Below are 144,179 nucleotides of genomic sequence, written 5' to 3'. Positions count from 1 at the left end.
GAACGGATGGACTCTATATGCCTGGTTCCCACCGTGAAGCATGGAGGAGAAGGTGTGATGGTGTGGGGGTGCTTTGCTGGTGACACTGTTGGGGATTTATTCAAAATTGAAAGCATACTGAACCAGAATGGCTACCACAGCATCTTGCAGTGGCAAGCTATTCCATCCGGTTTGCGTTTAGTTGGACCATCATTTATTTTTCAACTGGACAATGACCCTAAACACACCTCCAAGCTGTGTAAGGGCTATTTGACCAAGAGGGAGAGTGATGGGGTGCTACGCCAGATGACCTGGCCTCCACAGTCACCAGACCTGAACACAATCGAGAAGGTTTGGGGTGAGCTGGACCGCAGAGTGAAGGCAAAAGGGCAAATTAGTGCTAAGTATCTCTGGGAACTCCTTCAAGATTGTTGGAAAACCTTTTCCGCTGACTACCTCTTGAAGCTCATCAAGAGAATGCCAAGAGTGTGCAAATCAGTCATCAAAGCAAAAGGTGGCTGCTTTGAAGAACCTAGAATATAAGACATATTTTCAGTTGTTTCACACTTTTTTGTTAAATATATAATTCCACATGTGTTAATTCATAGTTGTGATGCCTTCAGTGTGAATGTACAATTTTCATAGTCATGAAAATACAGAAAAATCTTTAAATGAGAAGGTGTGTCCCAACTTTTGTTCTGTACTGTATATACAGTTGAAACCAGAAGTTTACATACACTATATAAAAAGACTAGTGTTGAGCATTCCGATACTGAAATATCGGGTATCGGCCGATATTCACTGTATCGGAATTCCGATACTTAATTCCGATACTTTTATAATATCGAATACCGGAATCGGAAGTTCCCATAATGCCTGCGCTCTGCAGTGTCTCTGAAGGATGACAAGCTGGATGGCAGCGCTCAGCTGCGATCCAGCTTGTCATCAGAATGCCATCCCAGCGTGGGAGAATTCTCCTGATTGTTTAAAAGCCGGCGCGCGGTAAAAAGCCGCCGGCTTTTAAACAATCACGCAGCCCCATACTGCTTCCCCGCAGCCTCCCACCCCGATCCTCCGCTCCCCTCGCCACCTCCCATCCCGATCGTAAATTAGGACCGGGCGGGGAGCGCAGCACCAAGGAGCGAAGGACCCGGGCGGGGAAGCCGGCAGTGAAAAGACTTCACCGCCGGCTTTCCCGTTCTGTGCTGCGCTTTCCCGCCGGTTATTTCAAATGAACAGCTGAGGTATCAGGTGATGCCGATCAGCTGTTCATTTGAAGTAGCCGCGGTGCCCTCAGAGGGTTCATGTGAGTTCATGCTTGACTGCATGAACTCACATCAACTTTCCCACGGCCGCACAGGTCAGCCTCACCTCCCGGACCCGTCATGATTAGTGTGTGCGGGGTGTGTGTGTGTGCGGGGTGTGTGTGCGGGTGTGTGTGCGGGGTGTGTGTGTGCGGGTGTGTGTGCGGGTGTGTGTGCGGGCAGACATAGGCCGATGTGACACTACTACTCCCATCGGCCTATGTCTGTCCCCCGTCCACTCCTGCCAGCAGGATCAGCTCGATGGGAGCAGTAGTTCCCATCAGCCTGATCCTGCTATTTAAATTGCCCTACTGTGTCCCCAATAAATGTTAAATACATGTCATTGGTGGCCAGTGGTTACCTAAAAGAAATTAGTTCATACATTACCTGTCCCCGCCGATCGCCACCTAAAATAAAGTAAAAAATAAAAAACTACACCTTTACTCACCAAGACACCTAATTCCCCGAAGCCATCGATCTCCTGTAATAAAATATAAAATAATAAACCACAACCTTATCCTTACCCCTCCGTAGTAGTCCACGAGTGTCCCACGAAGATCTCCAGTTCAGAGCAGCCACATAGAATGTGACCGCTCTGAACCGCTGCCGCCGCTAGAATGACGGGGCCGTAAGGGTTCACCGGAGTTCAGGCAGCGCTGCTCCGGTTAGCTCCTTTACGGCACTGCTGTATCGTGAGAAATTCCCACGGTACAGCACTGCCGTAAAGGAGGTCTCCGGAGCTGCGCTGCCTGAATGCACTCCGGTGACCTCAGTCAGTGGCTCCCGCTGCCGGGAGCGGACGTGTTCCCGGCAGCGTGAGCTTACAGCAGCCATGCACAGCTGTCACCATCTCCAGATGTGACAGCTGTGCATGGGAGATCAGCGCAGGAACGTGGACAGGTAACTATTTTTTTTTTAGTAAACTAAGAATTAAATAAAATGGTGTTTTATTTCAAATAAATTATTTTTTTCTGGGTGTAGTGTGTTTTTTCTTTTTAACACTTTGTAGGTTAGTAATAGGGGTGTCATATAGACGGCCATCATTACTAACCTGGGCTTCATGGCAGCTGGCGCTGACATGAACCCCACCACTATTACCCCCTGCCACCGCACCAGGGCAGCGTGGAAGAGCGAGGCTAAGTGCCAGAATTGGCGCATCCTATGGATGCGCCATTTCTGGGGCGGCTGACGGCTGGTGTTTCTAGCCTGGGAGGGGGCCAATATTCATGGCACCCTTCCTGAGCTATTAATATCAGCCCCCAGCTGTCTGCCTAGCCTTTGCTAGCTATTAAAATAGAGGGGACCCCACGTCATTTTTTTTTGGGGGGTCCCCCATTTTAATAGCTAGTAAAGGCTAGGTATTCAGCTGGGGGCTGATATTAGTAGCCTGGGAAGCTCCGTGGGTTTTACCCCCTTCCCAGGCTTCAAACATCTGCCCCAGCCGTCTGCTTAACCTCCGCTAGAGACTAAAATTATGGGGGATCCCACGCCATTTTTTTTTTAAATAAATCCTTTATTTTAACACTAAATGACATTTGAGGACTTAATAAAGATGCAGTCCCTAAATTATTATTTATTTTTTAATAAATTTTTCCCAAAACTTTTGACGTGGGCTTCGCCATATTTTTGTATGCCAGCCAGGTACAGCATCCAGCTTCTATGAACGCGCCATTTTCCGGGGCGGCCGCGGACTGCAATTTTCAGCGGGGGGGGGGAGGGCAAAAAGCTTGGGCCTCCCTGCGCTGCAGATTCCATCCCCCAGCTGCCTAGTTGTACCTGGCTGGACACAAAAATAGGGAGAAGCTCCACGTTTTTTTTTTTTTAATTATTTCATGAAATTCATGGAATAATTAAGAAAAAAGGGCTTCCCTATATTGTTGTGTCCGGCTAGGTACAAATAGGCAGCTGGTGGTTGGGGGCAGCCCGTTCCTGCCTGCTGTACCTGGCTGGACACAAATATAGTGTGAAGCCCCACGTCAATTTTTTTTTAATTATTTCAGGAAATTCATGAAATAATTAAAAAAAAATTATGTGGGGCTTCGCCCTATAATTGTGTCCAGCCAGGTACAGCAGGCAGGAACGGGCTGCCCCCAACCACCAGCTGCCTATTTGTACCTAGCCGGACACAACAATATAGGGAAGCCCTTTTTTTCTTAATTATTCCATGAATTTCATGAAATAATTAAAAAAAAAAATGTGTGGCGCTTCGCCCTATTTTTGTGTCCAGCCAGGTACAACTAGGCAGCTGGGGGCTGGAATCTGCAGCGCAGGGAGACCCAAGCTTTCTGGGTCCCACCCGCTGCAAATTGCAGTCCGCAGCCGCCCCGGAAAATGGCGCGTTCATAGAAGCGCCATCTTCTGGCGCTGTACCCAACTCATCCAGGGCCCTGGTGCGGTGGCTCACTGGGTAATAAAGGGGTTAAGGCCAGCTTGGCATTATCAGCTGGCCCTAAGCCCGAAATTCATGGGGTCACGCCAATATTAGACATGACCGCCATGAATTTCTAGTAAAGTATTTAAAAAAAACACAAACACCCAGAAAAAAGTCCTTTAATTGAAATAAAGACACAATTCTTTATTGTTCTAAATTAAACCATACTTACCGCCACACCCATTCCAGCTGAAGCCAACGATCTCCTGCAATAAAAGTAAAATAATAAAGCAACCTCATCCTTACCTTTCCATGGTTCCCAGGACAGCTTCAGCTCTGCTACATCGAGATGACAGGCTGGACCGCAGCAGAACGCTGCCATCCAGCCTGTCATCCCGCGGACACTGAGAAGCGCAGGCATGCTTGCGCTCCTCAGTGTCTTTCTGTGACGTCATCCAGATGAGCCGAGGTCATGTCCAATGAACTCAGCTCACCTCATGCACGTCACTGACAGCGTGGGAAAATTCTCCTGCACTCAGCGCTTCAGCGTGAGAATTCTCCCACGCTGTCAGTGACGTGCATGAGGTGCGCCGAGTTCATGGGACATGACCTCACCTCATGCACGTCACTGACAGCGTGGGAAAATTCTCACGCTGAAGCGCTGAGTGCAGGAGAATTCTCCCACGCTGTCAGTGACGTACATGAGGTGAGCCGAGTTCATTGTCGGCTCATCTGGATGCCGTCACAGCCAGACACTGAGGAGTGGAAGTATGCCTGCGCTTCTCAGTGTCTGCGAGATGACAGGCTGGATGGCAGCGTTCTGCTGCGGTCCAGCCTGTCATCTCGATGTAGCAGAGCTGGAGCCGTCGTGGGAGCCATGGAAAGGTAAGGATGAGGTTGCTTTATTATTTTTCTTTTATTGCAGGAGATCGTTGGCTTCAGCTGGAATGGGCGTGATGGTAAGTATGGTTTAATTTAGAACAATAAAGAATTGTGTGTTTATTTCAATTAAAGGACTTTTTTCTGGGTGTTTGTGTTTTTTTTAAATACTTTACTAGAAATTCATGGTGGTTATGTCTAATATTGGCGTGACCCCATGAATTTCGGGCTTAGGGCCAGCTGATAATGCCAAGCTGGCCTTAACCCCTTTATTACCCAGTGAGCCACCGCATCAGGGCCCTGGATGAGTTGGGTACAGCGCCAGAAGATGGCGCTTCTATGAACGCGCCATTTTCCGGGGCGGCTGCGGACTGCAATTTGCAGCGGGTGGGGCCCAGAAAGCTTGGGCCTCCCTGCGCTGCAGATTCCAGCCCCCAGCTGCCTAGTTGTACCTGGCTGGACACAAAAATAGGGCGAAGCTCCACGTTTTTTTTTTTTTAAATTCATGAAATTCATGGAATAATTCAGAAAAAAAGGGCTTCCCTATATTGTTGTGTCCGGCTAGGTACAAATAGGCTGCTGGTGGTTGGGGGCAGCCCGTTCCTGCCTGCTGTACCTGACTGGACACAAATATAGGGCGAAGCCCCACATCAATTTTTTTAAATTATTTCATGAATTTCCTGAAATGATTTAAAAAAAATTGACGTGGGGCTTCGCACTATATTTGTGTCCAGCCAGGTACAGCAGGCAGGAACGGGCTGCCCCCAACCACCAGCTGCCTATTTGTACCTGGTTGGACACAACAATATAGGGAAGCCCTTTTTTTCTTAATTATTTCATGAATTTCATGAAATAATTAAAAAAAAAAAATACGTGAAGCTTCTCCCTATTTTTGTGTCCAGCCAGGTACAACTAGGCAGCTGGGGGATGGAATCTGCAGCGCAGGGAGGCCCAAGCTTTCTGCCCCCCCCCCTCCCCCCGCTGAAAATTGCAGTGCGCAGCCACCCCGGAAAATGGCGCGTTCATAGAAGCTGGATGCTGTACCTGGCTGGCATACAAAAATATGGCGAAGCCCACGTCAAAAGTTTTGGGAAAAATTAATTAAAAAATAAATAATAATTTAGGGACTGCATCTTTATTAACTCCTCAAATGTCATTTAGTGTTAAAATAAAGGACTTATTTTAAAAAAAATTGACGTGGGGCTTCGCCCTATATTTGTGTCCAGCCAGGTACAGCAGGCAGGAACAGGCTGCCCCCAACCACCAGCTGCCTATTTGTACCTGGCCGGACACAACAATATAGGGAAGCCCTTTTTTAAAAAAATTATTTCATGAAATAATTAAAAAAAAATTGACGTGGGGCTTCGCACTATATTTGTGTCCAGCCAGGTACAGCAGGCAGGAATGGGCTGCCCCCAACCACCAGCTGCCTATTTGTACCTGGTTGGACACAACAATATAGGGAAGCCCTTTTTTTCTTAATTATTCCATGAATTTCATGAAATAATTTTAAAAAAAAATGCGTGGGGCTTCGCCCTATTTTTGTGCCCAGCCAGATACAACTAGGCAGCTGGGGGCTGGAATCCGCAGCGCAGGGAGACCCAAGCTTTCTGGGCCACCCCCGCTGCAAATTGCAGTCCGCAGCCGCCCCAGAAAATGGCGCGTTCATAGAAGTGCCATCTTCTGGCGCTGTACCCAACTCATCCAGGGCCCTGGTGCGGTGGCTCACTGGGTAATAAAGGGGTTAAGGCCAGCTTGGCATTATCAGCTGGCCCTAAGCCCAAAATTCATGGGGTCACGCCAATATTAGACATGACCACCATGAATTTCTAGTAAAGTATTTAAAAAAACACAACACCCAGAAAAAAGTCCTTTAATTGAAATAAACACACAATTCTTTATTGTTCTAAATTAAACCATACTTACCACCACGCCCATTCCAGCTGAAGCCAACGATCTCCTGCAATAAAAGTAAAATAATAAAGCAACCTCATCCTTACCTTTCCTAGGCTCCCACGACAGCTTCAGCTCTGCTACATCGAGATGACAGGCTGGACCGCAGCAGAACGCTGCCATCCATCCTGTCATCCCGCAGACACTGAGAAGCGCAGGCATACTTCCACTCCTCAGTGTCTGGCTGTGACGGCATCCAGATGAGCCGAGGTCATGTCCAATGAACTCCGCTCACTTCATGTACGTCACTGACAGCGTGGGAAAATTCTCCTGCACTCAGCACTTCAGCGTGAGAATTTTCCCACGCTGTTAGTGACGTGCATGAGGTGAGCTGAGTTCATTGGACATGACCTCACCTCATGTATGTCACTGACAGCGTGGGAGAATTCTCACGCTGAAGCGCTGAGTGCAGGAGAATTTTCCCACGCTGTCTGTGACGTGCATGAGGTGAGCTGAGTTCATTGGACATGAACTCGGCTCATCTGGATGACGTCACAGAGAGACACTGAGGAGCGCAAGCATGCCTGCGCTTCTCAGTGTCTGCGGGATGACAGGCTGGATGGCAGCTTTCTGCTGCGGTCCAGCCTGTCATCTCGATGTAGCAGAGCTGGAGCTGTCCTGGGAACCATCGAAAGGTAAGGATGAGGTTGCTTTATTATTTTTCTTTTATTGCAGGAGATCGTTGGCTTCAGCTGGAATGGGCGTGATGGTAAGTATGGTTTAATTTAGAACAATAAAGAATTGTGTCTTTATTTCAATTAAAGGACTTTACTCTGGGTGTTTGTGTTTTCTTTTAACTTTGACTATGGGGTTAGTAATGGGGGTGTCTTATAGACGCCTCTCCATTACTAACCTGGGCTTGATGTCAGCTGGCATTATAAGCTGACATCAACCCCAACCCTATTACCCCCTGCCACCGCACCAGGGCAGCGTGGAAGAGCGAGGCTAAGTGCCAGAATTGGCGCATCCTATGGATGCGCCATTTCTGGGGCGGCTGACGGCTGGTGTTTCTAGCCTGGGAGGGGGCCAATATTCATGGCACCCTTCCTGGGCTATTAATATCAGCCCCCAGCTGTCTGCCTAGCCTGTGCTAGCTATTAAATTAGGGGGGACCCCACGTCATTTTTTTGGGGGGGTCCCCCATTTTAATAGCTAGTAAAGGCTAGGTATTCAGCTGGGGCTGATATTAGTAGCCTGGGAAGCTCCGTGGGTATTACCCCCTTCCCAGGCTTCAAACATTTGCCCCAGCTGTCTGCTTAACCTCCGCTAGAGCCTAAAATTAAGGGGAACCCCACGCCAATTTTTTTTTAAATAAATCCTTTATTTTAACACTAAATGACAAGTACAGTAATCAACACTGTCACTGTACTTCATATATATGTGACTGACATGTTTCTATCTATCTAATCTATGTGTGATTCTCTATTCCTTCTATTCTAAATTGTCGGGTACAGATGCTGAATTGCCGGCCGGCTTTCTTAAAGAGACGGTGCATGAAAACACTATTATTTTTTTAAATAAATCCTTTACACTAAATGACAAGTTCTGTAAGCAACACTGTCACTGTACTTCATATATATGTGACTGACATGTTTCTATCTATCTAATCTATGTGTGAAGCTCTATTCTGTCTGTTATAAATTGTCGGGTACAGATGCTGAATTGCCGGCCGGCTTTTTTAAAGAGACGGTGCACGAAAACACTAATATTTTTTTTAATAAATCCTTTACACTAAATGACAAGTACAGTAAGCAACACTGTCACTGTACTTCATATATATGTGACTGACATGTTTCTATCTATCTAATCTATGTGTGAAGCTCTATTCTTTCTGTTGTAAATTGTCGGGTACCGGTGAATGCCGCTGATGAATTGCCGGCTTTTCATGTCATTCTACATTATTCTTAGTTGTTTTACTTCATGTAGAATTAACCTACAAGGAAAGAAAGGGTTTATTTTCATTCCGATATTTGTGTCCCATTGACTTGCATTGGTTTCCGGTATCGGAATCGGCGATATCCGATACTTTTTGGGTATCGGCCCGATCCAATCCGATACGATATTTCCTGATATCGGAAGGTATCGCTCAACACTAAAAAAGACACATATGCATGTTTTTCTCAATATCTGACATGAAATCAGAATAAACCTTTCCCGTTTTAGGTCAATTAGGATTCCCATAATTTTTAATATTTGCCAAATGTCAGAATAATGAGAGAGAATGTTTTAAAGCATTTTTATTACTTACTGCAAAGTCAAAAGTTTACATACATTTCATTAGTATTTGGTGTCATTGCCCTTAAACTGAATGACTTGGGTCAAACGTTTGGCATATCCTTCCACAAGCTTATCACAATAGTTTGTCGGAATTTGGGCCCATTCCTCCTGAAAAAAATGGTATAACTGATCCAGGCTTGTAGGTCGCTTTGCTCGCACCTGCCTTTTCAGTTTTGCCCATAAATTTTCAATAGGATTGAGATCAGAGCTTTCTGATTGGCACTAGAAATCATTGACTTTGCTTTCCTTAACCCGCTTTGTTATCATTTTTGCAATATGCATCGGGTCATTGTCCATTTAGAAGACCCATTTCAGCCCAAGTTTTAACTTCTTGGCTGTCTTGAGATGTTGAGCAAGACAGTATTGTCACATAATCTTATTTTCTCAATATTCCATCTATTTTCTGAAGTGCATCAGTCCCTACTGCAGCAAAACAATCCAACAACATGATGCTGCCACTCCAGTGTTTCACAGTTGGGATGGTGTTCCTAGGCTTCCAAGATTTTCCGTTTTTCCTCCAAACGTAACGATGGTCATTATGCCCAAAAAGTTAAATTTTTGTTTCATCAGACCACAGAACATGTCTCCAAAAATTAAGGTCTTTGTAAAAATTAATCTGGCTTTATGTTTCTTTTGGAGTAATGGCTTCGTCCTGGCAGAGTGTCCTTTCAACCCATGTACTCGTTTCACTGTGGATAGTAATTAATACAATCTTATCAGCTTTTGCCATCATCTTCACAAGGTCTTTTGCTTTTGTCCTTGGATTGATATGCATATGTCGGACCAAAACTCGTTCATCTCTGGGACACAGAACCAATCTCCTTCCTGAGCTGTAAGATGACTGGACAATTCCATCTTGTTTGTACTTGCATGTATTTGTTTGTACAGATGAATGAGGAACCTTCAGGTATCTTGAAATTGTACCCAAGGATGAGCAAGACTTGTGCAAGTCCACAATTCTCTTCCTGATATCTTGGCTGATTTCTTTAGACTTTCTTTAGACTTTACCATTATGCTACACAATGAAGCAGTGTGTTTCAGGTGTGCATTAAAATATATCCACAGGTGTGTCTCTAATTAACTCAGATATTGCCAAAAAACAAAAGCTTCCAAACACATGATATCATCATTAGTGTTGAGCCACCCCCATAGTGTTCGGGTTCGGTTCGGTTCGTCGAACACCGGGATGTTCGAGGAACTGTTCGTCGAACTGTTCGTCGAACACCTTAGAACACCGTCGAACACCGTTAAAACCAATGGCAGGCAAACAAAAACACATAGAAACACATAGAAAACACCTGCAAAGGTGTCCAAAAGCTGACAAACTGCTCAGAAGACACTCTCTTTAAAAAAGCCGGCCGGCAAATTCAGCAGCGGCATACACCGGTACCCGACAATTTAGACAAGAAGGAATAGAGCATCACACATAGATTAGATAGATAGAAACATGTCAGTCACACATATAAGAAGCACAGTGACAGTGTTGGTTACTGCACTTGTCATTTAGTGTAAAGGATTTATTAAAAAAAATATTAGTGTTTTCATGCACTGTCTCTTTAAAAAAGCCGGCCGGCAATTCAGCATCTGTACCCGACAATTTAGAACAGAAAGAATAGAGCTTCACACATAGATTAGATAGATAGAAACATGTCAGTCACATATATAATAAGTACAGTGATAGTGTTGCTTACTGTACTTGTCATTTAGTGTAAAGGATTTATTTAAAAAAATAATAGTGTTTTCATGCACTGTCTCTTTAAAAAAGCCGGCCGGCAATTCAGCAGCGGTACCCGACAATTTAGAACAGAAAGATAGAGCATCACACATAGATTAGATAGATAGAAACATGTCAGTCACATATATATGAAGTACAGTGATAGTGTTGGTTACTGTACTTGTCATTTAGTATTAAAATAAAGGATTTATTATTAAAAAAATTGGCGTGGGGTTCCCCTTAATTTTAGGCTCTAGCGGAGGTTAAGCAGACGGCTGGGGCAGATGTTTGAAGCCTGGGAAGGGGGTAATACCCACGGAGCTTCCCAGGCTACTAATATCAGCCTCCAGCTGAATACATAGCCTTTACTAGCTATTAAAATGGGGGACCCCCCAAAAAAAATGACGTGGGGTCCCCCCTAATTTAATAGCTAGCAAAGGCTAGGCAGACAGCTGGGGGCTGATATTAATAGCCCAGGAAGGGAGCCATGAATATTGGCCCCCTCCCAGGCTAGAAACACCAGCCGTCAGCCGCCCCAGAAATGGCGCATTCATAGGATGCGCCAATTCTGGCACTTAGCCTCGCTCTTCCACGCTGCCCTGGTGCGGTGGCAGGGGGTAATAGGGTTGGGGTTGATGTCAGCTTATAATGCCAGCTGACATCAAGCCCAGGTTAGTAATGGAGAGGCGTCTATAAGACACCCCCATTACTAACCCCATAGTCAAAGTTAAAAAAAACACAAACACCCAGAATAAAGTCCTTTAATTGAAATAAAGACACAATCCTTTATTGTTCTAAATTAAACCATACTTACCATCACGCCCATTCCAGCTGAAGCCAACGATCTCCTGCAATAAAAGAAAAATAATAAAGCAACCTCATCCTTACCTTTCCATGGTTCCCACGACAGCTTCAGCTCTGCTACATCGAGATGACAGGCTGGACCGCAGCAGAACGCTGCCATCCAGCCTGTCATCCCGCAGACACTGAGAAGCGCAGGCTTGCTTGCGCTGCTCAGCGTCTCTCTGTGACGACATCCAGATGAGCCGAGTTCATGTCCAATGAACTCGGCTCACCTCATGCACGTCACTGACAGCGTGGGAAAATTCTCACGCTGAAGCGCTGATTGCAGGAGAATTTTCCCACGCTGTCAGTGACGTGCAGGAGGTGAGCTGAGTTCATTGGACATGAGCTCACCTCATGCACATCACTGACAGCGTGGGAGTATTCTCCTGCACTCAGCACTTCAGCGTGAGAATTTTCCCACGCTGTCAGTGACGTGCATGAGGTGAGCCGAGTTCATTGGACATGACCTCGGCTCATCTGGATGCCGTCACAGCGAGACAGTGAGGAGCGCAAGCATGCCTGCGCTTCTCAGTGTCTGCGGGATGACAGACTGGATGGCAGCGTTCTGCTGCGGTCCAGCCAGTCATCTCGATGTAGCAGAGCTGAAGCTGTCATGGGAACCATGGAAAGGTAAGGATGAGGTTGGTTTATTATTTTTCTTTTATTGCAGGAGATCGTTGGCTTCAGCTGGAATGGGTGTGATGGTAAGTATGGTTTAATTTAGAACAATAAAGAATTGTGTCTTTATTTCAATTAAAGGACTTTATTCTGGGTGTTGTGTTTTTTTTAAATACTTTACTAGAAATTCATGGCGGTCATGTCTAATACTGGCGTGACCCCATGAATTTTGGGCTTGGGGCCAGCTGATAATACCAAGCTGGCCCTAACCCCTTTATTACCCAGTGAGCCACCGCACCAGGGCCCTGGATGAGTTGGGTACAGCGCCAGAAGATGGCGCTTCTATGAACGCGCCATTTTCCGGGGTGGCTGCGGACTGCAATTTGTAGCGGGGGGGGGGCCCAGAAAGCTTGGGCCTCCCTGCGCTGCAGATTCCAGCCCCCAGCTGCCTAGTTGTACCTGGCTGGACACAAAAATAGGGCGAAGCCCCACGTACTTTTTTTTTAATTATTTCATGAAATAATTAAGAAAAAAAGGGCTTCCCTATATTGTTGTGTCCGGCCAGGTACAAATAGGCAGCTGGTGGATGGGGGCAGCCCGTTCCTGCCTGCTGTACCTGGCTGGACACAAATATAGTGCGAAGCCCCACTTCAATTTTTTTAAATTATTTCAGGAAATTCATGAAATAATTAAGAAAAAAAGGGCTTCCCTATATTGTTGTGTCCGGCCAGGTACAAATAGGCAGCTGGTGGATGGGGGCAGCCCGTTCCTGCCTGCTGTACCTGGCTGGACACAAATATAGTGCGAAGCCCCACTTCAATTTTTTTAAATTATTTCAGGAAATTCATGAAATAATTTAAAAAAAATTGACGTGGGGCTTCGCACTATATTTGTGTCCAGCCAGGTACAGCAGACAGGAACGGGCTGCCCCCAACCACCAGCTGCCTATTTGTACCTGGCCGGACACAACAATATAGGGAAGCCCTTTTTTTCTTAATTATTTCATGAAATAATTTAAAGAAAATTGACGTGGGGCTTCGCCCTGTTTTTGTGTCCAGCCAGGTACAACTAGGCAGCTGGGGGCTGGAATCCGCAGCGCAGGGAGGCCCAAGCTTTCTGGGCCACCCCCGCTGCAAATTGCAGTCCGCAGCCACCCCGGAAAATGGCGCGTTCATAGAAGCGCCATCTTCTGTTGCTGTACCCAACTCATCCAGGGCCCTGATGCGGTGGCTCACTGGGTAATAAAGGGGTTAGGGCCAGCTTGGCATTATCAGCTGGCCCTAAGCCCGAAATTCATGGGGTCACGCCAATATTAGACATGACCACCATGAATTTCCAGTAAAGTATTTAAAAAAAACACAACACCCAGAAAAAAGTCCTTTAATTGAAATAAACACACAATTCTTTATTGTTCTAAATTAAACCATACTTACCATCACGCCCATTCCAGCTGAAGCCAACGATCTCCTGAAATAAAAGAAAAATAATAAAGCAACATCATCCTTACCTTTCCATGGTTCCCATGACAGCTTCAGCTCTGCTACATCGAGATGACAGGCTGGACCGCAGCAGAACGCTGCCATCCTGCCTGTCATCCCGCAGACACTGAGAAGCGCAGGCTTGCTTGCGCTCCACAGTGTCTCTCTGTGAGGGCATCCAGATGAGCCGAGTTAATGTCCAATGAACTCGGCTCACCTCATGCACGTCACTGACAGCGTGGGAAAATTCTCCTGCACTCACCGCTTCAGCGTGGGAGAATTCTCACACTGAAGCGCTGAGTGCAGGAGAATTCTCCCACGCTGTCAGTGACGTGCAGGAGGTGAGCTGAGTTCATTGGACATGAGCTCACCTTATGCACGTCACTGACAGCGTGGGAAAATTCTCCTGCACTCAGCGCTTCAGCGGGAGAATTCTCACGCTGAAGCGCTGAGTGCAGGAGAATTTTCCCACGCTGTCAGTGACGTGCATGAGGTGAGCCGAGTTCATTGGACATGAACTCGGCTCATCTGGATGTCGTCACAGAGAGACGCTGAGCAGCGCAAGTAAGCCTGCGCTTCTCAGTGTCTGCGGGATGAGAGGCTGGATGGCAGCGTTCTGCTGCGGTCCAGCCTGTCATCTCGATGTAGCAGAGCTGAAGCTGTCGTGGGAACCATGGAAAGGTAAGGATGAGGTTGCTTTATTATTTTTCTTTTATTGCAGGAGATCGTTGGCTTCAGCTGGAATGGGCGTGACGGTAAGTATGGTTTAATTTAGAACAATAAAGGATTGTGTCTTTATTTCAATTAAAGGACTTTATTCTGGGTGTTTGTGTTTTTTTTAACTTTGACTATGGGGTTAGTAATGGGGGTGTCTTATAGACGCCTCTCCATTACTAACCTGGGCTTGATGTCAGCTGGCATTATAAGCTGACATCAACCCCAACCCTATTACCCCCTGCCACCGCACCAGGGCAGCGTGGAAGAGCGAGGCTAAGTGCCAGAATTGGCGCATCCTATGAATGCGCCATTTCTGGGGCGGCTGACGGCTGGTGTTTCTAGCCTGGGAGGGGGCCAATATTCATGGCTCCCTTCCTGGGCTATTAATATCAGCCCCCAGCTGTCTGCCTAGCCTTTGCTAGCTATTAAATTAGGGGGGACCCCACGTCATTTTTTGGGGGGGGTCCCCCATTTTAATAGCTAGTAAAGGCTATGTATTCAGCTGGGGGCTGATATTAGTAGCCTGGGAAGCTCCGTGGGTATTACCCCCTTCCCAGGCTTCAAACATCTGCCCCAGCCGTCTGCTTAACCTCCGCTAGAGCCTAAAATTAAGGGGAACCCCACGCCAATTTTTTTAATAATAAATCCTTTATTTTAATACTAAATGACAAGTACAGTAACCAACACTATCACTGTACTTCATATATATGTGACTGACATGTTTCTATCTATCTAATCTATGTGTGAAGCTCTATTCTGTCTGTTATAAATTGTCGGGTACAGATGCTGAATTGCCGGCCGGCTTTTTTAAAGAGACGGTGCATGAAAACACTATTATTTTTTTTGATAAATCCTTTACGCTAAATGACAAGTACAGTAAGCGACACTATCACTGTACTTCATATATATGTGACTGACATGTTTCTATCTATCTAATCTATGTATGATGCTCTATTCTGTCTGTTATAAATTGTCGGGTACCGCTGCTGAATTGCCGGCCGGCTTTTTTAAAGAGACGGTGCATGAAAACACTATTATTTTTTTTGATAAATCCTTTACGCTAAATGACAAGTACAGTAAGCAACACTATCACTGTACTTCGTATATATGTGGCTGACATGTTTATATCTATCTAATCTATGTGTGAAGCTCTATTCTGTCTGTTATAAATTGTCGGGTACAGATGCTGAATTGCCGGCCGGCTTTTTTAAAGAGACAGTGCATGAAAACACTATTATTTTTTTTGATAAATCCTTTACGCTAAATGACAAGTACAGTAAGCAACACTGTCACTGTACTTCGTATATATGTGGCTGACATGTTTCTATCTATCTAATCTATGTATGATGCTCTATTCTGTCTGTTATAAATTGTCGGGTACCGCTGCTGAATTGCCGGCCGGCTTTTTTAAAGAGACGGTGCATGAAAACACTATTATTTTTTTTGATAAATCCTTTACGCTAAATGACAAGTACAGTAAGCAGCACTTTCACTGTACTTTGTATATATGTGGCTGACATGTTTATATCTATCTAATCTATGTGTGAAGCTCTATTCTTTCGGTTCTAAATTGTCGGGTACCGGTGTATGCCGCTGCTGAATTGCCGGCTTTTCATGTTTCACTGTTGGCACTGTTCCCATCGATTTGGGCAATCACTGTAATGCCACAACCACCATGGCTGTGGCATTACAGTGAGTGGCAGACAATCCCTGCATGATTGGTGCTCTAAATAGCGCCAGACATGCAGGACACGCTTTTGGTGCACGAACAGTTATCGAACATAACCTCGAACAGCCGAATTTTTTGCAAATCGTTCGGGTTCGTCGAACAACTCGAACACCGCCCAAAACAGCTCGAATTTGAGATTGGCGAACAGTTCTAGTCGAACACCGCTCATCTCTAATCATCATATGTTCAGTCTAGAATTTTTTAAAGGCATAGTAATATCAGTGTATGTAAACTTTTGATTTTGCAGTAAGTAATAAAAATGCTTTAAACATTCTCTCTCTCATTGCTCTGGCATTTGGCAAATATCAAAAATTGTGGGAATAATAATTGAACTAAATCAGGAAAGGTTTATTCTGATTTCATGTCAGATAATGAGAAAAACATGCATGTGTGGCTTTTTTTATAGTGTATGTAAACTTCTGGTTTCAACTGTATATATATAATATACTCTGCTCAAAAAATAAAGGTAACACTTAAGCAACACAATGTAACTCCAAGTCAATAACAGTTCTGTGAAATATACCTGTCCAGTTTTGAAGCAACACTGATTGTGAATCAATTTCTCCTGCTGTTGTGCAAATGGAACAGACAACTGGTAGAAATGATAGGCAATTAGCAAGATGCCCCCTATAATGGAGTGGTTCTGCAGGTGGTGACCACAGACCATTTCTCTGTTCTCATCCTTTTTGGCTGTTGTTTTGGTCACTTTTTCATTTTGCCATTGTTCTCACCCCTAGAGGTACAGTAGCATGAGGCGGTGTCTACAGTACAACTCACAGAAGCTGCTCAGGTAGTGCAGTTCATCCAGGATGGCACATCAGTGCGACCTGTGGCAAGAAGGGTGGCTGTGTCTGTCAGCACAGTGTCCAGAGCATGGAGCAGATACCAGGAGATGTGGAGGGACCCATAGGAGGGCAACAACAGAGCAGCAGGACCATTACCTCCTCCTTTGTGCAAGGAGGAACAGGAGGAGCACTGCCAGAACCCTGCAAAATGACCTCCAGCAGGCCACAAATGTGCATGAGTCTGCACAAATGGTTAGAAACCGACTCCATGAGGGTGGTATGAGGGCCCGACATCCACAGATGGGGGTTGTGCTCACAGCCCAACACCGTGCAGGACGCTTGGCATTTGCCACAGAACACCAGGATTGGCAAAGTCACCACTGGCGCCCTGTGCTCTTCACAGATGAAAGCAGGTTCACACTGAGCACATGTGACAGACGTGACAGGGTCTGGAGATGCTGTGGAGAGCGATCTGTTGCCTGTAACATCCTTCAGCATGACCGGTTTGGCAGTGGGTCAGTAATGGTGTGGGGTGGCATTTCTTTGGTGGGCCGCACAACCCTCCATGTGCTCACCAGAGGTAGCCTGCCTGCCATTAGGTACTGAGATGAGATCCTCAGAACCCTTGTGAGACCATATGCTGGTGCGGTTGGCCCTGCGTTCTTCCTAATGCAGGACAATGCCAGACCTCATGTGGCTGAAGTATGTCAGCAGTTAATGCAAGATGAAGGCATTGAAGCTATGGACTGGCCTGCCCATTCCCCAGACATGAATCCGATTGAGCACATCTGGGACATCATGTCTCACTCCAACCACCAACGTCACGTTGCACTACAGACTGTTCAGGAGTTGGCGGATGATTTAGTCCATGTCTGGGAGGATATCTCACAGGAGCCCATCCACAACCTCATCAGGAGCATGCCCAGGCATTGTAGGGAGGTAATACAGGCACATAGAAGCCACACACAACACTGAGCCTCATTTTGACTTGTTTTAAGGACATTACATCAAAGTTGGATCAGCTTGTAGTGTGTTTTTCCACTTTAATTTTGGGGGTGACTCCAAATCCAGGCCTCCATTGTCTAATAAATTTGATTTCCATTGATGATTTTTGTGTGATTTTGTTGTCAGCACATTCAACTTTGTACAGAACAAAGTATTCAATGAGAATATTTCATTCATTCAGATCTAGGATGTGTTATTTGAGTGTCCCCTTTATTTTTTTGAACAGTGTATATATATATATATATACATACACAAGCATATACATACAAGCACATACTGACACAGCACTGTAGCTAAATATATATTAGGGCTAGCAGCTCCTTCCCTATTCCTCAAATTAGAAGACACCCTAGTCTATCCCTGCTCCCAATATTACTTCTGATGGTGAAGACGCTTTGGCCATGTGTCTTGCTGTGCTTGTATATAAATCCTATTCTGAACACCTCCCCCACCCCTCCGCCACCCTAATCTGACCCCTCCACAGGGGAGTGGGGAGTAGAAATATATAAGAACACACCAACCACACAAACCAGGGAAGACAGACAGGGTTAAAAGAAAATACCAATCATACAAAAATGCACTAACAAACAACAGAGTGAAACACTGGGGAGTTAAGGAAATAGAAGCCAAATAGGAGAGGATGAGGATATGCACACAGACAAACACCAAGCAACAGTCTTCTGAACAACTCTCCAAATGCCATCTCCAACAACCAACACCTCCCACTCCAGAACCAGGCAGTATGAACTAACAATAGCAATCACTGATTTCCAGTGGCTAGTATATATAGCAGATAAGAGTGGCCAACACTGAACAGCTGAGAAAATCAAATCAGGAAAGCTCCAGTAGCTCTCAACTGAACAGATTAACCCTTACACTGCTAGAAGAAACCTGCACTGTTTAAAATGATGGTAAAGTGCTTCTGATCAGTTCAGGAGTAAGTGAAATCAGACACTGCGGTCTTCTGGCCCCTCTTCCCATGGCACATACACACACATATAAATCTGTTTGCATCTGTCTTTATGTATATGTGTGTGTTTTTGTGCATACACAGTGCTCAGCATAAATGAGTGCAACCCCTTTAAAAAGGAAGATTTTAAGCAATATGTCACTCAATGCATGAACAATTTCCAAAAATTTTACAAGACTGAGTTTTATAGAACATTTTTAATCCATAACATGAAAGTAAAGATAATAATTAAACGTTAATAACAAAATCTTCCGTTTTTCTCATATTAGTTGATGCAAAAATGAATACATAACACAACAAACACTGCTACATCTAATATTTTGTATGACTTCCATGGAGCTTAGGTATGGAATTAATAAATTGCAACATGTATCATTTTCCATTTTTCAAGAACAACCTCTTTTAGAACCTGAATGCTGAATGGAGAGTAATGCTCAACTTGTCTCTTCAGAATTCATCGTTCTTGATTGGGATCAGATCAGGAGTAGTGTTGAGCCACCCCCGTAGTGTTCGTGTTCGGTTCGTCGAACACCCGGATGTTCGAGGAACTGTTCGTCGAACACCTTAGAACACCGTCAAACACCGTTAAAACCAATGGCAGGCAAACAAAAACACATAGAAACACATAGAAAACACCTGCAAAGGTGTCCAAAAGCTGACAAACTACTCAGAAGACACTCTCTTTAAAAAAGCCGTCCGGCAATTCAGCAGCGGCATCCACCGGTACCCGACAATTTAGACAAGAAGGAATAGAGCATCACGCATAGATTAGATAGAGAGAAACATGTCAGTCACATATATAAGAAGTACACTGACAGTGTTGGTTACTGTACTTGTCATTTAGTGTTAAAGGATTTATTAAAAAAAAATATTAGTGTTTTCATGCACCGTCTCTTTAAAAAAGCCGGCCGGAAATTCAGCATCGGTACCCGACAATTTATAACATAAAGAATTGAGCATCACACATAGATTAGATAGATAGAAACATGTCAGTCACATATATAAGAAGTACAGTGAGAGTGTTGATTACTGTACTTGTCATTTAGTGCTAAAATAAAGGATTTATTAAAAAAAAAATTGGCGTGGGGTTCCCCGTAATTTTAGTCTCTAGCAGAGGTTAAGCAGATGGCTGGGGCAGATGTTTGAAGCCTGTGAAGGGGGTAATACCCACGGAGCTTCCCAGGCTACTAATATCAGCCCCCAGCTGAATACCTAGCCTTTACTAGCTATTAAAATGGGGGACCCCCCAAAAAATGACGTGGTGTCCCCCCTATTTTAATAGCTAGCAAAGGCTAGGCAGACAGCTGGGGGCTGATATTAATAGCCCAGGAAGGGTGCCATGAATATTGGCCCCCTCTCAGGCAAGAAACACCTGCCGTCAGCCGCCCCAGAAATGGCGCATCCATAGGATGCGCCAATTCTGGCACTTAGCCTCGCTCTTCCCACTGCCCTGTAGCGGTGGCAGTGGGGTAATAGGGTTGGGGTTGATGTCATCTTATAACGCCAGCTGACATCAAGCCCAGGTTAGTAATGGAGAGGTGTCTATAAGACACCCCCATTACTAACCCCATAGTCAAAGTTACAAAAAAACACAAACACCCAGAATAAAGTCCTTTAATTGAAATAAAGACACAATTCTTTATTGATCTAAATTAAACCATACTTACCATCAAGCCCATTCCAGCTGAAGCCAACGATATCCTGCAATAAAAGTAAAATAATAAAGCAACATCATCCTTACCTTTCCATGGTTCCCACGACAGCTTCAGCTCTGCTACATTCACATGACAGGCTGGACCGCAGCAGAATGCTGCCATCCAGCTTGCCATGCCGCAGAGACTGAGAAGCGCAGGCATGCTTGTGCTCCTCAGTGTCTGGCTGTGACAGCATCCAGATGAGCCGAGTTCATGTCCAATGAACTCAGCTCACCTCTTGCACGTCACTGACAGCGTGGGAAAATTCTCCTGCTCATGCGGTGAGTGCAGGAGAATTTTCCCACGCTGTCAGTGACGTGCATGAGGTGAGCTCATGTCCAATGAACTCAGCTCACCTCATGCACGTCACTGACAGCGTGGGTAAATTCTCAGCGCTCAGCGCTTGAGCAGGAGAATTCTCCCACGCTGGGATGGCATTGAGATGACAGGCTGGATCACAGCTGAGCTCTGCCATCCAGCTTGTCATCCTTCAGAGACACTGCAGAGCGCAAGCATGCCTGCGCTCTACAGTGTCTATTAATTGAATTAAACACACAATTCTTTATTGTTCTAAATTAAACCATACTTACCATCACGCCCATTCCAGCTGAAGCCAATGTCTTCTGCAATAAAAGTACAATAATAAACCAACATCATCCTAACCTTTCCATGGTTCCCAGGACGGCTCTAGCTCTGCTACATCGAGATGACAGGCTGGATCGCAGCAGAAAGCTGCCATCCAGCTTGTCATGCCGCAGACACTGAGAAGCGCAGGCATGCTTGCGCTCCTCAGTGTCTGGCTGTGACAGCATCCAGATGAGCAGAGTTAAAGTCCAATGAACTCAGCTCACCTCATGTACGTCACTGACAGCTTGGGAAAATTCTCCTGCGCTTGCCGTGAGCACAGGAGAATTCTCTCACGCTCACCGCAAGCACAGGAGAATTTTCCCACGCTGTCAGTGACGTGCATGAGGTGAGCTGAATTCATTGATCTCAGCTCACTTCATCTGCCCCAGCCGTCTGCTTAACCTCTGCTAGAGACTAAAATTACGGGGAACCCCACGCCAATTTTTTTTAAAATAAATCCTTTATTTTAACAGTAATCAACACTATAACTGTACTTATTATATATGTGACTGACATGTTTCTATCAATCTAATCTATGTGTGATGCTCTATTCTTTCTGTTCTAAATTTTTGGGTACCGATGCTGAATTGCTAGCCGTCTTTTTTAAAGAGACGGTGCATGAAAACACTATTGTTTTTTTCAATAAATCCTTTAACACCAAATGACAAGTACAGTAACCAACACTGTCACTGTTCTGATTATATATGTGACTGACATGTTTCTATCTATCTAATCTATGTGTGATGCTCTATTCTTTCTGTTCTAAATTGTCGGCTACCGGTGTATGCCGCTGCTGAATAGCTGGCTTTTCATGTTTCACTGTGAGTACTGTTCCATCGATTTGGGCAACCACTGTAATGCCACATCCACCATCGCTGTGGCATTACAGTGAGTGGCAGACACTCCCTACATGATGTGAAAAAATCAAGTTACGCTTTTGGTGCACGAACAGTTATCGAACATAACCTCGAACAGCTGAATTTTTTGCAAATCGTTCGCGTTCGCCGAACGACTCGAACACCGCCCAAAACAGCTCGAATTTGAGATTGGCGAACAGTTCTAGTCGAACACCGCTCAGCTCTAGTGTTTAGGGTTCTCGATAAAACAAAAGCCCTTTTAAGGTCTACCTGCAGTGTATACTAGCCACTCATTAGCTCCATAATACCACCAAAAAATAGCTATTTTCAGATCTGAAGGTACACAACAAAGTCAGAGTACAGGGAGGGACAGATTGTGCGTTAGGTAGAGGTTAAAGTGCTCTTCCAGTGTACATCTTAAAACAGCTCTTGTCAGAGGCAAAGCAATATTTTTCCAGCACACAGAGTAGTAGCATTTTTTGCTGCCTTTTTTATAAAAGCACCGGTCTATTTTCCCCGCTGTTTTAGGGATCAGAGCCTGGCTTCTGCTGTCCACATTAGTCCACTTAAAAAGGTGGCTATCGCCCAACACAAAGCTGTAGTTCAAACATTTCCTACTGCCTGCTACCAAGCACGCACCAGGCAATTTCCCCCGCTGTTTTTGAGGTTACAGCCTGACTTCTGTCCATATTAGTCCACTTAAAAAGGCGTTTACTGCCCTATGCAAAGCAGTAGTCCAAACATTTCCTACTGCCTGCTACCAAGCATGCACTAGGCCATTATACCCACTGTTTTGGAATCCACCATCCCAATTACAAATAGTAGTTAGGCTGGTGTAGAAATACTGTCCTGGTTTGTCCGCTGCACAATGTGCACGGGGTTTGTAAAAATTAGCCCTATGGGCTGAGTCATGGTGGACACAGGAAGCCACCATCCCAAGGGCCTCCAATCACAAATAGTGGTTAGGCTGGAGTAGGAATGCTGTCCTGGTTTGTCCACTGCACAATGTGCATAGAGTTTGTAAAAATTAGCCCTATGGGCTGAGTCACAGTTGAAAAATGAAGGAAACAGTTTTTTATGGGAAGGGGGTGACGTTAACAGCAGTAGCATGAATCTGCATTTTTGGTGAATTTAGGTTGGCTCGCTGTCATCTCGCTGGAGGGACTACAAACTGTGGTGATATCCAATCCTTGTTGAAATTAATCAGAGTAAGTCTGTCTGCATTTTCCGTGACGGTTATCAGTGATGATTGCCCCAGCGGAATTGAGAATATGCTCTGACACCACACTAGCAGCTGGGCAGGCCAGCACCTCCAAGGCATATAAGGAGAGGTCGGGCCAAGTGTTCAGCTTAGACACCCAATAATTAAAGGGAACTGAAGCATCAGAAAGGTCCCATGTATGGTCACTTAAGTACCCCTTGACCATGTTCTGCAACTTATCCCTCCTTGGCATTGTTACAGGCACAGATAGCCCTTGCTGTTGTGCTGGCTTATTGAAAATTGCCCAATTTGTGTACATTTTCCCCCCACCTCTGTTGGAGCTGGTGTTCATGTCTCTCCCCATTATCCCTTGGTGTTGAAAAGAGCCGGTACCTCTGCCACCAGCATTGTCTGAGGGTGATGTTTACAACAACTGATCTACAATGGCCCTGAACGATTCCATTGTAAAACTCTTTGGTGACTCCAAAATGAGAGAAGGAAATTTCTCCTTGTACCGTGGATTGAGAAAGGAAGACAACCAGTATAGGTGGCTCTTGTTACCAGCACCTTAAAAACATCTCCAGAATCCGACCTTTTCTCACCTTTGAAACTGCTAAAACTCTTACTGTCGCTCTTATTCACTCTCGTCTGGACTACTGCAACTCTCTGCTGATCGGTCTCCCTCTTACCAAAGTATCTCCTCTCCAATCCGTCCTGAATGCGGCAGCCAGGGTCATATTTCTGTCCAGCCGCTTCACCGATGCCTCCATCTTGTGCCAGTCATTACACTGGTTGCCCATTCACTACACGGTCGAATATAAACTCATCACTCTCACCCACAAAGCTCTCCACAGTTCATCTCTGTCTATCGCCCTACACGTGCCCTCAGTTCTACAAATGTCTTAAGACTAACATCCCCCATAATCCGAACCTCGCACCTCCATCTCCAAGACTTCTCTCGTGCTGCACCAGTTCCCTAGAATGCTCTACCAAAGACGATCCAACTGATGCCTAGCACATCTTCAAGCATGCTTTAAATACCCATCTCTTTAAACAAGCCTACCACTTCAACTACAAATATTCCCCTGTTCCCTCCTTCTAAATATTATTCAGAATCTGCACTCTACTATTCTTCTGTCTCCACACTCTCCATGCACACGATAACTGCACTCAATACTTGATTATTGCACTTAAGCATACTGGCTGATGACCGGATCATGCACATTTATATGAAAATCCCTACTTATTATAATTGCCAGACCTGAAATAACAAGCACTTTTCAACTATTGTGTCCACGATTTCCTTGTAGAATGTTAGATTGCAAGCAGGGACCTCACTCCTAATGTAACTTTATAAACTGTCTTACCTTGTATTGAATGTATTGCATGTACATGTTCCCGCTTAATTGTAAAGTGCTGTGTAATATGTTGGCGCTATGTAAATAAAAATTATTATTATTATTATTGTTGGATAAAATGTGTATCACGCGTGGGTCTTGCCACAGACACTTACACATGAACTGTGCCATGTGAGCCAAGCTGCATAAAGGCAAATGTTCTGTGTCCCCAACAGTAGAAACACTACACATCCTCTCCTCATGCTTACTTGCCTCCTCCTCCACCTCCTCCTCTCCAGCCCATCCAGGCTGGACAGACATGAAGCTTGGGTTGGGTGTCCCCTCTGTAGCATTACGAGTCCCCTCGGTAGCACAGAAAAACAAGTCCTCTCCCTCCTCATCCTCCTCATCTTCTTCCTCATCACTCAATGTTGCCTCGGAATATTGGCTGGCCTGGGTAGTATGACCCATTGGAAAATCTGGCTCCATACCAATATGCTGGGCACTCAAAGCTTCCTCTTTGAGATTATGCATAGAGGCCTCGTCTGCTATCCAAGACAGAGTCTGCTCTCGCTCTTCTGGCTTCCACACATGTTTACGTTACAGACCGGAAATTTTCCAAGGAACATAGTGGATGCATCAAGCTTCGTCTGACCTGACACAGACTGAGTGCCTTCTCGCGCACCACTGACAACACCACGTCCATGTCCCTTAACAACAGTCATGTTTGACATTTTGGGTTTTGTTGACAGATTTTCAGATCTTGATGCCATAAGCCAAGCTAGCTGTCACAGGCAAAATAGTGAGTTAACCATGACTCAGCCCATAGGGCTAATTTTTAAAAACCCTATGCACATTGTGCAGTAGACAAACCAGGAGAGTATTCCTACCCCAGCCTAACTACTATTTGTGATTGGAGGCCCTTGGGATGGTAGCTTCCTGCATCAACCATGACTCAGATATTTAATAAAAATGTACTGTCAGTCACCCTTTTTGGCAAAAAAACAAGCCTGGCTTGTGCCACATTGTGACTGAGATAGGGAATATATATTCAATAGAAATTTACACTGACTGTTGAAGACCGACTGATGGCCCCCTGAAAACTTGAATTGAGGGCCACAACTACTACAGTACTCGATCGTAGATAATGTATGTCAAGGGAGGCCCATGTTTGGAATCTTCCTGCACCTATGAGACAGCCCCCAGGAGTAATTTTTGGAAATACGATGCACATTCTACACTAGACCCAGTAGTACAATATCAAGAAGTCTTCTCTTGCTATATAATCTGGGGAATATTGACAATCAAAATCCCTGAGTCATTTGGAGAAGCTTCTCCAACCCGTCCTGGAGGGGGGACGACCATATATCCTTTTTCCATTGACTTGCACAAGTGAAATACTTGAGCTCATCATCCAGTTGACTAGTGCAGCTTTATTATTCCGGTTCACAGAGTTCAGCCATACCTGAGGATCGCAGCCTGCACTCACTGCTACCTTCTAGTACTCCATGTCTCTTGGCCTTTTTCTCTGTAGTCTCTGCCCTTAAATGAGTTAAATAATAGAGTGAGGGCCCTACAATATGAATAAGTGAGGGCACTCTCAAATGTACGCAAGAGGGACCTCCAAAATTTCTAGAGGAGGGCACTTCAAAATATATGTTAGAGGGCCATATGAGGGCTCTGATAAAACTCAGCTTTCCTGTTTACTGCAGGCCCTCTGAACATTTGAATTCTGGGCCGCAGTATCACATGGTGGTGGAGGAGGAGGGTCAAGCCCAACGCCACAATGGGCACATTGTAAACTGCTATGGATTATGCATTCCACTATTTGAGTGTCATTGATGGAGGGACCGCTCAAATGTCTTAGTAACAGCTGTTCCTCCAAGACGCATGTTACAGAGCCACCTGAGGCCTCTCAGGTCAAAGATCAACATACCTACTGGTACGTTCTAGCTGGGCTTGTAAAGTGCTCGGGAATAGCGAACTAAAAATGATGTATGACAGAGCGACCTACAAAATGTATAAGTCAGGGCCCTCCCAATTGTAAAAGACGAAAAAAAGCCACAACAGTATGTGTGAACAAATGCTTAAAGGGATATTTTTTTTGGTTTCTCTGGTTTATTTAGCCTTATATACAAGTTATTATGCAGGAAAAACTGTTTCTTAACCTTTTTGGCCTGTTAAATGCAATTTAGGTTAGGTTTGGTAGTTGTTCTTGTGTGTCTATAAAAGTGACGTAATACTGCAACAAACTTATTCCCAGAAACCATATGTGAGTCAGAAATGCATGCAGGCATATTCTCCAGGCTCTTCCCATTCTGTTTCATCACTTTCCCATCCATTTCAGCCTTTTCATCAGGCCCCCAGACCTCTTTGTAGTGTCCAGCAGAAAATGAATCGCATTTCCCATTGACTTACATTGTACTCGCTATTCGGAACAAATGCACAATTATTACAAACTACTCGTCACGAGTATAGCGATTACGAATATTACGGTACTCATTCATCACTAGTCATAGTTGCCACAACAATACTGCTTTCTGTATAAGTCACGTTATTTGCTTTTCTCATGCAAGGCAAAACACCTCCAATAAGTTTTACTGCTTGAAAGCCTGGAGAAGAAAAATCACATGGCAGAAGAGTGGCTTTTGTCCATTAATTGACAACTGCCTGGAAACATTCTGCCTTATGGTCATGAAAAAGGCACATGATCTATGTATCGCCATGTCCTGAATTTAATAGTAGAAGATTTATTTTGCACATATACACACTTGAGAAAAGTGGTGGTTATGGACAGAAAAGTGTCATCCCATTTCAATAAGTTTTATGTAGCTTTAAAAAAGAAAAAAACAGCCTTACTGAGTACTATTTGGCTTGCTATGTTTGTAACCCATTGGAATTCGACACTGTATATGTTGCAGGGTTAAGCAGTGAAGGACTAGATTATGCAGCTGTCAAACTGAAGCATGTGTTACTCTGAGATCTGACATTAAAGGGGACTTTAAAAAGAGGCATGGAGTTTCTAACATAGGCAACAACTTGAATGTTTTGAATGTTGTACCTGATGCCGATCATTGACCTCTCCTGTTGGAGATTCAGCTTCTCCCTGTGAACAGAGCAGCAGTTTCTATTCTTGTTGACTGGGCGGAACTACTGGTGTCAGGCTGATTGACAGTTGACTTCCATCAATTAGGCTGCAGAGAGCCAGCTGTCAATCAGCATGACACCAGTAGTCCCACCCTGTCAACAGGAAGACAAATAGCCGCTCTGCTGACATGACATCATTGCCTGTATAAAAGACATCTGTCCACACGCTAAATTAATCACACTCCAACCTCTACACCATGGCCAAGACCAAAGAGCTGTCTAAGGACACCAGGGACAGCACTGTAAACCTGCACAAGGCTGGGATGGGCAACAAGGAAATTGGAAAGCAGCTTAGAGAGAATGCAACAACTCTTGACACAATAATTAGAAAATGGAAGAAACACAAGATGACTGTCAATATTCTTCAGTCTGGGGCTCCATGTAAGATCTCTCCTCAAGGGTAAGGATGATTCTGAGAAAGATCAGGAATCAGGCCAGAACTACATGGGAGGACCTGGTCAATGACCTGAAGAGAGCTGGGACCTCAGTCTCAAACATTACCATTAGTAACACACTATGCCATCATGGATTAAAATCCTGCAGGTCATACAAGGTCCCCCTGCTCATTCCAGCACATGTCCACGCCAATTTGAAGTTCACCATTGCCCATCTGGATAATCCAAACGAGGCATGGGAGAAGGTTATGTGGTCAGGAGAGACCAAAATAGAATTTTTGGGCATCAACTCCACTCACTGTGGAGGAAGAAGAAGTATGAGTGCAACCACCAAGAACACCATCCCAACCCTGGAGCATGGTTTGAGAAACATCATACTTTGGGGGTCCTTTATGTGCAAAGGGACAGGACGACTGCACCATATTGAAGGGAGGATGGATGGGGTCATGTATCACGAGATTTTGGCCAACAACTTCCTTTGCTCAGTAGGAGCATTGAGATTGGGTTTGGTTGGGTCTTCAAGGATGACACAGCCAGGGAAACTAAGAAGTGGCTTCGAAAGAAGCATTTCAGGACCCTGGAATGGTCTTGCCAGCCTTCAGATCTGAATCCAATTGAAAACCTTTGGAGGGAGGTTATACTCAATGTTGCCCAGATAAAGCCCTGAAACCTGAAAGATCTGGAGAAGATCTGTATGGCCAAAATTCCTGCTGCAGTGTATGCAAACTTTGTGAAGAACTACAGGAAACATCTGACCTCAATAATTGTAAACAAAGCTTTCGGTACCAATTTTCTAATATATTTCTTAAGGTGCAATTCACACAGACAAAAAAATAAAATCATAGGTATCCACAAATTAAGTTATGTACACTACCGTTCAAAAGTTTGGGGTCACCCAGACAATTTTGTGTTTTCCATGGAAACTCATACTTTTATTTATCAAATGAGTTGCAAAATGATTAGAAAATATAGTCCAGACATTGACAAGGTTAGAAATAATGATTTTTACTAGAAAGAATAATTTTCTCCTTCAAACTTTGTTTCGTCAAATAATGCTCCCTTTGCAGTAATTACAGCATTGCAGACCTTTGACATTCTAGATGTTAATTTGCTGAGGTAATCTTGAGAAATTTCACCCCATGCTTCCTGAAGCCCCTCCCACAAGTTGTATTGGCTTGATGGGCACTTTTTGCGTACCATACGGTCAAGCTGCTCACACAACAGCTCAATGGGGTTGAGATCTGGTGACTGCGCTGGCCACTCCATTACAGATAGAATACCAGCTGCCTGCTTCTTCCCTAAATAGTTCATGCATAATTTGGAGGTGTGCTTTGGGTCATTGTCCTGTTGTAGGATGAAATTGGCTCCAATCAAGCGCTGTCCACAGGGCATGGCATTGCAAAATGGAGCCATAGCCTTCATTATTCAAAATCCCATTTACCTTGTACAAATCTCCCACTTTACCAGCACTAAAGCAAACCCAGACCATCACATTACCTCCACCATGCTTGACAGATGGCGTCAGGCACTCTTCCAGCATATTTTCAGTTGTTCTGCCTCTCACAAATGTTCTTCAGTGTGATCCAAACAGCTCAAACTTTCATTCGTCTCTCCATAAAACTTTTTTCCAATCTTCATCTGTCCAATGCCTGTGTTCTTTTGCCCATATTAATCTTTTCCTTTTATTAGCCAGTCTCAGATATGGCTTTTTCTTTTCCACTTTGCCCTGAAGGCCAGCATCCCGGAGTCGCCTCTTCACTGTAGATGTTGACACTGGCGTTTTGCATCTACTATTTAATGAAGCTGCCAGTTGAGGGGATGTGAGGCGTCGATTTCTCAAACAGGAGACTCTAATGTACTTGATTTGTTGCTCAGTTGTGCAGCGGTACCTTCCTCTTCTTTTCTACCCTGGTTATAGTCTGTTTGTGCTCTCCTCTGAAGGGAGTAGTACACACCGTTGTAGGAAATCTTCAGTTTCTTGGCAGTTTCTCACATGGAATAGCCTTCATTTCTAAGAACAAGAATAGACTGTTGAGTTTCACATGAAAGTTCTCTTTTTGTGGCCATTTTGAGAGTTTCATAGAACAAACAAATGTATTGCTCAAGATTCTCAACTAGCTCTAAGGAAGGTCAATTTTATAGCTTCTCAAATCAGCCAAACCGGTTTCATCTGGGCTAACATACTTGTGCAAGGGTTTTCTATGGTTTTCATTAGCCTTCTTACACAGCAAACACAATGTACCATTAAAACACTAGAGTGGTGGTGGTTGGAAATGGGACTCTATACACCTATGTACAGTACAGACCAAAAGTTTGGACACACCTTCTCATTTAAAGATTTTTCTGTATTTTCATGACTATGAAAATTGTACATTCACACTGAAGGCATCGAAACTATGAATTAACACATGTGGAATTAAATACTTAACAAAAAAGTGTGAAACAACTGAAAATATGTCTTATATTCTAGGTTCTTCAAAGTAGCCACCTTTTGCTTTGATGACTGCTTTGCACACTCTTGGCATTCTCTTGATGAGTTTCAAGAGGTAGTCACTGGAAATGGTCTTCCAACAATCTTTAAGGAGTTCCCAGAGATGCTTAGCACTTGTCGGCCCTTTTGCCTTCACTCTGCGCTCCAGCTCACACCAAACCATCTCGAATTTTATTTTGTAAATTAAGCTGTAAAAGTCACTTATCAAAGTCAGATATCAAAGATATGTGAGTTTGATTTGTGACTTTGATATGTGAGTTTGACAACTTACTCTGAAACCTAACTTATTGTTTGCTTATTATATATTACTACCTAAATAATCAAATACTGCGCCTATAGTTTAATGATAAGGCATCTATGTCACTCATAGTTTTGGTTTGAAAGGATAATAATAATAATAATAATAATAATAAAAAGTTCACTGTCCGCTACTGTTACTTGAACCCAAAAGCATATGTGTAGCAATCAGGACACTTACGATTGAGCTATACACTCATTAAAAAAGTGAGCATTATTCTTGGTTATGTTATTTCCAGTGCAATCAGGACTTTCACACAGACATTCTCCAAGTCACATTCAAGTGATGCATGAGTTTGATGAATGAGTCTGATATCTGACTTTCTTCACACATCAGAATCAGAATCACAATGACATTTATATACTCTGACTACTTACTTGGATAATCCCATAAGCCAAGAAAAACTGGCAGTCATTATCACTAGTGATGAGCGATTGTATTCGTTACTATTCGCACGGATAATACGGTATTCGAGATACTTGTCATATTGCGAGTATTTGTGTACTTGCCTTGCTATATTCGGATGTCCCACCCTGCAGTTTTGGCACCTCCTTTGCAGCCATTAAAGATGCTGGGCTTCTTAACCAATCACAGTAATGCTGCAGACATCTTTGTTGTGGCATTACTGTGATTGGCTGGCTGTCCAGTGTTATAGGATCTAATTAAGCCCTGCCGCCGCCATTTTGTGCACATTGAGTCCGGAGCCTGCATTCTACAAGCATAGGGAGAGATCGCTGAGCTGCTAGGGAGAGTGTTTAGGCCTCTTGATAAAACAAAAGCCCTTTTAAGGGCTACTTGAAGCGTATACTAGTTCAGGAAGTAGGGAGGGAGAGATACTCGAGCAGGGACAGTTTAAAGGAGCCGCTAGCTCCATAATACCATCAAGAAATAGCTATTTTCAGAGCTGAAGACACACAGCAAAGTCAGAGTACAGGGAGGGACAGATTGTGTATTAGGTAGGTAGAGGTTAAAGTGTTCTTCCGGTGTCCATCTTAAAACAGCTCTTTTCAGAGGCAAAGCAATATTTTTCCAGCACACAGAGTAGTAGCATTTTGTGCTGCCTTTTTTTTTAAACAGCACCGTGTTTTTTCCCCTCTGTTTTAGCAATCAGAGCCTGGCTTCTGCTGTCCACATTAGTCCACTTAAAAAGGCTTTTAGTGTCTAACGCAAAGCAGTAGTCCTAACATTTCCTACTGCCTGCTACAAAGCACGCACCAGCCCATTTTCCCCGCTGTTTTTGGGGTGATAGCCTGCCCTCTGTCCACATTAGTCCACTTAAAAAGGCATTTAGTGTCCTGCACAAAGCAGCAGTCCAAACATTTCCTACTGCCTGCTACGAAGCATACACCTGGCCATTTTCCCTGCTGTTTTTGGGATGACAGCCTACCTTCTGTCCACATTAGTCCACTTCAAAAGGCGTTTATTGCCCTACGCAAAGCAGTAGTCCAAACATTTCCTACTGCCTCCTACCAAGCATGCACCTGGCTACTTTCCCTGCTGTTTTTGGGATGACAGCCTACCTTCTGTCCACATTAGTCCACTTAAAAAGGCGTTTAGTGTCTTATGCAAAGCAGTAGTCCTAACATTTCCTACTGCCTGCTATCAAGCATGCACCTGGCCATTTTCCCTGCTGTTTTTGGGGTGACAGCCTCCCTTCTGTCCACATAAGTCCACTTCAAAAGGAATTTAGTGCCTATGCAAAGCAGTAGTCCAAACATTTCCTACTGCCTGCTACAATGCTGCACTAGCCCATTTTCTCCGCTGTTTTTAGGGTGACAGTCTGCCTTCTGTTCACATTAGTTCACTTCAAGAGGCGTTAAGTGCCCTACGCAAAGCAGTAGTCTAAACACTTCCTACTGCCTGCTACTAAGCATGCACCATGCCATTTTACCCATTATTTTGGCTGTGACAGCTAGCTTGGCTTGTGCCATTAACATCTGAAAATCTGTCAACTAAACCCAAAATGCCAAAAAAGCCTGTTGTTAAGGGACGTGGATGTTGTGTTGTCAGTGGTGTGCGAGAAGAAGCTTGATGCATCCACGATGTTCCTGGAAAAATTTCCCGGTCTGGAACGTAAACGTGTGTGGTAGCCAGAAGAGCGAGAGCAGATTCTGTCTTAGATAGCAGGCCTCTACGCATTTGCCAAGCAGCAACAAATCTTCCACGACCACACAGTCTACTGTCGATACACAGAAGGCTGGCCCATCCAATCCTGAAGTTGGTTCTCCTACCTCCCGCCATTATCAGTCAAAGGAGACATATCACCTCAAGTTTGGCCACTCTGAAAATCTGTTTGGTATGTATCCTTTGGTTGGCTCTGGCCTATCACCGTGCAGCATTGAAGAGGGACAAGAGGAGGTGGCATGCGTTGATGCTCAATATTTGAGGACCTACAGCCAGAAGAAAGCCACTTGGAGGAATGTCATTTACTGTTTCCAGAGGTGGAGGCTGATGATGATGAGACACAATTGCCATCAGGTCAGCCTACAATGTCAACTGGAAGGGAGGATGAGATGGAAGACGAGGTGGTCCATGATGAGTCCACTGATCTGACCTGGACCGTTGACATGCATAGCCATGACAGCCACAGAGGAAGATGGATATGTAGCACCAACACAGGCACCAAGGGGTCGTGGTTTGCCCAGAGTGAGAACTGGGTCAACTGTTCCCAAGAGCACCCCCGCTGTGCGCCAGTTCAGCAGCTGCGTGGAATTTTATTCTGAAAGTTGTTCAGAGAAAAACATTGTAGTCTGTACAACACCATGGTACCAAATCTGCATCTGCGGGTCAAACCAATGCCATGTTGCCTGGGCTATGTCCTTCAGAATCTGCTGTTCAGGAACCAAGCGCTCATACGTCCTGCCCACAAGCTGCGATTGCTCAAACACAACAAACATCAACCACATCCACTTTCTGGTCCCAGCGAAGCGTCCAATTGTCCATGCCTGAGAGCTTGGGAAGAAAGCGTAAATGCAGGATACACGTCAGAAAATAGCCAGAAAGGGTTATTCCTCATATAAAAAAAAGCTTATTCTAAGAAGTTGCCTGAAATTAAATAAAAACTCACAGGCACAAATACTAATCTCGCGCATTGCCAAATTGCTAGCTGTGGAGATGTTGCCGTTTAGGCTTGTGGGAACACAGTCTTTCTGTGATCTCTTGGCTGTGGCTGCCCCACGATATAGTGTTCCTAGCCACCACTATTTTGCCCGTGTGCCATCCTAGGGTTACAGAACCACGTGTTAAACAATCAGAACCATGCTCTCACAAACGCCGTAACCCGGAAGGTCCACCTAACAACAGACACCTGGACAAGTTTTTGTGGACAGCGATGATACATTTCTGTCATGACATGCTGGGTGAACCTAGTGGAGGGTGGGACAAACGTGCAAACTGGAACATCACAAATCCTACTCACGCCAACAATAGCGGGCCCAACTTCTGTCAGGGTTTCCGCCTCTTCATATTCCACTTCTTCTCTCCCCTCCTCCTGCTCCTCATCCTCTGCTGAATTAGCCTCGAAAATCACTGCCAAGCTGGGACCTGTGCAGCAGTGCATCGGAAAAGTGGCAACACGCTCGGCTGAAGCTGATCTGTTTAGGTCAGAAAGCACACACTGCAGCAGAGCTGTGGAAAGCTTTAAAACAACAATCCGATCAGTGGCTCTCCCCGCTGCACCTCCAACCCGGTCTGGTGGTCTGCGATAATGGGCGTAATCTGGTGGCAGCTTTAAACGTCGGCAAGCTGGTACACGTGCCATGCATGGCTCACGTGCTGAACCTAGTTGTTCAGAAATTTCTGAAAACTTACAGTGACTTGCCGTACCTACTTAAGAAGGTACGCCATATTAGCGCCCATTTCCACCATTCCTCTTCCACTTTTGCTGGTCTTACAGCGCTGCAAAAGCGCTTGAATTTGCCAAGTCACCGACTCATTTGCGACCTGCCCATGCTCTCGAACCCAACCTATCATATGTTGGCAAGGATTAGTGAACAGCAGAGGGCAGTACCTGAATACCAGCTTCAACATGCCCGTCAGACTGAGAGTCAGCCACCACACATACCGACTGGATATCTCCACAGTTTGTTATACCTCCAGATGACAGCAAGCCAACCTAAATTCACCCAAAATGCAGATTCATGCTACTGCTGTTAGGCTGTGTGCCCACGTAGCGTTTTACAAGCGTTTATGCTGCGGAATTTCCGCAGCATAAACGCTTGGGAAACGCTTGGTAATCCGCCCCCATGGTCCCCAATGACAAGCCGCACTTTCAATGCCCATGTTGCAGATTTTTCCGCAGCGGTTATGCTGCGCTCAAAAATCCACAGCATGTCCATTAATTTTGCGGACATGCAGCGTAATCGCCGCCATTGACTTGCATTGAACCACGTGACATCCGCATCACTGCATTTGCACATGCGGATATTACACGGTTCAATGTGCGGATGGTACCCAAGTCTGGAGGAGAGAAGACTCTCATCCAGACCTGGGTACCATAGAAACTGTAAAAAAAAGATTTTAAATTAAAAAATAAAGTTTATACTCACCTTCCGATGTCTTCCCGGTGTTTTGTCTGCTCCGTCCGGTGTCTTGCAATGTTCGCGTTGATGTGAAGGACCTGTCATGACGTCACTGAGTCATGTGACCCATCACATGGCTCAATGATGTCACCGCAGGTCCTTCACACCCCTGCAAGCAGTGCAAGACACTGGACGGAGCAGACAAAGCACCGGGAAGACATCGGAAGGTGAGTATATGCTTTTTTAAAAAATTTTACCATTCTTATTGTTTTTTTTAACTAACTTGGTCACACTACTATAAATCCATGCCAGTTGCATGGATTTATATAGTGTGAACAAGTTGTCAAGCACTTTTCCAAGTGATGCTAAAATCGCTTGGAAAAGCACTTGATAACCCGCATGCAGAAATGCATGCAAAGACGCTTCACAAACGCTTCTACCTGGCATGAAAACCGCATGTAAAATCCGCATGCGTTTTTCCTGCCAGGGAGAAGCGTAAAAAATATGCTTCATTTCTGCAACGTGGGCACATAGCCTTAATGTCATCCCCTTCCCATAAAAACCTGTTTCCTTACTTCGTCAACCATGACTCAGCCCATAGGGCTAATTTTTACAAACCCTATGCACATTGTGCAGTAGGCAATCCAGGACAGCATTTCTACTCCAGCCTAACTACTGTTTGTGATTGGAGGCCCTGGGGATGGTGGCTTCCTGCGTCAACTATGACTCAGCCCATAGGGCTAATTTTTACAAACTCTATGCACATTGTGCAGTGGACAAACCAGGACAGTAATCCTACTCCAGCCTAACTAGTATTTGTGATTGGAGGCCTTTGGGATGGTGGCTTACTGCATCAACCATGACACAGCCCATAGGGCTAATTTTTACAAACCCTATGCACATTGTGCAGTAGACAAACCAGGACAGTATTCCTACTGCAGCCTAACTACTATTTGTGATTGGAGGCCCTTGAGATGGTGGCTTCCTGTGTCAACCATGACTCAGCCCATAGGGCTAATATTTACAAACTCTATGCACATTGTGCAGTGGACAAATCTGGAATGTACAGTGGTCCTACCAAGCTGATATTGGTAATTTGAGACCCTTGTCACAGGGTGTGCCACATTGTGACTGAAATAGGGGATACATATTCAATAGAAATTTACACTGACTGTTGATGACCGACAGATGGCCCTCTGAAAACTTGAATTGAGGGCCACAACTACTACAGTACTCCATCATAGATAATGTTTGTTAAGGGAGGCCCTTGTCATGGAATCTTCCTGCACCTATGTCAGTGCCCTCAGGAGTAATTTCTGGAAATACAATGCACATTCTGCACTAGACCAAGTAGTACAGTATCAAGAAGTCTTCTCTTCCTATATAATCTGGGGAATACTGAAAATCAAAGTCTCTGAGCCATTTGGAGAAGCTTCTCCAATCTATCTTAGGGGTGGGCACCATATATCCTTTGTCCATTGACTTAATTAAGTGATATACTTGAGCTCGTCATCCACTTGACTAACGCAGCTTTATTTTTCCGATTTACAGAGTTAAGCCAAATTTGAGGATCGCAGGCCGCATTCACTGCTACCTTCTAGTACTCCATGTATCTTGGCCTTTTTCTCTGTAGTCTCTGCCCTTAAATGAGTTAAATAACAGAGTGAGGGCCCTATAATATGAATAAGTGAGGGCACTCTTAAATGTACACAAGAGGGACCTCCAAAATTTCTAGAGGAGGACACTTCAAAATGTATGTTACAGGGCCACATGAGGGCTCTCACAAAACTCAGCTTTCCTGCCTACTGCAGGCCCTCTGAACATTTGAATTTAGGGCCGCAGTATCACATGATGGTGGAGGAGGAGGAAGGTCAAGCCCAACGCTACAATGGGCACATTGTAAACTGCTATGGAATATGTATTCCACTATCTGAGTGTCAATGATGGAGGGACCACCCAAATGTCTAAGTAACATCTGTCCCTCCAAAACGCATGTTACAGAGCCACCTGAGACCTCTCAGGTCAAAGATCAACATACCTACTGGTACGTTCTAACTGTGCTTGTAAAGTGCTCGGGAATAGCAAACTAAAAATGAAGTATGAGAGAGGGACCTACAAAATGTATAAGTCAGGGCCCTCTCAATTTTAAAAGGCGAAAAAAAGCCACAACAATATGTGTGAACAAACGATAAAAGGGATATTTTTTTGGTTTCTCTGGTTTATTTAGCCTTATATACAAAGTGATTATGCAGGAAAAACAGTTTTTTAACCTTTTTGGCCTGTTAAATGCAATTTAGGTTAGGTTTGGAAGTTGTTCTTGTGTGCCTATAAAAGTGGCATAATACTGCGACAAACTTTTTCCCAGAAACCATATGTGAGTCAGAAATTCATGCAGGCATATTCTCCAGGCTCTTTTCATCCATTTCAGCCTTTTCCTCAGGCTCCCCAGACCACTTTCTAGGGTCCAGCAGAAAATTACTCGCATTTCCCATTGACTTAAATTGTACTCGCTATTCGGAACGAATACGCTATTATTACATAGTACTCGTTACGAGTATAGCTTTACGAATATTACAGTACTCGCTCATCATTAATTATCACTTGAACCAATGGCTGGATGGTAAAACATCAGTCTCCGAAACTGCAGGTTTTGGGTTCAAATCCCAGGAGCAGAAGAAATAATTTTTTTTAATTATGTTTATTTAGCACACAAACTACAGGGATGTTTTACTTTTAATATCTGACATTCTGATGGTCATCCTGACGTGTTAAGAAAGTGTTTTAGGCTGTGTGCCCACACAGCGGCAATTCCGCTGCAGAAACGCTTAAAAAATGCTTGGTAGAAGGTCTGCCATGTTCCCCAATGATAATCCACATGTGCTGTGCACATGCTGTGGAAATTTCCGCTGCGGATTATCATTGCGGAAAAATACGCAGCGCTACCAATTATTTTGCGGAAGCGCTGCGTTTTAGCCGCCATTCACTTGCATTGGAACGCATGGAATCGGCATCACTGCATCTGTACATGCGGGATCCATGCGTTTCAATGTGCGGATGGTACCCGGGTCAGGAAAAGAGGATACTCTCCTCTGGACCCGGGTACGATAGAACCTGTAAAAAAAAAAGAATAAAATAAAAAATAAATATTATACTTACCTTCTGATGGCCCCCGGTGTCTTTGTCTTGGCTTGCCGGCAGATCGCGGTGGACTCAAGGACCTGCCATGAAGTCAATTAGTCATGTGACGGGTCACGCGACCGCTGACGTCGGCAGGTCCTTTAGTGTACCGTGAGCTGCCGGCAAGCCGAGACACATCGAATAAAGACACCGGGGGCCATCAGAAGGTAAGTATATATTTATTTTTTATTTTTTAACATTCTTTCGGTCACACTATATAAATCCATGCCGTTTGCATGGATTTATATAGTGTGACCAAGTTGTCAAGCACTTTCCAAGTGATGCTAAAATCGCTTGGAAAGCACTTGTCAACCCGCATGCGGAAATGCATGTAAAGAACGCTTCACATCCTCTTGTCCCTGGCAGGAAAAATGCATGTACAATCCGCATGCGTTTTTTCTGCCAGGGAGATGCAGAAACGCTCAGGAAAAAATCCAGAGCATTTCCTCATCGTGGGCACATTGCCTTACACACTATGTCTATTTGCATGGTAAATTACATAGCCAAAGTAAATTGGGAGGCACTAATTTACTATATATCTATTTCCAAATCATTGTACATTTGCATAACTTTTTAAAGGGGTCTAATGATAAAATTTCTTTCCATCTTTCTAATTTCTTTCTAAATGTTCATTTTTCTTTCCATCTACCCAAAAACAGGCTGCAAACTTCCAATTTACTTTGGCTACGTAATTTACCATGCAAATAGACAGCATGTCTAAAACACTTTCTTAACACATCAGGATGACAATCAGAATGTCACATATTGTTTTGTGCAGCCCCCATCCTGCGCCCGAATCCTGTTATGTGCAGCCCCCATCCTGCTTCCCCATCCTATTATGTGCGGCCCCCATCCTGTTATGTGCTGCCCCCATCCGGAGACCGGGGAAGGAGTATGGCACCAGAATACACGTGTGCCCATACCTCGCTGTCCAGCTCGCGTTATGCATTCCGTGTCTACCCATACCACGATCTCTGGTGCCATATACTTCAGTTACCTGTAAAGGCTGGATGTGTTTTTCTGTCTGGACCCAGACTGTGCAGGCGCGTTGCGTATGTCCAGTCTATAGGGGCTTAGGACAGAAGGACACATCTCTGGTTATATTATAGATGTCCCCCAATTCTGTTAATATCCCCCATCCTGGTATATGGTACCCCTCCATCCTGGTATACATGGCACCCCTTCATCCCGGTATGCATGGCACCCCTCCATCCCAGTATGCAAGGCACCCCTCCATCCCGGTATGCATGGCACCCCTGATTCCCATACTGGTATGCAAGGCACCAATCAACCATATATACAAGGCCCCCATAATCCTTATCCTGGTATACAAGGCCTCCGTCATCCCTATCCTCATATGCATGGCACCCCTCATCCTTATCCTGATATGCATGGCACTACTCATCCCTATACTGGTATGCATGGCACCCCTTTTCCTGGTATGCATGGCACCCCTCATCCACAATCCTGGTATACATGGCACCTCTCATCCCTATCCTGGTATGCATGTCACCCCTCATCCCCAAAACTGGTATGCATGGCACCTCTCATCCCTATCGTGGTATGCATGGCACCTCTCATGCCCTATCCTGGTATGCATAGCACCCCACATGCCTATCCTGGTATGCATGGCACTCCTTATCCAGGAATGCATGGCACCACTCATCCCCAATCCTGGTAAGCATGGCAACTATTTACCTGGTATGCATGGCACCCCTCATCCCTATCCTGGTATGCATGGCACCGCTCATCCCTATCCTGGTATGCATGCCATCCCTCATCCCTATCCTCATATGCATGGCACCCCTCATCCCTATCCTCATATGCATGGCACCCCTCATCCTTATCCTGGTATGTATGGCCCCTCCTCATCCCCAATCCTGGTATGTTTGGCACTCTTCATCCTTATCCTGGTATGCATGGCACCCCTCATCCCTATCCTGGTATGCATGGGACCCCTTCATCCTCAATCCTGGTAATCATGGCCCCACATCCCTATCCTAGTATGTATGGCACCCCTCATTCCTATCCTGGTTTGCATGGTAGCGCTCATCCCTATCCTGGTATGCATGACATCCCTCTCCACATATGCATGGCACCCCTCATCCCCTATCCTGGTATGTATGGCACCCCTCATCTTCTATCCTGGTATGCATGGCACCGCTTATCCCTATCCTAGTATGCATGGCACCCCTCTTCCTTATCCTGGTATGCATGGCACCACTCATCCCCTATCCTGGTAAGCATGGCCCCCTTTTACCTTGTATGCATGGCACCCCTCATCCCTATCCTGGTATGCATGGCACCGCTCATCCCTATCCTGGTATGCATGGCATCCCTCATCCCTATCCTCATATGCATGGCACCCCTCATCCCTATCCTCATATGCATGGCACCCCTCATCCTTATCCTGGTATGTATGGCCCCTCCTCATCCCCAATCCTGGTATGTTTGGCACTCTTCATCCTTATCCTGGTATGCATGGCACCCCTCATCCCTATCCTGGTATGCATGGTACCCCTTCATCCTCAATCCTGGTAATCATGGCCCCACATCCCTATCCTAGTATGTATGGCACCCCTCATTCCTATCCTGGTTTGCATGGCAGCGCTCATCCCTATCCTGGTATGCATGACATCCCTCATCCCTATCCACATATGCATGGCACCCGTCATCCCCTATCCTGGTATGTATGGCACCCCTCATCTTCTATCCTGGTATGCATGGCACCGCTTATCCCTATCCTAGTTTGCATGGCACCACTCTTCCTTATCCTGGTATGCATGGTACCACTCATCCCCTATCCTGGTAAGCATGGCCCCCTTTTACCTGGTATGCATGGCACCCCTCATCCCTATCCTGGTATGCATGGCACCACTTATCCCTATCCTGGTATGCATGGCATCCCTCATCCCTACCCTCGTATGCATGGCACCCCTCATCCCTATCTTCATATGCATGGCACCCCTCATCCCTATCCTCATATGCATATCACCCCTCATCTTTATCCTGGTATGTATGGCCCCCTTCATCCCCAATCCTGATATGTATGGCACTCCTCATCCTTATCCTGGTATGCATTGCACCCCTCATCCCTATCCTGGTATGTAAGGTACCCCTTCATCCCCAATCCTGGTATGCATGGCCCCTCATCCCTATCCTAGCTTGTTAGGCACCCCTCATCCTTATCCTGGTATGCATGGCACCGCTCATCCCTATCCTGGTATGCATGGCTTCCCTCATCCCTATCCTCATATGCATGGCACTCCTCATCCATATCCTGGTATGCATTGCACCCCTCATCCCTATTCTGGTATGCATGGCACCCCTCATCAATATTCTGGTATGCATGGTACCCCTTTATCCCCAATCATGGTATGCATGGCCCCTCATCCCTACCCTAGTATGTATGGCACTCCTCATCCTTATCCTGGTATGCATGGCACCCCTCATCCCCAATCCTGGTAAGCATGGCACCCCTTTACCTGGTATGCATGGCACCCCTCATCCCTATCCTGGTATGCATGGCAGCACTCATCCCTATCCTGGTATGCATGGCATCCCTCATCCCTATCCTCATATGCATGGCACCCCTCATCCTTATCCTTGTATGTATGGCACTCCTCATCCTTATCATGGTATGCATGGCATCACTCATCTCTATCCTGGTATGCATGGCACCCCTTTTCCTGGTATGCATGGCATCTCTCATCCCTATCCCGGTATGCATGGTATCCCTCATCCCCAAAACTGGTATGCATGGCACCCCTCATCCCTATCCTGGTATGAATGGCAGCCCTCATCCCCTATCCTGGTTTGCATGGCACCCCTCGTCCCTATCCTGGTATGAATGGCAGCCCTCATCCCCTATCCTGGTTTGCATGGCACCCCTCGTCCCTATCCTGGAATGCATGGAACTCCTCATCCTTATCCTGGTAAAAAAAATGGAACCACTCATCCCCAATCCTGGTAAGCATGTCACCCCTCATCCTCATATGCATGGCACTCATCATCCTTATCCTGGTATGCATGGTACCCCTTCATCCCCAATCCCGGTATGCATGGCCCCTCATCCCTATTCTAGTATGTATGGCACCCCTCATCCCTATCCTAGTATGCAAGGCACCCCTCATCCCTATCCTCATACGCATGGCACCCCTCATCCTTATCCTGGTATGTATGGCCGCATTCATCCCAAATCCTTGTATGTATGGCACTCCTCAACCTTATCCTGGTAGGCATGGCACCCCTCATCCCTATCCTGGTATGCATGGTACCCCTTCATCCCCAATCCTTGTATGCATGGCCATTCATCCCTATCCTAGTATGTATGGCACCCCTCATCCCTATCTTTCTATGTATGGTCTCCTCATCCCCTAATCCTGGTATGCATGCACCCCTCAACCCTAATCCTGGCATGCATGGCCCCTCATCCCTATCCTGGTAATCATGGCACCCCTCATCCCTATCCTGGTATGCATGATACCTCCTCATCCCCAATCCTGGTATGCAATGTACCACCTTATCCCCAATCCTGGTATGCATGGTACCCCCTCATCCCCAATCCTGGTATGCATGGCCCCTCATCCCTATCCTGGTATGCATGGCCCCCCTGATTCCTTTCCTGGTATGCATGTCACCCCTCATCCCCCAATCTTGGTTTCTATTGCACCCTTCATCCCTATCCTGGTATGCATGGTACCCCTGATTCCTTTCCTGGTATGCATGTCACCCCTCATCCCCCAATCTTGGTTTCTATTGCACCCTTCATCCCTATCCTGGTATGCATGGTATTCCTCATCCCCCAATCCGGGTATGTATGGCCTCTCATCTCTATCCTGGTATGTATGGCCCCTCATCCCTATCCTGGTAAGCATGGTACCCCTCAACCCTATCCTGGTAAGCATGGCACCTCTCACCCCCCAATCGTAAGATGCATGGCACCCCTCATCCTTATCCTGGTATGCATGGAATGGTTATGTGCTGCCCCCATCCGGAGGCCGGGGGAGGATCGTGGCACCAGAGTATGCGTGTGCCCATACTGTGCTGTCTAGCTCGCAGTATGCATTCAGTGTCTACGCATACCGTGATTTCCGGCGCCATATACTTCTCTAACCAGTAATGGCTGGATGCGTTCTTCTGTCTAGAGCCAGACTGCGCAGGCGCGTCGCGCTTGTGCATTCTATAGTGGCTTCTCACAGAAGGACACATCCCTGGTTATATAATAGATGTCCCCTAATTCTATTATTATTCCCCATCCTGGTATATGTCACCCCTCCATCCCAGTATACATGGCACCCCTTCATCCCTGTATACATGGCACCCCTCCATCCCGGTATGCATGGCATCCCTGATCCCTATCCTGGTTTGCAAGGCAGCCCTCATCCTTATATGCAAGGCCCCCATCATCCTTATATGCAAGCCCACCATAATCCTTATCCTGGTATGCAAGGCCTCCCTCAACCTTATCCTCATATGCATGGCACCCCTCATCTCTATCCTGGTATTCATGACACCCCTTTTCCAGGTATGCATGACATCCCTCATCCCCAATCCTGGTATGCATGGCACCCCTCATCCCAATCCTCATGTGGTCTACTGTTTGGAGCCAGATTACGCAGACACGTCGCGCTTGTGCAGTCTATAGAGGCTTCGGACAGAGGGATGCATCCCTGGTTATATTATAGATACAGTGTGGTTTCTGCTTTTACCACTTCAATTGCCAAAAAAACAATCACACATATCCTGTATCTTTGTTGCTATTTTATAGCTTTTCTGAACTGTTGCTGTCAGGGATGCCAGCGCTAACTATACATAGCTGGACATCTACTTTCATGTCTCATCAAATTGTGCAGCTGCTGTCTCTGCTGCTGCCACTTATTATAAACAGCTATACATCTTCTTGTTCTTATACCTATACATCACTGCACTTACCAGGTCTGGTAGTGCTGGGGCTACATAGCCAAACATATCCTTGCCTTTATCATCATTCTCTACTAGGCAGTTCCTCTCACTTCAACTGACACCGCCTATAGACAGCCACACATCAACTGTTTGCTTATTGTGTTCTATAGCTATAATGTACTTAGGCTTGGAACCCTAGCATGTAAAGTAAAAATAAACCTAAAATTGCTTCTAAAAAGAGATACATTTTTGCACAGCTTTTAAAAAACCCTTTGTTTCTTGACTTTCCAAACAGCAAGCCTTTTGCTTTTCCATATAAAAGATAATTTTTGAGTGGATTGTTAAAAAGCCAATGCTTCTTCATTTCCCAAACAGCAAGCTTGTTGCTGATTCTAAAATTAGCATAGTTTTTAGATGGCTTTTTAATCGTCATAGCTTTTACTCTTTCCAAAAAGAAAACATATTGCTGCTCTGAAAAGAAAGCTGCTTCTATTAACAACAAACTTCCTGCTAATGGCCAAACAGGGATTATTTTTTGAATATGGCTCAACAAAAACCCATGCCTTCTTTTATATTCACCGCCTGTGTATAAACATTGGTATAGTAGAAATGTGCCATCAAAAAGGGATAATTTTATTGGTTCATTTTTACATTTTAAAAAGCCTAAAAAGATTTTTAGTGCAGTATGTTATTAAACAGCCTGTAGGTTACCATCAGTCACCATCCATTTTTCAATATCAATATATAATGAAGCCACTTTGATATTAGTAAAGCTGTTTTTGTCCTGATAGGCTGGAAATTGTTCCAAACATTCCTTCGATATCTTAGAGTGTTGTGCAAGCAATTGGAGGCTTTGCAGTATTTGTGATTTGTGGCTAATCAATTTCACGCAAATTTAATTTTCTGGAAAAATTTGACAAAGCTGGCAAATTGGAATTGCAAAAGATTTGTTCGTCTCTGATATGTACAGTGAGAACAATAAGTATTTGATACCCTGCCGATTTTGCAAGTTTTCCCACCTGCAAAGAATGGAGAGCTCTGTAATTTTTATCGTTGGTACACTTCAACTGTGATAGACAGAAACTAAAAATAGATTGTATGATTTTTAAATAATTAAATTTCATTTTTTGCATGAAATAAGTATTTGATCATCTACTAACCAGTAAGAATTCTGGCTCTCACAGACCTGTTAGTTTTTCTTTAAGAAACCATCCTACTCCGAACTCATTACCTCTATTAATTGCACCTGTTTGAACTCGTTACCTGTATAAAAGACACCAGTCCACACACTCAATAAATCACACTACATCCACACCACCATGGCCAAGACCAAAGAGCTATCTCTTTGTCACCAGGGCAAAAATTGTAGACTTACACAAGGCTGGGATGGGCTACAGGACAATAGGCAAGCATCTTGCTGAGAAGGCAACAACTGTTGGCGCAATTATTAAAAAATGGAAGAAACACAAGATGACTGTCAATCTTCCTCGGTCTGGTCCTCAATGCAAGATCTCACCTCATGGGGTATGGATGATACTGAGAAAGGTTAGGAATCAGTATTATACGGGAGGACATGGTCAGTGACCTGAAGAGAGCTGGGACCATAGTCTCAAACATTACCATTAGCAACACACTACATCATCATGGATTAAAATTCTGCAAGGCACGCAATTTACCCCTGGTCATGCCAGCACATGTGCAGGCCCATTTGAAGTTCGTCAATGACAATCTGGATAATCCAGAGTAGACGAGGGAGAAGGTCATGTGGTCAGATGAGACCAAAACAGAACTTTTTGGTATCAACTCCACTCGCCGTGTTTGGATAAAGAAGAAGGATGAGTACAACTCCAAGAACACTGTCACAACCGTGAAGCAAGGTGGGGGAGACATCATACTTTGGGGGTGCTTTTTCAAAGGGGACAGGATGACTGCACAATATTGAAGGCAGAATGGACTGGGTCATGTATCACGCAATTTTAGCCAACAGCCTCCTTCCTTCAGTAAGAGCATTGAAGATGGGTCATGGCTGGATCTTCCAGCATGATAATGACAAAAACACATGTCCAGGGCAACTAAAGAGAAGCATTTCAAGTTCCTGGAGTGGCCTAGCTAGTCTCCAGACCGGAACCCAATAGAATTTTTTTTGGAGGGAGCTGAAACTCAATGTTGCCCAGTGACAGCCCCGAAACCTGAAAGATCTAGAGAAGATCTGTATGAAAGAGTGGGCCAAAATCCCTGCTGCAGTGTATGCAAACTTGGTCAAGAACTACAGGAAACATCTGACCTCTGTAACTGCAAGCAAAGGTTTCTGTACCAAATATTAAGTTATGTTTTTCTATTTTATCAAATACTTATTTCATGCAATAAAATGAAAATGAATTATGTTAAAATCATGCAATGTGATTTTCTGATTTTTTTTTAAGATTCTGTCTCTCACAGTTGAAATGTACCTACAATAAAAATTACAGACATCCCCATTCTTTGTAGGTGGAAAAACTTGCAAAATTGGCTGTGTATCAAATACTTATTTTCCCCATGGCATAATTTGGTCACATAATCATAGGGCCTTTAACCTACACATCATTGCATTCAGACATGCTTGCCTTAGCTTAAAAGGGGTATTCCTATCTCCAAGATCGTATCCCAATATGTAGTAGATGTAATAATAATCATATTGGCATATGCCTCCAGTTAGAAATGTAATATAGTTCTTCTGATTCGCTATGTCGCTTACCTCATGTGAAGAGCATTGCAGTAGCTTAGGTATCCACGGTTATGACCACTAACAACTAACTAACTCACTAACTGTCATTATATTGGTGGTTGTAACCATAGATAACTAAGCTACAGCAATGCCATGCACAGGAGGTAAGTGACATAGCAAATCAGTAGAACTATACTACATTTCTAATTTGCTAATATTATTATTATTACACCTACTACATAGTGGGATAGGATTTGGGAGATGGGAAGACCCCTTTAAGTCATTTTGATACCACACTGTGGTTTCCTTGGGTTCTTTAGTATAAATAATACCAGATTTTCCTCCCTTTATCCAACACCCCTGAGCCAGGAACAATCTGGCCTTGGATCTCATCAGGGCCTCTGAAGTAACATTACATTTTTGGTGAGTTTTACTTGACACATTGATTTTCATGTGTCTTACAGTATTACTCTACCTATTGCACTACAGTTGCCATGCATAGTTACATAGTTACATAGGTTGAAAAAAGACCTAGGTCCATCAAGTTCAACCTTCCTCCACCACTTGTACATTTTTTCACTTATTTAACTATAACCCACAATATTTTGTGTATCAAGGAAATCACCCAACCCTTTTTTAAAAGCTGTTATTGTGTCTGCCACCATTACCTCTTGTGGTAGGGCATTCCAAAGTCTGACCGCTCTAACTGTAAAGAACCCTTTCCTATTTAGCTGCTGAAATCGCTTTTCTTCCACCCGTAATGAGTGCCCCCTGGTCCTTAGTATGGTCTTTGGGAGGAATAAGTCATGTTCTAGTCCTTTGTACTGACCACACATATATTAATACTGTACATGTATATAAGATCCCCTCTGAAGCATCTTTTTTCTAAGCTAGACAAGTCCAACTTTTCCAACCTCTCATGATACGAGAGGCCTTCCATCCCTTTTTATAATCTAGTTACCCGCCTTTGAACTGAATCTAACTTCTGAATATCCTTTTTAAAATGTGGAGCCATAATCTGGATCCCATATTCCAGATGTGGCCTCACCAGTGATTTATAAAGGGGTAACACTACATTGGGATTTTAGTTCTCTTGTTATATACATCCTAAAATATGATTTGCTTTTGCGGCTGCTGCTTGACATTAAGTACTGCTGCTTAGCTTACTTGTAACCAGAATACCCAAGTCCTTCTCCTGTTCTGTAGTTCCGAGTATACTCCCATTTAATGTATATGCAGCAATAGGATTACTCCATCCTAGGTGCATAATTTTACATGTATCTACATTAAACCTCGTCTGCCAAGTGTTTGCCCATTCAGTCATCTTATACAGATCGTTCTGCAATATCATAATGTCAAGTTCAGATTTTAATATCCCACATAGTTTGCTGTCGTCAGCAAAGACTGACACTTTACTCTCAATAACATCCCCAAGGTCATTAATAAAGAGGTTAAAAAGAATCGGTCCTAGCACAGATCCCTGCGACACCCCACTGCTGACTATATCCCATTTATAAAACGTACCATTTATGACGCCTCTTTGTTTCCTATCATTTAGCCAATTCCTTACCCATCTGCATATAGTTTCCTCCAATAATTGCTTCTGTAGCTTCAGTATAAGGCTGTTATGTGGTACAGTATCAAATGCCTTTGCAATGTCCAGATAAATCACACCAACCGCATTACAATTATGAGTGTATCCAAACTGACAGATCTTCTTGTCACCTGTTTTTAATCTGAAGAAATAAATGGATGTTTTAAGAAACCTTGGATTTCTTGGGATCATTCATCCAAAAGGGCGCTGGAGGATGTTTCTTAAATATCGGTACACATCAGCCATCCTCCAATCCTATGGCACCACCCCTGTTACAAGAGTATCAAAGAATTTGAGATACAGTGGTCTTTGAATTACTCAGCTCAATTCCTTCAGTATCCGTGGATGAATGCAATCTGGGCCGGGGGATTTGCCAATGTTTAATTTACTCAGATGCTGGCATACTTCTTTTTGTGTTAAACTAGTTAAATCAGGTGGTAAACTTTGATTTTTGCCTTGTTTAAAGATTCGTAGAACAGACTGTTCATTGGTGAACATGGATGAAAAGTGCCTGTTTAACATGTCAGCCTTTTCTTTGTCCTCTCTAATTATCTTGTTGATATCATCTTTTAAGGGGTCTATACCATCTGTTTTTTTTCTTTTTGGCATTTATGTATTCATAAAAATGTTTGGGATTTATTTTAATGTCGCTGACAATTTCTATCTCTTTAAATAACTTTGCTAGCTTGATTTCTTTTTTACATTTCTTATTTAGATCTTTATACTCCTGAAATGCTATTTTTGTATTGTCAATCTTCAAGATTTTGAATGCCATTTGTTTTTGTCATATTAAACTTTGTACTGTCTTATTTATCCATAATGGTTCATTTTATTCCTTGACATTTTACCAGAGGGTACACATTTTCTACAAGATTCTAGTAGTATTTCCTTAAACATGCCCCATTTATGTTTGGTATCCCCAGTTACCAAGACATGGTTCCAGTTTGCACAATTAAGTTCTTCCTTTAATTTGTTGAAATCAGCTTTCCTAAAGTTCTAGGTTTTTGCATTTCTGCTTTTGAATGTTTGATTGAAAATTGCATTGAAACTTTCCATATTATGGTCACTGCTCTCCAAATGCTCCCTGATCTGTAGATCTGAAATTGTATCTGGTATTGTATAAATTCCTGTAATTTCTGCCTCTGCTTTCACCCTGAATTGGCCAGTGATGCTGATGGTGAAAGGCATCAAATTAAATTAGATTTGCTCCCAGTCTTACATGTTAATAACAAATATGTTTATTTTCTACTGGGCAGTATGATTGCTGCGTAACTCTATTTAGTATCTTCTTAATTCATGAAAAATTGGTCTTTCTGACCAGCCAATGGCTGGGGCCAGTCAGCAGACCAATTTCCTGGCAGTGTTTGTACTCCAGTTGACTCTGATCTGTCTTAAGTTTAACTTATCCTTTCAACAAACTTTGACAAAATGGAAAATGTGAAAAACCTTTTAATATATGTTATCATCAATGAATTCTGCTTTACCAATTCTTTGCTACTTCTTTCCCTTTATCCCGTGAATGAAACACTGGTAAACAAATTTGAACTTTTTTTCTGTTTCTGTTTTAAAATATTACCTTTATGTATTTTGAGGCGCTGATTTCAGAAATGTAATCAGAATTTCTGTAGCACATACCATTTACAAGATATTTTCATTTAAAGACTATAATGATAAGGACATAGTGCTAAATAAATTGGCACTTATATTAAACTTTTTATTTCCGAAGTGTATTTTTGGTAGAAATAACCATTGAAATTCATAATATGGACTCTATTTATTATAATATACAGCACTTACGCTCTGTCCAATTGTGCATTGCATTTGTTGTGCACTCTCAGGCATGCCCAGACACAACTATCAGACTTTGGTCTATTTCCAAGTAGCATTATATAATAGCAGCAGTAACAACGCTGTAGTCTTCATGTTTTTCTTCTGTTTTGCAGAAAATTTCATTAGGAGCAAAACTGTTTAATAAGTAATGAGTTGCAGAATGTTGTGTCCATGTTGCAATAGCAGTGACCTCTTTTATTATATATGGGAAGATTATACCCTTAAAGCCCTGAAGAGGAGTATAACTGCAATTGATTGTCAAGAAGGCGTATGAGTTATATTTTGGATGCAAAATTGTTGACCAAGATATGGGCTCCTCATATATGCTGCTCATCTTGCACTACGAGTTTGAGGTCTTAGCTGAAGGGTGTGTAACCATTGATGCCATTTGTCATTTTAATGATCTGGAGGGAGCAAAAGGACCATATAACCGATTGTTACTTCTGCATGAAGAATGTATCTGTTTTTTCTTCTAAGAACAGGAGGTCTATTGAATATCTCAAACTTGCTTCTGCTATTAGACCAGTGGCGCACGATGAAAGTCTGCCAGTTCCAAAGCCTCCACCGGTGTGGAGCATAGAAGATGACGATGAAATGAAGGTTGATTCATTAGAGAGGGAAGCTGCTGTTGATTCAGATTTCGAACCGTCAATATCAACTGCTCTATGTTCAATATCTCAAGCAAGACTCAACGATCTGGTCAGAGATTTGTGTTTATCAAAAAGTCAGGCAGAACTTCTTGGATCAAGGTTGCAAGGATGTTGCAGCTAGGTACAAAAAGATTTTACCAAATATTTCAGTCAAGCTGGATTGTTTTCTGTCCTTGCAGTTGATCATGACACAAGGTAATGGCGACTGTTCATTGATTCATCTGTCTTAAGTTTGAAGGCTGTCTTGCTACACAATGGCAATGTCTACCCTTCGATACCTATTGAAGAACAGGTTGAAAGTCTTCTCCAGGCTTACAAGTTAATGAAGTGCAACATGTCACTTAAAATACATTTCCTTCATTCACACATTGACTTTTTCCCACCAAACCTCGACACTGTAAGTGATGAACATGGTGAAAGGTTTCATCAAGACATTTCCTAGATGGAGAAACGGTACCAGGAGAGGTGGAGTCCCTCGACGCTGGGTGACTATTGTTGGAATCTTGTTTGTGCATCATCAGACAATGATTATAAATGAAAATCAGTGGCAAAACATTTCTAAACTTGATCACTGTTGCTGACTTTTGCATTCGGAATATCGCATGCCACTACAAATTTGACAGTATTCAATGCATACATATAACTGCATTTTTCTCAAAAAATCTTACGTGATTGAGCTGTTCTGAAGTTATTTATGAACTCGGCATGACAATTCCGATAGGATTCACCCAATTTCATGCAGGAAACAAAAACCTTGTTGAACAGTGAAATCGAACTGGAGCGGCACTGGAAATCAGGGAAGACAACAATTGATAAGTATATTAACACACTTACACTATCCTGCAAATACATTTACACAGGATTAACTAATTAAAAAATGATTGATAGTTCTTCTATAAGTGTGCCCCAATTTTTCATTAAAAAATATATTACCAGACATAAAAAACATAGACATGAGTAAAACAAAATGTGTAGTGGCCAAGGGACTAACTGAGCTACCTAATGAAAATTTACATTAGATCCTGCAGGAATTTTACCCAGGGGTATAATAATTTTAACTAAAAAATAAAAGGTAGAAATTCTGACACTGCTTACTCACCCTCCAGGAATGCATTCAGGCAAACATAACTAGCGGATTGCCAGATATTGTGGTTCTCGGCTTGAGATAAAGCAGTACAAAATTGTGAGCAAAAACAGTATGAAAAGCTGAATTAGAGCCGCACTCGCCACTGATATGTGTTATTGCTCACGATAATTTTATATACGGTATTAGACATTTTTAAAATGTGTTAATTCCAAAATTTCCAAAGGTTCATGTTACATAAATCTACCAATCTGCTCCACATTAGGATTTCGCATCAATATCAGGGCTATTTAAGGACCAAGAATAAGCCACAATGTAATTTGTAAAAAGTCTAGCTCATCATCTGCTCAAGGAAATCTGTTGCCAGGTTTTTGATACCCTATCATGGAGGGAATCATAGGCAGAAACCCTGATTTCAGCTATGTATCACTTACTGGACTGCTTTCTGTCATTTTGATAAAATCAGTTTTATATGCTGATCTACCAGTTCTCTGAATCCTGAGCTCCGTATAACCCCACCCAAACCACTGATTGTCAGCTGTCTGCTCATGTACAATGTGCACAGCTGCCAATCATTGATGCTGGCTGGGATATATGGAGCTCATAAATATGCTTGACTACCTGGCAGCAGGTTTACTAGTCCTCTAGTAATAATCTCCTACTAATAAAACTTTTATTTTAACAAATTGACACTTAGCACCCCAGTAAGTGACACATTGCTGGAATCAGTCTCTGTTTCTACAGTATGCTGCTCTCAGATTAGATGGCAAGAACCTGATGACATATTCCCTTTAAGATAATGCTTCCTATTTCATATACAGCAGTGAACTCCAGTTTATTAAGACCATTTTACAAGCTGAAAGCAATTAAAGTTAAAAGGGGTTGTCCATATGCAGACCAAATTGGTCCATGGCAGGTAATCATTTGTCATAATTAACTATGCATTATTTAACATGCTTAACATATGAAACTAAGCATTGCTTACCAGACTTTTCCAACTCCACCAGTTCCCCATTTAAAGTGACTTTAGAAGCCATTCGCTGCCTTCAGCAATCGAGTGAAGATAGACAGCGCTAGGCTGCTGATGGCAGTGATTTGCTGTGCTATAGACATGATGTCACAGCTGCAGCTTTTTCAACAAAAATTTTGAGCGGAGCAGCAGAGAGAGCTTATGAAGACCCCTTCAAAGTTATGTGTTTTCATTAATACTGCCTCCTTCAAATGAACAGAACTGATTTTCAGTAGTAACAAATCAGCTGTGTATGACTATTGGATGAAAATATGTTATATTGTCACATGTACTGTATAACATTGAATATCTAAAAAAAATCATATCTTCCCAATGTAAGGGGTTATTTTTTGATGCAATATATATTTTCTAATGCATGTTTAAGTGCCATTTACTTATTTTGTAGCCTGTAATTGATTTCATTCAAGCATCCTTTCCAGCCTTTCGCATACTAGTTTGTTTTACTATTATTAAAGTATTTCATTTATTAATATTATCATAAAAATTTAGAAGAAAAAGACACAATAGTTTTGATCATTCTCCTTAATTTATTATTCACTGCAATACTAGGATTGCAATTTACATGCCTGCCTTAAATGTTTTAGAACTGTATCAGTATTCTCTACACGTAGCATTGACACTGCTGAAAATTGCTCCGCATGTACTGTACAAAGCAATAAAATTGTTAAGACATTAATTCAAAAGCATTTCACAATTCTTTAAAGGGAATTGTTTAATAATATTACTGACTTCTTCTTTATGTTTTCTATTTAATATATTTCATGATATATACAGTGGGAAAAAGACCGTATTTGCCAGCATATAAGATTACTTTTTTGCCCTGAAAAACATGCCTCCAAGTGGGGGGGTTGTCTTATACTGCACTTCAGTTGGGATGCGCTGGGTAGATGCCGGGGCCCTGAGCAGGCGGGGGGGCCCACTTGTGGTCGGGCACCCCGCCGGGCTATGGGGGGAGGAGCGTGGTGTCAGCACCCGCCCTTCTCCCCGCTTGTTCAGGGCCCCGGTATCCGGATACTTACCTCTCCCCATGCCTCCGCAGATCCGCTGTCTTCCTGCTGTGTGCTTCCTGTGATGTCTCAGGTCAGAGGGTGAGGTGACGTCTTTACACCGCACCCTCCCCTGAGCCGTCACAGACAGCGCAGAGCGGAAAGACGCCGGCGATACTGGAGTCCAGACCAGAGCAGCGGCAGCAGGAGAGGAGGAGTGAGGTAAGTATTGGATTTTTTTTTTTAATGTATGGAGGCATGGGGCATAATAGGGGGGGTGACATCGTGCATGGGGCATTATATGGGGGGGTAACAGCCTGCATGGGGCATAATATGGGGGGTGACATCCTGCATGGGGCATTATATGGGAGCGGGTGAGTATATAACAAACTCTATATTTTGAGTGGAAATGCCCAGACGCCCAGTCGTCTTATACGCCGGCAAATACGGTAAGTATTTAATACACTGCCGATTTTGCAAGTTTTGCCACCTACAAAGAATGGAGAGGTGTGTAATTTTTATCGTAGATACACTTCAACTATAAGAGGTAGAATCTAAGAAAAATCCAGAAAATCACATTGTATGATTTTTACATAATTAAATTGCATTTTATTGCATGAAATAAGATTTGATCATATACCAACCAGCAAGAATTCTGGCTCTCACAGACCTGTTAGTTTTTCTTTAAGAAATCCTCCTACTCTGCACTCATTGGCTGTATTGCACCTGTTTGAACTGGCTATCTGTATAAAAGACCCCTGTTCACACACTCAATCAATCACACTCCATCCTCTCCACCATGGCCAAGACTGAAGAGCTGTCTAAGGACACCAGGGACAAAATTGTAAACCTGCACAAGGCTGGGATGGGCTATAGGACAATAGGCAAGCAGCTTGTTGAGAAGGCAACAACTGTTGGTGCAACTATTAGAATATGGAAAAAACACAAGATGACTGTCAATCTTCCTTGGTCTGGGGCTCCATGCAAGATCCCACCTCGTGGGGTAAGGATGATTCTGAGAAAGGTCAGGAATCAGCCCAAAACTATGTGGGAGGACTTGGTCAATGACCTGAAGAGAGCTGGGGCCACAGTCTCAAACATTATCATTATTAACACACCATACCATCATGAATTAAAATCTTGCAGTGCATGCAAGGTCCTCCTGCTCACGTCAGCCCATGTCCAGGCCTATTTGAAGTTCACCAATGACCATCTGAATGATCCAGAGGAGGAATGGGAGAGGGTCATGTGGTCATATGAGACAAAAATAGAACTTTTTGGTATCAACTCCACTTGCCGTGTATGGAGGAAGAAGAAAGATTAGTACAACCTCAAGGACACTGTCTCAACCATGAAACATGGTGGGGAAAACCTCATACTTTATGGGTGCTTTTCTCCAAAAGGGACAGGATGACTGCACCATATAGACGGGAGGATGCATGGGGTCATGTATTGTGAGATTTTGGCCAACAACCTCCTTCCCTCAGTAAGAGCATTTACAATGAGTCATGATTGGGTCTTCCAGTATGACAATGACCCAAAATACACAACCAGAGCAACTAAGGAGTGGCTCCGTAAGAAGCATTTCAAGGTCCTGAAGTGGCCTAGCCAACTACCAGACCTGAACCAAATAGAAAATCTTTGGAGAGAGCTGAAACTCAATATTGCCCAGTGACAGCCCCGAAACCTGACATCTGCGATCAGAGGACAGAAGGAAATGGCAGTGGAAAGCAGGAACACAAAAAGGACATGTGAATAGAGATGAGCGGTGTTCGACTAGAACTGTTCGCCAATCTCAAATTCGAGCTGTTTTGGGCGGTGTTCGAGTTGTTCGACGAACCCGAACGATTTGCAAAAAATTCGGCTGTTCGAGGTTATGTTCGATAACTGTTCGTGCACCAAAAGCGTGTCCTGCATGTCTGGCGCTATTTAGAGCACCAATCATGCAGGGATTGTCTGCCACTCACTGTAATGCCACAGCCATGGTGGTTGTGGCATTACAGTGATTGCCCAAATCGATGGGAACAGTGCCAACAGTGAAACATGAAAAGCCGGCAATTCAGCAGCGGCATACACCGGTACCCGACAATTTAGAACCGAAAGAATAGAGCTTCACACATAGATTAAATAGATATAAACATGTCAGACACATATATACGAAGTACAGTGAAAGTGCTGCTTACTGTACTTGTCATTTAGCGTAAAGGATTTATCAAAAAAAATAATAGTGTTTTCATGCACCGTCTCTTTAAAAAAGCCGGCCGGCAATTCAGCATCTGTACCCAACAATTTAGAATAGAAGGAATAGAGAATCACACATAGATTAGATAGATAGAAACATGTCAGTCACATATATATGAAGTACAGTGATAGTGTTGGTTACTGTACTTGTCATTTAGTATTAAAATAAAGGATTTATTATTAAAAAAAATTGGCGTGGGGTTCCCCTTAATTTTAGGCTCTAGCGGAGGTTAAGCAGACAGCTGGGGCAGATGTTTGAAGCCTGGGAAGGGGGTAATACCCACGGAGCTTCCCAGGCTACTAATATCAGCCCCCAGCTGAATACATAGCCTTTACTAGCTATTAAAATGGGGGACCCCCCCAAAAAAATGATGTGGGGTCCCCCTTAATTTAATAGCTAGCAAAGGCTAGGCAGACAGCTGGGGGCTGATATTAATAGCCCAGGAAGGGAGCCATGAATATTGGCCCCCTCCCAGGCTAGAAACACCAGCCGTCAGCCGCCCCAGAAATGGCGCATTCATAGGATGCGCCAATTCTGGCACTTAGCCTCGCTCTTCCACGCTGCCCTGGTGCAGTGGCAGGGGGTAATAGGGCTGGGGTTGATGTCAGCTTATAATGCCAGCTGACATCAAGCCCAGGTTAGTAATGGAGAGGCGTCTATAAGACACCCCCATTACTAACCCCATAGTCAAAGTTAAAAAAAACACAAACACCCAGAATAAAGTCCTTTAATTGAAATAAAGACACAATTCTTTATTGTTCTAAATTAAACCATACTTACCATCACGCCCATTCCAGCTGAAGCCAACGATCTCCTGTAATAAAAATAAAATAATAAAGCAACCTCATCCTTACCTTTCCATGGTTCCCACGACAGCTTCAGCTCTGCTACATCGAGATGACAGGCTGGACCGCAGCAGAACGCCGCCATCCAGCCTGTCATCCCGCAGAGACTGAGAAGAGCAGGCATGCTTGCGCTCCACATTGTCTCTCTGTGACGGCATAAAGATGAGCCGAGGTCATGTCCAATGAACTCGGCTCACCTCATGCACGTCACTGACAGCATGGGAGAATTCTCCTGCACTCAGCACTTCAGCGTGAGAATTTTCCCACGCTGTCAGTGACGTGCATGAGGTGAGCCGAGTTCATTGGACATGACCTCGGCTCATCTGGATGCCGTCACAGCGAGACACTGAGGAGCGCAAGCATGCCTGCGCTTCTCAGTGTCTGCCGGATGACAGGCTGGATGGCAGCGTTCTGCTGCAGTCCAGCCTGTCATCTCGATGTAGCAGAGCTGAAGCTGTCGTGGGAACCATGGAAAGGTAAGGATGAGGTTGGTTTATTATTTTTCTTTTATTGCAGGAGATCGTTGGCTTCAGCTGGAATGGGCGTGATGGTAAGTATAGTTTAATTTAGAACAATAAAGAATTGTGTGTTTATTTCAATTAAAGGACTTTATTCTGGGTGTTGTGTTTTTTTTAAATACTTTACTAGAAATTCATGGCGGTCATGTCTAATACTGGCGTGACCCCATGAATTTTGGGCTTGGGGCCAGCTGATAATACCAAGCTGGCCCTAACCCCTTTATTACCCAGTGAGCCACCGCACCAGGGCCCTGGATGAGTTGGGTACAGCGCCAGAAGATGGCGCTTCTATGAACGCGCCATTTTCCGGGGTGGCTGCGGACTGCAATTTGCAGCGGGGGGGGCCCAGAAAGCTTGGGCCTCCCTGCGCTGCAGATTCCAGCCCCCAGCTGCCTAGTTGTACCTGGCTGGACACAAATATAGTGCGAAGCCCCACGTATTTTTTTTTTAATTATTTCATGAAATTCAAGAAATAATTAAGAAAAAAAGGCCTTCCCTATATTGTTGTGTCTGGCCAGGTACAAATAGGCAGCTGGTGGTTGGGGGCAGCCCGTTCCTGCCTGCTGTACCTGGCTGGACACAAATATAGTGCGAAGCCCCACTTCAATTTTTTAAAATTATTTCAGGAAATTCATGAAATAATTAAAAAAAAATTGACGTGGGGCTTCGCACTATATTTGTGTCCAGTCAGGTGCAGCAGGCAGGAACGGGCTGCCCCCAACCACCAGCTGCCTATTTGTACCTGGCCGGACACAACAATATAGGGGAGGCCTTTTTTTCTTAATTATTTCATGAATTTCATGAAATAATTAAAAAAAATTGAAGTGGGGCTTCGCACTATATTTGTGTCCAGTCAGGTGCAGCAGGCAGGAACGGGCTGCCCCCAACCACCAGCTGCCTATTTGTACCTGGCCGGACACATCAATATAGGGAAGCCCTTTTTTTCTTAATTATTTCATGAAATAATTTAAAGAAAATTGACGTGGGGCTTCGCCCTGTTTTTGTGTCCAGCCAGGTACAACTAGGCAGCTGGGGGCTGGAATCCGCAGCGCAGGGAGGCCCAAGCTTTCTGGGCCACCCCCGCTGCAAATTGCAGTCCGCAGCCACCCCGGAAAATGGCGCCTTTATAGAAGCGCCATCTTCTGGCGCTGTACCCAACTCATCCAGGGCCCTGATGCGGTGGCTCACTGGGTAATAAAGGGGTTAGGGCCAGCTTGGCATTATCAGCTGGCCCTAAGCCCAAAATTCATGGGGTCACGCCAATATTAGACATGACCACCATGAATTTCTAGTAAAGTATTTAAAAAAAACACAACACCCAGAAAAAAGTCCTTTAATTGAAATAAACACACAATTCTTTACTGTTCTAAATTAAACCATACTTACCGTCACGCCCATTCCAGCTGAAGCCAACGATCTCCTGAAATAAAAGAAAAATAATAAAGCAACATCATCCTTACCTTTCCATGGTTCCCATGACAGCTTCAGCTCTGCTACATCGAGATGACAGGCTGGACCGCAGCAGAACGCTGCCATCCAGCCTGTCATCCCGCAGACACTGAGAAGCGCAGGCTTGCTTGCGCTCCACAGTGTCTCTCTGTGAGGGCATCCAGATGAGCCGAGTTAATGTCCAATGAACTCGGCTCACCTCATGCACGTCACTGACAGCGTGGGAAAATTCTCCTGCACTCAGCGCTTCAGCGTGGGAGAATTCTCACGCTGAAGCGCTGAGTGCAGGAGAATTCTCCCACGCTGTCAGTGACGTGCAGGAGGTGAGCTGAGTTCATTGGACATGAGCTCACCTCATGCACGTCACTGACAGCATGGGAGAATTCTCCTGCACTCAGCGCTTCAGCGTGAGAATTTTCCCACGCTGTCAGTGACGTGCATGAGGTGCGCCGAGTTCATTGGACATGAACTCGTCTCATCTTTATGCCGTCACAGCCAGACACTGCAGAGCGCAAGCAAGCCTGCGCTTCTCAGTGTCTGCGGGATGACAGGCTGGATGGCAGCGTTCTGCTCCGGTACAGCCTGTCATCTCGATGTAGCAGAGCTGAAGCTGTCGTGGGAACCATGGAAAGGTAAGGATGATGTTGCTTTATTATTTTTCTTTTATTGCAGGAGATCGTTGGCTTCAGCTGGAATGGGCGTGACGGTAAGTATGGTTTAATTTAGAACAATAAAGGATTCTGTGTTTATTTCAATTAAAGGACTTTATTCTGGGTGTTTGTGTTTTCTTTTAACTTTGACTATGGGGTTAGTAATGGGGGTGTCTTATAGACGCCTCTCCATTACTAACCTGGGCTTGATGTCAGCTGGCATTATAAGCTGACATCAACCCCAGCCCTATTACCCCCTGCCACCGCTACAGGGCAGCGTGGAAGAGCGAGGCTAAGTGCCAGAATTGGCGCATCCTATGAATGCGCCATTTCTGGGGCGTCTGACGGCTGGTGTTTCTAGCCTGGGAGGGGGCCAATATTCATGGCTCCCTTCCTGGGCTATTAATATCAGCCCCCAGCTGTCTGCCTAGCCTTTGCTAGCTATAAATTAGGAGGGACCCCACGTCATTTTTTTGGGGGGTCCCCCATTTTAATAGCTAGTAAAGGCTATGTATTCAGCTGGGGGCTGATATTAGTAGCCTGGGAAGCTCCGTGGGTATTACCCCCTTCCCAGGCTTCAAACATCTGCCCCAGCTGTCTGCTTAACCTCCGCTAGAGCCTAAAATTAAGGGGAACCCCACGCCAATTTTTTTTAATAATAAATCCTTTATTTTAATACTAAATGACAAGTACAGTAACCAACACTATCACTGTACTTCATATATATGTGACTGACATGTTTCTATCTATCTAATCTATGTGTGAAGCTCTATTCTGTCTGTTATAAATTGTCGGGTACAGATGCTGAATTGCCGGCCGGCTTTCTTAAAGAGACGGTGCATGAAAACACTATTATTTTTTTTAATAAATCCTTTACACTAAATGACAAGTACAGTAAGCAACATTGTCACTGTACTTCATATATATGTGACTGACATGTTTCTATCTATCTAATCTATGTGTGATTCTCTATTCTGTCTGTTATAAATTGTCGGGTACCGCTGCTGAATTGCCGGCCGGCTTTTTTAAAGAGACAGTGCATGAAAACACTATTATATTTTTTAATAAATCCTTTACACTAAATGACAAGTACAGTAAGCAACACTGTCACTGTACTTCATATATATGTGACTGACATGTTTCTATCTATCTAATCTATGTGTGAAGCTCTATTCCTTCTTGTCTAAATTGTCGGGTACCGGTGTATGCCGCTGCTGAATTGCCGGCCGGCTTTTTTAAAGAAAGCGTCTTCTGAGCAGTTTGTCAGCTTTTGGACACCTTTGAAGGTGTTTTCTATGTGTTTCTATGTGTTTTTGTTTGCCTGCCATTGGTTTTAACGGTGTTTGACGGTGTTCTAAGGTGTTCGACGAACAGTTTGACGAGCAGTTCCTCGAACATCCCGGTGTTCGACGAACCGAACCGAACCCGAACACTACGGGGGTGGCTCAACACTACATGTGAATTAAACCCTAAGAGAACAGGTACTCCATCTTTGAATAGGGCAGACCATGATATAGCAGTGCATATATTATATAAAAGCATAACATATGCGAAATCCTTTAAAGCTTATCTGGAGAGACTTCAGCATTTATAATTAAGAATAAAGTGAACAGTAGTATGAATAAACATGGGGATCGGTAAGAGACAAGTCTTAAAGAGACATTCAACTCCCATTCACCCAGACTAGGATGCTGAGGGTGTCATGGGGATATAGGGTGACAAAACACATATCCCTTTATATGTGCTCCACCAATTCTAATAAAGACTTATCAGTTATAATCTCACCATGAACCCACATGTAGCAATGCCAGAGTGAAATTTATACTAGAAGAATAGAGGGCACCACCCACAGTTATATAAGTGTTCAGAATCAACCTGTCACATACCAAAAATGAATAAAGTGAAATATAAAAGAGGTATGCACACCACAGGGATCCCCGTAGATGCCATAAACACTAATCCAACAGCTGTGGGCTTTTATTAATTGCCAGGGAACATCTTTGGCTAATAATCTCTTCCCTGGCTAGAAATATCAGCCCTCAGTGGTCGGCTTTCCATCTGCTAGTTATGAAAATGATGCAGGAGCCCACGCTGTTTTTTTTTTTTAATTCTTTATTTTACACCTAATGTACACTGTGGGTACTGACTACAACTCCCATGATTATCGCCTTGTGCGCTGATCTTAGGGAGACTAGGCAACAATGATGTGAGCTGCCCACAGTCCCTGGCACTCAGCACTCCAGCATTCGACAGTCCAGCACTAGAGCTACCATGAGACCTGGTGGCTTGAACTCAGATAAACTTTCAGGTTACCAGAGTTCAAAGCTACTGGGTCTCCTCACAGCTGCGAGGCCCAGAAAACAGATGGGAAACTTTGAGGAACAATTAAAGTTCAATGGAGTTTCCAGCTGCTGGAACACCTGGAGGCTGTGTACTAAGGTTACCTTGGGTGTGTATTATACTGTACTTGTTAATATATAAAAAATAAAAGAAAAAAACAGCATGGGCTCCCGCATAATTTTCATAACCAGCAGATGGCAATCCAACAACTGGGGTCTGATATTGCTTGCCAGGGAAAGGGGCCATTAGCCAGAGATGTACACTGGCTATTAATACCAGCTCACATCTGTTGGAATAGCATTTACTAGCTAAATTATAGGAAGACCCAATAAAAAATTGACATGGTGTCCCCCTATAAAATCCAACCAGCAAAGGCTAAACAGACAGCTGTGAGCTGATATTAATAGCCAGGGAAGGGACCATAGATACTGTCCCCTTTGAGGCTAATAATATCAGCCCTCAGCAGCCCCAAAAATGGCACATCAATAAGATGCATCAAATATGGGACTTATCTTCGCTCTTCCCACTTGCCCTGATGTGGTGGCAATTGGGGTAATAGGTTTGGAGTTCATATCAGCCTTGTATTGGCAGCTGACATGAAACCCAGGTTAGTAATGAAGAGGAGTCCATAAGACACCAACATTACTAACCCCATAGTCATGTTGTAAGAAAAAACACCAAACACCCAGAATAAAGTACTTTATTTGAAATGGCACAGACTCCTTTTCTTATGATTCTTAATTTACCAAAAACAATTATACTTACTTAACGCCCTATCCACTAAAGTCCATGTCTCCTGTAACAAAAATAAAAAACAACCATATCTCTCACCTCTTCGATGTGATGGAATAATCCAGATTGTCCCACTTCGATCAGATCATTGATAGAACAGCCACATCCAGAGATGTGACTGCTCTATCTGGCTGCTGGCGATACACTGACAGGAGCATCATTGCTCCTGCAGTGTATAGTGCTGAGCTGCCATGAGTGGGGTCGCTTGAGTTCATCAGATGATGAACTCTTGCGACCATACTTACAGCACCACCACTGCATGAGAGTTTTTAGGTGTAGGTGAGTATAAAGTGTTTTTTATTTTTATTTAAATATTTATTATTTTAAACTCTTTTTTCTACTTTCAGCACAGTCATCGGCTGATGAGAGGCTACTCCACTCATCAGCGGCGCTTGCGCTCACTGTTAACAGTGAGAGGGGCGCCAGCTGATAGAAGAAATAGTATCATCAGCCAACGCTTGTGACCCGCTGTAAGTTTTTTACCCCCGGTCACTGTCACAGCTCCGGGATAACGCTGACTATGTTACCGCCGATCAATGCCCCTATTTCCCGCTCTGTCACACAGATGACAGCATGTGAAACTACTGATGTTCGAGGCCCCATTCGTGTTCATGTTCAGGCTGAGGTGCCTGAACTCAAACCTTTTTTTGATTTTCAATGTTTAGTTGATGAACCCAAACATCAAAACGTTCGCTCATCTCTTGTTATGTCACACTCAAGTAAATCAGGTGGATAAGTAAAAGGATAATTTTTTATTGGCTTGTAAAAAATATACTTCTACTTAATTTATCAAGGAACAGCGCTCTTGATATTCACCAAACAGAGATAATTTTGCACTCCCCGGGAGAAAAAGCTACAACTTCTTCTATACGTACCACCGGTGTATAAACTCTAGCAAGGTAGGCACCTGCCTCCAAAAAGAGAGAACATTTTTTGACCATTTATACAATTTAAGTAGCCTACAAAGTCTGAAACTGCAGCATGGATACCTCATAGTATTTTCAATGCAAGTATAGGCTTTTGAGTTTTCCAGTTAACATTAAATTTATTGACTGCATATCTAATTTCTGGTAAAAATTTGGCTTAGCCAGCAAATTGAAATATCAAACGATTCACTCATCTCTAGTTACAACATCATTTTCATTAATTAAAAATTGCAAAGTGAATGAACAAAAGATAAATATTAGTCTAATCAATATTTGGTCTGACCACCCTTCGCCTGGTGGATGGTCTTCTAGGCAAAGAATTCCTATATAGCTTGTAAGCGCTGCTCTGAAATTAGCTGGATTGCAGCTTTAGAGGCACTTTGCTCTTCCAAAACAGCAAAGGCAAACCTGCTTCTCAGTATCAGAGAGAGCACATTTCGGCTCAGCAACATGAAGATGGCAGGAGCACTCTGCCACCTGGCAACCTAGATGATGGGAGGATGAAGACGCCAAAAAGAAAGTCAATAAGAAAATAACTCTTTAATGTTTGAAAGCTTTGAAAGAAATTACTCTAGACTTCAGTCAAGCAGAAAATATATGATAAATAAATGTATTCACAGTGGGGAAAAAAAGTCTTTAGTCAGCCACCAATTGTGAAGTTCTCCCACTTAAAAAGATGAGAGAGGCCTGTAATTGACATCATAGGTAGACCTCAAATATGAGATATGAAATGAGAAAACAAATCCTGAAAGTCACATTGTCTGATTTGGAAAGAAATTTTTTTCAAATTTTGGTGGAAAATAAGTATTTGGTCAATTGCAAACAAGCAAGATTTCTGGATCTCACAGACCTGTAAATTCTTTTTAAGAGACTCCTCTGTCCTCCACTCATTACCTGTAGTACTGGCACCTGTTTGAACTTGTTATCAGTATAAAAGACACCTGTCCACAACCTCAAACAGTCACACTCCAAACTCCACTATGCTGCAGACCAAATAGCTGTCGAAGGACACCAGAAAGAAAATTGCAGCTCTGCACCAGGCTGGTAAGACTGAATCTGAAATAGGCAAGCAGCTTGGTGTGAAGAAATCAACTGTGGGAGCAATAACTAGAAAATGGAAAACATACAAGAGCATTGATAATCTCCCTAGATTTGGGGCTCCACACAAGATGTCACCCCGTGGGATCAAAATGATCTCAAGAACGGTGAGCAAACATCCCAGAACCACACGGGGAGACCTAGTGAATGACTTGCAGAGAGCTGGACCAACGTTACACAGGCTACCATTAGTAATACACTATGCCGCCAGGGCTCAGATCCTGCAGTGCCAGCCGTGTCTCCCTGCTTAAGCCATTACATGTGCAAGCCTGTCTGAAGTTTGCTAGAGAGCATTTAGATGATCCACAAGAGTATTAGGAGAATGTCATATGGTCAGATGAAACCAAAGTAGAACTGTTTGGTAGAAACACAACTTGGCGTGTTTGGAGGAGAAAGAATGCTGAGTTGCATCCAAAGAACACCATACCAACTGTGAAGCATGGGGATGGCAAGATCATGCTTTGGGCCTGTTTCACTGTCAAGGGACCAGGACGACTGATCCATGTACATGAAAGAATGAATAGGGCCATGTATCGTGAGATTTTGAGTGAAAACCTCCTTCCATCAGCAAATGCATTGAAGATGAATAGTGGCTGGGTCTTTCAGAATGACAATGATCCCAAGCACACGGCCAGGGCAGTGAAGGAGTGGCTTCGTAAGAAGCATTTCAAGGCCCAGGAGTGGCCTAGCCAGTCTCCAGATCTAAACCCTATAGAAAACCTTTGAAGGGAGTTTAAAGTCTGTGTTGCCCAGCGACAGCTCCAAAATATCACTGCTCTAGAGGAGATCTACATGGAGGAATGGGCCAACATACCACCAACAGTGTGTGCCAACCTTGTAAAGACTTACAAAAAACGTTTGACCTCTGTCATTGCCAATAAAGGATATATAATAAAGTATTGAGATGAACTTTTGTAATTGACCAAATACTTATTTTCCATCAAAATTTGAAAAAAAATTCTTTCGAAAGCAGACAATGTGTTTTTCAGGATTTGTTTTCTCATTTTGTCTCTCATAGTTGAGGTCTACCTATGATGTTAATTACAGGCCTCTCATCTTTTTAAGTGAACTTGCACAATTGGTGGCTGACTACTTTTTTTCCCCACTGTACATGAGAACTCATCACAATGCCATTAAACTTAAATATGATTGTTAAGCAATGTGTATAAAGACTTTGGTCCTATTTGGTGCTTTTGTTCAACACTGTATACTTTACAATACTAATTTGTGAATATAATGGGGCATGGAGTTGCAACTGAGATAGAGTTGCTGTTTATTCAATATTAATAATAAAAAAAAACAATTAGGCTATGTTCACAAGCAGTGCTTTTGCTGTTTTCTTTTCAGCTAAAAATTCTGTATTCTAAACACCTGTTTGTCATCATTTTCGCTGTGTTTTTAATGACGTGTTTGATGTGGTGTTTGCAGAATTTTTGGGTTACAGATGTGCTTTGTCTACAGTACTTGTTTAATAAAGTTTTATTCACTAAAAATGCTTCAAAAACAACAAAAAAGCGCTATGAAAAATACTTTCTCACTGCTTTCTATGGGTAAAAAACACTGAAAAGATTAACAAGCTGCAGATTTAAAAAACCAGTGGCCTATAAACCTCCTTTTACCTTCCAACCTCTTCTGATTAGTAAGGCCTCCACGTGCCTGTATGACCTCCCTACAATGCCTGGGCATGCTCCTGATGAGGTTACAGATGGCCTCCTGTGGTATCTCCTCCCAGACATGTACTAAAGCATCCGCCAACTCCTGGACAGTCTGTGGTGCAAAGTGACGTTGGTGGATGGAGCGAGACATGATGTCCCAGATGTGCTCAATCGGATTCAGGTCTGGGGAACGGGAGGGCCAGTCCATAGCATCAATGCATTCATCTTGGAGGAACTGCTGACACACTCCAGCCACATGAGGTCTGGCATTGTCCTGCATTAGGAGGAACCCAGGGCCAACGGCACCAGCATATGGTCTCACAAGGGGTCTGAGGATCTCATCTCGGTACCTAATGGCAGTTAGGCTACCTCTGGCGAGCACATGGAGAGAAGTGCGGCCCTCCAAAGAAATGCCACCCCACACCATTACTGACCCACTGCCAAAATGGTCATGCTGAAGAATGTTGCAGGCAGCAGATCGCTCTCCACAGCATCTCCAGACTCTGTCACATCTGTGACATGTGCTCAGTGTGAACCTGCTTTCATCTGTGAAGATCACAGTGCGCTAGTGGCGACTTTGCCAATCCTGGTGTTCTGTGGCAAATGCCAAGCGTCCTGCATGGTGTTGGGCTGTGAGCACAACCCCTATCTGTGGTCGTCGGGCCCTCATACCACCCTCATGGAGTCGGTTTGTAACCGTTTGTGCAGACACATACACATTTGTGGCCTGCTGGAGGTCATTTTGCAGGGCTCTGCAGAGCTCCTCCTGTTCCTCCTTGCATAAAGGCGGAGGTAGCAATCCTGCTTGCCAAAAATTTCCATCTATTGCCTATTCCATTTGTACAACAGCATGTGAAATTGATTGTCAGTCAGTGTTGCTTCCTAAGTGGACAGTTTGATTTCACAGAAGTATGATTTACTTGGAGTTAGTCTGTTGTTTAAGTGTTCCCTTTATTTTTTTGAGCAGTGTATACATATCTATATATATAACTATTATATTGATCTCTAAATGATATCAATTAAAATGTCGGCTTTCTCCATAAAAAATAATCCCCCTCACAACTCTATTGACTGAAAACATTAGGGCTTCTTAAAATTGTGACACATTCCAAACATTTTATTTTTACAATTTTCTTTTTTGCCACTAAAATCTAAAAAAAAAAAAAGCCTGGAAAATGTTGGTATTGCAATAATAGTACTGACTTGGCCAATCATAATGACAGGTTATTTTTACCACAAAATATATGCAGTAAAGACAGTTCCCAAAAACAATATCAGATTTGCATTATTTTTGGCAATTTTACCGCATTTGATATATTTTTTCACATTTTCCCGACACTAGTGGTAAAATTCATGTTATACATCAAAATTACATCTATTGCTGCAAAAAAAGAAGCCCTCCTCTGTCAATGTGAAGAGAAAATGTAAAAAAGTTATGGCCCTTGGAAGAAGGGGAATAAAAAATAAAAGAGCAAACTGACCATGTCGGGAAGGGGTTAAAATATTTAATTTATTTATTTTCTATCTTATATAGCACTACTAATTCCACAGAGCTTTACAGAGGTCATAATTTCTGTCCTAATTAGAGCTCACAATCTAAATCTACAATCATGAAAAGTCTAGCTGAACATCCTTGCAAATGTTGTCCTTTGGGGGATTTGAACCCAGGACCCCAGTGCTACAAAGTAATGGTGCTAACCACTAAGCCACTATGCTGCCCACCATCAAATTTCTTGTGTAAAATAATTAATTTCCTTAATAGTATATTTACTTACACTGCTGGTGAAATGGCGGTAAAGCAATTTTGAAAGTTTTACTTTTTTACTTCTGTATACTTGCCATTTCTTTTGCAAATTCAGTTGAGATATTCAATTTTTTTCTTTACTCCCATTGTTAAAATGTTTACTTAAAGATGATTTAGCTAAGATATACTTTACATTTTCTGATTTAATTACCTTTTGAATCTTAATATAACATTTTATTTGTTTTAATCCCAGTAAGTTGTATATCTTTAACTAGCATAACATTTCCTTCTACTGCTAGTTTATGCATATTTATTAATGCTTGTTTAATGCACTTTAAATTCACACTCATATTTGTTGAGTATAAATTTAAATATAATTTTTAAAAATAAAACAGCACTTAAATATCACCTGACAAATTTAGCATCAGCTTGAAAAATCTGCAGCATGTTCATTTTTTCCATGAATGTCAATAATAAAATTTATCTTGTGCTTTGAATAGGAAGTCTACTGTGGTAAAAATATCCAACATATTTAAACAATTATTCTCTTTCTTAATACTATTTATCGCTTTGAATCTATGCATAACAGCTTAGAAAAAGCAAGACATGAAAATTACTATTCTTAGGGCTAAGACTCATAGTGCAGTTTCATTTTATCTTGAAAATGTGTATTCCATCATGATTTTAATAAATTGTGAACAAAATATAACAAATTATAACTCTACTATTAGTTTTTCCTATTGCCACAATGTAAGGCATATAGATGGGATTTTTAATGTGGACCTGCCACTAGGGCAAATGTGACCAGTTTGTTCTCCCCTTGAGTATCCTATTTTTGTTTTAAATCTGCCAAGCAATTCCTGAGATATGCTCCTATTTATTTGGTGTCAGCATTCTCCTGGGCATGTTTTTAGGTTGCTCTTAAGTATTAACCTGTGATTGATGCCCCTTTTAATAGACCATGACAATTAGCACTAAATAAAATTACCCATATCTCTCAAACCGTATGGCCTTTATAAAACAAGCAAAGAAAAAATTAGAATACATAGGATGATATTACAGCCAAAAATGCACAATGGAATAATCTCCACATCACACATTATCTGTGCATAATTCCAAATAACAAGCGGATGCACATGGGATAGAGAACCCGGTAGTTAAACGTGTTGCATATCAGAAAAATACATAATATATATATAGCCCATGCGCATATAGAAAGAGAAGCTAGCAGCCATGCTGACCACATTGAAGGAGATGTGTATTACATAACAACAATGTGTAACACTAGGCACAATGAATAAGATACAGTCTAGTACGACAAATACAATTAAAGAGATAGCTCACTAGGGATTGTGCTTTTTTGACTGCTATATCCTACTATTCTTCCATTTCAGGTTTTACCTATTATCATTTTTATCATTATTATTATTATTATTATTATTACTAGCTTTTGATCAATATAAATATAGCTCTGCCTACAATGTGATATCTCCTGATGAAACCACTTTATGTGGTGATACGTAATAGGCCTCATATTTATTACACACCCATTATATTAATATATTTTTTAAAATTGTATTACATTATCATTATTGTGGGTATCGGGAGTATTATTTATTGGTTTTTTTGTGTGTTCTAATTACACATTGGAATACTCGGGTGCTCGACCTGAGCAACGAGCCCAATGTAAGTCTATGGGAAACTCGAGCTTTTTTCAGGCGGCTCCCCCCGGCGGTCTGCAGAGGGCCTAAAAATTGCCCAAATCGATGGGAACAGTGCTCAAATGACATGGGGACAGCATGGGGAAGACCCCTGGAAGCATTTCAGACTTCCAGGTCATTTCTGTCAACAACGTTGTCAGAGGTATTACGCCACTTTTACGGACTCACAAAAAACATACAAAAGCGAAACCAAAATGGATTTTCCTGGGAAATATGTTAAGGAACATCTTTCCAGGGTAATGACTTGTATATAAAGCAAAATAAATAACCAAAAACAAAAATTCTCCTCCACACCTTGGGCTATGTTCACACATAGCATTTTTGATGCGTTTTTTCACTTTTGCATTGCTTTCAACCATGACAAATGCATTCACCAGGAAATGTCATTTTAACATTTTACAACCTTATCTGGACATATGTTTTGTGAGATATCATCAGACACATTGTGTTTCATTTATGAAGGAGGGACTCTGAAAGTCACAAAGCATATTTGTATAGGGCCATCAGGCGAACTTTACTATTCATAAAGGGCCAGGTATCGGCCCTCGCTATTCCTAGAGAGCCATCAGCCGGCTATGTTTTATTGTTCCCATTACCAAAGAGTGGGTCTCCTATACTGTTATTGCGTATGCAGTGAGTGCCAGGGCTGCCCAAAATTTGGACGCACCCCAATATCACTTTGAAAATTTGGATGCGCCCCAATAACCCTTTGAAGAGACTTAGAGGAGGGCCTCCTCAAAACAATGTTCCCATTATTAGGAAGTAGGTCTCCCATTGTGTTTGCCTATGCAGTGAATGCAAGGGTTGCCAAAAATTTGGAAGCACTCCAATGCCCCTTGGAAAAGAATTGGAGGTCAGAGGGCCTCCTGAAAACAATGTTCCCATTATTAGGAAGTGGGTCTCCCTTTGTGTTTGCCTATGCAGTGAATGCAAGGGTGCCAAAAATTTGGAGGCACTCCAATGCCCCTTGGAAGAGATGTGGAGGTCAGAGGGCCTCCTCAAAACAATGTTCCCATTATTAGGAAGTGTGTCTCCCATTGTGTTTGCCTATGCAGTGAATGCAAGGGTTGCCAAAAATTGGGAGGCACTCCAATGCCCCTTGGAAGAGACGTAGAGGGCCTCATAAAAAAATATTCCAATTATTAGGAAGTGGGTCTCCCATAGTGTTGGCCTATGCAGTGAATGCAAGGGCTGCCATAAAATTGTTAGGCACTCCAATGCCCCTTGGAAGAGACGTAGAGGGCCTCAATAAAAAATGTTACCATTATTATGAAGTGGGTCTCCCATAGTGTTGGCCTATGCAGTGAATGCAAGGGTTGCCAAAAATTTGGAGGCAATCCAATGCCCCTTGGAAGAGATGTGGAGGTCAGAGGGCCTCCTGAAAACAATGTTCCCATTATTAGGAAGTGGGTCTTACATTGTGTTTGCCTATGCAGTGAATGTAAGGGTTGCCAAAAATTTGGAGGCACTCCAATGCCCCTTGGATGAGACGTGGAGGTCAGAGGGCCTCCTGAAAACAATGTTCCCATTATTAGGAAGTGGGTCTCCCATTGTGTTTACCTATGCAGTGAATACAAGGATTGTCAAAAATTGTGAGGCACTCCAATGCCCCTTGGAAGAGGCGGTGAGGAGGGCTTCATAAAAAAATGTTCCCATTAGAAAGGAGCGGGCCTCTTATACTTGTAATGCCCATGCACTAAGTGTATGGGCTGACAAACATTAACCCCTGGGTGGTATACATGAACATACTGAATACATTTTTTTTTTTTACGGGCATCATAAACACCCTTTGAAAAAATTATGTGGGTGTTGCATCACGGACCACAGTCACTCTGGTGATATGATGGTGGAGGATGAGGAGAAGGAGGAGGACAAGAGCAAATAGCCAAAATCAGGAAGCATATACCCATATCTGGGTGTTAAAAGGTGCATGGGAATACAACCTCCCAAGAAAAGACACTGGATTTGACTTTATGTTAGGCTGCTATCATTCGGTGGTGTTGTGAAGTCTGGCCCAATCCAGCCCTTGTTCATTTTTAGAAGAGTCATCCTGTCAGCATTTTCAGTTGACAGGCGGTTGAGCATATCAGTTATAATTCCACCAGCGGCACTAAAAACCCGCTCTGATAAAACGCTGGCGGCAGGGCAGGCCAGGACCTCCAAGGCTTAGAGAGTTAGTTCATTCCAACTATTCAGCTTGGATACCCAGTAATTATAAGGCACAGAGGAATCAAAGAGGACATTGGTACGGTCGGCAAGGTACTCCCTCAGCATCTTCCCAAACTTTGCACTCCTTGTGAGAGTACCTCGCGCCTCCGGGCTTGTGTAATGGGAGGGGCTGAGAAAATTCTCCCAGAACTTTGACAGTGTTCTCCTGCCTCTGCTGGATTGAAGTTGTGTCTCTCTCGCCTGTACTCCTTGTTTGTCGAACAAAGTGTGAACTCTGCCACCAGCGTTTTTAAATGGGAATTTTTTTAACAGTTCCGCAACAAAGGCCTCTGGCACAGCCCCATTTTTGTAGACATGTCCATCTCAGGAATAAGAGATATAAAGTTCTCCTTGTAGCATGGGTCTAGAAGTGTCATCAACCAGTAATGACTGTCACCCAAAATTTTAAGAATGCGAGGGTCATGGGAATGGCAGTGTAACATAAACTCAGCCATGCGTGCCAAACTACTAACAGGCAAGACTTCCTTGTCCTCACCAAGAGGATGACTGACCATGCTCTCCTCCTCCTCCTCTCTGTCCTCTGGCCATCCACGCTGAACAGACGGTATGACAGCTATGCAGGTAGTACCATCTATAGCGCATGAAACTAGCTCCTGTTCTTCCTCCTCCTCTTCCTTATTGTCCCCAATTCACATTGGGATGAGATGAGGCAGGGCTGTGTGTAATCAACCTGTATGGTTCCTTGCTCCATCTCATCGTGCTCCGCCTGCAATGCATCCTCTTTGATTGTGAGCAGAGAGCATCTCAGAAGACAGAGAAGCGGGATGGTGATGCTAATTATGGCATCATCACCGCTCACCATCTTGCTGGAGTGCTCAAAGTTTTGGAGGATGGTACATATGTCTAACATCCATGTCTACTCCTGTGGTCTTATGTGTGGAGTCTGAACTGAATACTGACGGCCGTGTTGATGCTGGTACTTAACAACTGCCCTCTTCTGCTCACAAATCCTTCCCAATATCTGCAGTGTAGAGTTTCAACGTGTGGAGACATCACACACTAGTCACTGAGATGGAAAATGCAAACGCTGCTGAAACACAGCAAGGGCAGCAGAAGCTGTAGGTGACTTTCTAAAATGGGCACACAGGCGGCGTACTTTAACAAGCAGATCCGTAAGCTCCTGGTAGGATTTGAGAAACTGCTGAACCACAAGGTTAAGCACATGGGCCAGGCATGGTACGTGTCTGAGCATGCCTCGCCTCAAAGCCGCCACCAGGTTCAGGTCATTGTCACACACGACCATGCCTGGCTGTAGGTTCAGCAGTCTGAGCCACTAATCTGCTTGCTCTTTCAGAGCTGTCCACAACTCTTCAGCATTGTGTGGTTTGTCACCTAAGCATATTAGCTTCAGCACAGCCTGTTGCCGCTTGGCCAAGGCAGTGCTGCAGTGCTTCCAGCTTGTGACTGATAATGTAATTTTAGAGATGGATGCTGAAGAGGAAGAGGAGGCTGAAGAGGATGAGGTGTAGAAGCTGTAGACCATATGGGCAACCCTGATTGACCTAGGGCCTGCAATCCTTGGAGTCGGGACGACGTGCTCCGTCCCAAGGTTCAACTTGGTCCCGGCTTCCACTATCTTAACCCAGTGTGCCGTCAGCTAGATTTACCATCACTGCCCACAAGCACTTCTCCACTTGTCTGTGGCTAGGTGGACTTTCAGGATAATGTTTTGGGACACGTGCTTGTTTAATGTGGGGACGGCACACCGGGAGAAATAGTGGCGGCTGGGGACTGAGTACCTATGGACAGCCGCCATCAGGTTGCAGAATTCTTCGGTGTCCACAAGCCTAAAAGGCAAAATTTCGAGCGCAAGCAGTCGTGAAATGTGATAATTTAGTCGTGCGGCCTGTGGGGCGTTGGCTGTGTATTTGTGCTTGCGTTCCAATGACTGAGGTATGGAGAACTGAACGCTGTGCTGGGACAAGAATGTGGATGTGCTTCCTGATGCTGCTACTTGAGAGTGTGCAATGACAGTTGCAGGGAGGAGGCATCTTCGCATGCACCATGGACAGGGGATTGGCTTGCATGCACAACAGCGGAAGAAGCAACGGTGCCACCCGCAGACACTGTTCCTGGACCCTGGGGTTCAGCCCATAAAGTCGGGTTCTTTGCTGCCATGTGCCTGATCATGCTGGTGGTGGTCAGGCTGGTCGTTTTGCCATCCCTGCTGATGCTGTCCTGGCAGGTGGTGCAAATGGCCTTTTTCGGGTTATCGGCAGAGTCTTTAAAAAACAACCAGACTCGGGAAAATCTAACAGTTGTACTGGCAACTTTCTTCGTGTTGGTGTTACGGGAAATGGTTGCCTGCCTTCTGTCTGCGGCCACCACACTGCTTCTTTCTGCCTGTTTGGGTGCTCCACCTCACTCCCCCTGTGTGCTGCTGTCCTCGCTTTGCATATCCTCCTGCCAGGTTGGGTCAGTTACTATATCATCCACCACCTCATCTTCCACTTACACACCTGGGTCCTCCTCCTAACTTTCTGGTAATTGTGTCTCATCATCTTCCACCTCTTTTGACACTTTCCCACCGTCGCCTCCATCTGACCGTGGCTGCTCAAATATTTAGGCATCGCTACATGCGATCTCCTCTTGCCTCGCTTTAAGTGAACCTGGCAAGAGGCCCGAATCTATAAATGGAAAAGTGAACAGCTCTTCAGAGTGTCCAAGTGTGGGATATTTTGACTCCAGGCACTCGGCATGGTGGGAGGAAGGAGGATCAGTGTGAGGAATATGCGGTCCAGACTCACGGCTACTGAGACTTGACTGTGTGGAAGACAGGGTGATGGTGGTGGCTAAGTGACTGGAAGCATTATCCGCTATCCAACCAACAACCTTTTGACACTGCTCTGGGTTCAATATTGGTGTGCTGCGATCCCCTAGGAATTGGGACAGCAAGGTCGGTCGAGAAGATGTGGATGCTTGTTGTTGCACAATTTCAGCTTGCCCACGGCCTTGGCTTCGGCCTCTGCATGCATCATCACCATCACGTTCAGTTCCCCCTTCCTTGCCACATGCCTTGCCATTTTAAATGGAGGACAGTATCTTCCACGCTCGCTACAAATGACTAAATTTGGAGCGAACTTATATGTGATCCGTGTGACGGAGAAAACACAGTTTTAAATACCTGACCTGTAGGTAACTATTTTGAACAGTAAACCGGTGTCAAAAACTTTGCTGACACACTGAAACAAATTTTTAATGGAGGTCAGAAATGGCAGTATTTTTTGACAACGAATATGTGATCCGTGTGACAGAGAAAACACAGTTTTAAATACCTGGCCTGTAGGTAACGATTTTGAACAGCAATCTGGTGTCAATTGCTTCACTGACACACTGAAACAAATTTCTACTGGAGGTCAGAAATGGCAGTATATTCTGACAACGAATATGTGATCCGTGTGACAGAGAAAACACAGTTTTAAATACCTGGCCTGTAGGTAACGATTTTGAACAGCAATCTGGTGTCAAAAACTTTGCTGACACAGTGAAAAAAAATTTGAATGGAGGCAAAAAATGGCAGTATTTTCTGAAAACGTATATGTGATCCGTGTGACGGAGAAAACACAGCTTTAAATAGCTGGATTTTTAGCGCTATAAAATGGAAAAGACTTGGCTGTATTCTGCAGTGCCAACAAGCAAATGGCGCAGAAAAATGGTGTTCTCTGGATTTCTTTTGAAGCAAATAATGAGGATTAAGATCCAAAAAAAATTATTCCTGGCCCCTGATACCTGGGCCTATTTCTAGAAATATCTAACAGCAGCAGACAGAACTGGAATGGAGCCTCTTCTGCTATATGCACTGCAGTCTGCTATATACACTGCCTGCCTGCCTATATACACTGCCTGCCTGATATCTCTGCACAAGGATTAGTCCTCAGAAGGACTGTTTGTTGAGATGATTATGTGTATTATACGTGTTTTCTCCCTACACTACCTAATACACAAGCAAATCTCTCACTAGCTCAGCAGCACCTCTCCCTACTCTGCTTGATTCCAGAGTGACTGTGACAATCACAGTGGAGTCAGGTCTGATACAGCCAATTACTGCAATGCCACAACAACCATGGCTGCGACATTACAATAAGTGGCAGGAAATCTCTGCATGTTGATTGACAGTCTAAAGAGCGCCAAACATGCAGGGAGGGGACCCGAGCATCCGCCCGAGCATCTCGCAAGTACTCGGCGAGCTCCGAGCATCTCGAGTACAGAGATTTTCGGGCGAGTACCGAGTACTTGCGAGCATGTTTTCTCATCACTAGTTATTATATACACGTTTGGTGTTTTTAATTGTTTTTAATCTCTGGGTTATGCGGTATTTGTTCTTTTTTTCATAATAAAGTTTCATTTTTTTAGCTGTGTAGTCCTCCTTTTCATATACTTTATATTTTCAATGCTAAATATTGACTACATTTAGATTTCTCTCATGTTTATTCACTTTGCATTTTGTTAATTAATAAAAAAAATTAACGGTTCTCTTTTTGAAACAATTTTTTCCACACCAGTCTTGAACTTTTGCATGGTACTTTTATTTCATAGAAATCCCCTAGAGATGAGAGGATTGATTTGCAGGGAATATAGCTTCAGTCGAGTTTCCTGAAATTCACAGTTTCACATGAATTTGAACATTATAAGAATTGATTCAAGGTTGACAAAAATAAAAAACTTGTCCGGTAACATTTCTCACACTGCTGAAACATTCAAGAGTAGGCAAACGCCATTTTGCATTGCCGTGTGAGCTTCTCCAGATTTTGGATTATCATACCTTGCACAATGGTGGTCAATACATGGGCCATCTGAGATTGTTGGTTCCCAGTGGAGTAGAGTTTGTATGGCATAGTCAATTGCCATGTCCAGTGTCAATGAATATATCTTTCTCCTGTAGAGTGTAGGTTCTTATGATTGGCAGGTTTCTCTCTCTTACCTGTAAAGTGTAAGCTCTTATGGTCAGTTGATTTCAATTTCTCTCTTTCTTATAACCCACATGTATTTTACGAGTAGTTACAAGCTTCCAGTATTGAGATTTGAATAAATTTATTCACCACAAATCCAATTTTGGGGGAAAATTTGTTGAAGTCGTCAGATTCAAATTAGAAAAAATGTGTTCTTCTCTAGAATATGTCAAAGAAAGGAAATTACTTTTTCACTTAAAGATATTCTTCCAAAATGTGTTGCAATGGACACCTTAATATCTAAGTGCAGAGGTATGCTAACTTTAATTATACTGAAAATATTTTTCATTGGGTCTTTCAGTTATGCATTAATTAACTTATATCTACTCTATTTCTATTATGAAACCGATGTCTACATATGGCTCAACTTTCTCTTCTTCCTTAACCCCTTCACGATATCCATCATAAATGTACAGCGCTGCGGAAGTTGTGTTCCCGCAAAATGCCATATATGTACAGTGTGACAATGGCCCAGGCTCACTCCGAGCATACGCATGATCAAAAGCAGTGGCAATGTTATATGATAGCTGAGACCCTGCAGCAATGCCCACAATTAGTGCCAGCGCCGATCGCATTTAACCCCTATAAAGCATCGATTGGCATAGCAGAGGGAGAGAGGGAGCTCTCTGCTCCAATCAGCACAACATGATTGTGATTATGTTGTGCCGATGGTCTCCATGGTGACCCTGTGCCAAAAGATGGCCAGGGGGTCACCCAGGTACGGTGGCCTGTCAGCTCCTGATCCTCTTTGTGTATGATTGCCTGATCTAATGCCCTGCAATGCAAAAGCATTGCAGAGTATTAGATCAGTGATCATGGCAGGGAAAGTTGATGTCCTGTTCTGGAACAAGGTAAAAAAGTAAAAAAAAAGTTAATTTTTTTTTAAATATAAAAAATATCACAAAATAAAGAATCCAAAAAATATTAATCCAATAAATAAATGTATTTATGAAAAAACTAAAATAAACATATAAAGTACACATATTTGGTATTGCCATTTCCGGAACAACCAGATCTTTAAAACTATCCCAACTAGTTATCCCCTTCAGTGAACACTGTAACAAAATGTGGAAAAAAATGTATGCTTTTTCATCATACTGCTGAACAAAAAGGAGAATGAAATACGATAAAAAGATAAATATAAATTAAAATGGTATCCCTGAAAACGTCATCTTCTCCCATAAAATTTAAGCGGCCTTATAGCTCCATCAGCTGAAAAATAAAATAGTTACAGCTCTCAGAATAGAGCGATGCAAAAACAATTTTTTTCTATAAAATTGTTTTTATTGTGAAAAGCACCAAAACATAAAAATATGATCACTTTTAACACATGATGAACCGCATAAAAAAAATAATTCCTGAATTGCTGGTTTTTATTTATTCTGCCTCCCAAAAATTGGAATCAAATGTGATAAGAACACCTTATTTGACCAAAATTGTTACCAATAAAAACGTCAACTCGCCCCCAAAAAACAAGCCCTCACATGACTCTGTCGGTACAAATATAGAAAGATTATATCTCTCAAATACTTAGTTTTGCAAAAAAAAGCCTCTATCGTGATTTAGATGGAACCCTCGATGGAAAATTCCCTAAAATGAGGTAGATGGAGACACTTGTAATTGCCTTCTGGCCTATGATCTGGTGGTATCTGTGTTTTTAAGCGTGCATAAGAGCATGTTTGACCAGTTTTGTGCACCTCTGAAAAGGACACCGCTGAAAAGAGGCCAGAATGAGTACAGAGTAACTCTGCTGCCCTATTATAGTGAATGGATCCCTCGGGGGTTTCCTCTGAACTACGTCATTTGGATATTTATATAGAAACCCCAATGTAAGTGCTCAGCATAGAGCACAGAGTAAATGTAATACAAAATGTTATGTAAACTGTTCCCAATAAAAGCTTCAAGTCAATCACAAAAAAGTAAGTCCCCACTCAGGTCCATCATCTGTTAACGGAAATATAAGGAAATTCCACGTTACTGGAAGCACAAAGGCCCTGGTAAAGCACTATGGCTACTTGCAATCCACAAGAAATCCAGCAAATTCTGCTCGCCCAAATCAAAATGCCCCTCTCACTTCTGAACCCCACAGAATAAACCGCAGTTAGCATCCAATTTGGCATTTCTGTAGTGATGAGAGTCTGATTAATTTATGGGTCCATGTCTCCAGAAGCACGAGCTGGATACAATTTATGGGTACTACAATATATGGGCACTACAATTTATAGGCAATACAATTTACGGGCACTACTATGGCAGATTTGCAATTTGCACTAAGCAACATTCACTTCTGCTGTTTCAGGTAAACACTTATGGACTCCAAATTGTCACTGCACTTGTAGATAAATTTCCTGAGGGGTGTAATTTCCAAAATGGGATTAGTTCAGGATGAATTCTGCTCTTCTGGCAATTTGGGACTCTGTATATGGAGCTTGAAAACTATTCTATGATAATTTGTTCTCCAAGAGACAAATAGCGATACTTCAATCCCAAGTCTCACCATGTGGCTTTGTAGTACTGTACAGCCACATATTGGGCATTGTCATGTTCAACAGAACTGCTCTGCATGACATAATTTAATACTAAGTAATGTTTGACTCACATATCCCAGTCCACATGGGCATTTAAAAAAATATGTCACATTAGTAGAATTACAAGTGAAAAAACCTGTCAAAGGTATTTTTATGCCCATCGTGAGATGGGGTATTTGGTCACCTTTATCTTTCGTTGTGACAGTTCATACATGGATATCTACTAGTGATGAGCGAGCACTAAAATGCTCAGGTACTTGTTGCTCGGGTCGAGCAAATTGGAGTGCTCAAGTGCTCAGTCCGAGTAAAGAGCCCAATGTAAGTCTATGGGAAACTCGAATATTTTTCCAGAGGCTCCCCCCGGCGGCCTACAGGGGGCCTAAAAATTGCCCAAATTGATGGGAACAGTGCTCAAATGACATAGGGACAGCATAGGGAAGACCCCTCGAAGCATTTCTGACTCTCAGGTCATTGCTGTCAACAACGTTGTCAGAGGTATTATGCCACTTTTACGGACTCACAATAAAATATGCAAAAACGAAACCAAAATTGATTTTCCTGAGAAATATGTTAGAGAACATCCTTTCCAGTGTAATGACTTGTATATTAGGCAAAATAAATAACCAAAAACAAAAATGCTCCTACACATGTTGGGCTATGTTCACACATAGCGTTTTTGATGCATTTTTGCACTTTTGCATTGCTTTCAACCGTGACAAATGCATTCACCGGGAAATGTCATTTTAATATTTTACAACCCTATCTGGCCATGTGGTGTATGAGAAATGATAAGACACATCGTGTTTCATTCATGAAGGATGGACTCTGAAAGTCACAAAGCCTATTTTTATAGGGCCATCAGGCAGCCCTTACTATTCTTAAAGGGCCAGCAGTCGGCCCTCACTATTGTTAGAGATCCATCAGCCGGCTATGCTTTGTTGCTCTCATTATTAACAAGTGGGTCTCCTATACTGTTATTGCGTATGCAGTGACTTCAAGGGCTGCCAAATATTTGGAGTTACTCCAATGCCCCTTGCAAGAGACGTAGAGGTCAGAGAGCCTCCTAAAAACAATGTTCCCATTTTTAGCAAGCGGGTCTCCCAAAGTGTTTGCCTATGCAGTGAAGCAATGGCTGCCAAAATTTGGAGGAGCTCCAATGCCCCTTGCAAGAGACTTAGAGGTCAGAGAGCCTCCTAAAAGCAATGTTCCCATTTTTAGGAAGTGAGTCTCCCATAGTGTTTGCCTATGCAGTGAAGCAACCGCTGCCAAAAATTTGGAGGAACTCCAATGCCCCTTGCAAGAGACGTAGATATATTGATATTGTACATATGGTGGTTATATGGTGGTGGAGGATGAGGATGTGGTGAAGGAGGAGAAGAAGAGCAAATAGACAAAATCAGGAAGTGTATACCCATGTCTGCATGGGAATAGAGTTAGACCTCCAAAAAAAACCACTGTATTTTAGTTTATGTTACGCTGCTCTCATTCGGTGGTGTTGAGAAGACTGGCCCAATCCAGCCCTTGTTCATTTTTTTAAGAGTCAGCCTTTCAGCATTTTCAGTTGACAGGCGAATGCACCTATCAGTTATAATTCCACCGGTGGCACTAAAAACCCGCTCTGACAAAACGCAAGTGGTAGGACAGGCCAGGACTTCCAAGGCTAGAGAGCCAGTTCATGCCACGTGTCCAGTTTAGATACCAATAATTATAAGGCACAGAGGACGTTGGTACGGTCGGCAAGGTACTCTCTCACCATCTTCTGAAACTTTTCACTCCTTGTGAGAGTACCCCCCGCCTCAGGGCCTGCGCGAAGGGAGGCTCTGAGAAAACTGTCCCAGAACTTTGACAGTGTTCCCCTGCCTCTGCTGGATTGCATTTCTGGCTCTCTCGCCTGTACTTCTTGGTTGTCCAACGAAATGTGAACTCTGCTGCCAGCGTTTTCAGATGGGAATTTTTTCACTAATTCTGCAATAAGGGCCTTCTCGTACTGCCCCATTTTATTAGACCTGTCGTGCATAGGAATAATAGACATAAGACTGTCACCCAAAATTTGGACAACACGAGGCTCACGGGAAAGGCAGCATAACATAAACTCAGCCACGTGTGCCAGACTGCAAAGAGGCAAGACTTCTGTGTCCTCACCAAGAGGACAAATGACCATGCTCTCCTCCTCATCCTCCTCATGTTCCTCCTCCTCCCTGTCCTCAGGCCATCCATGCTGAAAAGACGGTATGGCAATTATGCAGGTAGTACTATCTATGGTGCAGGAAACTAGCTCCCGTTTTTCCTGCTCTTCCTAATTTTCACCCAATCCACATTGGGATGAGATGAGGCTGGGCTTTGTGTAATCACCCTGTATGGTTCCTTGTTCCTTCTCATCGTGCTCTGCCTGCAATGCATCCTCTTTAATAGAGATGAGCGTTGTTCTACTCGAACTGTTCGCCAATCTCAAATTCGAGCTGTTTTGGGCGGTGTTCGAGCCATTCGGCGAACACGAACAATTTGAGAAAAATTCGGCTGTTCGAGGTTCGATGGATCTCTGCAGGAACAATGAAGATCTGGATTTTTTTTTTCTCTTTCCCGCATTTACAGTGGGGAGGTGCAATCTGTCAGCCTATCAGCAGCGCACACACGGAGCGAAGTGCTTTTTTTCACACAAGCAAGGGCATGTGTCATTGGCAGTGTATGTCACATGTCCTTGCCCTATAAGACCAAGCCATTTTCCCCGTCGCCACCATTTTCTCACTGCTGCAGCTGCATGTTAGACGGCACCGCTGTTGCTGTGTGTGCTATACCTTGTTAATTTCAAGCCAATTTTCGCACAAATCTACAGATAGCTTGGGAGTAGGGAATAGTTGTGATTGCAGTCCTTTTAAGGACTAGGTTACAGCATTTCCTACGACTTTTATCAGGCAGGTCTGTGCTCTTAAATAGATAGATTGTGGGAGTAAAGACTAATTGTAATTGGAGTCTTTTTCAGGACTAGGTTACATCAGTTCCTATCAGTTTTTGCCAGGCAGGTCTGTGCCAGTGCTGTGCAAGTTTTTTTCACAGCATTTGGCTGAATCTAGCAAAGCTAATCCTTTTTGGCCTATTGCAGAGTGTGTTAGTCAGTGGAGTAGCCTATCTGTGTTGCAAGATATACCACCTGTGTATAGAATACCAATTTTTATACTGCACCTAGTGAAGTATAATGTTTTGGGCATAGCATCATTCTATTAGTCCATCTATACTGACCTCCATCAGGTTGCAAATTGAATATAATTTTTTTCTGCATCTAGCTCTGAAAAAATATTGGGCTTCTAGCTGTGTGTGGGACTTGTTGTATTAGTCCATCTATACTGACCTCCATCAGGTTGCAAACTGAATATATTTTTTTCTGCATCTACCTCTGAAAAAATATTGGGCTTCTAGCTGTGTGTGGGACTTGTTCTATTAATCCATCTATACAGACCTCCATCAGGTTGCAAACTGAATATATTTTTTTCTGCATCTACCTCTGAAAAAATATTGGGCTTCTAGCAGTGTGTGGGACTTGTTGTATTAGTCCATCTATACTGACCTCCATCAGGTTGCAAACTGAATATATTTTTTTCTGCATCTACCTCTGAAAAAATATTGGGTTTCTAGCTGTGTGTGGGACTTGTTCTATTAATCCATCTATACAGACCTCCATCAGGTTGCAAACTGAATATAATTTTTTCTGCATCTACCTCTGAAAAAATATGTGGCCTTCTATCAGTGTGTGGGACTTTCTCTATTAGTCCATCTATACTGACCTCCATCAGGTTGCAAACTGAATATAATTTTTTTCTGCATCTAGCTCTGAAAAAATATTTGGCCTTCAAGCAGTGTGTGGGACTTTCTCTATTAGTCCATCTATACTGACCTCCATCAGGTTGCAAATTAAAAATAATTTTTATCTGCATCTACAATACCTCTGAAAAAATATTTATGCTTCTAGCTGTGTGTGGGACTTGTTCTATTAGTCCATCTATACTGACCTCCATCAGGTTGCAAATTGAATATAATTTTTATCTGCATCTAGCTCTTAAAAAATATTTGGCCTTCTAGCAGTGTGTGGGACTTTCTCTATTAGTCCATCTATACTGACCTCCATCAGGTGGCAAATTAAAAATAATTTTTATCTGCATCTACCTCTGAAAAAATATTTGGGCTTCTAGCTGTGTGTGGGACTTGTTCTATTAGTCCATCTATACTGACCTCCATCAGGTTGCAAATTGAATATAATTTTTATCTGCATCTTGCTCTGAAAAAATATTTGGCCTTCTAGCAGTGTGTGGGACTTTCTCTATTAGTCCATCTATACTGACCTCCATCAGGTTGCAAATTAAAAATAATTTTTATCTGCATCTAGCTCTGAAAAAATATTTGGCCTTCTAGCAGTGTGTGGGACTTTCTCTATTAGTCCATCTATACTGACCTCCATCAGGTTGCAAATTAAAAATAATTTTTATCTGCATCTACCTCTGAAAAAATATTTGGGCTTCTAGCTGTGTGTGGGACTTGTTCTATTAATCCATCTATACAGACCTCCATCAGGTTGCAAACTGAATATAATATTTTTCTGCATCTAGCTCTGAAAAAATATTTGGCCTTCTAGTAGTGTGTGGGACTTGTTCTATTAGTCCACCTATACTGACCTCCATCAGGTTGCAAATTCAAAATAATTTTTTGTCTGCATCTAGCTCTGAAAAAATATTTGGCCTTCTAGCAGTGTGTGGGACTTACTCTATTAGTCCATCTATACTGACCTCCATCAGGTTGCAAACTGAATATATTTTTTTTCTGCATCTACCTCTGAAAAAATATTGGGCTTGTAGCTGTGTGTGGGACTTGTTCTATTAATCCATCTATACAGACCTCCATCAGGTTGCAAACTGAATAAAAAAATTTTCGGCATCTACCTCTGAAAAAATATTTGGGCTTCTAGTTGTGTGTGGGACTTGTTGTATTAGTCCATCTATACAGACCTCCATCAGGTTGCAAACTGAATATATTTTTTTCTGCATCTACCGCTGAAAAAATATGTGGCCTTCTAGCAGTGTGTGGGACTTTCTCTATTAGTCCATCTATACTGACCTCCATCAGGTTGCAAATTAAAAATAATTTTTATCTGCATCTACAGTACCTCTGAAAAAATATTTGGGCTTCTAGCTGTGTGTGGGACTTGTTCTATTAGTCCATCTATACTGACCTCCATCAGGTTGCAAATTGAATATAATTTTTATCTGCATCTAGCTCTTAAAAAATATTTGGCCTTCTAGCAGTGTTTGGGACTTTCTCTATTAGTCCATCTATACTGACCTCCATCAGGTTGCAAATTGAATATAATTTTTATCTGCATCTAGCTCTGAAAAAATATTTGGCCTTCTAGCAGTGTGTGGGACATTCTCTATTAGTCCATCTATACTGACCTCCATTAGGTGGCAAATTAAAAATAATTTTTATCTGCATCTACCTCTGAAAAAATATTTGGGCTTCTAGCTGTGTGTGGGACTTGTTCTATTACTCCATCTATACTGACCTCCATCAGGTTGCAAACTGAATTTATTTTTTTCTGCATCTACCTCTCAAAAAATATTGGGCTTCTAGCTGTGTGTGGGACTTGTTGTATTAGTCCATCTATACTGACCTCCATCAGGTTGCAAATTAAAAATAATTTTTATCTGCATCTACAGTACCTCTGAAAAAATATTTGGGCTTCTAGCTGTGTGTGGGACTTGTTCTATTAGTCCATCTATACTGACCTCCATCAGGTTGCAAATTGAATATAATTTTTATCTGCATCTACCTCTGAAAAAAAATTGGGCTTGTAGCTGTGTGTGGGACTTGTTCTATTAATCCATCTATACAGACCTCCATCAGGTTGCAAACTGAATAAAAAAAATTTCTGCATCTACCTCTGAAAAATATTTGGGCTTCTAGTTGTGTGTGGGACTTGTTGTATTAGTCCATCTATACTGACCTCCATCAGGTTGCAAACTGAATATATTTTTTTCTGCATCTACCTCTGAAAAAATATTGGGCTTCTATCTGTGTGTGGGACTTGTTCTATTAATCCATCTATACAGACCTCCATCAGGTTGCAAACTGAATATATTTTTTTCTGCATCTACCTCTGAAAAAATATGTGGCCTTCTAGCAGTGTGTGGGACTTTCTCTATTAGTCCATCTATACTGACCTCCATCAGGTTGCAAATTGAAAATAATTTTTATCTGCATCTAGCTCTGAAAAAATATTTGGCCTTCTAGCAGTGTGTGGGACTTTCTCTATTAGTCCATCTATACTGACCTCCATCAGGTTGCAAATTAAAAATAATTTTTATCTGCATCTACCTCTGAAAAAATATTTGGGCTTCTAGCTGTGTGTGGGACTTGTTCTATTAATCCATCTATACAGACCTCCATCAGGTTGCAAACTGAATATAATATTTTTCTGCATCTAGCTCTGAAAAAATATTTGGCCTTCTAGCAGTGTGTGGGACTTGTTCTATTAGTCCACCTATACTGACCTCCATCAGGTTGCAAATTCAAAATAATTTTATGTCTGCATCTAGCTCTGAAAAAATATTTGGCCTTCTAGCAGTGTGTGGGACTTTCTCTATTAGTCCATCTATACTGACCTCCATCAGGTTGCAAACTGAATATATTTTTTTTCTGCATCTACCTCTGAAAAAATATTGGGCTTGTAGCTGTGTGTGGGACTTGTTCTATTAATCCATCTATACAGACCTCCATCAGGTTGCAAACTGAATAAAAAATTTTTCTGCATCTACATCTGAAAAAATATTTGGGCTTCTAGTTGTGTGTGGGACTTGTTGTATTAGTCCATCTATACTGACCTCCATCAGGTTGCAAACTGAATATATTTTTTTCTGCATCTACATCTGAAAAAATATGTGGCCTTCTAGCATTGTGTGGGACTTTCTCTATTAGTCCATCTATACTGACCTCCATCAGGTTGCAAATTAAAAATAATTTTTATCTGCATCTAGCTCTGAAAAAATATGTGGCCTTCTAGCAGTGTGTGGGACTTTCTCTATTAGTCCATCTCTACTGACCTCCATCAGGTTGCAAACTGAATATAATTTTTTTCTGCATCTAGCTCTAAAAAAATATTTGGCCTTCTAGCAGTGTGTGGGACTTTCTCTATTAGTCCATCTATACTGACCTCCATCAGGTTGCAAATTAAAAATAATTTTTATCTGCATCTACAGTACCTCTGAAAAAATATTTGGGCTTCTAGCTGTGTGTGGGACTTGTTATATTAGTCCATCTATACTGACCTCCATCAGGTTGCAAATTGAATATAATGTTTATCTGCATCTAGCTCTTAAAAAATATTTGGCCTTCTAGCAGTGTGTGGGACTTTCTCTATTAGCCCATCTATACTGACCTCCATCAGGCTGCAAATTGAATATAATTTTTATCTGCATCTAGCTCTGAAAAAATATTTGGCCTTCTAGCAGTGTGTGGGACTTTCTCTATTAGTCCATCTATACTGACCTCCATCAGGTGGCAAATTAAAAATAATTTTTATCTGCATCTACCTCTGAAAAAATATTTGGGCTTCTAGTTGTGTGTGGGACTTGTTCTATTACTCCATCTATACTGACCTCCATCAGGTTGCAAACTGAATTTATTTTTTTCTGCATCTACCTCTGAAAAAATATTGGGCTTCTAGCTGTGTGTGGGCCTTGTTGTATTAGTCCATCTATACTGACCTCCATCAGGTTGCAAATTAAAAATAATTTTTATCTGCATCGACCTCTGAAAAAATATTTGGGCTTCTAGCTGTGTGTGGGACTTGTTCTATTAATCCATCTATACAGACCTCCATCAGGTTGCAAACTGAATATAATATTTTTCTGCATCTAGCTCTGAAAAAATATTTGGCTTTCTAGCAGTGTGTGGGACTTGTTCTATTAGTCCACCTATACTGACCTCCATCAGGTTGCAAATTCAAAATAATTTTTTGTCTGCATCTAGCTCTGAAAAAATATTTGGCCTTCTAGCAGTGTGTGGGACTTTCTCTATTAGTCCAGCTATACTGACCTCTATCAGGTTGCAAACTGAATATATTTTTTGTCTGCATCTACCTCTGAAAAAATATTGGGCTTGTAGCTGTGTGTGGGACTTGTTCTATTAATCCATCTATACAGACCTCCATCAGGTTGCAAACTGAATAAAAAATTTTTCTGCATCTACCTCTGAAAAAATATTTGGGCTTCTAGTTGTGTGTGGGACTTGTTCTATTAGTCCATCTATACTGACCTCCATCAGGTTGCAAATTGAATATAATTTTTTTCTGCATCTAACCCAGCCAATAGTTTTGGCCTAATACCACAGTTTGGCCACTCAGCTCTGCTCGGTTCCCATCCATTGTTTTTTTGTGCAAACAACTCCAGAGTTGTGAATTAGTTAACCACCAAAATGAGTGGAAAAAGGCCTGATGCTGGTGGAAAGGGGAATAGGTGTGTTGGGAAGGTTAAAAAAGGTTGTGTCCGTGGGGTAGGTGTTAAAGCAACAGTAACATCTGCAGAAGAAAGACCATCTTCCAGCCAAACTAAAATGTCTACTTCTTTTAGCGGACAATGTGATAAGATCCCTTTCTTACGGCCACGCCAATCGCTACAAATTCCAGATGAGGCACAAAAACAGCAGGTGCTTCAACGGATATCAAGTGCTCCTTTAAGTGGGCTCTCCTCCACATCAACTTCAACATCACAAATACTCCAGTCCTCAAAGGTGTCACCCCAATCGCACTTGCTTCCTCAGCTCCCAAATCTCTGCTGCCCGTCTGAGTATGAGGTAGAACAGATGGTTGAGTCTGCAGAGCTGTTTACTCATACTATAGCCTGGGAATCAGAGGTCGACTCCAGCGCTTCTGTGAATCCAGACGAGGAAATGATCTGCACTGATGCCCAGAATCTTTATGAGTCGGATCCAGGACCAGACGCAGAAGGTTCTGACCATAATGTAGACCCTCATTCCCAAACTGTAACTCCTGTTGGTGGAGACAATGAGGAAGACGATGATAAGACTCAAATACCTGATTGGAGCGACAACTTTAGTTTTTTGTCAGGGCAGGAACAGGTTGGCTCTGAGGACGACGGGTGTGATAACGCACAGGGTGATGATGATGAGGTTGGAGATCCCACTTACTGTCAACCCACAGTCAGCCAAGAGATGAGGTCAGCAGAGGAGGTGGAGGAAGATGCTAGTGACGACGAGGTCAGGTTGCGCCTTCCTGGACAGAGACGTAGTACTGGAAGCACGTCAACAACTGCATCCTCAAACACAACTCTGCCTCTCACCACAAGTCGTGGTGGCTCTTCAGGTCGCATGGGTGCTAAGCCTTGCATAGCCAGGGCATTTTTTCAGATCGATAAAGATGACCCAACTCGTGTTATCTGTAACATTTGTCAGCAAAAGCTAAGTAGAGGCCAAAAAATATATAGTTTGAGTACTTCATGCATGAACCGGCACATGGACATGAAGCATAAGTTGCAGTGGGAAGCTCAGTGTGCTACAATGCGGCCTAGCCGGCCTGGCCAACCACCGTCTGCAATATATTGTGCATCCGCGGCCTCTTCATCCTCTGTGACTGGGGGGACAGCAGTCACACCTGTTTTGGGGTGCAGACCTGCCACCTCTTTACCCGCAACAGCCAGCGTGATTGGCAGGTCATCATTTTCTTTGGAGGTGGTAACACCAGCTGGTGTTGAGCGCTGTCCGACATCGATAGCACCACCTTTGGATCAAGGCAACCTAACATGTCCGCCTGCATCTTCCTCACAGACCGGCAGTTTGCCGGGGACACCCTTATCAACCCCGTCTAAGCACAATAGCCAGCCCTCGGTCCCTCAGATGTGGACAAGTAAAAGACCATTTACTCCTAGCCATGAGAAAGCTAAGAGGTTGAATTTCACCATCTGCAAGCTCTTGGCTACAGAAATGCTGCCTTTCCGCCTGGTGGACACAGAGGATTTTCGAGACCTTATGTCCATCGCAGTGCCCCAGTACCAGATGCCCAGTCGGCACTACTTCTCAAAGAAAGGTGTGCCTGCTCTCCACCAGCATGTCGCACACAACATCACCGCTTCTTTGAGAAACTCTGTGTGTGACAGGGTGCATTTCACCACAGACACTTGGACGAGTAGGCATGGACAGGGGCGTTACATGTCGCTGACTGGGCACTGGGTAACTATGGTGACAGCAGGACAAGGGGCTGCTGTCCAAGTCTTGCCGTCCCCACGAGTTGCGCGTCAATCCTCTTTATGTCAAAGTTCCTCCACTGCTTCTGCCTCCTCAACCTCCTCTCGGTCTTCCACCTGCACCCAAAGCCTGTCTGGTCATGCCACAAGCTTTCTAACTGCGCAGAAGGGATCCTGCGCACCTCCTTACTATGCTGGCAGTAGGGCTCAACGTCATCAGGCGGTTTTTACATTGAAATGTCTGGGAAATGTGAGTCACACAGCTGAGGAGTTGTGGTCAGCTCTGGAGAACCAATTTCATGAATGGTTGTCTCCACTGGACCTGAAACCAGGGAAGGCCATGTGCGATAATGCTGCAAACCTGGGTGCGGCCCTTCGCCGGGGCAATGTCACAAACGTGCCTTGTATGGCTCACGTGTTGAACCTGGTTGTCCAGCAATGTTTAGCCCACTATCCCAGACTAGATGGCCTTCTGCAGAGGGCACGGTCGCTGTGTGCTCACTTCCGCCGTTCGCATCCCGCAGCTCAGCGAAGTCGTTGAGCCTGCCACTTCACCGGCTAAAATGCGATGTGCCTACCCGGTGGAATTCAACTCTGCACATGTTGCAGCGACTGTGGCAGCACCGACAATCCCTGGTGCAATACGTTCTGACGTATAGCCTGGGCCAACGAGATCCAGAGGTGGGGTAAATCACGCTGGAGGAATGGTCTCAGATCAGGGACCTATGCACCCTTCTGCACAGTTTTGAAATGACGACGAAGATATTTAGTGCTGACGAAGCCATTATCAGCATGACTATTCCGGTGATTTACATGCTGGAGCACATGTTAAACAGAATTCGGAGTCAGGTGGTGGCACAAGAGGAGGTGGAGGAAGTAGAGGAGGAGGAGCTGTATGCGGAAGGGCTAACATCTGCAAGGTCCAGATGGTCGGCTACACCAAGGCGGCAGGCATGTGAGGGTGGGGAAGATGGTTTTACCAGGGCGCATGGTAGCAGCCAAACTAGTGAGGAAGGTGCAGGAGCCCAGGAAGAAGTGGAGGATGAACTGATGGAAGACTCATCAGATGAGGGAGACCTTGATCACATTTCTGTTGTGCGAGGTTGGGGGGAGAGGACAGAGGAAGGAAGCATGATTGTTACCTCGCCACCAACACAACAGGGACTTGGTGCTCCTGGATGCGCAACACACATGAGTGCCTTCTTGCTGCACTACCTGCAACATGACCCTCGAATTGTGAGAATTAGAAATAATCCTGACTACTGGGTTGCCACACTGTTAGATCCCCGGTACAAAAGTAAATTTGCCGAAATTATTCCTGCCATAGAAAGGGATGCACGCATGCAGGAGTATCAGCAGAGACTGTTGCAGAATCTTACATGTGCTTTTCCACAAAATACCAGTGGTGCACGTAGTGAATCTCACAGTTCCAACTTGCCAACCGTGGGACCGTCAAGTGTTCAGCACTCAAACCGTAACAGAACCACAGTATCTGGTGGTAACATCAATTTTGCGGAATCATTTCACCACTTTTTTAGCCCATCCTTTGCAAGGCCACAGGATACAAGAAGTCTGACACATAGTCAACGCCTAGAGACGATGGTACAGGAGTATCTCCAAGTAAACATTGAAGCCATGACTGTGTCACTGGACCCTTGCTCTTTTTGGGCTTCCAATCTGGATAAATGGCCGGAGCTAGCCACTTACGCCTTGGAGATCTTGTCATGCCCCGCAGCCAGCGTTCTGTCTGAACGTGTGTTCAGCGCTGCTGGTGGTGTGCTGACAGATAAGCTCACGCGGCTCTCCACTGATAATGTAGACAGACTCACGTTCATAAAGATGAACAAATCATGGATCCGAAATGACTTTTCTACCCCTGTGTCATCCTGGGGAGTGTAAAAGCTTGATGATTGGTTAAAATCACCCTACCAACCGTTTTAAGCTTTCAAATTACTAATCATGTTTATCTGTATCTTGGCTGGAAAATAATTTGGGCTTTGTAGCAGTGTGCAGCACTGATTCTATTAGGCCATCTATAATAAGCTCCACCAGATTTAAAATTACTAATCATGTTTATCTGTATCTTGACTGGAAAATAATTTGGGCTTTGTAGCAGTGTGCAGCACTGATCCTATTAGGCCATCTATACTAAAGCTTCACCAGATTTAAAATTAATAATAATTTTTAGATGCATCTAGCCCGGAAAATAATTTTGGGGCTCCGAGATGCGCAAGACACATAAGTGCCTTCTTGCTGCACTACCTGCAGCATGACCCTCATATTGTCAGAATTCGAAGTAATCATGACTACTGGGTTGCCACACTCTTAGATCCCCCAAACTTTTCGATCAACCTTTTCATTTTAATAAAGACCAAAAAATTGGTCATTTTTGAAATTATAAGCATTAGCAGGTTGTTAGAAACTGAAATCAAACAGTTTTCAACTCAAAACTTTATTCTAGGTGATGTTACATTTTCACATAGGACCCCTTGTTCGAAAGGAGCTTCTGAACTCTCTCGTCCATTGAATTTGTCAGGTTTTGGATGGTTTCTGCTTCAATTGTTTTGCATGAGGACAAAATACCCTCCCAGAGCTGTTGCTTAGATGTGAACTGCCTCCCGCCATCATAGACACTCCTTTTAATGATGCTCCAAAGGTTCTGAATGGGGTAGAGGTCAGGGGAGCATGGGGGTCACACCATAAGTTTGTCCCCTTTTATGCCCATATCAGCCAGAGATGCAGATGTTTTATGTGCAGCATGAGATGGTGCATTATCATGCAAAAAAATGATCTTGCTGTGAAATACACGGTTCTTCTTCTTGAACCATGGCAGGAAGTGCTGTTTGAGAAAATCCACATACATTATGGAGTTCATCTTTAGCGCCTTCAGGGATCCTAAAGGGGCCGACAATCTCTCTCCCCATGATTCCAGCCCAAAACATTACTCCACCTCCTCCTTGTTGGCGCTGTAGCCGTGTTTGCGTGGGGTGTCCATCAACCAGCCATCCTCCACTCCATCCAACTGGACCATCGAGCGCTGCACGGCACTCATCCGTGAACAAAACAGTTTTGAAATCAGTCTTCATGTAATGTTTGGCCCACTGGAGCCGTTTCTGCTTGTGTGAAGTGGATAGAGGAGGTCGACAGGATGGCGTATGCACAGCTGCAAACCTCTGAAGGACCCTGCATCTTGTTGTTCGGGGGACGTTGGAGGCACCAGCAGCTTCAAAAACTTGTCTGCTGCTATGACAAGGCTTCTTTGCCGCTGCTCTTTCAACCTGACGTAATTGCCTGTAGGAAAGAGTCCTCAATTTGCCCTTATCAGCACGCACACGTGTGTACTGTGAATCAGCTACATACTTCTTGATTGCCAAGACACTTCATCCTGATCATCGCACAATGTTGATTGTAGTCATGCCTTGACCTAAACACTCCACAATTTGTTGCTTCTCAGCAGCCGACACATCCTTTTTCTTTCCCATTTTGGCAGAAAATGTAGGCTGCTTAATAATGTGAGACAGCCTTCTTAAGTAGTCTTGCCTTTCATTGGACACACCTGCCAAACTAATTAGCACAGGTGTCTGCAATTGCTTACAGTGATATAAAGAGCCCTGACACACATCACCATCAATGAGTTTAACTGACAAACAAACAAATTCTTCCCTTATCACTCCTAAACACTTTTTGCATAATAATTTGGAACACAGTGTACATGTGCTTTTCCACAAAACACCAGTGGTTCACGTAGTGAATCTTACAGTTCTAACTTGCCAACCGTGGTCTGTATGGAGTTGTTCAATAAAGGGCCCAAAATTAAGATAACATAGATGGGAGAGGTCTCTATGAATAGGAATTCCTAAGTATTTGATACCCTGTGAGGGCCAGGCAAAGGGAAAGTTGGACTGGATGGAATCCTATATGGATTTGGGGAGGGAGACATCGAGGGCCTCAGACTTCGCTGCATTGATTTTAAAATTTGACCATGTAACAAAGTGATCTATTTCAGCCATAACAGCATGGATGGATATATGTGATTGAGTGATATATACTAGGACATCATCAGCAAATAGAGAGCACTTGTACTCGGTGCCTCCCACCTCAATCCACCTAATATTGGGGTTATGGCGAATTGATGAGAGCAGGTGCTCCGTCACTAGGATGTATAAGAGAGGGGACAGAGAACATCCCTGCCTTGTCCCATTGGTGATTGTGAAAGGTGATGAAAATGTTCTGACGCGCCCCCTGGGCCTTGGGACACCCGGAGCCGGACCCTTTTTGGTGGATGCTGGTGGTTGTAGTCTCCGTGGCGGCGACCCGGTTCCGTGGCTCAGGGCGGTCAAACCAGTGGCGGAACTATTTATGTGGTTTTGATGTTTAAATGTCCGACTACGCCACCCGTGGATTGCGGTCAGAGTGAACCGCCGCTCCAGGGCAGACCGCTGAGGCTGGTGTTGTGGGTGCAGCAGAGCGTAGCATAACTCCCCACGGGAGGAGTATAGCCTCAGGGCAGTGTATGCGGAGGATGGGGGTGATGGTGCAGGGCAGCAGCAGTAACGACACGGAGTCAGTGATGCAGTCCAGGGCCTTTACTCACAGTTCTTATTATCCAGACCACGTCTGCAGGTAACGGCTGCCCACGTCGTACTGTGCTCACCAGGTGAGGGGCTCAGACAACTCCCAGATAACTTTGGAGCGCTTCACAGGACCCCCTTTGTGTGTCCTTTGTCTGGCCTTTCTTACCAACCCTTCTGTCCGGCTGCCTCGGGCCTCCTCTTGGTAAACTTGGCGCCAGTTTCCCTGACCCTATGTGGTGCCTTCCTAGTGGGTGTAGCGAGGGACTGCGCCACATAAAATGTCACAGCCTCCTGTTTCTAGCTGAGGGTCGTTTCCTGCCTCCACTAGTTTCGGGGACCGGTCTCCCCCTTTGGCCTGACCCCTCCATGCAGGTGGATTCGGGCGTGAGGTGGCGACTCGCCCGTCCGCACCCCCGGGATCCCTTCGTTCCTCGTTCCTGGAGCCTTCTCCGCTCCTCTTCCTTCCTTCTCCCTCTTCCAGGCCTGGGCCTCTGTTACTAGGCCCGCCTCCGGAGCAGAGCTCATGCAGAGCCCCTGCTCCCTGCCACTTCTGCTCAGACTTCTCTGCACTGAACTAAGATGGTGCCCACCTTTTATACTCCCTTCTCAATGCACCCAGGAACTGCTTCCTCCCTGCTCCTGCACTTCAGGGTTCCCCTTCCTCAGTGTTCCCTCCCCCCACTCCAGCCAGGGACAGGGACTGTCGTGCCCATCTCAGGGGCATATTGGTCGCCCTGCCCCACGGCAATGTGGTGTAATGCATGCAGGTGTCGGGTCCTGATCCACACTACATCCTTACCTGAGAGTGAGATATCACGCCTCTGGGTGAGGTGCAATACCTCTGTAGCAACCGAGCCATCAGGGTGCTACAGTTCCATTTATCTTCAGCCTAGGTGACGTATTGCGATACAGGGCCGTGATTTTGGCTATAAAAGGGTCCCCTAGACCCCTACCCCAAGCTTTTTAAGAGAATCATATATGGCGTGCCAGGAGACTCTATGGAATGCTTTCTCAGCATCCAACGAGAGTATCTATTTACAAATTTTTAACTGCATCTCGCCCAGGAAATACTTTGTGCCTAGTAGCAGTGTCTGCTAGTCAGCGGATTATCCCGGCTGTTAAGCAAGCTACACCACCTGTAGTTTGGACACTTAATTTTTTCAAAGGAAATGCTTCGGGACCACGGGATACTCAGTGAAGAGCATCAGGAGGCACCCCAAGGCATAGGGGCTGGGACTGGCAGTAGGATGCCTTGCGGTGGACAGCCGAGCTCGATCCTTATAAAAGCTTTTTAACTGCAGCAGCTTTAGTGGACGCTACTGGAGCTGGAATTACGCGGCTGCTGGCATGAGACTTGCCCTCCAATAGATCCTTGTAAATGGATCTAAAGTGTATTCATTCAAATTAGAGAGACAATTTAAATTAAAAAGCTTAGAGCTGCCTCCACCACAGGGGGGCTCGCTCGACCCACCAGCGGACAGGCACCAGTATTGGGAGAGGGGGGCTGGCTGTCAGGGTTCACCGCGGCTCTGGCACAAACCCGGCGACGCGGAGGTGGCACGGGCAGGAGCGACTGAACGTGTCGGCTTCTCACTTTTTGGATTTTAGAAGGGCATGACATGCCTATATCTGTGTCTCCCCCTCCTTTTACTCCTCCACCTCTTTTCTTTTCGCATGACTATATGTACTTGTCACTTTTCCATGTGTTAGTTGTGTCTTCTGAGCAGTTTGTCAGCTTTTGGACACCTTTGAAGGTGTTTTCTATGTGTTTCTATGTGTTTTTGTTTGCCTGCCATTGGTTTTAACAGTGTTCGAAAGTGTTCGACGAACAGTTCGACGAACAGTTCGGCGAAAACACGGGTGTTCGACGAACCGAACTCGAACACTACGGGGGTGGCTCAACACTACTCTTTAATTGAGAGCAGAGAGTGTTTCAGAAGACAGAGAAGCAGGATTGTGACGCTAATTATGGCGCTCATCATCTTGGTGGAGTCGTTTTGGAGGATGCTACAGATTTCTGACATTCATGTCCACTCCTGAGGTTTTATGTGTGGAGTCTGACCTGAATACCAACAGCCTTGTTGATGCAGGTAATCAACAACTGCCCTCTTCTGCTCACAAATTTTTCCCAACTTCTGCAATGTAGAGTTCCAACGCGTGGGGACATCACACCAGTCGCTGAGCCGGAAGCTACAAACGCTGCTGAAGCACGGTAAGAGCAGTGGAAGCTGTAGCTGACTTTCTAAAATGGGAACACAGGCAGCGTAATTTGACAAGCAGATCCGATAGATCTGGGTAGGTTTTGAGAAACCGCTGAACCACGAGGATAAGCAAATGGGCCAGGCATGGTACATGTCTGAGCTCGGCTTGCCTCAGAGCCGCCACCAGGTTCCAGCCATTGTCACACATACCTGGCTGTAGGTTCAGTGGTGTGAGTCACATATCTGCCTGCTCTTTCAGAGCTGTCCACAACTCTTCAGCATTGTGTGGTTTGTCACATAAGCATATTAGCTTCAGCACACCCTGTTGCCGCTTGGCCGAGGCAGTGGTGAAGGTGCTTCCAGCTTGCGACTGATATGGTGATTTCAGAGATAGATGCTGAAGAGGAGGAGGAGGTGCAGGAGCTGTAGACTGTGGGGGCAACCCTGATTGATCCAGGGCCCCCAATCCTCAGCATCAGGAGGACGTTTTCTGTCCCAAGGTCCGACTGGGTGCCGGCTTCCACTATGTTAACCCAGTGTGCTGTCAGCGAGATGTACCGTCCCTGCCCTCATGCACTTGTCCACGTGTCCGTCATTAGGTGGACTTTCCCAGTAACTGCGTTGTTGAGGGCACGGCTAATGTTGTGGGAAACGTGCTTGTGTAATGCGGGGATGGCAAACTGGGAGAAATAGTGGCGGCTGGGGACCGAGTAGCGAGGGACGATCGCCACCATGAGGTTGCAGAAAGCTTCCGTCTCAACAAGCCTAAAAGGCAAGATTTTGAGCCCAAGCATTCGTAAAATGTGTGAATTTAGTAGTGTGGCCTGTGGGGCGTTAACTGCGTATTTGCGCTTGCATTCCAAAGACTGGGGTAGGGACAACTGAAAGCTGCGCTGGAAGAAGGACGTGGACGTGCTTGCTGATGGTGCTAGTCGAGAGTGCTCAACAACAGGTGCAGGGTGGGATTTTTGTGTACGCACAACAGCGGAACAAGCAGTGGTGTCACCCGCAGACACTGTTGCTGGACCCTGGGGTTCGGCCTACTTAGTCGGGTGCTTTGCTGCCATGTGCCTGATCATGCTGGTGGTGGTCAGGCTGCTAGTTTTGCTACCCCTACGGATGCTTGCCTGGCAGGTGGTGCAAATGGCCTTTTTGGGGTTATTTGCAAAGTCTTTAAAAAACAACCAGACTCGGGAAGACCTAACAGTTATACTGGCAACTTCCGTCCTGTTGATGTTATGAGGAACGGTCGACCACCTTCTGTCTGCGGCCACCACACTGCTTGTTTTTACCTGTTGTGGTGCTACTCCTCCCTCCCCCTTTGTGCTGCTGCCCACACTCTGCAAGTCACCTTGCCAGGTTGGGTCAGTGACTTCATCGTCTACCACCTCATCTTCCACTTCCACACCCTGGTCCTCCTCCTGACTTTCTGGTAATTTTGTCTCATCATCATTCACCTCTTGTGACAGTTTCACACCGTCGCCTTCATATGACTGTGGCTGCTCAACTATTTGGGCATTGCTACATGCGATCTCCTCTTGCCCAGCTTCAAGTAGATCGGGCGAGAGGCCCGAATCTATAAATGAAAGAGTGAACACCTCTTCGGAGTGTCTAAGTGTGGGATCAGTTGTCTCTGGGAACTCATCATGATGGGAGGAAGGAGGATCAGGATGAGGAATATGCAGTCCAGACTCATGGCTACTGAGACTTTACTGTGTGGAAGACAGGGTGGGGGTGGCTAAGTGACTGTAAGCATTTTCTGCTATCCAGCCAATAACCTTTCACACTGCTCTGTGTACAATAGTGGCATTCTGCAGTCCCCTATTAATTGGGACAGGAAGGTCGAGCGAGAAGATGTGGGTGTTTGTTGTGGCACAATTTCAGCTTGCCCACGGCCTCGTCCTCTGTATGCACCATCATCACCATCATGTCCACTTCCCCATCCCTTGCTACGCGCCTTGCCTATTTTAAATGGAAGGCAATATTTTCCACGTTCACTACAAATGGCTGGATTTGAACCGCAGTGATATGTGATACATGTGATGGAAAACCACAGTTTTAAGTAGCTGGCCAGTAGGTTACTATTTTTCACAGCGACCTTGTATCTGTAACTTCACTAACACACTGCAACAAAATTTAAATGGAGGCCAGAAATGCCTGAATTTGGAGCACACTTATATGTGATACATGTGATGGAAAACCACAGTTTTAAATAGCTGGCCTGTAGGTTACTATTTTTCATGGTGACCTCGTGTCAATAACTACAATGACACCCTGCAACAAAATTTAAATGGAGGCCTGAAATGCCTGAATTGGAGTGAACTTATATGTGATACATGTGACGGAAAACCACAGTTTTAAATAGCTCTCCTGTAGGTTACTATTTTTCACAGGGACCTCGTGTCAATAAATTCACTGACACACTGCAACAAAATTTCAATGGAGGCCTGAAATGCCTGAATTTGAAGCACACATATGTGATAGTATATGTTACATACAGTGCCTACAAGTAGTATTCAACCCCCTGCAGATTTAGCTGGTTGACACATGCGGAATTAACTTGGCATTGTGACATTTGTACTGTAGATCAGCCTGGAAGTGGGAAATGCACGGCAGCAAATTTTTTTTTTGTTTTTTTTTTTTGTTTTTTTTTAAAAACGTTAAAAGTTAATTCAGAGTGTCATTTATTATTCAACCCCTCAAACCACAAGAATTCTGTTTGGTCCCCCAAAAGTATTAAGAAGTAGTTCAGGCACCAAGAATAATGAGCTTCACATGTGTGGATTAAAGATCTCTTTTGCCAGCCTTTTCTGACTATTTAAGACCCTCCCCAAACTTGTGAACAGCACTCAGACATGGTCAACATGGGAAAGACAAAGGAGCATTCCAAGGCCATCAGAGACAAGATCGTGGAGGGTCACAAGGCTGGCAAGGGGTACAAAACCCTTTCCAAGGAGTTGGGCCTACCTGTCTCCACTGTTGGGAGCATCATCCGTAAGTGGAAGGCTTATGGAACCACTGTTAGCCTTCCACGGCCAGGACAGCCTTTGAAAGTGTCCTCCCGTGCCGAGGCCAGGCTTGTCCGAAGAGTCAAGGCTAACCCAAGGACAACAAGGAAGGAGCTCCGGGAAGATCTCATGGCAGTGGGGACATTGGTTTCAGTTAATACCATAAGTAACGTACTCCACCGCAATGGTCTCCGTTCCAGACGAGCCCGTAAGGTACCTTTACTTTCAAAGCGTCATGTCAAGGCTCGTCTACAGTTTGCTCATGATCACTTGGAGGACTCTGAGACAGACTGGTTCAAGGTTCTATGGTCTGATGAGACCAAGATCGAGATCTTTGGTGCCAACCACACACGTGACGTTTGGAGACTGGATGGCACTGCATACGACCCCAAGAATACCATCCCTACAGTCAAGCATGGTGGTGGCAGCATCATGCTGTGGGGCTGTTTCTCTGCCAAGGGGCCTGGCCATCTGGTCCGCATCCATGGGAAGATGGATAGCACGGCCTACCTGGAGATTTTGGCCAAGAACCTCCGCTCCTCCATCAAGGATCTTAAGATGGATCGTAATTTCATCTTCCAACAAGACAACGACCCAAAGCACACAGCCAAGAAAACCAAGGCCTGTTTCAATAGGGAAAAAGTCAAGGTGTTGGAGTGGCCTAGTCAGTCTCCTGACCTTAACCCAATTGAAAACTTGTGGAAGGAGCTCAAGAATAAAGTCCACATGAGACACCCAAAGAACCTAGATAACTTGGAGAAGATCTGCATGGAGGAGTGGGCCAAGATAACTCCACAGACCTGTGCCGGCGTGATCAGGTCTTATAAAAGAAGATTATTAGCTGTAATTGCAAACAAGGGTTATTCCACAAAATATTAAACATAGGGGTTGTATAATAATTGACCCACACTTTTATGTTTAAAATTTAATAAAATTCAACTGAGCAACATAACTTTTGGTTTGTAAGATTTATGCTTCTGTTCATAAAACCTACTCTCGTTTGCAATTTGAAGGCTCTAACTTATTTGCATCTTATCAAACCAGCTAAATCTGCAGGGGGTTGAATACTACTTGTAGGCACTGTATAACACTATTTTAGCTAAAATATGTCTCTTGTAAATTGAAATATGTTTCAGTGTCAGAAGGAGAGAGAAAGTATGATCAACATTAATGATTACACACTAACAGGTTTGTCAGAACAACTTTAGTTTCCTTTCAGAATCAACATTTTCTATTGGATACCATGCTACAAAATACTCCCACAAATGTGGGCCAAGATTTGTTATTTTGCACACTCAAAATGTGATATTCCTATCAAATTCATCCCATATTGTGTTTAAAAAATGAGTACACCGAAATGAAAGTCTCAGGAGCAAAGCTAAAGTTTAGACTACAGAGTTCTAGCTAAAAAGAATTAAATCACAAGTAAGTCTAATTATTCATTAAGAAGGTGGCCAGCAGACAGCTGACAATAAAAGGGCATTACCTTCCCATTTTATGCTGTCAGCAATGGCACCACAGGAAAGACAAATGTTCCAAGACTTGAGCATTTGAGAAAGGAATACTATGGAAAAAGTGATAGAAAAAGATAAAAAAGGTGGAGCTGAAATCATCTCAAAGAGATGTCCTGGCCAATCACAATGGTTAACATCTAAACTGGAGCGTCTTCCGATGAGAAAGCTTAAAGAAAATTGACAATTCACATGCAAGTTTAACATTTCCCATGATGCAATACTGCAGAGGAATGTCATGCATGGGTGTCACCCACAAAGGAAGCCACACTTAAACCCCATGCATAAAAAAAAAAGTCTGCTTACAATTTGCCAGTGACAATGCTGAGAAATATGAAGGCTTCTGTTACTCTATTTTATGGAGTGATGAGCCCAAAATATATGATTTTGGAATTGATACTGTATGATGTCACAATATTAAGGAGTACAAAGAAAATGCATGGTACCTACATTGAAATATGGTGGTAGCAGTATCCTTATGTGGAGTTGAATTAGTGTTTCTGGCTTCTACATTTCTTTGATGGTATCTTGAATTCACAGATATACTGCTCTTTATTGAAAGAGAAGATGCTACCATAATTCTATACCCTTAGTAAATGTGCACTTTTGCAACAAAACAATGATCCAAAACATACATCTAAAGCTACTGTTGCATTTCTGTAGAAGAGCAGGGTGAAAGTAATTCAATGTCCAAGTATATATGTTAAAATTCATGGAGGTCATATAATGTACTAAATGTAGTTGTTTTTGATGTGGGGTGTATTCATTTTTGGATCAACTAATTTGAGTAAAGCTGGAGGTTTTAAAATGAAAGTTATATTAGTAACTTTACTTTCATGTTGTAGAGCAAAAAATATTCTATAAAGCTCAGTATAAACAACATTTTGTAAACTGTTCATGTGATCCATGAGATATTGTTTAAAATCTTACTTTTCAAGGGGGGTGTACTTATTTATGCTGAACACTGTATGTGTACCTCCTTACAATGAAAGTCAGTCACAGTCAAACAAAACAAAATATAGTTCATAGACATATCCTTTGCTTATTTGTTCCTTAATCATGCTCCTAAGTGTCAATCTTCTCACGATTTTTGGCAGTGTATAATCTCTAGTGTATGGCAATTTTCAATATTCTTTAAGAAATCAATTACTAGAAGCAGCAGAAACTTCATAGGAGGGTCCATTCCTCATATAAATCTGTAAACCTGGCGTTTCTCATATTCCTGGAGATTTGAGATATTGACGATCATTATTTTATTCTTGCGAGTTTACTGTTGTGGTGGGACACTTTTGAGAGTATTCTGTTTACAGACTAATGCAGCCTAGTTTGCCTTTGACTTCTATTGTAATCTGGGTGCATATTGTTTTACAAATATTGTTACATAATAATGCACATTATAAGCAGGTGATGGTCAATGAAAATATATTTAGAAATAAAACTGTGAAATGTTATTTCATATGATTGTTTGTATGCAGTGTTTCCATGTATTTATCCATAGAAACACTGAAGAGAGACAAATGATTATAACAAATAATTGTGCAATGTTTCTCCACAGAAGATTTACAAATTCCTCTAGTTACAATAAATCAGGAGCTGTGTTTACCAACAAAACAGCAGAGGTGGACTTTTACTCTAATTACATTGGAGAGTTGAGCCAAGTTCTAAAGACATGCTTTCAATTTCTGCAAGTAAAATAATGGCTTCCCCAACAGAATGACAAGGTGTGATAATTTAGCCCACAATGTTTTACTGCCATAGAGTAAACAACAGACCTCTGTGGTCAGTCTTGTTGCCGTACCTCAAGAAACTATTGATCATGACAATATTTACAATGCTATGAGAATAAGCAGGGCTATTTATGGTAGGATTCTAAAGAGGGAATTATCACCACGGGGCTGATCACAATCTCTGCAATATTTGATAACAAAAAAGGCAATTATCCATGGTTAAATTACACTAATGCCTTACATTTGGTTATTTGGATTATATTGAAGTAATCAATACTCTAAGTCTATTTTATTTCAATTAAAATAATTGTTTCATTTAGAAAATACACTGGATGTTTCAAATTCGCCTTTTGTACACAATTCTTTCCAAGGATTAAACTTATATACTGTATATATAGCAATTAATTGAACACCATGTAAGGAAGTGTTGTAGCATCTTTTATAATTATCAATATATATATATTTTTTTTATAGATATATAGATATCAGAAGAAAATGTTGGCCTCTGACCCAAATATGGCTCTCAACTCATGGAGGATACTGTGAAGGACACAAATATGGCCGAGTAATTCTGCAACCAGTTTATTCAACATTTCGTGCTAGAATACTGGTAAAAGTCACTCAGCGAGAGCACAAGCCATATGGTTACGCAGTTAAATTGGCAGAGTCGTTGCTAGTTACATGTCAACTTGGAAAACTGAGTTTGCTAGTTAGACTTCTAGATTGAGTACCTAATTTTGGTAGTTAGATTTTGTAAGGTTTTCAGCTTTACAGTTACAGGGTTTGAAAGAAATAGACTCTTTAGCTGTTTCATTAAGCTGATATTAATAGCAACAAGTACAATCCTCTAACTTTGGACACAAGGCAATGTTCACACCAACTTTCACATTTTCGACACAAACTGTTTAAATATATAAACATATACAGTATATATGTATACATATATATATTTATATATACACAGAATGGGGAAAATAAGTATTTAATACACTGTCAATTTTGCAAGTTTTAAGAACTTAATATTTTGTATGGAAATCTTTGTTTGCAATTACAGAGGTCAGACGAAACGTGAAAAGTGAAAAGTTGGTGTGAACATTGCTTTGTGCCCAAAGTAAGAGGATTGTACTTGTTGCTATTAAAATCACTTTAATGCAACAGCTAAAGAGTCTATTTCTTCTCAAACCCTGTAACTGTAGTTCTTGACCAAGTTTGCACATACTGCAGCAGAAATTTTGGCCCACTCCTTCATACAGATCTTCTTCAGGTCTTTCTGGTTTCGGGGCTGTTGCTGGGAAACATTGAGCTTCAACTCCCTCCAAAGATTTTCTATTTGGCTTAGGTCTAGAGACTGGTTAGGTCACTCCAGGACCTTGAAATGCTTCTTACTGATCCATTCCTTAGTTGCACTCGCGGTGTGTTTCAGGTCATTGTCATGCTGGAAAACCCAGACACAATCTATCTCCAATACTCTTACTGAGGGAAGGTGGTTATTGGCCAAAATCTTACAATACATGACCCCATCCATCCTCCCTTCAATACGGTGCAGTCGCATTGTTCCCTTTGCAGAAAAGCACCCCAAAAGTATGATGTTTTCCCCACCATGCTTCATGGTTGGGACGGTGTTCTTGGCGAAACATAGCGAGTGGAGTTGATACAAAATAGCTCTATTTTGGTCTCATATGGCCACATGACCTTCTTCCTGGCCTACTCTGGATCATCCAGATGGTCAATTGACAAACTTCAAACGGGTCTGGACATGTGCTGGTATGAGCAGGGGGACCTTGCAAGCCCCGGAGGATTTAAATCCATGATGGCATAGTGTGTTACTAATGGATAAACAGGAGAAAAGGTTAGGGAGCTGCAACACTGAATCCAAACAGAGTGAAGATAATCCACTGAAGGGTGTCGGTCCCGCTGGTGAGTACAGCCATTTGAAGAAAACAAAAAGGAGAAAATTTGCATGAAAAAACTTTTTTGGATCATTTAAAAGAGGGAAAAATTTTTAAATTCTTACACGTTTCTGGTGCTAGAGTTGAGCCGTTAGTCATAGCAGATAAGAAAAGGAAAATGAAGTCATATAAACTGCTCAAAAAAATAAAGGGAACACTCAAATAACACATCCTACAGTGTGGCCAATAGTATTGGCACCCCTGCAATTCTGTCAGATAATACTCAGTTTCTTCCTGAAAATGATTGCAATCACAAATTCTTTGGTATTATTATCTTCATTTAATTTCCTTGCAAGGAAAAAACACAAAAGAGAATGAAGCAAAAATCAAATCATTGATCATTTCACACAAAACTCCAAAAATGGGCCAGACAAAAGTATTGGCACCCTCAGCCTAATACTTGGTTGCACAACCTTAAGCCAAAATAACTGCGAACAACCGCTTCCGGTAACCATCAATGAGTTTCTTACAATGCTCTCCTGGAATAGTAGACCATTCTTCTTTGGCAAACTGCTCCCGGTCCCTGATATTTTAAGGGTGCCTTATCCAAACTGCTATTTTGAGATCTCTCCACAGGTGTTCTATGGGATTCAGGTCTGGACTCATTGCTGGCCACCTTAGAAATCTCCAGTGCTTTCTCTAAAACCATTTTATAGTGCTTTTTGAAGTGTGTTTTGGGTCATTGTCCTGCTGGAAGACCCATGACCTCTGAGGGAGACCCAGCTTTCTCACACTGGGCCTTACATTATGCTGCAAAATTTGTTGGTAGTCTTCAGACTTCATAATGCTATGCACACGGCCAAGCAGTCCAGTGCCAGAGGCAGCAAAGCAACCTCAAAACATCAGGGAACCTCTGCCATGTTTGACTGTAAGGACCGTGTTCTTTTCTTTGAATGCCTCTTTTTTTTCCTGTACACTCTATGTTGATGCTTTTTCCCAAAAAGCTCTACTTTTGTCTCATCTGACCAAAGAACATTCTTCCAAAACGTTTTAGGCTTTCTCAGGTAAGTTTTGGCAAACTCCAGCCTGGCTTTTTTATGTCTCGGGGTAAGAAGTGGGGTCTTCCTGGGTATCCTACCATACAGTCCCTTTTCATTCAGACAATGACGGATAGTACGGGTTGACACTGTTGTACCCTCGGACTGCAGGGCAGCTTGAACTTTTTGGATGTTAGTCTAGGTTCTTTATCCACCATCCGCACAATCTTGCGTTGAAATGATTGTCAATTTTTCTTTTCCGTCCACATCTAGGGCGGTTAGCCACAGTGCCATGGGCTTTAAACTTCTTGATGACACTGCGCACGGAAGACACAGGAACATTTAGGTCTTTGGAGATGGACTGGTAGCCTTGAGATTGCTCATGCTTCCTCACAATTTGGTTTCTCAAGTCCTCAGACAGTTCTTTGGTCTTCTTTCTTTTCTCCTTGCTCAATGTGGTACACACAAGGACACAGGACAGAGGTTGAGTCAATTTTAATCCATGTTAACTGGCTGCAAGTGTGATTTAGTTATTGACAACACCTGTTAGGTGCTACAGGTAAGTTACAGGTGCTGTTAATTACACGAATTAGAGAAGCATCACATGATTTTTCAAACAGTGCCAATACTTTTGTCCACCCCCTTTTTTAGGTTTGGTGTGGAATTATATCCAATTTGGCTTTAGGACAATTCTTTTTGTGTTTTTTCACTGAAGACAAATTAAATGAAGATAATACTACCAAAGAATTTGTGATTGCAATCATTTTCAGGAAGAAACTGAGTATTATCTGACAGAATTGCAGGGGTGCCAATACTTTTGGCCACCACTGTAGATCTGAATGAATGAAATATTCTCATTGAATACTTTGTTCTGCACAAAGTTGAATGTGCTGACAACAAAATCACACAAAAATCATCAATGGAAATCAAATTTGTTAACCAGTGGAGGCCTGGATTTGGAGTCACCACCAAAATTAAACTGGAAAAACACACTACACTGCTCCAAATTTGATGTAATGTCATTAAAACAAGTCAAAATGATGCTCAGTGTTGTGTGTGGCCTCCACATGCCTGTATGACCTTCATTCAACGCCTGGGCATGCTCCTGATGAGGTTGCGGATGGTCACCTGTGGGATCTCCTCCCAGATCAGGACTAAAGCTTCTGCAAACTCCCGGACAGTCTGTGGTGTGGTGGATGGAGCAAGACATAATGTCCCAGATGGGCTCAATCGGATTCAGGTCTGGGGAACGGGCAGGCCAGTCCATAACTTCAATGGATTCATCTTGCAGGAACTGCTGACACACTCCAGCCACATGAGGTCTGGCATTGTCCTGCATTAGGAGGAACCCAGGGTCAACCGCACCAGCATATGGTCTCAGAAGGGGTCTAAAGATCTCATCTTGGTGCTTAATGGCAGTCAGGCTACCTCTGGCGAGCACATGGAGGGCTGTGCAGCCCTCCAAAGAAATGACACCCCACACCATAACTGACCCACTGCCAAACCGGTCATGCTGAAGGATGTTGCAGGCAGCAGATCGCTCTCCCTGGCATCTCCAGACACTGTCACGTCTGTCACATGTGCTCAGTGTGAACCTGCTTTCATCTGTGAAGAGCACAGGGTGCCAGTGGCGACTTTACCAATCCTGGTGTTCTGTGGCAAAGGCAAAGCTTCCTGCATGGTGTTGGGCTGTGAGCACAACCCCCATCTGTGAATGTCGGGCCCTCTTACCACCCTCATGGAGTCAATTTCTAACCATTTGTGCAGACACATGCACATTTGTGGCCTGCTGGAGGTCATTTTGCAGGGCTCTGACAGTGTTCCTCCTGTTCCTCCTTGCACAAAGACGGAGGTAGCGGTCCTGCAGATGGGTTGTTGCCCTCCTACGGCCCCCTCCGTGTCTCCTGGTGTACTGGCCTGTCTCCTCGTAGCACCTCCAGCCTCTGGACACTACGCTGACAGACACCGCAAACCTTCTTGCCACAGCTCGCATTGATGTGCCATTCTGGATGAGCTGCACTATCTGAGCAACTTCTGTGGATTGTAGAGTCTGTCTCACGCTACCACGAGTATGAAAGCACAACCAACATTCAAAAGTGACCAAAACATCAGCCAAAAAGCATTGGTACTGAGATGTGGTCTGTGGTCCCCACCTGTAGAACCACTCCTTTATTGAGTGTGTCTTGATAATTCCCAATAATTTCCATCTATTGTCGATTCCATTTGCACAACAGCATGTGAAATTGATTGTCAGTCAGTGTTGCTTCACAAGTGGACAGTTTGATTTCACAGAAGTTTGATCTACTTGGAGTTATATTCTGTTGTTTAAGTGTTCCCTTTATTTTTTTGAGAAGTGTATATACAAGCACAATGGAGTCACATGACATAGAATGAGAAATCAATTAAACATGCAAAAGGTGTGCAAGAAAAATCACTGCCACAGTTGTAATTGAAAACAATTAGATCAAATACAGACAAGGTGATCATTACAAACATCAACCAACAAACCAGGAATGCAAAACAGCAATATGGGGAAAAAAAATAGAACCTCATACTCTTGGTCATGCATGTTTGTATTCCACTCTGTGTTTAAGCTGCTTTTTGAATGAAATGTGTATGAAAAACACCGATATTAGTTGCCAGGGGATTAGACCATATAGGAACACAACACTTGGATTAAGTACACAGGTGTAAAATCACAGAGTCGAAACATTGCAAATGCCATTGACTATAGCAACAGAAAGTAGGAGGATATATGGGATATTTACAAGGGAAAACACCCACATTTGATCTGGCGCAAAACCTAATATCATAGCAAAAGATCATAGAGCCACAGATATTCCAAGCATTATTAATCATATCAACAGAAAGCAAATAGATGCATCGTTATAAAACAGAAGAGAACAAGTATGTAGAGAACACTGGTGAAATTCTTGTGGAATATTGCAATGGCAAATCAAAATAGGTGGGACATACAAATCCTTGTTATAACAGATCAATTGCAATGGGATACCTCTGCACAGAGTATGATGCAAAACCTCTCCGTGAGGCTATAAAGTAGCAAGCGTTAATATCTGTATCAATGAAAAACAGGTAATTAAATTAAAATAAAACTAACAAAAATGAATATCTGATCTTTTAAAACTTTAAAATATTTGCATCATTTATGTGCGTTATGAATCAGCAATGATAGCACAGTATGCAGAAAGGAAAATAAGTACGCCAACAACTAGTAACTGGAAAAACAGAAACTAAATAAAAAAAAAACATGGATTATCACCATATAGATGGTCTGCTAGAAATAAACCAGTAAGAATTTCATCAATAGATGTAAAACAGGTCATTGCAAAAATTCACACCCATTGGGTATTTGGTACTTAAACGTAAGATCCAGTAGGCTTCACGCATATTAAGATGTTTCTATCTAACCCCGTACCAGATAATTAACTTTTTCCTGACCAAAGAAACAAAAATGTGTGAATTAATTTTTATGTATGGAAACAAAATGTTTTGATGCCCCAGAGTATGTGCTTTTAGAATTATTGATATTTGAAATATGCGCCACTATTCTGTTCTTTAATTTCGGGTGGTGCCTCCAATATATCAGATGTTGTAACATTTACAATAAATTCAGTACACTACAAATTTTGTGTAACAATTAATAAATCTGGTAATATTGTGTTGGACACTAGGCGCAATAGCAAAATAATAGGTTATATCCTGGGCATAATAGCCATTACACCTAGAACCACCGCATTTATGAAATCCAGTGGTTGCTAGCCAGTTATTGCTGCTCGTCGGATGTCTTAACAAGCTAGAGGAAAGAAAATTTCCCAGTGTTAAACCTTTCTTTGGAACACATCTACAGCCCCTGGAAATCACCTGCCTGAGAATATCATATTGATTGATGACAGGTAAATATTTTAAAACTATATCTTTATTATCTTTGAATTGTGGGCTATATGCTGAAGTAAATGTCAGAATGGAATCCCCATCAACATTGGAGACATTTCTGGCTTGCAGAGATCTAAGTTTTGCAGAGACTGTGTTGAAAGCCCGTTTGATATGGGAGGCAGCATAGCCTCTATCAGCGAGTCTCTGTTTGATGGTATGACTCTCTTGAACAAATGAACTATGTGAAGAGCATATACGTTGGGCTCAATTAAATTCACCAAATGGAATGGCATTAGTTGTATGGCGGGGATGAGAACTGGAAAATAACACTAATGTGTTACCTGACAAAGGTTTTCTATAGAGTGTGGTATCCACTTTATGAGATGTTACTATCCCTGTCAGGGAAATATAAAGAAATGAAGTGGAGATCGAAGGTTCACTGAGAGTGAATTTTAAATTTAAGGGATTGGAAAAGCAACTGGGGGTCAACACTCCATACCAAAAGTAAATCATCAACATATCTACCAAACCAAAAAAATGTGCTCATAAAATGGATTACCACCAGAAAAAATGTACATTTTTTTCCCACCACGACATGTACAAAATAGCCAAAGATGGTGAGAATTTGGGGCCCATGGGGGCTACAAGTACCTGTAATTAATATTTAGAGTCAAACATAAAATAGTTATGGGACAGTAAATATTTTAAATATGATATGATAAACTTTTTTAAATTCACTGAATATTCAATATATTTATTTAAATTGTGTTTAGTGGCAATGATGGCCAAAGAATCAGGGATGGAGGAATACAGGTTGCTTGTATATTTATATGACTTAATTTTCCTTTTCTCATCTGCTATAACCAAATCACACCTCACCACTTGTGCACTTGACCCCATCCCATCACACCTCCTCCCCAACCTCACCACCACTTATCCCATCCCTAACCCATCTCTTCAACCTATCATTAACTTCTAGAACTTTCCCTTTTGTTTTCAAACATGCCACAATCACACCTATTTTCTAAAAGCCATCCCTCGACCCACCGCTATGTCAAGCTGTTGCCCCCTATTTTGCTGCTATCATTTGCTTCCAAACTCCTTGAGCAGCATGTCCACGCTAACTTTCCTACCACTCCTCATCTAACTTGCTTTTTGACAACCTACAATCTGGTTTCCATCCCCATCATTCCACTGAAACTGCTCTGATCAAAATTTCTAACAACTTACTTACAGCCAAAGATAGCAGACAATTCTCTATGCTCCTCCTTCTAGACCTGTCCTCTGCCTTTGACACAGTTGAACACTGCCTCCTACTACAGATCCTCTCTTCCTTTGGTGTCAAAGACCTTGCCCTATCCTGGATTTCCTCATACCTTTCCAAATGCACAATCAGCATCTCCCACTCCAACACTACCTCCTCTTGACTAGAGATGAGCGTTGTTCGACTCGAACTGTTCGCCAATCTCAAATTCGAGCTGTTTTGGGCGGTGTTCGAGCCGTTCGGCGAACACGAACGATTTGAAAAAAATTCGGCTGTTCGAGGTTATGTTCGATAACTGTTCGTGCACCAAAATCATAACTGGATTTTTTCTCAGTAATGATGAAAATTAATGTTAATACGCAGTTTGAGTGTACAGCGGGGCGGGGGTAGGGGCAGGGGATGGATCTCTGCAGGAATAATGAAGATCTCTATTTTTTTTTTCTCTTTCCTGCATTTACAGTGGGGAGGTGCAATCTGTCAGCCTATCAGCAGCGCACACACGGAGCGAAGTGCTTTTTTTCACGCAAGCAAGGGCATGTGTCATTGGCAGTGTATGTCACATACACTATAAGACCCAGCCATTTTCCCCGTCGCCACCATTTTCTCACTGCTGCAGCTGCGTGTTAGACGGCACCGCTGTTGCTGTGTGCGCTATACCTTGTTAATTTCAAGCCAATTTTCGCACAAATCTACAGATAGCTTGGGAGTAGGGAATAGTTGTGATTGCAGTCCTTTTAAGGACTAGGTTACAGCATTTCCTACTACTTTTATAAAGCAGGTCTGTGCTCTTAAATAGATAGGTTGTGGGAGTAAAGACTAATTGTAATTGCAGTCATATTCAGGACTAAGTTACATCAATTCCTATCAGTTTTTGCCAGGCAGGTCTGTGCCAGGGCTGTTCAAGTTTTTTTCACAGAATTTAGCTAAATCTAGCAAAGCTAATCCTTTTTGGCCTATTGCAGATTGTGTTAGTCAGTGGAGTAGCCTATCTGTGTTGCAAGCTACACAACCTGTGTATAGAATACCAATTTTTTTACTGCACCTAGTGAAGTAAAACCTTTTGGGCATAGCATCATTCTATTAGTCCATCTATACTGACCTCCATAAGGTTGCAAATTGAATATAATTTTTTTCTGCATCTAGCTCTGAAAAAATATTTGGCCTTCTAGCTGTGTGTGGGACTTGTTCTATTAGTCCATCTATACTGACCTCCATCAGGTTGCAAACTGAATATAATTTTTTTCTGCATCTACCTCTGAAAAAATATTTGGGCTTCTAGCTGTGTGTGGGACTTGTTCTATTAGTCCATCTATACTGACCTCCATCACGTTGCAAATTGAATATAATTTTTTTCTGCATCTAGCTCTGAAAAAATATTTGGCCTTCTAGCAGTGTGTGGGACTTGTTCTATTAGTCCATCTATACTGACCTCCATCACGTTGCAAATTGAATATAATTTTTTTCTGCATCTACCTCTGAAAAAATGTTTGAGCTTCTAGCAGTGTGTGGGACTTGTTCTATTAGTTCATCTATACTGACCTCCATCAGGTTGCAAATTCAAAATAATTTTTATCTGCATCTAGCTCTGAAAAAATATTTGGCCTTCTAACAGTGTGTGGGACTTGTTCTATTAGTCCATCTATACTGACCTCCATCAGGTTGCAAATTGAATATAATATTTTTCTGCATCCAGCTCTGAAAAAATATTTGGCCATCTAGCAGTGTGTGGGACTTGTTCTATTAGTCCATCTATACTGACCTCCATCAGGCTGCAAACTGAATATAATTTTTTTCTGCATCTAGCTCTGAAAATATATTTGGCCTTCTAGCAGTGTGTGGGACTTGTTCTATTAGTCCATCTATACTGACCTCCATCACGATGCAAATTGAATATAATTTTTTTCTGCATCTACCTCTGAAAAAATGTTTGAGCTTCTAGCAGTGTGTGGGACTTGTTCTATTAGTTCATCTATACTGACCTCCATCAGGTTGCAAATTCAAAATAATTTTTATCTGCATCTAGCTCTGAAAAAATATTTGGCCTTCTAGCAGTGTGTGGGACTTGTTCTATTAGTCCATCTATACTGACCTCCATCAGGTTGCAAATTGAATATAATATTTTTCTGCATCCAGCTCTGAAAAAATATTTGGCCATCTAGCAGTGTGTGGGACTTGTTCTATTAGTCCATCTATACTGACCTCCATCAGGCTGCAAACTGAATATAATTTTTTTCTGCATCTAGCTCTGAAAATATATTTGGCCTTCTAGCAGTGTGTGGGACTTGTTCTATTAGTCCATCTATACTGACCTCCATCAGGTTGCAAATTGAATATAATTTTTTTCTGCATCTACCTCTGAAAAAATATTTGGGCTTCTAGCAGTGTGTGGGACTTGTTCTATTAGCCCATCTATACTGACCTCCATCAGGTTGCAAACTGAATATAATTTTTTTCTGCATCTTCCTCTGAAAAAATATTTTGGCCTTCTAGCTGTGTGTGGGACTTGTTCTATTAGTCCATCTATACTGACCTCCATCAGGTTGCAAACTGAATATAATATTTTTCTGCATCTACCTCTGAAAAAATATTTGGGCTTCTATCAGTGTGTGGGACTTGTTCTATTAGTCCATCTATACTGACCTCCATCAGGTTGCAAACTGAATATAATTTTTTTCTGCATCTAGCTCTGAAAAAATATTTGGCCTTCTAGCAGTGTGTGGGACTTGTTCTATTAGTCCATCTACACTGACCTCCATCGGGTTGCAAATTGAATATAATTTTTTTCTGCATCTACCTCTGAAAAAATATTTTGGCTTCTAGCAGTGTGTGGGACCTGTTCTATTAGCCCATCTATACTGACCTCCATCAGGTTTCATCTGAATATAATTTTTTTCTGCATCTACCTCTGAAAAAATATTTGGGCTTCTAGCAGTGTGTGGGACTTGTTCTATTAGTCCATCTATACTGACCTCCATCAGGTTGCAAATTGAATATAATATTCTTCTGCATCTAGCTCTGAAAAAATATTTGGCCTTCTAGCAGTGTGTGGGACTTGTTCTATTAGTCCATCTATACTGACCTCCATCAGGTTGCAAACTGAATATAATTTTTTTCTGCATCTTCCTCTGAAAAAATATTTTGGCCTTCTAGCTTTGTGTGGGACTTGTTCTATTAGTCCATCTACACTGACCTCAATCAGGTTGCAAACTGAATATAATATTTTTCTGCATCTAGCTCGGAAAAAATATTTGGGCTTCTAGCAGTGTGTGGGACTTGTTCTATTAGTCCATCTATACTGACCTCCATCAGATTGCAAATTGAATATAATTTTTTTCTGCATATACCTCTGAAAAAATATTTGGCCTTCTAGCAGTGTGTGAGACTTGTTCTATTAGTCCATCTATACTGACCTCCATCAGGTTGCAAACTGAATATAATTTTTTTCTGCATCTACCTCTGAAAAAATATTTGGGCTTCTATCAGTGTGTGGGACTTGTTCTATTAGTCCATCTATACTGACCTCCATCAGGTTGCAAATTGAATATAATATTTTTCTGCATCTAGCTCTGAAAAAGTATTTGGCCTTCTAGCAGTGTGTGGGACTTGTTCTATTAGTCCATCTATACTGACCTCCATCAGGTTGCAAACTGAATATAATTTTTTTCTGCATCTACCTCTGAAAAAATATTTGGGCTTCTAGCAGTGTGTGGGACTTGTTCTATTAGTCCATCTATACTGACCTCCATCAGGTTGCAAACTGAATTTAATTTTTTTCTGCATCTAGCTCTGGAAAAATATTTGGCCTTCTAGCAATGTGTGGGACTTGTTCTATTAGTCCATCTCTACTGACCTCCATCAGGTTGCAAACTGAATATAATTTTTTTCTGCATCTACCTCTGAAAAAATATTTTGGCTTCTAGCTGTGTGTGGGACTTGTTCTATTAGTCCATCTACACTGACCTCCATCAGGTTGCAAATTGAATATAAGATTTTTCTGCATCTAGCTCGGAAAAAATATTTGGCCTTCTAACAGTGTGTGGGACTTGTTCTATTAGTCCATCTATACTGACCTCCATCAGATTGCAAATTGAATATAATTTTTTTCTGCATCTACCTCTGAAAAAATATTTGGCCATCTAGCAGTGTGTGGGACATGTTCTATTAGTCCATCTATACTGACCTCCATCAGGCTGCAAACTGAATATAATTTTTTTCTGCATCTAGCTCTGAAAAAATATTTGGCCTTCTAGCAGTGTGTGGGACTTGTTCTATTATTCCATCTATACTGACCTCCATCAGGTTGCAAATTGAATATAATTTTTTTCTGCATCTAGCTCTGAAAAAATATTTGGCCTTCTAGCAGTGTGTGGGACTTGTTCTATTATTCCATCTATACTGACCTCCATCAGGTTGCAAATTGAATATAATTTTTTTCTGCATCTACCTCTGAAAAAATATTTGGGCTTCTAGCAGTGTGTGGGACTTGTTCTATTAGCCCATCTATACTGACCTCCATCAGGTTGCAAACTAAATATAATTTTTTTCTGCATCTACCTCTGAAAAAATATTTGGCCTTCTAGCAATGTGTGGGACTTGTTCTATTAGTCCATCTATACTGACCTCCATCAGGTTGCAAATTGAATATAATATTCTTCTGCATCTAGCTCTGAAAAAATATTTTTCCTTCTAGCAGTGTGTGGGACTTGTTCTATTAGTCCATCTATACTGACCTCCATCAGGTTGCAAACTGAATATAATTTTTTTCTGCATCTACCTCTGAAAAAATATTTGGGCTTCTATCAGTGTGTGGGACTTGTTCTATTAGTCCATCTATACTGACCTCCATCAGGTTGCAAATTGAATATAATATTTTTCTGCATCTAGCTCTGAAAAAATATTTGGCCTTCTAGCAGTGTGTGGGACTTGTTCTATTAGTCCATCTATACTGACCTCCATCAGGTTGCAAATTGAATATAATTTTTTTCTGCATCTACCTCTGAAAAAATATTTGGGCTTCTAGCAGTGTGTGGGACTTGTTCTATTAGCCCATCTATACTGACCTCCATCAGGTTGCAAACTGAATATAATTTTTTTCTGCATCTACCTCTGAAAAAATATTTGGGCTTCTAGCAGTGTGTGGGACTTGTTCTATTAGTCCATCTATACTGACCTCCATCAGGTTGCAAATTGAATATAATATTCTTCTGCATCTAGCTCTGAAAAAATATTTGGCCTTCTAGCAGTGTGTGGGACTTGTTCTATTAGTCCATCTATACTGACCTCCATCAGGTTGCAAACTGAATATAATTTTTTTCTGCATCTTCCTCTGAAAAAATATTTTGGCCTTCTAGCTGTGTGTGGGACTTGTTCTATTAGCCCATCTACACTGACCTCAATCAGGTTGCAAATTGAATATAATATTTTTCTGCATCTAGCTCGGAAAAAATATTTGGCCTTCTAGCAGTGTGTGGGACTTGTTCTATTAGTCCATCTATACTGACCTCCATCAGATTGCAAATTGAATATAATTTTTTTCTGCATCTACCTCTGAAAAAATATTTAGCCTTCTAGCAGTGTGTGGGACTTGTTCTATTAGTCCATCTATACTGACCTCCATCAGGTTGCAAACTGAATATAATTTTTTTCTGCATCTACCTCTGAAAAAATATTTGGGCTTCTATCAGTGTGTGGGACTTGTTCTATTAGTCCATCTATACTGACCTCCATCAGCTTGCAAATTGAATATAATATTTTTCTGCATCTAGCTCTGAAAAAATATTTGGCCTTCTAGCAGTGTGTGTGAATTGTTCTATTAGTCCATCTATACTGACCTCCATCAGGTTGCAAACTGAATATAATTTTTTTATGCATCTACCTCTGAAAAAATATTTGGGCTTCTAGCAGTGTGTGGGACTTGTTCTATTAGTCCATCTATACTGACCTCCATCAGGTTGCAAACTGAATTTAATTTTTTTCTGCATCTAGCTCTGAAAAAATATTTGGCCTTCTAGCAATGTGTGGGACTTGTTCTATTAGTCCATCTCTACTGACCTCCATCAGGTTGCAAACTGAATATAATTTTTTTCTGCATCTACCTCTGAAAAAATATTTTGGCTTCTAGCTGTGTGTGGGACTTGTTCTATTAGTCCATCTACACTGACCTCCATCAGGTTGCAAATTGAATATAATATTTTTCTGCATCTAGCTCGGAAAAAATATTTGGCCTTCTAACAGTGTGTGGGACTTGTTCTATTAGTCCATCTATACTGACCTCCATCAGATTGCAAATTGAATATAATTTTTTTCTGCATCTACCTCTGAAAAAATATTTGGCCATCTAGCAGTGTGTGGGACATGTTCTATTAGTCCATCTATACTGACCTCCATCAGGCTGCAAACTGAATATAATTTTTTTCTGCAACTAGCTCTGAAAAAATATTTGGCCTTCTAGCAGTGTGTGGGACTTGTTCTATTATTCCATCTATACTGACCTCCATCAGGTTGCAAATTGAATATAATTTTTTTCTGCATCTACCTCTGAAAAAATATTTGGGCTTCTAGCAGTGTGTGGGACTTGTTCTATTAGCCCATCTATACTGACCTCCATCAGGTTGCAAACTGAATATAATTTTTTTCTGCATCTACCTCTGAAAAAATATTTGGGCTTCTAGCAGTGTGTGGGACTTGTTCTATTAGTCCATCTATACTGACCTCCATCAGGTTGCAAACTGAATTTAATTTTTTTCTTCATCTAGCTCTGAAAAAATATTTGGCCTTCTAGCAATGTGTGGGACTTGTTCTATTAGTCCATCTCTACTGACCTCCATCAGGTTGCAAACTGAATATAATTTTTTTCTGCATCTACCTCTGAAAAAATATTTTGGCTTCTAGCTGTGTGTGGGACTTGTTCTATTAGTCCATCTACACTGACCTCCATCAGGTTGCAAATTGAATATAATATTTTTCTGCATCTAGCTCGGAAATAATATTTGGCCTTCTAGCAGTGTGTGGGACTTGTTCTATTAGTCCATCTATACTGACCTCCATCAGATTGCAAATTGAATATAATTTTTTTCTGCATCTACCTCTGAAAAAATATTTGGCCTTCTAGCAGTGTGTGGTGCTTGTTCTATTAGTCCATCTATTCTGACCTCCATCAGGTTGCAAAATGAATATAATTTTTTTCTGCTTCTACCTCTGAAAAAATATTTGGGCTTCTATCAGTGTGTGGGACTTGTTCTATTAGTCCATCTATACTGACCTCCATCAGGTTGCAAATTGAATATAATATTTTTCTGCATCTAGCTCTGAAAAAATATTTGGCCATCTAGCAGTGTGTGGGACATGCTCTATAAGTCCATCTATACTGACCTCCATCAGGCTGCAAACTGAATATAATTTTTTTCTGCATCTAGCTCTGAAAAAATATTTGGCCTTCTAGCAGTGTGTGGGACTTGTTCTATTAGTCCATCTATACTGACCTCCATCAGGTTGCAAATTGAATATAATTTTTTTCTGCATCTACCTCTGAAAAAATATTTGGCCTTCTAGCAGTGTGTGGGACTTGTTCTATTAGCCCATCTATACTGACCTCCATCAGGTTGCAAACTGAATTTAATTTTTTTCTTCATCTAGCTCTGAAAAAATATTTGGCCTTCTAGCAATGTGTGGGACTTGTTCTATTAGTCCATCTCTACTGACCTCCATCAGGTTGCAAACTGAATATAATTTTTTTCTGCATCTACCTCTGAAAAAATATTTTGGCTTCTAGCTGTGTGTGGGACTTGTTCTATTAGTCCATCTACACTGACCTCCATCAGGTTGCAAATTGAATATAATATTTTTCTGCATCTAGCTCGGAAATAATATTTGGCCTTCTAGCAGTGTGTGGGACTTGTTCTATTAGTCCATCTATACTGACCTCCATCAGATTGCAAATTGAATATAATTTTTTTCTGCATCTACCTCTGAAAAAATATTTGGCCTTCTAGCAGTGTGTGGTGCTTGTTCTATTAGTCCATCTATTCTGACCTCCATCAGGTTGCAAAATGAATATAATTTTTTTCTGCTTCTACCTCTGAAAAAATATTTGGGCTTCTATCAGTGTGTGGGACTTGTTCTATTAGTCCATCTATACTGACCTCCATCAGGTTGCAAATTGAATATAATATTTTTCTGCATCTAGCTCTGAAAAAATATTTGGCCATCTAGCAGTGTGTGGGACATGCTCTATAAGTCCATCTATACTGACCTCCATCAGGCTGCAAACTGAATATAATTTTTTTCTGCATCTAGCTCTGAAAAAATATTTGGCCTTCTAGCAGTGTGTGGGACTTGTTCTATTAGTCCATCTATACTGACCTCCATCAGGTTGCAAATTGAATATAATTTTTTTCTGCATCTACCTCTGAAAAAATATTTGGCCTTCTAGCAGTGTGTGGGACTTGTTCTATTAGCCCATCTATACTGACCTCCATCAGGTTGCAAACTGAATATAATTTTTTTCTGCATCTTCCTCTGAAAAAATATTTTGGCTTTCTAGCTGTTATGTTCTGCTACCAAAGCTAAGGAAAGAGAGGAGATCTGTCCCTACTATAATACTCAGCTGAATCCCTACGATGTAACAGGGAACCTGATCCTGCGATCAGACCTGCTAAAGTCCTAATCTAGTCTGTGCGGAGACCTATAGATGTGGGGAGGGAATCCCTACAAGTACTAAGGACTGGGAGGAATATGGGACACCTCCTAACAGAAATAGTAGCAGACAGACGAACAAACAAAATAGATAGAACATAGAGGTCCGTAGACCAAGCAAACTAACAGCGTTAGATACAGAGCACAGGCTAGCTAGAAAGTAGATATACAATGAAGTCCAGCAAAGCCAGAAGGGCGGAGCAGGATTAAATAGGCCAACAAGGTCATGTGACCAGCAAAGGAAAAAAAACCTAACAGCAAGGTTCTAACAGTACCCCCCTTCTAAGAGGATCCTCCGGATCCCCTAGGACCAGGCTTATCAGGAAATCTCCTGTGAAACGCTCTGATAAGTCTGGACGCGGAAACATCATCTGACCTCACCCAAGAGTTATCCTCGGGTCCGAAACTTTCCAGGCCACAAGATACTGCAAACTACCTCTATACCGTCTAGAGTCAAGGATGCGAGAAATTTCATATTCCCCGTCCTCCACCACCGGAGGAACAGAGGCAGAGGCGTCACCATCCGACACAACAGCTTTTTTTAACAGAGAGACATGAAAGACCGGATTAATTCTCCAGGAGGTAGGAACCTAACAGCAGATTGGTTGACAACCTGAAGCACCTTAAAGGGCCCTACAAACTTGGGACCCAATTTCTTAGAAGGAATCCTCAGCCGCAGATTCCTAGAGGACAACCAAACCATGTCACCAACAGCGAACAAAACCTCCTGTCGTTTCCTATCAAAGTAGTCTTTAGATTTTCTGTTGGCCTCCTGAAGATTACCACGCACATCCATGCAAACTCTTTCCAAATCACCGGAAAAATTCTCCTCCTCAGGCACGGCAGATCCCAACTTGGAGAACGACCCAAACGACGGATGTCTCCCAGAACAACAAAAAAAAGGCGAACAACCAGCAGAAGAAGATGTATGATTGTTCAGAGCAAATTCGGCAAGTGGCAGAAACTCAGACCACCCCTCTTGATTGTCTGCCACAAAACAACGCAAGAACTGCTCAACATCCTGGTTTTTCCTTTCTGTCTGGCCATTAGATTCAGGATGATATCCGGACGAAAACGACAAATGAATTCCCAACCTGTCACAAAAGGCACGCCAAAAACGAGCCATGAACTGAGGACCCCTATCAGAAACAATGTCAGTAGGAACGCCATGAAGTCTGACAATTTCCTTGACAAAGGCCTTAGCGAGAGTTTTAGCGCAGGGCAGTTTGACGAAGGGAACCAAGTGACACATCTTGCTAAAACGGTCCACGACCACCCAGATGACAGTAAAACCCTCAGAGGGGGGAAGGTCAGTTATAAAGTCCATAGCCAAATGTGTCCAAGGAGCACTGGGGACCTCCAAAGGACAAAGCAACCCCGCAGCAGGAGTATGTGAGGACTTAGATCTAGCACATATAGTACATTGGCGCACCCACTTAATGACTTCCTTCTGCCATCCAGGCCACCAAAAACTGCGACCCACCAGTCTCTTGGTCTCAGAGATTCCGGGATGACCTGCCAACCGAGATTCGTGACACTCAACAAACAAATCTCTCCTAAAGGTCCCAGGCACAAACAACCTCCCATGAGGAGTGTTAGATGGGGCATTCTCCTGAGCTTTAAGAATCTCATCTTCCAAAACGGAGTCTAAAGCAGCTATCACAACACCTTCTTGTAAAATGTTTTCCTCTTTCTCAGCACCGACTATGGGAGAAAAACTGCGAGACAAGGCATCCGCCTTAACATTCTTAGTACCAGGGATGTAAGTAACGGAGAAATTAAACCGCGAGAAAAACAGTGCCCACCTAGCCTGACGGGCATTCAGGCGCTTGGCAGCATCAAGATATATCAGATTTTTATGATCCGTAAGAACCTGAACGGGAAATTCCGCACCTTCCAAGAAGTGGCGCCAGTGTTCAAATGCCAGTTTAATAGCCAATAATTCCCGATTACCAATATCGTAATTCAATTCAGTCTCCGAAATTTTTTTTGAAAAAAAGGCACAGGGTTGTAATCCATCCCCGTTATCCTGAGACAATACTGCGCCAACCCCCACAGAGAAAGCATCAACCTCAACCAAAAATGGCTTAGTCACATCAGGCTGCATAAGGATGGGAGCAGAGGTGAACCTCTCCTTGAGATACACAAAAGCTTCAATGGCCTCAGAAGACCACTGAACCGCATCAGCACCTTTCCTGGTGAGATCAGTCAGAGGTTGGACAATACTAGAAAAATTTTTTATGAATTTTCTATAGTAATTGGCGAAACCCAAAAACCTCTGTATCGATTTCAAACCAATAGGCCTAGGCCATTCCTGCACAGCCTGAACCTTAACCGGATCCATCTCAAAACCTTTGCTGGAGATAATGTAGCCCAAAAAACTAATTCTCTGTACAGCGAACTCACATTTCTCCAGCTTAGCAAAAAGCGAATTGTCCATTAATAACTGTAATACCTCACGTACACTCCGCCAATGAGACTCCAGATCTGGCGAATAAATCAAAATGTCATCCAAATACACAACCACATTTTTACCGATTAAAGGTCTAAGGATGTCATTAATAAGATTCTGAAAAAATGCAGGAGCATTAGTAAGACCAAAAGGCATAACCAGATTCTCAAAATGACCCACAGGAGTGTTAAAAGCAGTCTTCCATTCGTCACCCTCCTTCATGCGCAACAGATTGTATGCCCCCTTAAGGTCAATTTTAGAGAACCACTTGGCCCCCAATAATTGGTTAAACAGATCAGGAATCAATGGCAGTGGGTAAGGATTGCGTACCGTAATTTTGTTAATCTCACGAAAATCCAGACAAGGACGTAAACCTCCGTCCTTTTTTTTTTACAAAAAAAAATCCAACCGCCACAGGAGACTTAGAGGGCCTAATGTGACCGGAGGCCAAACTTGTCTGTATGTATTCCTCCAAAGCCTTCCTCTCAGGAATAGTAAGGTTAAATAAACGACTTTTAGGAAGAGTCGCTCCAGGGACAAATTCAATAGAACAATCATAGTCTCTATGGGGAGGCAAAACCTGCGATTCTTTCTCAGAAAAAACTCTCCAAAAATCCTGAATAGGAACAGGCAATTCTCCCCTATCCAAAGCTGCAATACGCCCGTTACAACACTTGTCATAACATTTATGGCTCCAGGATTAATTTCACTGGTAGACCAATCCAGTACAGGATTGTGAAATTTTAACCAGGGCAAACCCAATATTACTGGAGAAGGCAAGTTATTCAACACTACCAAATCCAATTTCTCATGGTTAACACCATTAATAGTGAGAGGAAATTCACTGACCTTGAGAGTAATATTCTTCAAAGGGGAGCCATCCACAGAAACCACAGCAATGTGGGATGATAAAGGTTCAGGTTTTAAATTGAGTTTTTCCACGAATCCCCCATCAATTACATTCAGTGTAGACCCGCAATCAACAAACACCCGAAATTCCATTAATTTTTCCTGAGCAATCGTGGAAGCAGCTAAAAATATATCCTTGGAATTTAAACAGGCAATACGGGCATGACTGACCATTTTTTTTTCTTTCTTCATACGAAGCTCACAGCCTTTAATCAAATGACCAGATTTTCCGCAATAGAAACACAAGCCTTCAGAAAAACGACGGTCTTTTTCTTGAGAGCGAGGTGCCACCGATCCAATCTCCATCGGTTCACCACTGTTAGTACACACATTATCATAACCAGAAACTGACATAGCAGAGGATTTGCTCTCATTAACCCTAGCACGCAGTCTTCTATCCACCCGTATAGCTAATTGCATAGCCTGTTGCAAATCCTCAGGTGTAGGATAAGCAATTAGCAGGTCTTTAACCCTTTCACTGAGCCCAGCAAGAAATAGACTTTTCAGAGCAGAATCGTTCCACCCTGTTTGAGTGACCAACGACGAAAATGAGTACAATATTTTTCCACATTACCTGATCCTTGTTTTAAACGTCTCAACTCGGTCTCAGCTGATGCCACACGGTCAGGATCATCATATAATAGTCCTAAAGCAGAAAAAAAACTATCCACTGATCTGAAGCATGTATCACTAGGTTGCAAAGAAAAGGCCCACTCCTGAGGCTCTTTGCGCAAAAGTGACATTATGAACCCTATGCGCTGGGATTCATCCCCAGAGGACTTGGGTCTCAAACGAAAATACAATAAGCAAGCATTTTTAAATGAAAAAAATTCTCGATGTTCACCAAAAAATAAATCCGGCAAACATACCTTAGGCTCCAAGAAATATGCTCCAGGACAGTTACTCACATGCTGACGGAGCTCGGCCACTTCCAGAGAGAGTCCCTGCAGGTGTTTAGCCAAATCCTGAACCGACACCATGATGGAACAAAAAAAAATCTTTCCTTAGAGAATTTGCAGGCTGGACTTACTGTTATGTTCTGCTACCAAAGCTAAGGAAAGAGAGGAGATCTGTCCCTACTATAGGACTCAGCTGAATCCCTACGATGTAACAGGGAACCTGATCCTGCGATCAGACCTGCTAAAGTCCTAATCTAGTCTGTACGGAGACCTATAGATGTGGGGAGGGAATCCCTACAAGTACTAAGGACTGGGAGGAATATAGGACACCTCCTAAAAGAAATAGTAGCAGACAGACGAACAAACAAAATAGATAGAACATAGAGGTCCGTAGACCAAGCAAACTAACAGCGTTAGATACAGAGCACAGGCTAGCTAGAAAGTAGATATACAATGAAGTCCAGCAAAGCCAGAAGGGCGGAGCAGGATTAAATAGGCCAACAAGGTCATGTGACCAGCAAAGGAAAAAAAACCTAACAGCAAGGTTCTAACACTAGCTGTGTGTGGGACTTGTTCTATTAGTCCATCTACACTGACCTCCATCAGGTTGCAAATTGAATATAATATTTTTCTGCATTTAGCTCAGAAAAAATATTTGGCCTTCTAACAGTGTGTGGGACTTCTTCTATTAGTCCATCTATACTGACCTCCATCAGATTGCAAATTGAATATAATTTTTTTCTGCATCTACCTCTGAAAAAATATTTGGCCATCTAGCAGTGTGTGGGACATGTTCTATTAGTCCATCTATACTGACCTCCATCAGGCTGCAAACTGAATATAATTTTTTTCTGCATCTAGCTCTGAAAAAATATTTGGCCTTCTAGCAGTGTGTGGGACTTGTTCTATTATTCCATCTATACTGACCTCCATCAGGTTGCAAATTGAATATAATTTTTTTCTGCATCTACCTCTGAAAAAATATTTGGGCTTCTAGCAGTGTGTGGGACTTGTTCTATTAGCCCAACTATACTGACCTCCATCAGGTTGCAAACTGAATATAATTTTTTTCTGCATCTACCTCTGAAAAAATATTTGGGCTTCTAGCAGTGTGTGGGACTTGTTCTATTAGTCCATCTATACTGACCTCCATCAGGTTGCAAACTGAATTTAATTTTTTTCTGCATCTAGCTCTGAAAAAATATTTGGCCTTCTAGCAATGTGTAGGACTTGTTCTATTAGTCCATCTCTACTGACCTCCATCAGGTTGCAAACTGAATATAATTTTTTTCTGCATCTACCTCTGAAAAAATATTTTGGCTTCTAGCTGTGTGTGGGACTTGTTCTATTAGTCCATCTACACTGACCTCCATCAGGTTGCAAATTGAATATAATATTTTTCTGAATCTAGCTCGGAAAAAATATTTGGCCTTCTAGCAGTGTGTGGGACTTGTTCTATTAGTCCATCTATACTGACCTCCATCAGATTGCAAATTGAATATAATTTTTTTCTGCATCTACCTCTGAAAAAATATTTGGGCTTCTAGCAGTGTGTGGGACTTGTTCTATTAGCCCATCTATACTGACCTCCATCAGGTTGCAAACTGAATATAATTTTTTTCTGCATCTACCTCTGAAAAAATATTTGGGCTTCTAGCAGTGTGTGGGACTTGTTCTATTAGTCCATCTATACTGACCTCCATCAGGTTGCAAACTGAATTTAATTTTTTTCTGCATCTAGCTCTGAAAAAATATTTGGCCTTCTAGCAATGTGTGGGACTTGTTCTATTAGTCCATCTCTACTGACCTCCATCAGGTTGCAAACTGAATATAATTTTTTTCTGCATCTACCTCTGAAAAAATATTTTGGCTTCTAGCTGTGTGTGGGACTTGTTCTATTAGTCCATCTACACTGACCTCCATCAGGTTGCAAATTGAATATAATATTTTTCTGCATCTAGCTCTGAAAAAATATTTGGCCTTCTAGCAGTGTGTGGTGCTTGTTCTATTAGTCCATCTATACTGACCTCCATCAGGTTGCAAACTGAATATAATTTTTTTCTGCTTCTACCTCTGAAAAAATATTTGGGCTTCTATCAGTGTGTGGGACTTGTTCTATTAGTCCATCTATACTGACCTCCATCAGGTTGCAAATTGAATATAATATTTTTCTGCATCTAGCTCTGAAAAAATATTTGGCCATCTAGCAGTGTGTGGGACATGCTCTATTAGTCCATCTATACTGACCTCCATCAGGCTGAAAACTGAATATAATTTTTTTCTGCATCTAGCTCTGAAAAAATATTTGGCCTTCTAGCAGTGTGTGGGACTTGTTCTATTAGTCCATCTATACTGACCTCCATCAGGTTGCAAATTGAATATAATTTTTTTCTGCATCTACCTCTGAAAAAATATTTGGGCTTCTAGCAGTGTGTGGGACTTGTTCTATTAGCCCATCTATACTGACCTCCATCAGGTTGCAAACTGAATATAATTTTTTTCTGCATCTACCTCTGAAAAAATATTTGGGCTTCTAGCAGTGTGTGGGACTTGTTCTATTAGTCCATCTATACTGACCTCCATCAGGTTGCAAATTGAATATAATATTCTTCTGCATCTAGCTCTGAAAAAATATTTGGCCTTCTAGCAGTGTGTGGGACTTGTTCTTTTAGTCCATCTATACTGACCTCCATCAGGTTGCAAACTGAATATAATTTTTTTCTGCATCTACCTCTGAAAAAATATTTGGGCTTCTAGCAGTGTGTGGGACTTGTTCTATTAGTTCATCTATACTGACCTCCATCAGGTTGCAAATTGAATATAATTTTTTTCTGCATCTAGCTCTGAAAAAATATTTGGCCTTCTAGCAGTGTGTGGGACTTGTTCTATTAGTCGATCTGTACTGACCTCCCTTACGTTGCAAATTGAATATAGATTTTTTCTGCATCTCGCTCTGAAAAAATATTTGGCCTTCTAGCAGTGTGTGGGACTTGTTCTATTAGTCCATCTATACTGACCTCCATCAGGTTGCAAACTGAATATAATTTTTTTCTGCATCTACCTCTGAAAAAATATTTGGGCTTCTAGCAGTGTGTGGGACTTGTTCTATTAGTCCATCTATACTGACCTCCATGATGTTGCAAATTGAATATAATATTTTTCTGCATCTAGCTCTGAAAAAATATTTGGCCATCTAGCATTGTGTGGGACATGTTCTATTAGTCCATCTATACTGACCTCCATCAGGTTGCAAACTGAATATAATTTTTTTCTGCATCTAGCTCTGAAAAAATATTTGGCCTTCTAGCAGTGTGTGGGACTTGTTCTACTAGTCCATCTATACTGACCTCCATCAGGTTGCAAACTGAATATAATTTTTTTCTGCATCTAGCTCTGAAAAAATATTTGGCCTTCTAGCAGTGTTTGGGACTTGTTCTATTAGTCCATCTATATTGACCTCCATCAGGTTGCAAACTGAATATAATTTTGTTCTGCATCTACCTCTGAAAAATTATTTGGGCTTCTAGCAGTGTGTGGGACTTGTTCTATTAGTCCATCTATACTGACCTCCATCAGGTTGCAAATTGAATATAAGATTTTTCTTCATCTAGCTCTGAAAAAATATTTGGCCTTCTAGCAGTGTGTGGGACTTGTTCTATTAGTCCATCTATACTGACCTCCATCAGGTTGCAAACTGAATATAATTTTTTTCTGCATCTACCTCTGAAAAAATATTTGGGCTTCTAGCTGTGTGTGGGACTTGTTCTATTAGTTCATCTATACTGACCTCCATCAGGTTGCAAATTCAAAATAATTTTTATCTGCATCTAGCTCTGAAAAAATATTTGGCCTTCTAGCAGTGTGTGGGACTTGTTCTATTAGTCCATCTATACTGACCTCAATCAGGTTGCAAATTGAATATAATTTTTTTCTGCATCTAGCACTGAAAAAATATTTGGGCTTCTATCAGTGTGTGGGACTTGTTCTATTATTCCATCTATACTGACCTCCATCAGGTTGCAAATTGAATATAATATTTTTCTTCATCTAGCTCTGAAAAAATATTTGGCCTTCTAGCAGTGTGTGGGACTTGTTCTTTTAGTCCATCTATACTGACCTCCATCAGGTTGCAAACTGAATATAATTTTTTTCTGCATCTACCTCTGAAAAAATATTTGGGCTTCTAGCAGTGTGTGGGACTTATTCTATTAGTTCATCTATACTGACCTCCATCAGGTTGCAAATTCAAAATAATTTTTATCTGCATCTAGCTCTGAAAAAATATTTGGCCTTCTAGCAGTGTGTGGGACTTGTTCTATTAGTCCTTCTATACTGACCTCCATCAGGTTGCAAATTGAATATAATTTTTTTCTGCATCTAGCTCTGAAAAAATATTTGGCCTTCTAGCAGTGTGTGGGACTTGTTCTATTAGTCCATCGGTACTGACCTCCATCACGTTGCAAATTGAATATAGATTTTTTCTGCATCTCGCTCTGAAAAAATATTTGGCCTTCTAGCAGTGTGTGGGACTTGTTCTATTAGTCCATCTATACTGACCTCCATCAGGTTGCAAACTGAATATAATTTTTTTCTGCATCTACCTCTGAAAAAATATTTGGGCTTCTAGCAGTGTGTGGGACTTGTTCTATTAGTCCATCTATACTGACCTCCATCATGTTGCAAATTGAGTATAGTATTTTTCTGCATCTAGCTCTGAAAAAATATTTGGCCATCTAGCAGTGTGTGGGACATGTTCTATTAGTCCATCTATGCTGACCTCCATCAGGTTGCAAACTGAATATAATTTTTTTCTGCATCTACCTCTGAAAAAATATTTGGCCTTCTAGCAGTGTGTGGGACTTGTTCTATTTGTCCATCTATACTGACCTCCATCAGGTTGCAAACTGAATATAATTTTGTTCTGCATCTACCTCTGAAAAAATATTTGGGCTTCTAGCAGTGTGTGGGACTTGTTCTATTACTCCATCTATACTGACCTCCATCAGGTTGCAAATTGAATATAATATTTTTCTTCATCTAGCTCTGAAAAAATATTTGGCCTTCTAGCAGTGTGTGGGACTTGTTCTATTAGTCCATCTATACTGACCTCCATCAGGTTGCAATCTGAATATAATTTTTTTCTGCATCTACCTCTGAAAAAATATTTGGGCTTCTAGCTGTGTGTGGGACTTGTTCTATTAGTTCATCTATACTGACCTCCATCAGGTTGCAAATTCAAAATAATTTTTATCTGCATCTAGCTCTGAAAAAATATTTGGCCTTCTAGCAGTGTGTGGGACTTGTTCTATTAGTCCATCTATACTGACCTCCATCAGGTTGCAAATTGAATATAATTTTTTTCTACATCTACCTCTGAAAAATTATTTGGGCTTCTAGCAGTGTGTGGGACTTGTTCTATTAGCCCATCTATACTGACCTCCATCAGGTTGCAAACTGAATATAATTTTTTTCTGCATCTACCTCTGAAAAAATATTTGGGCTTCTAGCAGTGTGTGGGACTTGTTCTATTAGTCCATCTATACTGACCTCCATCAGGTTGCAAATTGAATATAATATTTTTCTGCATCTAGCTCTGAAAAAATATTTGGCCTTCTAGCAGTGTGTGGGACTTGTTCTATTAGTCCATCTATACTGACCTCCATCAGGTTGCAAACTGAATATAATTTTTTTCTGCATCTTCCTCTGAAAAAATATTTTGGCTTTTAGCTGTGTGTGGGACTTGTTCTATTAGTCCATCTACACTGACCTCCATCAGGTTGCAAATTGAATATAATATTTTTCTGCATATAGCTCGGAAAAAATATTTGGCCTTCTAGCAGTGTGTGGGACTTGTTCTACTAGTCCATCTATACTGACCTCCATCAGGTTGCAATCTGAATATAATTTTTTTCTGCATCTACCTCTGAAAAAATATTTGGGCTTCTAGCAGTGTGTGGGACTTGTTCTATTAGTCCATCTATGCTGACCTCCATCAGGTTGCAAACTGAATTTAATTTTTTTCTGCATCTAGCTCTGAAAAAATATTTGGCCTTCTAGCAATGTGTGGGACTTGTTCTATTAGTCCATCTCTACTGACCTCCATCAGGTTGCAAACTGAATATAATTTTTTTCTGCATCTACCTATGAAAAAATATTTGGGCTTCTAGCAGTGTGTGGGACTTGTTCTATTAGTCCATCTATACTGACCTCCATCAGTTTGCAAACTGAATATAATTTTTTTCTTCATCTACCTCTGAAAAAATATTTGGGCTTCTAGCAGTGTGTGGGACTTGTTCTATTAGTCCATCTATACTGACTTCCATCAGGTTGCAAACTGAATATAATTTTTTTCTGCATCTACCTCTGAAAAAAAATTTGGGCTTCTAGCAGTGTGTGGGACATGTTCTATTAGTTCATCTATACTGACCTCCATCAGGTTGCAAATTCAAAATAATTTTTATCTGCATCTTGCTCTGAAAAAATATTTGGCCTTCTAGCAGTGTGTGGGACTTGTTCTATTAGTCCTTCTATGCTGACCTCCATCAGGTTGCAAATTGAATATAATTTTTTTCTGCATCTAGCTCTGAAAAAATATTTGGCCTTCTAGCAGTGTGTGGGACTTGTTCTATTAGTCCATCTGTACTGACCTCCATCACGTTGCAAATTGAATATAGATTTTTTCTGCATCTCGCTCTGAAAAAATATTTGGCCTTTTAGCAGTGTGTGGGACTTGTTCAATTAGTCCATCTATACTGACCTCCATCAGGTTGCAAACTGAATATAATTTTTTTCTGCATCTACCTCTGAAAAAATATTTTGGCTTCTAGCAGTGTGTGGGACTTGTTCTATTAGTCCATCTATACTGACCTCCATCAGGTTGCAAATTGAATATAATTTTTTTCTACATCTACCTCTGAAAAAATATTTGGGCTTCTAGCAGTGTGTGGGACTTGTTCTATTAGCCCATCTATACTGACCTCCATCAGGTTGCAAACTGAATATAATTTTTTTCTGCATCTTCCTCTGAAAAAATATTTTGGCTTTTAGCTGTGTGTGGGACTTGTTCTATTAGTCCATCTACACTCACCTCCATCAGGTTGCAAATTGAATATAATATTTTTCTGCATATAGCTCGGAAAAAATATTTGGCCTTCTAGCAGTGTGTGGGACTTGTTCTACTAGTCCATCTATACTGACCTCCATCAGGTTGCAATCTGAATATAATTTTTTTCTGCATCTACCTCTGAAAAAATATTTGGGCTTCTAGCAGTGTGTGGGACTTGTTCTATTAGTCCATCTATGCTGACCTCCTTCAGGTTGCAAACTGAATTTAATTTTTTCTGCATCTAGCTCTGAAAAAATATTTGGCCTTCTAGCAGTGTGTGGGACTTGTTCTATTAGTCCATCTATACTGACCTCCATCAGGTTGCAAACTGAATATAATATTTTTCTGCATCTAGCTCTGAAAAAATATTTGGCCTTCTAGCAGTGTGTGGGACTTGTTCTATTAGTCCATCTATACTGACCTCCATCAGGTTGCAAACTGAATATAATTTTTTTCTGCATCTAGCTCTGAAAAAATATTTGGGCTTCTATCAGTGTGTGGGACTTGTTCTATTATTCCATCTATACTGACCTCCATCAGGTTGCAAATTGAATATAATATTTTTCTTCATCTAGCTCTGAAAAAATATTTGGCCTTCTAGCAGTGTGTGGGACGTGTTCTTTTAGTCCATCTATACTGACCTCCATCAGGTTGCAAACTGAATATAATTTTTTTCTGCATCTACCTCTGAAAAAATATTTGGGCTTCTAGCAGTGTGTGGGACTTGTTCTATTAGTTCATCTATACTGACCTCCATCAGGTTGCAAATTCAATATAATTTTTTTCTGCATCTAGCTCTGAAAAAATATTTGGCCTTCTAGCAGTGTGTGGGACTTGTTCTATTAGTCCATCTGTACTGACCTCCATCACGTTGCAAATTGAATATAGATTTTTTCTGCATCTCGCTCTGAAAAAATATTTGGCCTTCTAGCAGTGTGTGGGACTTGTTCTATTAGTCCATCTATACTGACCTGCATCAGGTTGCAAACTGAATATAATTTTTTTCTGCATCTACCTCTGAAAAAATATTTGGGCTTCTAGCAGTGTGTGGGACTTGTTCTATTAGTCCATCTATACTGACCTCCATCAGGTTGCAAATTGAATATAATTTTTTTCTACATCTACCTCTGAAAAAATATTTGGGCTTCTAGCAGTGTGTGGGACTGGTTCTATTAGCCCATCTATACTGACCTCCATCAGGTTGCAAACTGAAAATAATTTTTTTCTGCATCTACCTCTGAAAAAATATTTGGGCTTCTAGCAGTGTGTGGGACTTGTTCTATTAGTCCATCTATACTGACCTCCATCAGGTTGCAATTTGAATATAATATTTTTCTGCATCTAGCTCTGAAAAAATATTTGGCCTTCTAGCAGTGTGTGGGACTTGTTCTATTAGTCCATCTATACTGACCTCCATCAGGTTGCAAACTGAATATAATTTTTTTCTGCATCTTCCTCTGAAAAAATATTTTGGCTTTTAGCTGTGTGTTGGACTTGTTCTATTAGTCCATCTACACTGACCTCCATCAGGTTGCAAATTGAATATAATATTTTTCTGCATATAGCTCGGAAAAAATATTTGGCCTTCTAGCAGTGTGTGGGACTTGTTCTACTAGACCATCTATACTGACCTCCATCAGGTTGCAATCTGAATATAATTTTTTTCTGCATCTAGCTCTGAAAAAATATTTGGCCTTCTAGCAATGTGTGGGACTTGTTCTATTAGTCCATCTCTACTGACCTCCATCAGGTTGCAAACTGAATATAATTTTTTTCTGCATCTACCTATGAAAAAATATTTGGGCTTCTAGCAGTGTGTGGGACTTGTTCTATTAGTCCATCTATACTGACCTCCATCAGGTTGCAAACTGAATATAATTTTTTTCTTCATCTACCTCTGAAAAAATATTTTGGCTTCTAGCAGTGTGTGGGACTTGTTCTATTAGTCCATCTATACTGACCTCCATCAGGTTGCAAACTGAATATAATATTTTTCTGCATCTAGCTCTGAAAAAATATTTGGCCTTCTAGCAGTGTGTGGGACTTGTTCTATTAGTCCATCTATACTGACCTCCATCAGGTTGCAAACTGAATATAATTTTTTTATGCATCTAGCTCTGAAAAAATATTTGGGCTTCTATCAGTGTGTGGGACTTGTTCTATTATTCCATCTATACTGACCTCCATCAGGTTGCAAATTGAATATAATATTTTTCTTCATCTAGCTCTGAAAAAATATTTGGCCTTCTAGCAGTGTGTGGGACGTGTACTTTTAGTCCATCTATACTGACCTCCATCAGGTTGCAAACTGAATATAAGTTTTTTCTGCATCTACCTCTGAAAAAATATTTGGGCTTCTAGCAGTGTGTGGGACTTGTTCTATTAGTTCATCTATACTGACCTCCATCAGGTTGCAAATTCAATATAATTTTTTTCTGCATCTAGCTCTGAAAAAATATTTGGCCTTCTAGCAGTGTGTGGGACTTTTTCTATTAGTCCATCTGTACTGACCTCCATCACGTTGCAAACTGAATATAGATTTTTTCTGCATCTCGCTCTGAAAAAATATTTGGCCTTCTAGCAGTGTGTGGGACTTGTTCTATTAGTCCATCTATACTGACCTCCATCAGGTTGCAAACTGAATATAATTTTTTTCTGCATCTACCTCTGAAAAAATATTTGGGCTTCTAGCAGTGTGTGGGACTTGTTCTATTAGTCCATCTATACTGACCTCCATCAGGTTGCAAATTGAATATAATTTTTTTCTACATCTACCTCTGAAAAAATATTTGGGCTTCTAGCAGTGTGTGGGACTTGTTCTATTAGCCCATCTATACTGACCTCCATCAGGTTGCAAACTGAAAATAATTTTTTTCTGCATCTACCTCTGAAAAAATATTTGGGCTTCTAGCAGTGTGTGGGACTTGTTCTATTAGTCCATCTATACTGACCTCCATCAGGTTGCAAATTGAATATAATATTTTTCTGCATCTAGCTCTGAAAAAATATTTGGCCTTCTAGCAGTGTGTGGGACTTGTTCTATTAGTCCATCTATACTGACCTCCATCAGGTTGCAAACTGAATATAATTTTTTTCTGCATCTTCCTCTGAAAAAATATTTTGGCTTTTAGCTGTGTGTGGGACTTGTTCTATTAGTCCATCTACACTGACCTCCATCAGGTTGCAAATTGAATATAATATTTTTCTGCATATAGCTCGGAAAAAATATTTGGCCTTCTAGCAGTGTGTGGGACTTGTTCTACTAGTCCATCTATACTGACCTCCATCAGGTTGCAATCTGAATATAATTTTTTTCTGCATCTACCTCTGAAAAAATATTTGGGCTTCTAGCAGTGTGTGGAACTGGTTCTATTAGTCCATCTATACTGACCTCCATCAGGTTGCAAACTGAATATAATTTTTTTCTTCATCTACCTCTGAAAAAATATTTTGGCTTCTAGCAGTGTGTGGGACTTGTTCTATTAGTCCATCTATACTGACCTCCATCAGGTTGCAAACTGAATATAATATTTTTCTGCATCTAGCTCTGAAAAAATATTTGGCCTTCTAGCAGTGTGTGGGACTTGTTCTATTAGTCCATCTATACTGACCTCCATCAGGTTGCAAACTGAATATAATTTTTTTCTGCATCTAGCTCTGAAAAAATATTTGACCTTCTAGCAGTGTGTGGGACTTGTTCTATTAGTCCATCTATACTGACCTCCATCAGGTTGCAAACTGAATATAATTTTTTTCTGCATCTTCCTCTGAAAAAATATTTTGGCTTTTAGCTGTGTGTGGGACTTGTTCTATTAGTCCATCTACACTGACCTCCATCAGGTTGCAAATTGAATATAATATTTTTCTGCATATAGCTCGGAAAAAATATTTGGCCTTCTAGCAGTGTGTGGGACTTGTTCTACTAGTCCATCTATACTGACCTCCATCAGGTTGCAATCTGAATATAATTTTTTTCTGCATCTACCTCTGAAAAAATATTTGGGCTTCTAGCAGTGTGTGGAACTGGTTCTATTAGTCCATCTATGCTGACCTCCATCAGGTTGCAAACTGAATTTAATTTTTTTCTGCATCTAGCTCTGAAAAAATATTTGGCCTTCTAGCAATGTGTGGGACTTGTTCTATTAGTCCATCTCTACTGACCTCCATCAGGTTGCAAACTGAATATAATTTTTTTCTGCATCTACCTATGAAAAAATATTTGGGCTTCTAGCAGTGTGTGGGACATGTTCTATTAGTCCATCTATACTGACCCCCATCAGGTTGCAAACTGAATATAATTTTTTTCTTCATCTACCTCTGAAAAAATATTTTGGCTTCTAGCAGTGTGTGGGACTTGTTCTATTAGTCCATCTATACTGACCTCCATCAGGTTGCAAACTGAATATAATATTTTTCTGCATCTAGCTCTGAAAAAATATTTGGCCTTCTAGCAGTGTGTGGGACTTGTTCTATTAGTCCATCTATACTGACCTCCATCAGGTTGCAAACTGAATATAATTTTTTTCTGCATCTAGCTCTGAAAAAATATTTGACCTTCTAGCAGTGTGTGGGACTTGTTCTATTAGTCCATCTATACTGACCTCCATCAGGTTGCAAACTGAATATAATTTTGTTCTGCATCTACCTCTGAAAAAATATTTGGGCTTATAGCATTGTGTGGGACTTGTTCTATTAGTCCATCTATACTGACCTCCATCAGGTTGCAAATTGAATATAATATTTTTCTGCATCTAGCTCTGAAAAAATATTTGGCCTTCTAGCAGTGTGTGGGACTTGTTCTATTAGTCCATCTATACTGACCTCCATCAGGTTGCAACTTGAATATAATTTTTTTCTACATCTACCTCTGAAAAAATATTTGGCCTTCTAGCAGTGTGTGGGACTTGTTCTACTAGTCCATCTATACTGACCTCCATCAGGTTGCAATCTGAATATAATTTTTTTCTGCATCTACCTCTGAAAAAATATTTGGGCTTCTAGCAGTGTGTGGAACTGGTTCTATTAGTCCATCTATACTGACCTCCATCAGGTTGCAAACTGAATATAATTTTTTTCTTCATCTACCTCTGAAAAAATATTTTGGCTTCTAGCAGTGTGTGGGACTTGTTCTATTAGTCCATCTATACTGACCTCCATCAGGTTGCAAACTGAATATAATATTTTTCTGCATCTAGCTCTGAAAAAATATTTGGCCTTCTAGCAGTGTGTGGGACTTGTTCTATTAGTCCATCTATACTGACCTCCATCAGGTTGCAAACTGAATATAATTTTTTTCTGCATCTAGCTCTGAAAAAATATTTGACCTTCTAGCAGTGTGTGGGACTTGTTCTATTAGTCCATCTATACTGACCTCCATCAGGTTGCAAACTGAATATAATTTTTTTCTGCATCTTCCTCTGAAAAAATATTTTGGCTTTTAGCTGTGTGTGGGACTTGTTCTATTAGTCCATCTACACTGACCTCCATCAGGTTGCAAATTGAATATAATATTTTTCTGCATATAGCTCGGAAAAAATATTTGGCCTTCTAGCAGTGTGTGGGACTTGTTCTACTAGTCCATCTATACTGACCTCCATCAGGTTGCAATCTGAATATAATTTTTTTCTGCATCTACCTCTGAAAAAATATTTGGGCTTCTAGCAGTGTGTGGAACTGGTTCTATTAGTCCATCTATGCTGACCTCCATCAGGTTGCAAACTGAATTTAATTTTTTTCTGCATCTAGCTCTGAAAAAATATTTGGCCTTCTAGCAATGTGTGGGACTTGTTCTATTAGTCCATCTCTACTGACCTCCATCAGGTTGCAAACTGAATATAATTTTTTTCTGCATCTACCTATGAAAAAATATTTGGGCTTCTAGCAGTGTGTGGGACATGTTCTATTAGTCCATCTATACTGACCTCCATCAGGTTGCAAACTGAATATAATTTTTTTCTTCATCTACCTCTGAAAAAATATTTTGGCTTCTAGCAGTGTGTGGGACTTGTTCTATTAGTCCATCTATACTGACCTCCATCAGGTTGCAAACTGAATATAATATTTTTCTGCATCTAGCTCTGAAAAAATATTTGGCCTTCTAGCAGTGTGTGGGACTTGTTCTATTAGTCCATCTATACTGACCTCCATCAGGTTGCAAACTGAATATAATTTTTTTCTGCATCTAGCTCTGAAAAAATATTTGACCTTCTAGCAGTGTGTGGGACTTGTTCTATTAGTCCATCTATACTGACCTCCATCAGGTTGCAAACTGAATATAATTTTGTTCTGCATCTACCTCTGAAAAAATATTTGGGCTTATAGCATTGTGTGGGACTTGTTCTATTAGTCCATCTATACTGACCTCCATCAGGTTGCAAATTGAATATAATATTTTTCTGCATCTAGCTCTGAAAAAATATTTGGCCTTCTAGCAGTGTGTGGGACTTGTTCTATTAGTCCATCTATACTGACCTCCATCAGGTTGCAACTTGAATATAATTTTTTTCTACATCTACCTCTGAAAAAATATTTGGGCTTCTAGCAGTGTGTGGGACTTGTTCTATTAGTCCATCTATACTGACCTCCATCAGGTTGCAAACTGAATATAATATTTTTCTGCATCTAGCTCTGAAAAAATATTTGGCCTTCTAGCAGTGTGTGGGACTTGTTCTATTAGTCCATCTATACTGACCTCCATCAGGTTGCAAACTGAATATAAATTTTTTCTGCATCTAGCTCTGATAAAATATTTGGCCTTCTAGCAGTGTGTGGGACTTGTTCTATTAGTCCATCTATGCTGACCTCCATCAGGTTGCAAACTGAATATAATTTTGTTCTGCATCTACCTCTGAAAAAATATTTGGGCTTCTAGCAGTGTGTGGGACTTGTTCTATTAGTCCATCTATACTGACCTCCATCAGGTTGCAAGTTGAATATAATATTTTTCTGCATCTAGCTCTGAAAAAATATTTGGCCTTCTAGCAGTGTGTGGGACTTGTTCTATTAGTCCATCTATACTGACCTCCATCAGGTTGCAAACTGAATATAATTTTTTTCTGCATCTACCTCTGAAAAAATATTTGGGCTTCTAGCTGTGTGTGGGACTTGTTCTATTAGTCCATCTATACTGACCTCCATCAGATTGCAAATTGAATATAATATTTTTCTGCATCTAGCTCTGAAAAAATATTTGGCCTTCTAGCAGTGTGTGGGACATGTTCTATTAGTCCATCTATACTGACCTCCATCAGGTTGCAAATTGAATATAATTTTTTTCTGCATCTAGCTCTGAAAAAATATTTGGGCTTCTATCAGTGTGTGGGACTTGTTCTATTAGTCCATCTATACTGACCTCCATCAGGTTGCAAATTGAATTTAATATTTTTCTTCATCTAGCTCTGAAAAAATATTTGGCCTTCTAGCAGTGTGTGGGACTTGTTCTATTAGTCCATCTATACTGACCTCCATCAGGTTGCAAATTGAATATAATATTTTTCTGCATCTAGCTCTGAAAAAATATTTGGCCTTCTAGCAGTGTGTGGGACTTGTTCTATTAGTCCATCTATACTGACCTCCATCAGGTTGCAAACTGAATATAATTTTTTTCTGCATCTACCTCTGAAAAAATATTTGGGCTTCTAGCAGTGTGTGGGACTTGTTCTATTAGTCCATCTATACTGACCTCCATCAGGTTGCAAATTGAATATAATTTTTTTCTACATCTACCTCTGAAAAAATATTTGGGCTTCTAGCAGTGTGTGGGACTTGTTCAATTAGCCCATCTATACTGACCTCCATCAGGTTGCAAACTGAATATAATTTTTTTCTGCATCTACCTCTGAAAAAATATTTGGGCTTCTAGCAGTGTGTGGGACTTGTTCTATTAGTCCATCTACACTGACCTCCATCAGGTTGCAAATTGAATATAATATTTTTCTGCATCTAGCACGGAAAAAATATTTGGCCTTCTAGCAGTGTGTGGGACTTGTTCTATTAGTCCATCTATACTGACCTCCATCAGGTTGCAAACTGAATATAATTTTTTTCTGCATCTGCCTCTGAAAAAATATTTGGGCTTCTAGCTGTGTGTGGGACTTGTTCTATTAGTCCATCTATACTGACCTCCATCGGATTGCAAATTGAATATAATATTTTTCTGCATCTAGCTCTGAAAAAATATTTGGCCTTCTAGCAGTGTGTGGGACTAGTTCTATTAGTCCATCTATACTGACCTCCATCAGGTTGCAAATTGAATATAATTTTTTTCTGCATCTAGCTCTGAAAAAATATTTGTGCTTCTATCAGTGTGTGGGACTTGTTCTATTAGTCCATCTATTCTGACCTCCATCAGGTTGCAAATTGAATATAATATTTTTCTTCATCTAGCTCTGAAAAAATATTTGGCCTTCTAGCAATGTGTGGGACTTGTTCTATTAGTCCATCTCTACTGACCTCCATCAGGTTGCAAACTGAATATAATTTTTTTCTGCATCTACCAATGAAAAAATATTTGGGCTTCTAGCTGTGTGTGGGACTTGTTCTATTAGTCCATCTATACTGACCTCCATCAGATTGCAAATTGAATATAATATTTTTCTGCATCTAGCTCTGAAAAAATATTTGGCCTTCTAGCAGTGTGTGGGACTTGTTCTATTAGTCCATCTATACTGACCTCCATCAGGTTGCAAATTGAATATAATTTTTTTCTGCATCTAGCTCTGAAAAAATATTTGGGCTTCTATCAGTGTGTGGGACTTGTTCTATTAGTCCATCTATACTGACCTCCATCAGGTTGCAAATTGAATATAATATTTTTCTTCATCTAGCTCTGAAAAAATATTTGGCCTTCTAGCAGTGTGTGGGACTTGTTCTATTAGTCCATCTATACTGACCTCCATCAGGTTGCAAACTGAATATAATTTTTTTCTGCATCTACCTCTGAAAAAATATTTGGGCTTCTAGCAGTGTGTGGGACTTGTTCTATTAGTTCATCTATACTGACCTCCATCAGGTTGCAAATTGAATATAATTTTTTTATGCATCTAGCTCTGAAAAAATATTTGGCCTTCTAGCAGTGTGTGGGACTTGTTCTATAAGTCCATCTGTACTGACCTCCATCACGTTGCAAATTGAATATAGATTTTTTCTGCATCTCGCTCTGAAAAAATATTTGGCCTTCTAGCAGTGTGTGGGACTTGTTCTATTAGTCCATCTATACTGACCTCCATCAGGTTGCAAACTGAATATAATTTTTTTCTGCATCTACCTCTGAAAAAATATTTGGGCTTCTAGCAGTGTGTGGGACTTGTTCTATTAGTCCATCTATACTGACCTCCATCAGGTTGCAAACTGAATATAATTTTTTTCTGCATCTAGCTCTGAAAAAATATTTGGCCTTCTAGCAGTGTGTGGGACTTGTTCTATTAGTCCATCTATACTGACCTCCATCAGGTTGCAAATTGAATATAATTTTTTTCTACATCTACCTCTGAAAAAATATTTGGGCTTCTAGCAGTGTGTGGGACTTGTTCTATTAGCCCATCTATACTGACCTCCATCAGGTTGCAAACTGAATATAATTTTTTTCTGCATCTACCTCTGAAAAAATATTTGGGCTTCTAGCAGTGTGTGGGACTTGTGCTATTAGTCCATCTATACTGACCTCCATCAGGTTGCAAATTGAATATAATATTTTTCTGCATCTAGCTCAGAAAAAATATTTGGCCTTCTAGCAGTGTGTGGGACTTGTTCTATTAGTCCATCTATACTGACCTCCATCAGGTTGCAAATTGAATATAATTTTTTTCTACATCTACCTCTGAAAAAATATTTGGGCTTCTAGCAGTGTGTGGGACTTGTTCTATTAGCCCATCTACACTGACCTCCATCAGGTTGCAAATTGAATATAATATTTTTCTGCATCTAGCTCGGAAAAAATATTTGGCCTTCTAGCAGTGTGTGGGACTTGTTCTATTAGTCCATCTATACTGACCTCCATCAGGTTGCAATCTGAATATAATTTTTTTCTGCATCTACCTCTGAAAAAATATTTGGGCTTCTAGCAGTGTGTGGGACTTGTTCTATTAGTCCATCTATACTGACCTCCATCAGGTTGCAAACTGAATTTAATTTTTTTCTGCATCTAGCTCTGAAAAAATATTTGGCCTTCTAGCAATGTGTGGGACTTGTTCTATTAGTCCATCTCTACTGACCTCCATCAGGTTGCAAACTGAATATAATTTTTTTCTGCATCTACCTATGAAAAAATATTTGGGCTTCTAGCAGTGTGTGGGACTTGTTCTATTAGTCCATCTATACTCACCTCCATCAGGTTGCAAACTGAATATAATATTTTTCTGCATCTAGCTCTGAAAAAATATTTGGCCTTCTAGCAGTGTGTGGGACTTGTTCTATTAGTCCATCTATACTGACCTCCATCAGGTTGCAAACTGAATATAATTTTTTTATGCATCTAGCTCTGAAAAAATATTTGGCCTTCTAGCAGTGTGTGGGACTTGTTCTATTAGTCCATCTATGCTGACCTCCATCAGGTTGCAAACTGAATATAATTTTGTTCTGCATCTACCTCTGAAAAAATATTTGGGCTTCTAGCACTGTGTGGGACTTGTTCTATTAGTCCATCTATACTGACCTCCATCAGGTTGCAAATTGAATATAATTTTTTTCTGCATCTACCTCTGAAAAAATATTTGGCCATCTAGCAGTGTGTGGGACATGTTCTATTAGTCCATCTATACTGACCTCCATCAGGTTGCAAACTGATTATAATTTTTTTCTGCATCTAGCTCTGAAAAAATATTTGGCCTTCTAGCAGTGTGTGGGACTTGTTCTATTAGTCCATCTATACTGACCTCCATCAGGTTGCAAATTGAATATAATTTTTTTCTACATCTACCTCTGAAAAAATATTTGGGCTTCTAGCAGTGTGTGGGACTTGTTCTATTAGCCCATCTATACTGACCTCCATCAGGTTGCAAACTGAATATAATTTTTTTCTGCATCTACCTCTGAAAAAATATTTGGGCTTCTAGCAGTGTGTGGGACTTGTGCTATTAGTCCATCTATACTGACCTCCATCAGGTTGCAAATTGAATATAATATTTTTCTGCATCTAGCTCAGAAAAAATATTTGGCCTTCTAGCAGTGTGTGGGACTTGTTCTATTAGTCCATCTATACTGACCTCCATCAGGTTGCAAATTGAATATAATTTTTTTCTACATCTACCTCTGAAAAAATATTTGGGCTTCTAGCAGTGTGTGGGACTTGTTCTATTAGCCCATCTACACTGACCTCCATCAGGTTGCAAATTGAATATAATATTTTTCTGCATCTAGCTCGGAAAAAATATTTGGCCTTCTAGCAGTGTGTGGGACTTGTTCTATTAGTCCATCTATACTGACCTCCATCAGGTTGCAATCTGAATATAATTTTTTTCTGCATCTACCTCTGAAAAAATATTTGGGCTTCTAGCAGTGTGTGGGACTTGTTCTATTAGTCCATCTATACTGACCTCCATCAGGTTGCAAACTGAATTTAATTTTTTTCTGCATCTAGCTCTGAAAAAATATTTGGCCTTCTAGCAATGTGTGGGACTTGTTCTATTAGTCCATCTCTACTGACCTCCATCAGGTTGCAAACTGAATATAATTTTTTTCTGCATCTACCTATGAAAAAATATTTGGGCTTCTAGCAGTGTGTGGGACTTGTTCTATTAGTCCATCTATACTCACCTCCATCAGGTTGCAAACTGAATATAATATTTTTCTGCATCTAGCTCTGAAAAAATATTTGGCCTTCTAGCAGTGTGTGGGACTTGTTCTATTAGTCCATCTATACTGACCTCCATCAGGTTGCAAACTGAATATAATTTTTTTATGCATCTAGCTCTGAAAAAATATTTGGCCTTCTAGCAGTGTGTGGGACTTGTTCTATTAGTCCATCTATGCTGACCTCCATCAGGTTGCAAACTGAATATAATTTTGTTCTGCATCTACCTCTGAAAAAATATTTGGGCTTCTAGCACTGTGTGGGACTTGTTCTATTAGTCCATCTATACTGACCTCCATCAGGTTGCAAATTGAATATAATTTTTTTCTGCATCTACCTCTGAAAAAATATTTGGCCATCTAGCAGTGTGTGGGACATGTTCTATTAGTCCATCTATACTGACCTCCATCAGGTTGCAAACTGATTATAATTTTTTTCTGCATCTAGCTCTGAAAAAATATTTGGCCTTCTAGCAGTGTGTGGGACTTGTTCTATTAGTCCATCTATACTGACCTCCATCAGGTTGCAAATTGAATATAATTTTTTTCTACATCTACCTCTGAAAAAATATTTGGGCTTCTAGCAGTGTGTGGGACTTGTTCTATTAGCCCATCTATACTGACCTCCATCAGGTTGCAAACTGAATATAATTTTTTTCTGCATCTACCTCTGAAAAAATATTTGGGCTTCTAGCAGTGTGTGGGACTTGTTCTATTAGACCATCTATACTGACCTCCATCAGGTTGCAAATTGAATATAATATTTTTCTGCATCTAGCTCAGAAAAAATATTTGGCCTTCTAGCAGTGTGTGGGACTTGTTCTATTAGTCCATCTATACTGACCTCCATCAGTTGGCAAATTGAATATAATTTTTTTCTACATCTACCTCTGAAAAAATATTTGGGCTTCTAGCAGTGTGTGGGACTTGTTCTATTAGCCCATCTACACTGACCTCCATCAGGTTGCAAATTGAATATAATATTTTTCTGCATCTAGCTCGGAAAAAATATTTGGCCTTCTAGCAGTGTGTGGGACTTGTTCTATTAGTCCATCTATACTGACCTCCATCAGGTTGCAATCTGAATATAATTTTTTTCTGCATCTACCTCTGAAAAAATATTTGGGCTTCTAGCAGTGTGTGGGACTTG

Source organism: Phyllobates terribilis, unplaced genomic scaffold (assembly GCF_046119375.1).
Source record: "Phyllobates terribilis strain yellow unplaced genomic scaffold, ASM4611937v1 Scaffold_2__4_contigs__length_985480577, whole genome shotgun sequence".
Classification (NCBI taxonomy): Eukaryota; Metazoa; Chordata; class Amphibia; order Anura; family Dendrobatidae; genus Phyllobates; species Phyllobates terribilis.
This window is presented reverse-complemented; position numbering follows the sequence as displayed.